The sequence below is a fragment of the Rana temporaria genome, chromosome 4 (assembly GCF_905171775.1).
Source record: "Rana temporaria chromosome 4, aRanTem1.1, whole genome shotgun sequence".
Taxonomy (NCBI): Eukaryota; Metazoa; Chordata; class Amphibia; order Anura; family Ranidae; genus Rana; species Rana temporaria.
The window spans coordinates 404,991,660-405,135,838 of NC_053492.1; the positions used below are offsets into that span (position 1 = coordinate 404,991,660).

General features: G+C 44.8%; 2 protein-coding genes across 3 annotated transcripts; one reads left to right on the forward strand and one right to left on the reverse strand.

Annotated features, from left to right (window-relative positions):
• The first annotated feature begins 1,151 nt into the window (after window positions 1-1,151).
• On the forward strand, window positions 1,152-26,845 carry CEP68 (centrosomal protein 68). 2 transcript variants are annotated; one of them, XM_040351246.1, is made up of 6 exons: window positions 1,152-1,324; window positions 13,086-14,403; window positions 16,167-16,289; window positions 17,157-17,253; window positions 19,715-19,884; window positions 25,814-26,845. In XM_040351246.1, the coding sequence occupies exons 2-5, from the start codon at window positions 13,147-13,149 to the stop codon at window positions 19,882-19,884; spliced, it is 1,647 nt and encodes a 548-aa protein (XP_040207180.1). In that variant the 5' UTR covers window positions 1,152-1,324; window positions 13,086-13,146; the 3' UTR covers window positions 25,814-26,845. The 2 variants fall into 2 exon arrangements, with proteins under 2 accessions (XP_040207180.1, XP_040207179.1); XM_040351245.1 differs by having other exon boundaries at window positions 1,153-1,333.
• Window positions 26,846-27,846: 1,001 nt separating this feature from the next.
• RAB1A (RAB1A, member RAS oncogene family) lies at window positions 27,847-84,527 on the reverse strand. The gene is made up of 6 exons (XM_040351248.1): window positions 84,183-84,527; window positions 48,553-48,625; window positions 38,521-38,616; window positions 33,410-33,505; window positions 32,048-32,179; window positions 27,847-29,618 (listed from the first exon to the last, which is right to left on the reverse strand). Exons 1-6 carry the CDS (start codon window positions 84,203-84,205, stop codon window positions 29,421-29,423), a joined length of 618 nt encoding a protein of 205 aa, XP_040207182.1. The 5' UTR covers window positions 84,206-84,527; the 3' UTR covers window positions 27,847-29,420.
• Between the last annotated feature and the right edge of the window lie 59,652 nt (window positions 84,528-144,179).

The window sequence follows — 144,179 nt, forward strand, 5'->3', positions numbered from 1 at the left end:
AACCAATCACTATACGCTTATTGTGATTTTTTTTTTTACCAACAATATGTAGAAGAATACGTATCGGACTAAACTGAAAAAAATATATATATATATATTTTTAAATGGGATATTTATTATAGCAAAAACTAAAAAATATTGTGTATTTTTCAAAATTGTCGCTATATTTTTGTTTATAGCGCAAAAAATAAAAAACGCAGAGGTGATCTATTTGTGGGAAAAAAGGGACATAAATTTTGTTTGGGAGCCACGTCGCACAACCGCGCAATTGTCATTCAAAGCGTGACAGTCGCGAAAGCTGAAATTTCGCCTGGGCAGGAAGGAGGTATATGTGCCCAGTAAGCAAGTGGTTAAACACGCCATGTAGACATGTATTTTATTGTTAAAACTATCCCCCAAAAAGCACTGCTCAATATCAGATGAGGCTCCGCCCCTTTTGGCGTGTACTATAGCGCGGCGTGTCAAGACCACATGAGTCGGGAGCGAGCGCGTCTACACCTGACAATCAGCTGTTGAAGCTCAGAGACTTCCGTGGCCGCCTACTGCGCATGCACCGCGCAGTCGAGCCGGAACCATATTGATAGGGGAACCAGCTTGACAAGACACCGGCACCTGAAGCCCATGGATGGGTCAGCTTTGGGTGCCCTGGACAGGTCAGGTAAGTGTCCTTATATTAAAAGTCAGCAGCTGCAGTATTTGTAGCTGCTGACTTTTATTTGTATTTTCTCCCCTGGGATGGAACTCCACTTTAAGTGTTTGGGTTTGGCTTACAGAAAAGGTGGCAACCCTATAGCCTAGAAGAGCCAACACAACTAAAAGTCTAGCTGCATCAATAAAGAAAGCAGTCCTGGGAGAGGCGCCCACTTCCTGTTCTCCCGGACCGCGATGTCTCCTGGGAGATGTAGTCCTCAGGAAAAGGCTCAGGAAGTACTTGATGACAGGGATAGAGGAGCGAGTGGGCTGCCTGTCACCATGAGGATTGCAGTATGTCACCAGCAGGGGGCGCAATACAGGTGACAAATGAACGATATAGGACAGAAATAAATGAACGTTCAGCCTGTATGTGGTTGTGTATGAGTGACGCCCTAATATCTGCATGCCATATTATGATTGGTGAGCCGCATCTAAGAAAGTCACACCCTTTGCTTAGCCAAGAAGGAATGGTTGTGGAGACTGAGGCGCCATCTTGTGATTGGCCAGGCTCGTCAATAGAGGGCGTGTCCGGGCAGAATGTCACGGAGGGGACGCAGGAAGAGGTGTTTGTTGTCATGTATGTGAGCTCTGATCTCCGCACACTATCACCGGCCTGAGGCGGGAGAAGGAGGTGTGTGAGGTAAGCGCGACCTGCGGTCCTCCTGTCACTAGTGTGGGTTAGAGGGGTCCTCCTCATGTCCCTGGTGTGCGTTAGTGGGGGGTCCTCCCGTCCCTGGTGTGCGTTAGTGGGGGGTCCTCCCGTCCCTGGTGTGCGTTAGTGGGGTTCCCCTGTTAGTGGGGGTCCTCCCGTCCCTGGTGTGTGTTAGTGGGGTTCCCCTGTTAGTGGGGGTCCTCCCGTCCCTGGTGTGCGTTAGTGGGGTCCTCCCGTCCCTGGTGTGCGTTAGTGGGGTCCTCCCGTCCCTGGTGTGCGTTAGTGGGGGTCCTCCCGTCCCTGGTGTGCGTTAGTGGGGTTCTCCTGTTAGTGGGGGTCCTCCCGTCCCTGGTGTGTGTTAGTGGGGTTCCCCTGTTAGTGGGGGTCCTCCCGTCCCTGGTGTGCGTTAGTGGGGTCCTCCCGTCCCTGGTGTGCGTTAGTGGGGTCCTCCCGTCCCTGGTGTGCGTTAGTGGGGGTCCTCCCGTCCCTGGTGTGCGTTAGTGGGGTTCCTCCCGTCCCTGGTGTGTGTTAGTGGGGTTCCCCTGTTAGTGGGGGTCCTCCCGTCCTTGGTGTGCGTTAGTGGGGATCCTCCCGTCCCTGGTGTGCGTTAGTGGGGATCCTCCCGTCCCTGGTGTGCGTTAGTGGGGATCCTCCCGTCCCTGGTGTGCGTTAGTGGGGATCCTCCCGTCCCTGGTGTGCGTTAGTGGGGGTCCTCCCGTCCCTGGTGTGCGTTAGTGGGGTTCCCCTGTTAGTGGGGATCCTCCCGTCCCTGGTGTGCGTTAGTGGGGTTCTCCTGTTAGTGGGGTCCTCCCATCCCTGTTGTGCATTAGTGGGGTCCTCCCGTCCCTGGTGTGCGTTAGTGGGGTTCCCCTGTTAGTGGGGGTCCTCCCGTCCCTGGTGTGTGTTAGTGGGGTTCCCCTGTTAGTGGGGGTCCTCCCGTCCCTGGTGTGCGTTAGTGGGGGTCCTCCCGTCCCTGGTGTGCGTTAGTGGGGGTCCTCCCGTCCCTGGTGTGCGTTAGTGGGGTCCTCCCGTCCCTGGTGTGCGTTAGTGGGGTTCTCCTGTTAGTGGGGGTCCTCCCGTCCCTGGTGTGTGTTAGTGGGGTTCTCCTGTTAGTGGGGGTCCTCCCGTCCCTGGTGTGCGTTAGTGGGGGTCCTCCCGTCCCTGGTGTGCGTTAGTGGGGATCCTCCCGTCCCTGGTGTGCGTTAGTGGGGATCCTCCCGTCCCTGGTGTGCGTTAGTGGGGGTCCTCCCGTCCCTGGTGTGCGTTAGTGGGGGTCCTCCCGTCCCTGGTGTGCGTTAGTGGGGTTCTCCTGTTAGTGGGGGTCCTCCCGTCCCTGGTGTGTGTTAGTGGGGTTCCCCTGTTAGTGGGGGTCCTCCCGTCCTTGGTGTGCGTTAGTGGGGATCCTCCCGTCCCTGGTGTGCGTTAGTGGGGATCCTCCCGTCCCTGGTGTGCGTTAGTGGGGATCCTCCCGTCCCTGGTGTGCGTTAGTGGGGATCCTCCCGTCCCTGGTGTGCGTTAGTGGGGGTCCTCCCGTCCCTGGTGTGCGTTAGTGGGGTTCCCCTGTTAGTGGGGATCCTCCCGTCCCTGGTGTGCGTTAGTGGGGTTCTCCTGTTAGTGGGGTCCTCCCATCCCTGTTGTGCATTAGTGGGGTCCTCCCGTCCCTGGTGTGCGTTAGTGGGGTTCCCCTGTTAGTGGGGGTCCTCCCGTCCCTGGTGTGTGTTAGTGGGGTTCCCCTGTTAGTGGGGGTCCTCCCGTCCCTGGTGTGCGTTAGTGGGGTTCCCCTGTTAGTGGGGGTCCTCCCGTCCCTGGTGTGTGTTAGTGGGGTTCCCCTGTTAGTGGGGGTCCTCCCGTCCCTGGTGTGTGTTAGTGGGGTTCCCCTGTTAGTGGGGGTCCTCCCGTCCCTGGTGTGCGTTAGTGGGGTCCTCCCGTCCCTGGTGTGCGTTAGTGGGGTCCTCCCGTCCCTGGTGTGCGTTAGTGGGGTTCTCCTGTTAGTGGGGGTCCTCCCGTCCCTGGTGTGTGTTAGTGGGGTTCTCCTGTTAGTGGGGGTCCTCCCGTCCCTGGTGTGTGTTAGTGGGGTTCCCCTGTTAGTGGGGGTCCTCCCGTCCCTGGTGTGCGTTAGTGGGGGTCCTCCCGTCCCTGGTGTGCGTTAGTGGGGATCCTCCCGTCCCTGGTGTGCGTTAGTGGGGATCCTCCCGTCCCTGGTGTGCGTTAGTGGGGGTCCTCCCGTCCCTGGTGTGCGTTAGTGGGGTTCCCCTGTTAGTGGGGATCCTCCCGTCCCTGGTGTGCGTTAGTGGGGATCCTCCCGTCCCTGGTGTGCGTTAGTGGGGGTCCTCCCGTCCCTGGTGTGCGTTAGTGGGGTTCCCCTGTTAGTGGGGATCCTCCCGTCCCTGGTGTGCGTTAGTGGGGTTCTCCTGTTAGTGGGGTCCTCCCATCCCTGTTGTGCGTTAGTGGGGTTCTCCTGTCCCTGTTGTGCGTTAGTGGGGTTCTCCTGTTAGTGGGGGTCCTCCCGTCCCTGGTGTGCGTTAGTGGGGTTCTCCTGTTAGTGGGGTCCTCCCGTCCCTGGTGTGCATTAGTGGGGGTCCTCCTGTCTCTGATATGTGCTGTCTATGAATGTTTATGGTGAGAGACATTTCTAATGATAGAAAACACAGGTTGGCCGTCATTACAGTGTCTATGGGATATAATACACTGACTGGCTCCATATACACCTCTCTGTACACTATACACCCTGATTGGACAATCTGTGTATGGGTCTGTTCACACCACTTGTGTTGCAGGAAATGTGCGTTCATCGCACGGGGAACACGATGCCCGCTTTGGATGCACACGGATACCATTGATTGTCAGTGACACCCCAAATGTATTTAGAAACACACAGGTTTAATCGCACAGTTATTGTGGTTTGAATTGGCATGTTTTTTAATTCGCTACCGCCGTATGTTTTATTTTTTACGTTGGGTACCCCGCGCGCTGTCAAAAACGTGCCGTGTGCAAAAAGGTTTTCTTACAATTGTGTGCGTCTTGCTGTGAGCCGGCCTGTAGCCTGGGTTCACATTTAGGCTCCACTCACACCTAGGCAATTTGAATTGTGGCAAAATGCGGGGCACATTTACAGTGCCATTATTTTTTAATAGTGCCCTAAACGCAGTGCTACTGGTAGCATGAGGTGATGCCTGGACCCTATAGAGCAGGGATATGCAATTAGCGGACCTCCAGCTACTGCAGAACTACAAGTCCCATGAGGCATAGCAAGATTAACAGCCACAAGCATGACACGCTGAGGCATGATGGGACTTGTAGTTTTGCAACAGCAGGAGGTCCGCTAATTGCATATCCCTGCTATAGAGGTTACACAGGCAGTCCAACTCCTTTAGGAAGGCACATTAGTATGTGCCACTGACCGATTTGCTGTGTCTCCTGACTAGGGATGAGCTCCGGTGTGTTCGCATCGTACATGTGCACGCGGCGCTAATCACAGCCAGGGAGACATTTCCTGATCTCTGCAGCCGAGCATCGGGACAATGTCTCCCTGGCTGTGGTTAGCGCAGCGCCGTGCTGACTTCCTGCCGGGCTCTGCACGTGTACGATTCGAACACGCTGGAGCTCATCCCCCTACTCCTGACAGTCTTGAGAATAGAGGAGAGCTGGGCAGAGCTGTAGAAGGTCCTTAACCCATCAGCAGGACCAGTATCTGCTCCTTTGTACAAGGAGGAACAGGATGAGCACTGCCAGGGCCCTACAAAATGACCTCGAGCAGGTTCACCCTGAGCACAAAGGGTCTGGAGAAGCCATGGAGAACGTTCTTCTGCCTGTAATATTGTTCAGCATGGCCGTTTTGGTGGTGGGTCACGGATGATGGTCTGGGGAGGACGTACAGACCTCTACATACTAGACAATGGCACCCTGACTGCCATTAGGTATCGGGATGAAATCCTTGGACCCATTGTCAGACAATACGCTGGGGCAGTGGGTCCTGAGTTCCTCCTGGTGCAAGACAATGCCCGGCCTCATGTGGCGAGAGCATGCAGCCAGTTCCTGGAAAATAAAAGAATTGATACCATTGAATGGCCCCCATGCTTGCCTGACCTAAATCCAATAAAACCCTTCTGGGACATTATGTTTCGGTCCATCCGATGCTGTCAGGTTGCACCTCAGTCTATTCAGGAGCTCAGTGATGCTCTGGTCCAGATCTAGGAGGAAATACCCCAGGACACCATCCGTCATCTCATTAGGAGCATGCCATGATGTTGTAAGGCATTGGGATGGGCAGTGTAACCCAAAATCTTTGTGTACATAGGCATGACTGGATTACAGCTGAGATGTTTGGAGCTGCTTCTGTGCTGACATTGATTTGTATGTGGAAGAAAACAAACAAATGTACACATACATCAATCCTTTTCCTGGCTGTAGGTCTGTTGTAACAGGCAAATGTAAATGAAATACACTGTTGAGAACACAGCCTTGTATGAAAGGTTTAAAGCGGATGTTCCGCCCAAAAAAATATTAAAAGCCAGCAGCTACAAATACTGCAGCTGCTGACTTTTAATATTAGGACACTTACCTGTCCTGGAGTCCAGCGCCGTCCGCATCCACACTGAGGGAACCAGGAAGTGAAGCGCTGCGGCTTCACTGCACGGTTCCCTACGGCGCATGCGCGTGTCGCGCCCGCTGATTGGCTCCCGCTGTGTGCTGGGAGCCGAGTGTTCCCAGCACACAACGGGGGGGGAGGGGCGACGGGATGTGACGCAATGCCCGTCTTTTGCCCGTGAATGTCTTTAGACAGGTATCTGCACCCCCCCTCCCCCTGAAAGGTGTCAAATGTGACACCGGAGGGGGGGAGGGTTCCGATCAGCGGGAGTTCACTTTAGGGTGGAGAACCGCTTTAACATTTTGAATTAACAAATATGTCTAAATTGCACATGTCTAATATGAATCTGCTGCCACTGTCATTTAATCCATAGCTATGTGACCAAGTATGTGTACAGGCTGTGGTGTGTACATGTGAGCACAATAGTCTGAAGAAATATTCATTGTGTGTGTGTGTATGTATGTGTGATATATAACGCACATGCTCATAAGTTTACATACCCTGGCAGAATTTATGATTTCTTGGCTGATTTTTCAGAGAATATGAATAACACAAAAACGTTTCTTTCCCTCATGGTTTAGTGTTTGGCTGAAGCCATTTGTTATCAATCAACTGTGTTTACTCTTTTTAAATCATAGTGACAACACAAACTATCCAAATGACCCTGATCAAAAGTTTACATACCCCAGTTCCTAATACTGTGTATTGTCCCCTTTTAACATCAATGACAGCTTGAAGTCTTTTTGTGGATGAGTATCTTTATCTTTTCGGATGGTAAAGCTGCCCATTCCTCTTGGCAAAAAGCCTCCATTTCCTGTAAATTCTTGGGCTGTTTTGCATCAACTTCACGTTTGAGATCTCCCCAGAGTGACTCAATGATATTGAGGTTCTTTTAATTGACTTCTGCTCGACCAAAGTTCCCATACAATTACATGGATTGAAATTTGGCTGGTTCAGCGGGGGAACAGCCGAATTTAGATTAGTGAATTACCAGCTTTAAACACTTCAGAGATTTGCACTAAAATTCTGTATTTGCTGTGCAACCAAATCAATCCACATACAGGCAGAAAGCTCCCTGAAAACAATGGACAGGAGATATGTGCTTACCCTGAAAACAATGGGTGGGAGATGTTTGCTTGACCTTTCACAAGTGTCAGGACCCACCATGGTCCTCGCCCTACAATAAAAATAGTTTGTAATACTTTAGATTCTTCCCAATATAGTGCTTTTCCAGCATGATACAGTATATCCCAGAGTGAAAGTACCTCCTATCTGAAGGGCTCATTACTACACTTGTACAGAAATGACATGATGATCATAGGCAGTGCCCACTATCACACCATCTATGGTCAGTGCAAGAGCAGGTCTTGGATGTCTCACTAAAAAACTGAAATCTGTCCTGATGACATGACACCAAATCTGCAGCTTTTTTTTTTTTTTTTTTTGTCTCGGGTCCCAATGTATTTCTTTAGACAAAAGATTTTGGGGAGGAATCCTTATTGGGTTGCATGTTTTTCTATTCTGGCAGTACAGAAAACAACTCCTACCAATACTGCAGACATGCGTCACACCAAAACACTTGTTGTTTACTACACAATTGCGGCAAGAGAGGTATAATTAGGAACAGACACAATCTGGGTTCTACAGGATCTCTATGCCCTACCATAATTATCTTTATTATACAGTGCCTACAGTTTGCCCAGCATTTCACAAAAATAAAGGGAGCTAATACAGTTCAAGACATGGGGTTGGGGGTGGCCTGCTCGTGGGAGCTTCCAATCTAAAAGGTAGGGAGAGTGATACACACGTAAGAACACTCATATTCATACTGTTCTTCACACTCGCACACCAATACATCATGCTACTCACCCATCCAACGGTGACTTTAGAAAAATAAATAAACGTGTGCTGACGTTCTTCTGCCTTGGCCCCCTCACCTTTCCCAGTTGGGATTGGACAAATAAGGGAGCAGCAGCATACTGATTGGGTCATCTCTTTTCCCTCCACTCCTGTATGCATGTTCAGTGTTGGGTTGACAAGCACAGTGTAAAGCAGTAGATCCATGGTTGGCCCAGTTTGTTTCTCCCCACTTTTTGCAGTTTACTACTATGCATAGGATTTTAGGGGGTGATTATTGAGAAGCATTCATTAAGAAATGCTAGAAAAAAACGTCATGATTTTATGATGAATATATATAGTAATTATGTTTTTAATATTTGCCTGTAGTTTAACTTTAAGGTCCCATTCACACCAATGCGTTCTGGGAATGCATGGAAAACATGCATCCCCATTAATTGTTAATGGCACCCCAAACCTATCTAGAAAATGTGTGAAGCTTGCTGCCCGAAAAGGTGTGGGAGCTTCTTTTGGCAGGTTAGATTATTCAAAAAAATGTGGGGCCCCACAAATCCGTTTTTATGGCAACCATAAAAAGTTGGAATAATAAAGTCCTATTGATATGTATAAAAAAAGAACAAACCCCCCCCCCCCCCCCCCCAAAGCAATGTGACTTTAAAATCCTATTAATAGCTGACCTGTGATTTATTGCACAATTTTATTACCCAATGTTCCATGTGTTGGTGTATGTTTGATGGTTTAGTATCATCCTGCAGAGTATTGCTAAGTGATCATACAGCTTGCTGATGTGGTCTTCTGTCCTTACATGTTAGAACTTGTCTGACAAGGACACAAATAACCCAATGACAGGAATTAAGTTTCTCATTAGCTGGGTATTTTACTTCATTAACCCAACGTAGTTTCATTCTTATATTCACCATACACAGGAATTATTACCCTGGAAATCCCAGGCCACCCAGTGTAAAGAGTGCATTTTGCTATTGACTGATACAAGAATATAAAATTGGGATTTCAATTCTTTTTCCGTATTCTGTATACTCCACCTGAACTTTTGTTTTAAAGAAGAAGTGAAAATACAGATGCTCACCAGATACTGCAGCATCGGTTTTTATGCTGCAGCTGTCCCCATCCAACTCTAAGCCAGAGAATTGAGCAATCGCATGACTGCTGATCACTGAGTTCTCCGTCTGCTCTGAGCAGAGAGTGGTGACTGGCAGCTATTGCTCTTCACTCTGCCACACCAGTGCTAACTGGAGTAGTGGGCTGGATGGCTGTAAAAGCTGTGGCCATAATTTTCTTTAAGCCTGGGCTCACACTGGTGCGATGCGGGAACCAGCGCAATTCCAGTTTTGTGTCTCCCTCGCCGGCAGTTCACACTGGCCTCTGCGAATAGCTGCGGGTGTCAATACAAAGTTAATGACACCCCCAGATCAGTTTGCAGTGCAGAATGTGAATTGGGACAGGATCGGATCACATGCAATCCGATGCGGAGGAAAGAAAGGTTCCTGCACCTTTTTTCATGTGAATCCAATGTGAGTTCAGCTATACAACTGTGGCTGAATTCGCATTACACAGACATTGCATGTGATCGGCACATCAATGCGGCGGGAATCGCATTTGATGTCTGTCTGTGTTCGCAACAGGGCTGTGGAGTCGGTAGATAAATGTTCCGACTCCGACTCCTCAGTTTTACGTACTTCCGACTCCTCTGTATTAATATGCAAATGTATTTTATACATTCCTTGAGGGAAAGAAACGCAACCTACCACAGGACTACTGGCTGGGAAGCCAACAGTCTACTGTATTGCACAGTTTAAGCAAAAGACAAACACAATGAAAACAACGTTTTTTTTTTTATTAATTTTTTTTTTATTAATCAATCAAGTGGCTGGATAGTAGCAGCAGGCATAAACAACAGGATCTTTACCAGTTCAAAAATACAAACCACATTATTTGGTTGTTTTAGAACAAAAACAAAGCTTATCTATAATGAACCAAAAACAAAATCTGTAAAACCTAGAAATGGTTTATATTAATCTTGAAATGTAGTTATAGGCTTAGCAAATGCAAATCAATTCAATGTAGAGTTCTAAGGAAGAGAATTGCCTCTGCCAGATCCTCTTTCATAGAGGCTCTTAAAGGGTCACTAAAGGAAAACATTTTTTTAGCTGAAATGACTGTTTACAGGACATAGAGACATAATAGTTAACTGATTCCTTTTAAAAATGATTAAAAATAGATAAAAAAACAATCATATAATGTGCCTGCAGTGTAGTTTCGTTTTTGCTGTTGTTTGCTGGTTCTCTGATGTACAGAGAGCCACTAGAGGGCAGTCAGCCAATAGAGAGCAGTGATACTTTGTCTAAAACTCCTCAGCACCAATCCAGTTTCGTTTTACACACAGCTCCTTGATTAGTGACCACCGTGAGAAATCTCCCAGTACTGTGGTTATCAGTAAACAGGCAACCAGGAAGTGTCCAGAACAGAGAGGATTTACAGCAACATGAAAGCAAAAACGAACAATGAGGACATGAAACCAGGACTGCAGTAAGGTAAAGGAAGCTATTTAGCAAAAAAAAAAAATTCCTTTAGTGACCCTTTAAGTCAGACTTTATTATTTTTAGGGCTGAAAATAATCTTAGAGAGGTAGTTGGGCTGCTGCTTTCTCCTTTGTGTGCTTATCTGCTGCTGAAGATAGGGCAGTGGGAGGATCCAGGAAGGGGCATTTATTCTAAAACATGATTTTCCTAGGAGAATCCCATAGTCATGTTTAAAGTTTAAGCTAACAATCAGAGTTTACAAGTTTTTATAGCCTTAGCTAAATGACAGCAGTTTTTCCAATGGTTTACAGCTTCAGTCTTGAACTATTGGCCCTCCATTCCCTTCACTTATACAAGTGTCTCACTAAACCATTTCTAGGTTTTACAGATTTTGTTTTTGGTTCATTATAGATAAGCTTTGTTTTTGTTCTAAAACAACCAAATAATGTGGTTTGTATTTTTGAACTGGTAAAGATCCTGTTGTTTATGCCTGCTGCTACTATCCAGTCACTTGATTGATTAATACAAAAAAATTAATAAAACTTTGTTTTCATTGTGTTTGTCTTTTGCTTAAACTGTGCAATACAGTAGACTGTTGGCTTCCCAGTCAGTAGTCCTGTGGTAGGTTGCGTTTCTTTCCCTCAAGGAATGTATAAAATACATTCGCATATTAATACAGAGGAGTCGGAGTCGGAAGTACATAAAACTGAGGAGTCGGAACATTTATCTACCGACTCCACAGCCCTGAAAAAAACACTGTAAGACATTACTAAACCTTCTAGTTTTCATGCACCTAGAATGTATTTATTTAAAAATCTATTTTAAACTGAGAGCCCATTCGCACGTAAAGGCTTGAGCACGGTGGTGCATTAATGCACATGCAACAACATGTGTTAATACTCAAAGGGCTGACAATGCAGAAAAATGTGCATTACTTTTTTTTTTATTAACCGCGAAGCGCAGTATGTTTGATGGGCTCTGCTGTACAATGCATTGGGGGAGCCTGTTACAATGAATGGCACGAAACACACTGCACAACACACCAGGCTGGCACATATGTTGTAGCACACATTGTCACAACACACAATGATGCTGATCTCCGTTATTCGCATGAACAGTTAACTGAATGTTCTGATTTTGTCATATTTAGATCTCAGCTTTGCAGGCAAGAGCACTTGTGTAAAGTACATACATTGCTAATGATGGGCAGAGCAACAGGTTCCCTTAGACCCCTTTCACACTGAGGAGTTTTTCAGGCGGTACAAAAAATAGCGCTGCTATACCGCCTGAAAAGCTCCTGCACTGCATACTCAATGTGAAAGCCCGAGGGCTTTCACACTGAGGCGATGCGCTGGCGGGAGAGAAAAAAATCTCCTGTCAGCAGCATCTTTGGAGCGGTGAGAGAAGCGGCGTGTATACCGCTCCTTCACCGCTCCTTCCCATTTAAAACAATGGGAAACCACAGCAATACCGCCCGCAATGGGCCTCTGCTAGCGGCCGAATCCTGCTGCAAATCCGACGGTATAGCGCCACCGCGCCTCCCGCCCCAGTGTGAAAGGGGCCTTAGGCTCCATGCACACTGAAGCTAAAAAAAATATAAGAAAACACTAGTAGCTTTGCAGGGAGCCTTTCAGCGTTTTTGCAATTGCTTTAGCGTTTTTCAATGTAGCTTTTTTTACTTTTTTTTTCATTGAAAAAAAAAATGCTAAAAAAAACCCTGGCGCCAGCGTTTTTGAGCGTTTTGCGTTTTTAGCATTTTTCCCGCCAATAAACTGCACTTTGAGCGCAAATTTCGGTCGTTCAGAAAAAAGCCAATAAACTCCAAAGCTCATTAACACTAAAAAACGTTCAGATGTGCATGGGCACATAGGCTAACATAGAGTTCAGTTTATGGGCTTGAACAAAAAAAAAAAGCCAAAACACCAATAAACTGCAGTATATCAGCTTCAGTGTGCATGGGAGTGTGTGATTGTAAAGCTTGTGTTTGTTATAATAAAAAAGTAAAATGTTTTACTGACCTGCTCCATTTGTATAGAGCAGCCCTGATGATCCTCCTCTTCTGGAGTTCTCCATCGGGGCTCCTGGCTGCACCCCCACCCCCGTAGCAAGCTGCTTACTATGGGAGCACTTGTGCGTGTTTGCTCTTGAGCCCTGTTCTGTGTTTCAATAGACATACAAATTGGGGCTTGCCCCCCCACTCCCTCATAACTGAGAGCAGCTGAAGCCAATGGCTAAAGCCTTGACACATATCTGGATAGAGATTGGGCTCGGGTATGTATTGGGGGGGTGCCAGAATCCTTGTTTTTAAGATGCATACATACCTATGTAGTCACTGTGAGGAATGTTCACCGTCTCTGGAAAAATGCTGTGATTACCTATAAAGAAGGTTCTAATTACACCTTGAATTATTATTATAATCAAAATAAATTCAGATGTTTCTGTAACCTTTCGATTGGCATTAATTAAAAATCAGTTCAGAATATCTGCATGCAGGGTAGGAAGTTCAAAGATTATATATATATATATATAAATTAAACATGTAAAAGATAACTACTACTATAGACTGCTGCCGCCTCGCCCCATGATATGGTCATGTGACCAGTGCTAGAACATTGGTCACTGCTACAGTAGCTTTAGGTAATTGATTCAAAGTTGGCCAGTTGTCCTCACTCTGGCTAAATCATGATCCTCTTTCAATAGAGATGGTGTTTCTATTAACTGTTGCATCCTCCTTTTTTTTTCTTTTTTTCTCTAGGGAAGGAGACAGGAAATCCCCATACTATGGTTGGTAGCTCTGGCCCCAAAGCTTTCGGGAAATGGATTCCTCTGCCGATAAAGACTTTCTGTCACACAGGGGCAGTTATCGGCCATTATACAATACAGGACATTATTCTTTAAGAGGAGAACCTACAACTAAAACTTCAGATGAAAATGATGACCTTGAGCAGGATCAACTGAGGACTTTTGACGACTCTTCGTGGTCTTATTGTGACATTTCATCAGCTCAGGCGAAGGGTGCTTTCAATTCTTTAAGTTCTCATTTTAATCAGAGTGCTGGTTTTAAAAAACATTCACAAAAGCCACAAACCTTGCAAGAACAGTATTGGACTTGTGCAATTCCAAACACTCCTCCACCTCGTCCTGATCGGGATTCTCCCAACTGGAACCCAAATAAAGAGTACCAAGACTTGCTAGATTATACATATCCATTGAATTCAAAGTGTTTTTTGAATAAGGGTAATGAAGAAGCAGTAACAGATGAGTTTTTGCAAGATTCTGGCGTAGATATTGGTAGCTATAATCTCTCATGTGAGAGTAAGTTCGACTCTTTTGGCTCTTCATATCGCGAAGATCATAAACTAAAGATTAGTAGTTCTTCACATACAAATGGTCTAAAATCACCAAATGCCTTTTCAACACCTTTATGTAGAAGAACTGGTTATCGTCACAGTTTACGAAACCCCTCTGAGTCTTCTCATTTAACATCCTATGGGGACCTTTCGCCTTATACCAGCAAATTAGACCTTGCCAAAGAGTCCACAGAGTCTTTTTGTCTCCCCAAATATAATGTGTTTGATAAACTGTTGACAACAGACAGGTCAACGAGAGAGAGGGTACAAAAGCCAGGTCAGTTTCTGGCAAGCACAAGTGTATTGCCATTACAGAGGGATCTGGATAGTGATGAGGAGTATCTTTCCTTACCACCTTCCCTGAAAGAGTTGGATGCTCTGGCTACCAATTTGAAGGACCTTTCATTAGGAGTAGGTCAGGCCGGAAGCACAAATTGTGATCAGAACAATGCTAGTAAACGGACATTGAATTTTTCTGGTATTGATGTAGACCAAGAATTATTGGATTCATTGAAGAGCAGAACTACCACAAGTGATGACTTCAAGGACATAAGCTTTGTATGTCAATTGTCAACCTGCCAAAAACACAATGACTCTGATATGAAAACGTTTTCCTCTCTAAGGGACATGCTTGATGGTGGTGATTCATCGCTTGTAGAACTGATTAGATGTCCATCGATGCCAAATATACAAGAAAATAAATCCCTCGTCCAAAAAATTCAGGTACATTACTTTGTGTGCTTATCCATCCTCCTTTTCTTTTTTTCTCTGTAGAAGTCAGAGTCAAAAATTGGGGAAAAATATATTAATAAAATTAATTAAATTAAACCCTGTCAATCCCACTACCACTGTTATCACAGATTTTCACTCTTTATAGTTTATCTTAGTTGTATTTGCTGCCGCCTGTCTTTGTGCAGTCCTTGACATACCCGTGTCTATAGGTTAATGGCACACATCGCCTTTATTTTCATCTCAAGTAGGGCTGAAACAACTAATCGATTAATCGATTATGACATTTATCGATTTACAATTTTCATAATCGATTAATCGGCCAGTAACATAATGGGGTTAAAAAAACTAAAATTAGCCCTTTATAGTACAAAGAAGCAAATTGCTACTGTAAATATTACTTTCACTGTCCCACAGTAAAAAAATCAACCCCTTACAGTAGCGATTATTTGCTCTTTTTGTACTTCTTTTTGTTTTTTTAACCCCATTATGTTACTAAACATCTCAGGCCTGGGTTCACGCCTCTGTTTTTGGTGCTTTTTGCAGAAACACACTACAGTTCATTTACATGGTTTCCTATGGGACACGTTCACATCCATGATTTTTTTTTTTCAGCTGCTGCGTATTTGGAAAGGGCAAGGACTTTTTAATGCAAAACGGTGCCATTTTGTTTTTTATGGTTCAATATACTTCAATGGAGAAGCTGCAGAAAAGCATGTAATGTGTTTTTGCGGCAATTTGTGTTTTGTAATCTGCCCAACAACAAATTGGCCTCCTTCTCTTTTTTTTTTTTTTTTTTTTTAAGGCTGTTATCCGATTTAATCGAAACAATAATCGGCCAACTAATCGATTATGAAAATAATCGTTAGTTACAGCCCTAATCTCAAGCATTCAACCATGTAAGACAGTCGGCTCCCAGTAAGGAATGCTGGCTTTATGTACAAGAACACATGTTCAGCTCATGGGGTAAATCTCTATATTCTAAGTGCCTCCTTATAAAGGAATCCGTCATAAGAGTGGGTATATTCTACCACAAGCGGTATGCATGGTGAAGCATCATTATGCCAACCAGAAGCATGCATGACTTCTTGCACATGTATGTCGTGAACCCGCAGTACGGTTATTGTGAGAACAAGTACTGCCACTAGTTCTCCTTTAACACACAGGTACTAAACATGTTGGTGTATTCAAACCTAAGAACAAAAATGTAACATACTGCCTCATACCACTCCTTAAGGGGTGTACACACAAGCCATATATTGGGTGACATTGGACGGTCCGAACAGCCGGCTTCTGTTGAAGGGGCATGACTGAAAAAGGTCTGCCGATCAGCATTTGATCTGTGCTCTCAGCCAACGGCACTGACCGGTGTGTTCTGGCTCACTTCCCTTCAGAACACATTAGTTCAGCGGGGGAGATCACTGTACTAACATCATAGTACTCCTTCCGAGCACTTAATTTTTTTTTTTTTGCTCAACCCACTTGGTTGAACGAAAAAAGCGTGTACTAGGGTTTAAGATGTGGTGGCTGCATTTTTATTTTTCACCTGGTGAATCTGGCAGTAGTATACCTATAAATACATTGCATGTTGCTTTTAGTGACTATATATATATATGCACACATGGATTGCTTCAGTGGTTGCCTGACCATACATGTAATTGATAGCAATATTACTAGGCCAGAAGACCTGGTACTTTCATGAGCTTGTATATTCTTACCGGCTGTATAATCATTCTGACCTTTTGCACTTGGTCTAGAAATTCTGTCTTGAGTTGGACAAGTTAATACAATGGCTGTACAGTGTTGCCGAAGTAACAAACAACTGGACCGCCCCAAAGCCCAGTATGGAGAGCATACAGCTATCGCTTAGTCTTTACTTGGTAAGTTTTTTATTTTTTTTGTCTTTTATTTATATCTGTCGGACATGTTGAAAACAAATGTTACGGAGAGATAAACTGCTTGCATTCACTGTTTCAGGGGTTAGATTTCTTTAACTAAATACTGCCGGCCCTTTAAGGGGTTTAGAATGCTGGGAGGCGGGGCCGGGGTTTATGGTCAAATGACTGCCGTGATTGGCTGTCACTGCGTTTACATGATCAGATGGCTCTCGATCACAAGTAGCAATTGGGAGCTTTCCGTTAGTTGCTGGGAACTGCTCCAGCATACCTATTTTGCACTCAGATATGCAGCCGCTCCGCACCAAGGCCCGTCCTCTGAGAGGCCACATACTTGTGTGCAGCTGCCCCCAAGAGGTTAAACGGCTAGTCCCATCTATCCACCATGTAATAGAGAGGAACAAATGCAGATATGTTTGAAGTCCTGCCTGTGTGATAACTGTTTGTCTTCATAGATACAGTGGGGAAATGAGTGTAGACATGAAGGGACAGAAAGCATGTTATTGGTAGGATTTAATCTAATATCTGCAGCACTAGAAGACTTTACTAAAATGGCCAGTGAGGTTGGCCATAATATAGACCCTTTTATAAAGCAAAACCGCACAACAGATTGGGCATCACTTGTGAGAACTGTGAATACATGCGGTAGGTAGGTGGGTAAAACATAGAGGCTGCCCTTACAGACTTCTTCTGAATATGCTGGCATCTGGCTTTGTTCCTGCCTATAACAGTGTTTAAAAACTGAGGGCTCAGCATACAGGTCATTCATATCAGCTGGAAGATATGCAGATTTGCAAGGTTTCCCTGTTGGTGTATGCATAAAGTTTATACAAAGTTCACCTTCCATTGTAGAAATTGAAGAAGGATGTTGCGGAGCAGAGAATACTGGCTAATTCAGTTATGAAGGAAGGAGAATCCCTGGCCAAATGTATGGCAGTTAATTCCTCTGGTAAGACTTGTTTGGATTCTGCTAAAACAATGGGGGCTTATTCACAAAGTTGTAGCAAGAGTTTAAAGGAAAAAGTTTTTTCACCTTAATGCATTCTTCAGAGTATACCGACCCCCCCCCCCCCCCCCCATTATACTTGCCTGACCCCTCGAAAGTCCCACGCTCGGTCCCGAGATCCTCTTTGCCGCTCAGCCTGGCCGCTGATTGGCTAGAGCCGATGGATTGAAAGCAGCGCAGCCATTGGCTGGCGCTGCTGTCAATCGCATCCAGTGACGCGGCACGCCGAGGCCGAGTGATACAGTGAGCGGCCATAGCATCACGGGAGCGCACCCGCAAGGACTACACACAATGCGAGCTCTCTCACATGAATGTGTGTAGTTTGTGCGGGGAGGACCAGACACAGCCGCCGAGGGACCCCAGAAGACGTGGATCGGGGCCACTCTGTGGAAAACAAACTGCACAGTGGAGGTAAGTCAACATCTTTGTTATTTTAAACCAAATTTTTTTTTTTAGTGACCCTTTAACCACTTAACGCTGGCAGAATGGCACGGCTGGGCACAGGCACGTACATGTACGTCGCCTTTAAGAGCCCAGCCGTGGGTCGCACGCGACCCGGTCCAAAGCTCCGTGACCGCGGGACCCAATCGCCGCAGGTGTCCCGCGATCAGTCACAGGAGCTGAAGAACGGGGAGAGCTGTGTGTAAACACACCTTCCCCGTTCTTCACAGTGGCAGTGTCATTGAACGTCTGTTCCCCGATATAGGAAAAGACGATCAATGACATCACACGTCCAGCCCCGCCCCCCTACAGTTAGAAACACATATGAGTTCACACTTAACCACTAGGGGGCACTGTAGGGGTTAACTCCTAAACTGCAATTGTCATTTTCACAGTAATCAATGTATTTTTATAGCACTTTTTGCTGTGAAAGTGACAATGGTCCCAAAAATGTGTCAAAATTGTCCGATGTGTCTGCCATAATGTCGCAGTCATGAAAAAAAAATCGCTGATCGCCGCCATTAGTAGTAAAAAAAAAAAAAGAAAATTTTTAATAAAAAATGCCATAAAACTATCCCCTATTTTGTAAACACTATAAATTTTGCGCAAACCAATCGTTAAACGCTTATTGCGATTTACCAAAAATAGGTAGAAGAATACATATCGGCCTAAACTGAGGAAAAAATAAAATTTTTATATCTTTTTTTTTGGGGATATTTATTATAGCAAAAAGTAAAAAATATTGAATTTTTTTTTTTCAAAATTGTCGCTCTATTTTTGTTTATAGCGCAAAAAATAAAAACCGCAGAGGTGATCAATTACCACCAAAGGAAAGCTCTATTTGTGGCAAAAAAAGGACGCCAATTTTGTTTGGGAGCCACGTCGCATGACCGCACAATTGTCAGTTAAAGCGACGCAGTGCCGAATCGCAAAAAGGAGCAAGGTCCTTAACCTGCATATTGGTCCGGGTCTTAAGTGGTTAAAGTACAACTAAAGTTTTAGTTTTGGATAGAGTGGAGAGGAATTAAAACACCTATTAAGTTTTTATAACTGTCTGTGCACCCATTAGGGAGATTTGCCCTCTATTTGTCCTGTTTATCTTTTTTTATCATTGAAAGTAAGAGGGTCCCAAATTTTTGAGTTGTCCCCAGAAAAGTGATAGAGGGGAAATGGTCCACTGAGCACATTGGTTAAGCCTAATCCACACAAGGAGAAAATAAGAATGATTGTTCAGGTTTTTTTGTGCATGCTAGTCCTATATCAAATACGGGAGTGCTACTATCCTTATAAAAATTCTCGCACAATCCAGTGCTACGTACCAGCAAGGAGTCGCAAGTATCGTAATGTATGTGTGATCCTTCTGCTTGCCATTCTAAAAACAAGGTCAAAGCATATGCAACATTTTTATTTTTTTTGTTTTACACAATACTTAGTTGCCCCTTTCTTCTTCTGGTTCGTTCTTTCATTTCCACTTGTGTGTAGTCTTGTTTCTCAAATTCTTTTGTATGAATACCACATGAAAATCATTTGTGTGCCTTCAGAAACATTTAGATGAAAAGTCGTGTCACTGTGAATGCAGTTATTTTCGTCCAAATTGTTTTCATTGTGTGTACTAGGCATTACTTTATTGAAAATGGGGGGGGGATGTTTTACCTATAGTTCTACTCTGTGGGCCCAGTAACACGGGGGGGAAACCAGTTTTAGTAACTCTCCCCCATTGTACATGTCTTATTTTTCTGCAGTGCTATTGTCACAGGGATCTGAGCTGGAAGTTTGCCCTAGTGGCGCTTTACTGCCAATGTGGCCTGTTTTCAGTGTGAAAGGGGTCTTAATGCTTAGCAGATATGACTTGTTGGTCAGGGCCTCGGTTTGTGAATGTTTACTGTCAAACATGAAGAGTGAGTGGAGTCTTCACCTGCTTCCTGGAGATGCTACAGTGATCTTTTCTGTAACCTCTCATTAGTGTTGAAGGACACCCTGGCATTAATTTCCAAACAATCTGGAAAGCTTGAAAGACACACTGAACGCCTGTATGCCTCTGTTCTTGAAGCTATGGATACCATCACAGATAAAGGCTTGGGGAGGAACAGTAACCCGAAACAAGCGGTTTCCCTGGAGATGGAGTCCAGTTAGGTAAGAAAGACCGCAAGAAAGGAATGTCATCTGACATGACACTACAGTGTGGAAACCTGAGTTGCACTACATGTACCCATTCACAGCACAGGGCTTACCATAAACACGTGGGAGATGTTTAGTCCACGGTGGAGCAAATATTAATATGTTTTGATATATGCTATTTCTTGCACTGCATAATAATAAAAAGAAAAATGCAACTAAATAATTAAACAGAAACCTAAACAGTTCCAAGGGCTAGGTCAATGATGGCACAGGTGCAAGGGAAACACTGAACTGTCCTAGCTGCTGTGAGGAGTACTTGGAGAAGTCACTGGACAGATAAATACTAAATTTTAACAGCGCTTGGGACCCTTGGGCCGTGAAAAATCAAAGTTCCATTGTGAGATCCATGATGGGAACAAAACACTCAGCACAGCTTCTCCATAAACTCAAAGCAAATTTATTAAGCCATAAAATATGTCGTACAGACAATAATGTGTGAGAGGTACCATCACCAACTGTTGTGGCAGAGATGGAAGATCGGTTGAGCAGGCATTCTTTACTGGAGGTGTACGGCATTGATGTATTTTAACCATACCGCAAAAGAAAGTTTGCAGCATCCAGCTGAATGAGCCGGCTCGGCAAGCGAGCACACCGGAAGTGATGGGATGGACAGGTCACTAGGAGGAACCCAAAAGGAAACTACTGCAAGCTGTCCGGGGTTGCTGTGATAATGCATTTGCAAAGTGATCAAAAAATGAAAAGGAAAGTGTAAAAATAAACCAAAACATTTAAATCCCCCCCCTCCTCTTGCGTTTGCACGCAGATGTGGACTGCATTCAAACCACACATGTAAGGTAGTAATGCGTTCGTTAGAACGAGAGCAATATTTCTAGCACGAGACCTCCTCTGTAACCTGAAAAAAAATTTAAAATGTACTTCAGTTTGGTGCCATGTTAGGTAGCTATTTACATTATACAAAAAAATTGGGATACATTTTTATTTTATTAATTTTTTTTTTATTTAAAAACTGCTGCACAAATACTGTGTGACAAAAAATTGCAGCAACTGTTATTTTATGCCTTAGAGCAGGGATATGCAATTAGTGAACCTCCAGCTGTTTCAGAACTACAAGTCCCATGAGGCATAGCAAGACTCTGTATGACACCCAGAGGCATGATGGGAATTGTAGTTTTGCAACAGCTGGAGGTCCGCTAATTGCATATCCCTGCCCTAGAGTCAAAGGATAATGTTTGCATATAGGAGAGATGTGTCAAGTGGTTAGTAAATGTGCTTTAAGTTTATGGAGAAGCCTCATTGAGAATTTTCTTCCTATCATGGATCTCCTAATGGAACTTTGATATATATATATATATATATATATATATATATATAGATATATATATATATATATTTGTTTTACACTGACCAAAGGTCCTGAGCACGGTTAACCCCGAGTATTTACCCAAATCATTAAAGTGGAGTGCTGGACGAAATGTGAATTTTAAGATAAAAAAAAAAAAAAATACTCCTACCTCATTGCAATGTAATAAAGGTATGCTGTAAACTATGCCCAGTTTTCGATATGTGCAGCATTGTTTTCTTACTTTGAAGTTCCTGCACAGTGTGGGCATCTGAAGCCAGCGTCCTCCTTCCTTGATTCCCTGCATGCTGGCTACCCAGCATGCACCTGCCGAACTCACGCATGTACAGTGTGATCTTGGTCAGCTTGCAATACCAAGCCGACCAAGAATTTCCACAGACCCCAATGTTAAATGTTACTTGAACCGTGCTGTGCCAAGCTGACGAAAATCTCCCAGGAGCCAATTCAAAACCAGAAATTATGTCCACTGCTCCCTAGTGGAGGAAGTGAAATTTAGATATAGGCTTAAATCGGATAAGTAAACAGAAAAAATTTAAAATTGTAAATTTATTTTAAGGATGCACATTAGTACTGCATGGTGAGGTGTGAAACATTTGGGTGTAACTCCGCTTTAAGGCCAACTCCAGGCAAAAAAAAATAAAAAAGACTTTCCTATTTGTTTTCCCCATTGGTGATTTACCCTCACTTCAGATCTTTGTAGCACCCACATAAGAAATGATATCATTAGGACAAGGAAAACATGGGCAGCAATAAAAACCTTATCAAAGTTCTAAACCTTCATCACTGTAATAAAAATGTGTTTTGGTAAGGAAGGGAGGGGACATTGCCCCAGTGGGGTGACAGAGGCAGCACCAAAACAAGAGATGTAACCCTTCCCCAAAGTAAGTAAAAAAAACTTTGATTTTAAAACTTTAGCCATAAACATTGTTTACATTCACAAATAAAATGCCTATTTCAGGTGATGTATTTTTTTTCCCTGTGACTTCTAAACAGCGAACTCTCTACTACCTACAGGGAGATTCTGTCCAACCAGTTTGGAGTATCTAAACTCTAGAAATGGCTCCCTTTAGCCAACTAAACATTTTTATAACAGTGACCTTCAGTGTGTCTAGGTATGTTAACCTTTTAGTCTGCAGTCAGTTATCCATGTCCTTAAAAAAACTACCGATCCTTGGCGCTGCCTAACCCCCTAGCCTGGGGTGAGAACAAAACCCAGGTACTTGACATTGCAGATTGTGGTGTTCCATCCCACTTATAAATGGTCCATATCTTGGATCTGTAATTTATTTTCCTGCTTCAAAGCCCAGAACATACCTTTTGATGGGATTACTGATACCAGTATTCATAAGGGCAGGTGATGTTGGAGGAACGGTGGCAGAAGACTTTGGGGGGGGGGGGGGGGGTGATGATGATCCAGAGAAGAAAGGAAGTGTTGCTGCAGGTAAGGGCTGATGGGTATACAGCCAGATATGTAAGATGGGCATTAAAAGACCAACTCTGTCTGTGAAGGCAATGCTTCCTCCACTTTAAAAGGACACTACACTCTGCTTCACTAAGGCAGCCAAGAGTTCTTGATCAGGTGATGGTTGGTTCATGAATGTCCAAGACTGGCATGTTACTGTATTATATTATATTCAAGAGCAAAAATGTCAGCTACTGCACCTTACCAATCACGGGATGGGGGTAGCTTTATTACTTTGAACCAATTTTTTTTTTTATCAAGTACAGAAAACAACTTGCTCTTGCCAGAAATGCAGCACCCTTCTTTCCGTTAGATTCACAATTGTGGGGGTTAGCATGTACATTGCAAACACATGGGGCTGCAATTCATTCTTAAAATTGTTGTAAACCCTTTACAACCACTTTAACCTACAGGTAAGCCTAGATTAAAGATTACCTTAGGTGGTTGAAATATTTCCCAGATCTGCACGGTCTAGGAGATATTTGCAAATTGCTGTAGGGCGATTTCTCCTGCGTATGCGCCAGAGTTAGAAAGGGCACACTGTCGTTTCTATCTCGGGTCATGCCGTTAAAGGTAGCTCTCACGCGCATGTGCGACGTCACGCCAGTCACAGAGCCGGAGTTCACGGCCCCGGAAGGAAGAGGGGTGAAAAATGGCCACTTGCTACTAGCGAGGAAGATGGGGACATTGCGGGCTTTTCCTGCAGGTGTCACATAATGGGCTACTATGCAATGCATAGTAGCCCATTATGCTTTTCCTTTGCAGTGAAACAGAGGAAGTAACACCCATTGGGGGGTTTCTTCCTCTTTAATGGCACTGCCCACAAATTTGAAACCACAGTGTGTTTTTGGTTGCAGAAAATTACATGATGCAAAAGCACTATATGATTTCCCTCTGGCTGCGGTTTAAAAATTGTGCAGAACCCTTTTCCTGCATGAAACGTGAGCAAAGCAGCCAATTTAAATAGATGGAGGATTTTGTCCACAAATGCAGCTCTTGCCTCCCTGTGAGATGAACTGAAAACAACCTCATCTGCCCTCCCTTGTAAACAACTTATTCTCCACTCCATGTAATGCAGATATACATTTGAAGTCCAGCCTTTGTGGCAGCCAAGATTCCCTCTATAGATTCTGTGAATGTGTATAGTCATCACAAGAAATGTTATTTGCAGGATTACCAGTTGAAAATGAATACAGCCAAAGATCAGCAAGCTACAAGATAAAACTTTTTTGCGAATACAGAAGCACTTGGACATTTCAGCTCGCAGAAGCAGGATCTATCTGTGCTGTATCAGCCAACACAGGTGTGGTGGAGAGGTCAGCAGGGGCCTAGAAATAAAAGTACTTCTGGATGTGTCATTCCTATTAAGACACAATTGGCTGGGCTATGCTGCTACAAGTAGTCTGACATTTTTAGGATAATACATGAATGTGTTTGAAGGAGAACCTGTCCATAACAACCATCAACATTCTTCCTTCCATTCAACTATTGCGTGCTTGGCTGTGAAATGGAGCGCTTTCCTGCTGAGGCCTACTATCACACAAGTTGCATGCGCTGATTATTTCATAACCAACATTTTTATTTCCTTTAAAGTGGAGGTTCACCCGGAAGTAACATTTTTTTAATCTTAGATTCCTGCTCATTTTGTCTAGGGGAATCGGCTAGTTTCTTTTTTTTAAATCGAAGCTGTACTTACCATTTTAGAGATGCATCTTCTCCGCCGCTGCGGGACTGGGCGTTCCTATTTTGATTGACAGGCTTCCGACGGTCGCACCCATCGCGTCAGGATTTTCCGAAAGTAGGTGAACTTTGGTGCGCAGTATAGAGCCGCACCGACTTTCGGCTTCTCATGACGCGATGAATGCGACTGTCGGAAGACTGTCAATCAAAATAGGAACGCCCAGTCCCGAAGACCATACCCGGAAGCGGCGGAGAAGAACGCTCTCTAAAACGGTAAGTACTGCTTCGATTTACTAGCCGATTCCCCTTGACAAAATGAGCATCAGTCTAAGGGTAAAACATTTTTTATGGGTGAACTCCGGCTTTAAAATGAGAATTTTAGGCAAAACATCACAGGTTTCTGACGCAGTAAGCCCATTCACTCTCATCTTACTGTTTCACAATGTGGATTCATACTTTGAGGAAATGGGCGTCATGCTCTCACCTTAGACTGCAATTGCTTCCTCATGACAGATTAGAACCATTTACTGACAGGGCCAGTGTTCACTGTGAAAGCTCCTGAATGGCCCTTGGCTATCTGATGGGATACATGAGCAGCCCAAACAATCTTCATAATCACGACCGTTCCAAAGTATTAGAATAATTATGTTTTATGTGAAGAAAGGCCTTATTCTAAACCTGCACAACTATGTACATTACACCTCAGACTCACAATTTTATCACTTTTACCACAGAAGCCAAATAAAAAAGACAGATGCTCTTGATGTGTGCGTTTTTTTTAAAGTTAAATTATATGGAACTACCAAATATATCAGTTTTGATACTTTTATTATATGACAGCTTGTATACATAGATGGAACAATACAAGTAACAGTAGGATAAGATTTTTACAAGCACATTCGATTTCAGAGGAGTCCTTATTCAAATGCTTACAGTCTAAAGAATGTGGAGGACGCACAGTTATGGCAGACCACAGTGGTAGTGCATGAGACTTTGCACACATGAGGACGAGACAAAACTCAAAAAGCCAACATGAGGCTCTCAAAATGAAATTCAGTACTCATGCAGATTGCTTTGCTGGTAAGAAACAGTCCTTCCACCCTGCCAGAAAAACTGGTTTTCCAATAAAATTTATATTAAATTACAGACAGCAAAATTGGAAAACATAGCCTAAAACTAGCTGATGAAAAGACGGACAAGTGTATTATTCTAACTACATTTTTTTTTTTTTTTTTTACACTGTTCCCCATTAGCTGTAATACCCAAATAATAGTTACAGAAGTACATGGAATACTGGGGGTAACATCACTTGGTTTCTGTTCCCACCTTCCACGCTTTATACTACAATGTAAAATTAAATATCCATTAATATACTATTATAACTTTTGAGAATCAAAATCTTAACCACTTTTGTGTTTCAGATAATGCACACTGGAGGATGGATTTGACACATTGTGGAAACTTGATTTTTGGAATGGTTTAAATCTTAAAGTGCACTCACTTCAACTGTGAAGCTAGGTACAGCAAAGAAATCATGCGTCCAATGCTGAAGGAGAACGGTTCCTATCGGAATATATTTGAATGCAGTCTTACAACGCTTCATGCAATGTTGATCGCTTCAGAGCAGCACAGGTGGCATTACTGAGCCAATGGCAGCTACTGTCCGAGTCACTTTTTTTAATGCACATATATATACAGAAAAAGCCACCTATATTGCCAACTGAACGTCTGGATTAGGAAAGGGATAATACTTGCCTTAAGATATGACCTTATTTTTAGGGAAATTTCGAACTGTTAAATTCTAGGAATTCAGTCACTTTGTAAAACGTTCTGGGTTACGAGGCATTGTAACAAGTGTGCATGCCACCTCATGGACTCATCTATTATTTACAACTGACATTTTTATGGAGCATCAGAAGCCTAGTCATTGCTATATTTCAGGCACAGGACATTCTAGTCTCCGTTCCAGCAGCCCAATAAGAGCGTTATGTGAACCTATTCACAAAATGCCAACGGCTCCTGTGACTAGGCAGAGATGCTAACGGCATCTCTCAAGTGCACCCTGAGCTTCATAAAAAGGGTCAGAAGTAAATTAAAAAAGACAAGTCCATGAGGTGGCAAGCACCTTGTTGGACTTAACTCATAGTATGCCAGCACATTTTACAGCTTGGCTGAATTCCTCGAGTTCAGCTTTACGCTGTTTGAAATAAATATCCATTCAGGAGAAAGTATAAACAATGATTGCTGTAGTGAATTTCCTCCCGCTACATTCCACCTGTACTGCTGTGAGGAGATAAATATCCATTGCAAGACCTAAACATGTCTCTAAATTCCAGTTATATAAATATTTAAGTGTGATTTTATGAATGTTTGAAACTACCTTGCCGATTTTATATTCATTTCCATTTGAATCTAAAGTGTCTTTTTGGAAACTATAAAGAAATATTCTTGAATCTCGTGCGTTATTTATTGGTGATTACACATCAAGTGAAAAGGAATGTACAGAGCTGGCAAGAGGATAAATATTGTGACTGCACTGCGATCTTGGCACACCATTACCACCTTCTGTAGGTTCTTAATACCGAGAGATTACATTCAACAAGACCAGTGAAGGTTTAACATTGAGGCTGCAATCCTGGTAAAGGGCCTTTACAGCTCACTCATCTCATAAAATGATGCAGAAATACACTGAGGAGGAAATGCTTCAGTCTGGTCTTACATGTTATAATACCACCTAGGTATGAACAAATGTGAGAGTAAAATGAAATCTGAACACATGCCCTGTGTATCGGTAAATGAAAGGATTGTAGCGATTATGTACACGTTTGTGTTACCATAAACTAGAAGAAGTCACATGACCATGCCCTTTGCAGGTTAAGTATTCAGTCAAGAAAAAAATGCAATAAGTTATCTTATTAGTACTCTACAGGAACCGAGCGGCTCTAGGTCAGTGCAGACAACGGATACCTATACATACTTGTGGGTGCGCTCACCCAGAGCCACAAATCATGGGCTGCTGTAATCTACAAAGTTCCGCCCTTCATGGTGGTGTTGATCATAGTCCCAGCCCCTTAAACTTCTTATTGTCCTTTCATAGGACAGGCAGCCTGAATATGGGGGATGGGGCAGCGACTAACACTACCGAAAGTATTGAATTTAGCAGATTACAGCATCCCAAGACACAAGGCTACCAGACTGTAGATGGGAGTTTCTTAAATGGTATGTTCAGGCACTGACTGGTACCCATTGAGTTAGGGCACAACCTGATGTACAATAATGGAGACACTCTGGCATTCGAGCAACCCCTTTAGAAATGGTCTACTTTATGAGATTCGAATAAATGGATGAAAATTTCTCAGTGTTACTGCACACGACTAGGGGTATTTAGTATAACCCACAGGAGCAGCACCCCCCATAAGCCTACAGCTTATGCCCAAAGTCTGACTACTACACATTCAGTGTTAACAAGTTTTATTATTATTAAGACACACACAGGCTTCCAAATTTCAACCTGTATAGGTAGCATAAGTTAGCAGACTTATAAGCCATCCACAGACGTTTAATTGCTATATACAATCAACAAGACTGATTCATCTTTCAAACCACTGTTAAATATAAGTCATGTATTTTTTTTTTAATGCGGCTATTCTTTTTTCCCCCCCATGTGCGAGCTTTCTGTTTTATATAGCTTGTATTGTTTACACTCCTTACATTTGCCGTTCGAGCCTAGGACTTAAGTGACATGTCATTGGGGGATGAGCTTACAGTGAAAACAAATGAATAAAGTGGACCTGTCCCATGCACAGGAAGCTGCCATCTTGTGAGGTCTTGCGGATAAATATTGGATGTCCTCCATGTACACAAAAACAGGTGCACTTTAGTGGGAAAATGGAACAAAGTATATAAAGTTTATGGCAAAATCACATCACCGTCACACTTGCACTGCTGTACACCTCTGCAGAATCTAAAAACCGGAAGGAGAGAGCTAAGGAAAATGTATTCCTGATTACATTAGGGCAAACACTGCACATTCAAACCAAGACATTTCTCCCACTTGTACAATTCTCTAAGTCACCTACTCATTCAACATTACTAAACAGACAAGTGACGCAATATAGTGGTTGCCGTTGATTGGGTTAGTTAAGCACTTGTTAGTTTGGTATAAGAGTACCCATACATAAACTTTCATTACATGCAGGGCAGTGTTGGTCAAGAAAAAATAATAATAAAATGCCTTCATTTTTTTCCCCCCATTTCTAGACAAATTAAGACAATACTTATCACCATACGGTTTGATATTACTTCCAATACGTACAATATTTATTAAACATTTCTTCAGTTATTTGTTACATGTTGTGCAACAAATCACAATGTTCTGCAGCCACAAATTATATGCAGAGTATGAAGAAACTAGTCTCGCTTCTGTTGCTGAAGGGGCCTGTGGCACGTCGTGCTGCAGGCTCTTCCGACAACCAATGAGGCCAATCAGATAAGTGTAATCTTTCCATTTATAACTCTACAAGAAAAGAACTAGCAAAATCAGATCTTACATATAACATCTCACTAAACTTTATTGATGCATGGAAACCGACAGACACTGTTGTGCGGTTTGATACAAAATGGCTGAACTTCATCTTCAGAAGACTAAACCTGACTCCTAAACATGCCAATTGAAACATAAAAAAAAAAGTGGGAGGGGGAAGGGGGTCATTTAACCAACCACAAGGATGGGGCTTCTGGTATTAGTAAAGCAACAAGGGTTACACACAGTATTGAGAAACCGGCACACAGAGGAAGGGGGGAAGGTTTAAAACAGTTCTGAAAATGAAGTTAGCTGTCTTGAGTCAAGGGCATAAAAAAAGTCAGCATTGAGCGTTTACAATCGCTGACCTTTGGGGAGACGGTAAGATTCTGTTGTAGTGCGGCTACATACAGTACAATTCAGGCAATTTTGTTTTGTCACTTAGGTTCAGATTGAGATTTCACTGCTGTGAGGAGGGAATGGGGCGATTTAGGGGGCAGGCCGTTTTAGCAGCAACCTCCGCTGGACTGCTTGACTGGAGTGCTCTGGATTTTGACGTTGGACTTCTCTGCGCCACCAGATGTAGCTCCAGGACCCATTCGCTTTTTGATCTCGGCAGCCATTGTCATAAAGGCCTGCTCTACGTTCGTCGCATTCTTCGCACTTGTTTCCAAGAATGGAATTCCCAGAGAGTCTGCAAATTCCTGCAAAAATAAGCAGATGGCAAGTGTAAACTCCTGTACATGCAAACCTTATGAACACTGAGCAGGTTAAAGTTCTGGCCAGTGCTGGATCATCAGTATTATAATTATACAGGATTGATATAGTACCAAAAGTTTCTGAAGCACTTTACAATATAATGGGAGGAAGTACAGTTACAATACAAGCATGCTCATGAGAGCTTACAATCTCAAATGGTGGGCAAATGATATTAAAAAAAGCAATACCTAGGGAGGTGTACAAAGTAAAACTCAGTTGGTAGCTAGAGGAAGGATCCGCTTCAATGAAGAGATACGTTTTTGGGGATTTCCTATGAGATAGCCATACTGGTTGGGGGTTAGGGAGTTTCAGAGGATGGAGATGTTCTGGAAGTGAGCAAAGGAGGTGGTGACAAGCCTAACGTCTTCAGAGGAGCAAAAAGGGCTGTTGGGTGATATTTTGGGATAAGGATGATGTAGCTGGTGGCAGAATAGTGGATGGCTTGTTAGTACTTTGCATTTTATTCAATGGGTGAGCCGAAGCCAGTGGAGGTAGTGGCGGATGGGTCTGGTAAGGGCGGATGGGTCTGGTAAGGGCGGATGGGTCTGGTAAGGGCGGATGGGTCTGGTAAGGGCGGATGGGTCTGGTAAGGGCGGATGGGTCTGGTAAGGGCGGATGGGTCTGGTAGGGGCGGATGGGTCTGGTAGGGGCGGATGGGTCTGGTAGGGGCGGATGGGTCTGGTAGGGGCGGATGGGTCTGGTAGGGGCGGATGGGTCTGGTAGGGGCGGATGGGTCTGGTAGGGGCGGATGGGTCTGGTAGGGGCGTAGGGCGGATGAGTCTGGTAGGGCGGATGAGTCTGGTAGTGGCATTCATGATACATATAAAAGATGGCATGTGTAGAGGTAGGTCAATGAGGAGGGAATTGGAATAGTTGAGGTGAAAAACAAACGAGTGGATAAGTGGCTTGCTGAGGTCACTGGTTGATTGGGTATATTTAAAAAAACGTTAGGGAAGTGAAGGCCATAAGATTTAGACAGCTATTGGATGTGGGGCCAAAAAGAAGAGGTCAGAGTGCAGGAACACAAAGCATTCGGACACAAGTGAAACAAACGCAATTTATGTTACTAATCTCAGAGAAGCCTAGGCACGGAGGGAGGAATTATACATTTTAGGAAATGCCGTGAAATCACTGAACTTCCCATCTCCAACACACTGGGGAGGAAAATCTTCATCCGTATACACAAGCAGCAGGAAAAGTGAGGCGGGTGGGAGGAAGCTGGGAAACAAAGGAGCTCTCACCACTGAAGTCAATTGAAGCAAAATAATAATAAAAAAAAGTGGACGATTAAACCCATCAGTATCCTTCCATAGTCAACCCTCCGTAATTTTAAAAAATAGAAATGGTTAATTTGCAAAAAAAAGTTAACCTCTTCGCTTACAGAGGTTCGATGTTCTACAGTGGAGAGTTGGGGCTACAGAATATCCGGCTTCCTGAAAAGAACCTACTGGAGGGAAGGAACTCGCATCCATAGACAGATCTTCAGTTCTCGGCTCCTCTGTAGCAGTTCATATTCTCAGGAATGTAAAATCTCTCAACAACCACCTTCTGTAAGGTCTTCTATAATCGTCAGCCATGTCAGGCTGAGAAGCTCTCCGCAGGGTCATACTGAGGATTGTACACAAAGTTTCCCCTGATGGGCCAAAGTTATATCAGTACTAAAAATCCCCCAATGCCTCTTCAGCTACATACAAAATGTCATTCATCGCTCTCCCATCAGCCAACTTGCATTTTTAGTTTGCTCTTCTAGAACAGTTATGCATTGGACACGGTACAAAACATTAGAAGTCTTTGCAATTAGCAGTAGAGGTGCAGAGAGAAAAAAAAAAAAAAATTACCATTAGCATGTTTAACCCTTTCACTGCTGCATAAAGGTATTGGATGTAGCAGACAGGAGATTATATTTCTACTTCCTGCTGTGGGCTATGTAGTAGAAGTGCAGCAGGAACATGCCACCCACCCTACAATGTGCCCTGGCATACTTGGGACCTTCCCTGCATAGAACAATCCCTGGCTAGGGAAGACACAGATCAAGCACTGGCAGGAGGTGACATTTAGGAGTTCAATAGACGCCCGATATCTACTTGGGAAAGCCGATGGATTATTTCATCACCTATGGGGCCAACTAACTCACTTGTGAACACAACAAACTATTAAAAAAAAAAGTTTAAGAAAAAACAAGCACAAATGTAAAATGGAAGTAAAAAAAAAAAAGGGGGAGGGTGTTTTTTTTATAAAGTAATTGTCAAACCTAAAAGGAGTATTTTAATGGCGAAAGGATTAAAAGACCTCACTATAAATGGTTACTTGGGGTCCTGGAACATTTTTAATCATGCAAGTATTATAATTTTGCTGTACAGATGGCGCTTCTTACCTTCGCTGTTGTGTAGTCCACTACCTTCTTTGTAGTCAAGTCACATTTGTTCCCTACCAACAACTTGTTAACATTTTCACTGGCATAACGATCTATCTCCTGAAGCCACTGCTTTACATTGTTGAATGATTCCTTGGGGGGTAAAAAGAAAAAATAATTAAAAACACATTTACTAAGAGTATTCACGCAAGTCAAAAGGACTAATCTACAACTTGAAACTAGAACACCAAGAACCATTCTCTACATATGACCTCTAGTGGTGGCTTATAGCCATTACAACTGAGTATCACAGTATGTAGAATGGCCCATACACAGACCTGTACTATATCACTATCCTAGGGGGGAGTTTGGCATATGTCTAAAGGAGCAGCAGAAACTGGCACCATCCTCACTCTGTATAACCTTTGCAGATCAAAGACAAGCAGTACGACTCAGATTTTCAATTGCCAGTATCATTCAATGTAATCTCACAATGTCCGCTAAAAAAAAAAAAACTTTTTGAAAAATGACAGCTCTTGTGGGATGTGCCCAGCAGTGGCGGTTGGTGCTAAAATTTTTTTTTTGGGGGGGTGCAAACAAAAATAAAAAACAAAACCCCATCAAACGCAGCCACTGTGACATCAAACGCAGCCACTGTGCCATCAAACGCAGCCACTGCGCCATCAAACGCAGCCACTGCGCCATCAAACGCAGCCACTGCGCCATCATGTCTCCTGCACTTCTCCCTTCCTCTCCTCCCGTCAGGCATCCAATAGCGATGCCTGTTTCCACCAATCAGGTGACAGGTAACCAGACGTGAGCAACCCGATTGGCTGAGAGGCGGGTCAGTGTTAGGGAAGCAATCACAGTTTGTTGTGTATGGGACTGCGTAGCTACAGATTGGTATAGGTCCCCATGCTGAACGTGTCTACAGCCAAAAGCGCCCACAATGGGCACATAAGCATCAGAATTGGACCACAGAGCAATGGAAGAAGGTGGCCTGGTCTGATGAATTTCAAGAATAGTTTGAGGAACACGAGTTTGACTTGTTGATTTGACGTCCCAATACTCCGGATCTCAATTAAAAATCAGGAATCTGTGGGATGTGCTGGAAAAACAAGCTTGATCCAAACTAACCATGCCCATTACTAAAAACCTTGGGGTGCCTACTTTACCTGGCATTTTAGGGCCAATGAGATAGGCCATCAGTACATCAAGATCAACTTTCAAATATATACCCCATAGTTTGTAGACCAACTTTCACACAGAGTAAACATACACTGATTTGGGTTATTTTACAAAGAAATGTAGTAGAAAACATTTTGGCCTAAATTTATGAAGGATCATTTAATCAGCAAAATTTACGTGAAGACACAAAATTACCTGATCTGTAACGTCATACACAACGATGATGCCGTGAGCGCCTCTGTAGTAACTGGATGTGATAGTTCGAAATCTTTCTTGGCCGGCTGTATCCCACTGTATTGAGAGAAATACACATTTAATGTTCATGTTTGTCAAAGTGATTTGGTTGGTGCAATACCCTCAGTGCCTGCCTCCTTATGTCAGTATACTGCAATACCCTCAGTGCCTGCCTCCTTATGTCAGTATACTGCAATACCCTCAGTGCCTGCCTCCTTATGTCAGTATACTGCAATACCCTCAGTGCCTGCCTCCTTATGTCAGTGTACTGCAATACCCTCAGTGCCTGCCTCCTTATGTCCGTATACTGCAATACCCTCAGTGCCTGCCTCCTTATGTCAGTGTACTGCAATACCCTCAGTGCCTGCCTCCTTATGTCAGTATACTGCAATACCCTCAGTGCCTGCCTCCTTATGTCAGTATACTGCAATACCCTCAGTGCCTGCCTCCTTATGTCAGTGTACTGCAATACCCTCAGTGCCTGCCTCCTTATGTCCGTATACTGCAATACCCTCAGTGCCTGCCTCCTTATGTCAGTGTACTGCAATACCCTCAGTGCCTGCCTCCTTATGTCAGTATACTGCAATACCCTCAGTGCCTGCCTCCTTATGTCAGTATACTGCAATACCCTCAGTGCCTGCCTCCTTATGTCAGTATACTGCAATACCCTCAGTGCCTGCCTCCTTATGTCAGTATACTGCAATACCCTCAGTGCCTGCCTCCTTATGTCAGTATACTGCAATACCCTCAGTGCCTGCCTCCTTATGTCAGTATACTGAAACAGGAGGAATGTGTTGCTAAAAATGCAGAATAAAGCCACATATAACCAAACATGCACTAAAGTGGAACTAAACCCTTCTATCATTTTCAGCCAAAAAAGCTGCCATCTTAGCATCAGTTTAATTTGCAACTGCCATGATGGTGCACATGTGATCTGCTATGACACCAGCCATTGGATGTTTTGACAGTTTGGTTGAGAGCACAACCAATGTGACAGCTAGTATTTCCGGCATGTCGGAAATGTTAACTTTTTCTAATATATCAAATTGATGGATTTACTTCCGTTTTAAAGAAAATGCAACCAGCAACTTTGGGTGGGCTGGGAGCGCTGTATTTAGTGCTCCCAAAATGCCCTGCCCATTGAAATGAATAGGCAGCACTTCCAAAGTGCCTAAAAATCTTTGGCGGCCGAAAAGCAATGCCTAAACAGCTTTTGCGGTCACAGCCCCAGTGTGAAAAGGGGGGGGGGGGGGTCTAAAGGATAAGTTCACCTTTCCTAACATATTACAACAATATTCAGGGTGTAACATGTTATGACTGCACCGGCCCCCGCACCTCCCTGATCCCCACTGTGGCAGTTAGCGGGGGTTCATCTCCACTGTTGTCAAAAGTTGTCCATGGAAGTAAAAAAGACTGGACAGCAAAGGAAGCACAATAGTAGTAAAAGCTGCAATTCTGTAATGAAGGAATGCTAGTGCTAACAGTATGATCATGGGGAAATCTTTATGTAAACGTTGGTACCAGTATGGGGGCCACAGAGGGCAATGCAACGCCTAACTCACACTGGAATTTCTGTGTTTAGATTTCCTAAAATCAGAGAAGGAATCTGGGAAGAATAAACCATTTTTAAAAGCCTCCCACCAGATAATTCTAAATACTGCTTTAAAAGCAGGAAAATCTAAACATGCAGGAATTATCTACAATCCTTTCAATAGAATTCAAAGACCGGAGCTGCACTGGGATGGAGAAGTTCTGCAGCAGAGGGCTGACGTGAAATGAAGAAATATTTCTAATGCGCACATTTCTTACTGTTATTAGGGGTGTGAGTGCCGGGCTCCATCTGATTTCCTCCTAGCTGTCATTTAAAATAGAAGGCCTATAGGTAGAGGGTGCCTCCCTTACCAGAGGAGCTATGCCAGTCTCAAAATGTAAGGCAGAGATGTCGCCATGAGAACCACCATCAGCCTTCCCCTACATGTTTCCTGGGTAGGTGAACGGTATGAGAGGCAATAGCTGCTAAGAGGGTTACAAATCGCAGTGCTCTGCGTCCTATCAATCTTTCAACTAAACTACAAATAACATTCAAGACTTATGCCAAGTAAATACCACCAACATACTGACTGATATTCTGTACATTATCACTGCAGCTCCCCAACTTACAGTTGACATTACAAATACAAAAACCAATTAGGACAGGGCTACAGAAGCTTCCACCGATGACTAGAGGTGCACCGAATGGAAATTTTGGTCCCGAAATGGAAAATGCAGGATGCACTTGACCAAAAAGGAGTTCAAATTATATATTTTTTTACAGACTTGTATTATATTCAACTTTTTAAATAAGATTATGAATTTATTGTTGCCCATTATTGGTATCGTTAGCACAAGAAGAAGAAAAAATAAAAATAAAAATCTCTTTAAATGCCATGTACTGGTCCGCTGCGCTTCCGTTGTGGTGTTAAAAAAAAAAATCGTACTTAAACTGCACCAAAAACGCACCTTCCTGTTGAAATGCGTTGAAAGTGCAGCACGAACGCACCAATAACGCCGTTATGTTTTTGAACCGATTTTTGAGTTGAAAGCCATGAAACAAACCGTAACAACGGGCAGTTCACACCACATGCAGTCCAGTGCGTTTGTTTTCTGCATGAAAAACGCATGGATAGGTTAGTTTTCAATGGCATAGTTCACACACAAGTGCAGTCAGTTGTGAAAAAAAAAAAGTAGACCATGCTAAATTTTTTCAGCACTGTACTGGAACGTGGTAAAATGCATCAAAAAAACTATCAGAACACACTGACCATAACAACCTTATTTACAGGTTAAAAAAAAAAAGGGGGGGGGGGGAGGAGGAAAATGCACTGGGACATATCAAAAAACGTGCATCCAGACTGCATTTCTACAGGCCCTAGGCACAGGAAAATCGTGCATTTCCTGCACCTTTTTCCTCTTAATGGCAAAATGCCAACACCACCATTTTCGGCTGCTGAAATTTCAGTGCATCTCTACTGATGACCTGTAGGGGGAGCAGAATCTGGTGATGACAAGGTTATCCTTGCTTCACTAATTTGGGATCATTGACCTAGAACAAGAACAATGAGCTGCACGTGCTTTTTACAGGTCAGTAATTCTTTAAGAAGTGAAGATATTGTATCAGCCCTGAAAATACCACTTAATAAAAAGCGACTACCTGCTTTTTTTTTACCCAACTATTCTCCACCCCCGTATTGCAGATTAACGTCTTCCCCAATGTAAACTTTGTTTTCTCAGCCTCTGCTTACCTTTATCCTCCATAAACCTCCTACCTACAAACCGAGCAACTCCAAATCCAGCGCCAGACTGATCTGTCAATCTACTGCTGCAAACCAGGACCTGCACCGCCATTTTGTTTCATGTCATTGGGAGCTAGCTACCCTCTTCCCGATTGTTGTAGCTGTGCCCTGATGAATTCACCACTCTATGCCATGCCCCAGTGGACTCTCCTGGGAAATCTCATGTAGATTCCCTGCCCAGGGTTTTTTTTTTTTAAAGATGCATTAAAAATGTTTTATGTACGTACACAATAGAGCTGGGCGATTTTTTTCCCCCCTAAAAAAAAGAATCTGCGATTTTTTTTTATAAAACTCGATTTCCGATTCTAAAAAAAAAAAAATTTGATGGACAACGCGTTGGTCCCGAGGAGCTGCAGGAGTTTTTAGGCGAGGCCATGGCTTCGGCCTAGTTCGCAGCGTCCGGCCTCGCAGACTAGGCCGAAGTCGCGGCCTCGCCTAAAAACTCCTGCAGCTCCTCGGGACCAACGCGGTGTCAAAATAAAAAATAAAAAGATCGTCAAAATCTGAAGCGACTTGACCTACCAACACAATTTTTTAAAACGTGCTGTACTGCGCCTATTAAAAAAAATCACCAATAATGGCCCTTCATGTGCTGATTGTTACACAGCCAAAACCGTCACTGCCCCCCTCAGCAAATCAGCTTTCAAACACAGACCACTTTAACACAGTAACTTAATCACGCTTTAAACATAAGACCACTTATGAGATAAATAAATGCTGTACTGCAAAACTGACAACCACCTTTATATACGTTCTTCTGCAAATTCAATGGCTACAAAGCTTCCTTCATTAACTGTACAAGAGAATCTGTCACTTGTCATTTTCTTACAAAGTTCCAATTTAGAAGCTGATCTCCGGGAAAAGTAAAAGTCCTCATTTGCATAGGGATGCTCTTGCACTGCAGATGTGATCGGTTAGGACACCAGCCGTTTTATGGTGTGACAATTTGGTAGACGACAACAAGCAAATGTGACAGTCGGCAATCCTGGCATTCCAGAAATGTAACTTTTTTGAAAACCATTAAAGCAATGTTCCGCTTTATGATTTACTGCTGCTCGGTGGCTAGGGCGTCAGCAAGATGGCGGCATCCAGCAAGAAGAAACAAACACTGCTGGAGCCAATTTTACAGTTCACAATAATTTTGGTGGCATAATTATTAATGTGGAATGTGTGTTCCTTGCTAAAGAACATTTTATCAAGTTATGGGTAAAACAAAACCAAACCCTTTGCAGCCAAGGAAGCTGCAATCTTAGCCTCAGTTTGACCTGCAGATGCCACCGTGCTGCACATGTGATCAGTTACGACATCCGGCCGTTTGATGGTGGAGGAAACAAACTAGCAATCCCGGCATGTCTTGAATTTTATTTTTTTTAACTTAAAAACGGTTTAGTTCTGCTTTAACTAAAAAAAGCAATGTTACTTTGGTCTGCCTTGCGGTTGGAGGATGACCCTCACTTCCTGTCAAGACATTTTCGGCAGGACAGTAAATGAAGGAAATCCAAGTTCCCCAAAGCACAAAAAAAAAAAAAAAAAAAGTCCCCCCTTACTGGTCTATCAAAAACGTAGAAAAATTCTGGATGGACACACGCTAACCTTTCCAAGAGAAAATTCTGACCAGCAACTCGGGAATAATCATTGTTTTATGACAGAAGTATCCTGCACAACACAATATATCTTTCGGGATTCCAATAATTCAGCAAGCAACAATACATGTCTTCAGAACAATACTTTGTTACTTACTATCTGAAGTTTAATTGTTTTCCCATCTAATTCTATAGTCCTGATTTTAAAATCCACACCAATTGTGCTGATGTAACTTTCTGTGTATGTGTCATCCTGAAAAAAAAAAAAAAAGAAGATGGTGTAAGTTAGCAGATAATTAATGGTAATACAAAGTTCAGTAATAAATAACATTGCTGTGTAGAGGCAGTACCATGTCCTGGGGGGCTCTGTATTCTCTACAGCCATATAGTTCCCAAGCAATCACTAAAGCCATTACCCAGAGAAAATAAAATCTTGACCTGTCATTGAGTATAAACTAGGGCTAGTTATAAGGCTCCTTTAACACGGGCGGTCCGTCCGATGGACACCTTTTGCTCAGCAGAGGATGGATCCACCGATCAGGTGGATGATAGGTCCGTCTCCGCTTACCATTCTGAGACTAACCTGTCAAAGTCACTCTCTCCTCTATGGGAAGATCAGCTGAAAACGGACCCCCTGAATGTTTTCATTCGATCCGCCAGACAGATGGGAAACAGGGTCACCATCCGTCTGGATTTGGCGGATAGGATTTGATCGGACAGCCACAGGTGTTTGCGGACATGTCACCGTTGACATCCACCACTCCACAGGGGTGAATGGAGGCGCTTGATCAGGTCCGCCTGATAAATTGACAGGCAGCCCCGATTGGAAAACACGTGTGAATGGGTCCTGAGTGTATACTTCTCTCATGCAGGCCACAGGCTGAACAAGAATGCTAAAAAGGACCAACGGAGGGCTCCCATCAGCTACTTTATTCTGATAACCTGACACCTGTGGCTGTCTGAACACCATAGCAGTGACTGAATCCGATAGGGTGCAGGCATTGATAGGCAAACTATTTTCCACCAAACTCCTTCTGTATTTTGCCACGACTTAAATTTCGGTCAATTCAGCAGCAACATATGGCAGGATTAACTTATGAATTGCTGGGTGGCTGAGGTTTCTGTGCTGAGAGCAAGCACACTGCACACTCCCAGCACAGCAATCAAGCTGTGAAATACAGACATTGGTCCCTCTAATGATCGGTAGCTGGAGGGGCTGGGCTCCCAATCAAGTGACCACTGTGACAGCCGATCTTTCCCAGAATAATTTAAATGCATGTCAGGGTGGGTGGGAAAGTGTCAAGGATGAATAAACTCCCCCCACAAAACGAACATTTAAGCTATCCTGAAACAAAGCAATCTGAAGCGTCCAATCACAGCCACTTTAATCAACAGGAAGTGATTAAGTTGTAAACAGGAACAGAGACCTGAGTGCAGGGAGGACAACACGGCTGACTCAGGAGAAGACAGCAAACCGGATTTCCCATATTGGCAAAGCTGAGTCATCAACTGTCTCTTTACAAGTAATGCTGAAAAAGACCTTTGTTACAGTAAGAGTACAACCAACTCCAAAAAAAAGTTAGGCTGCTGTGTAAATTCTACATAAAAAAACAAAATGTTATTTTCAAATTTCATGAAAACCATATTTCATTCACAATAGAAAATATAAAAAACATATCAAAATGTTTAACCACCTCAAAACTGGACACTTTACCCCCCCAGGCCAATTTTCAGATTTCAGCCCTCCCAGAACCAACGAACGACTGAGGCCGTATATTGGACTTAGCATTTATGGGAAGTGGTTAAACTGAGGGGGGGGGGGGGGTTGAAATTGACAACAGCAAAACTTAAGAAAAAAAAAGTTGGGACAGGGCAACAAAAAAGCTGGCAAAGTCAGTGGTACTAATAAAGAGCTTTTTGCAACCAATTAAGTTTACCGGCAACAGGTCAGTAACATGATTGGGTATAAAAAGAGCATCTTGGAGAGTCAGACTGTCTCCAAAGTAAAGATGGGCAGAGGCTCCCCAATCAGAAAAGCTGTGTCTAAAAATTGAACAATTTCAGAATAATGTTACTCAATCTAAAATTGTGAAAACTTTAAAGATATCATGTACAGTACATGCCAAAAGATTCAGAGAATCTTGAGAAATCTCTGCACAAAAGACAAGGCCGATACGCAATGTTGGATGCCCGAGATCTTCTGGCCCTCAGACGGCACTGCATTAAAAGCAGGCATGATTCTGGGATGCACACCACGGCATGATTCTGGGATGCACACCACGGCATGATTCTGGGATGCACACCACGGCATGATTCTGGGATGCACACCACGGCATGATTCTGGGATGCACACCACGGCATGATTCTGGGATGCACACCACGGCATGATTCTGGGATGCACACCACGGCATGATTCTGGGATGCACACCACGGCATGATTCTGGGATGCACACCACGGCATGATTCTGGGATGCACACCACGGCATGATTCTGGGATGCACACCACTGTATGGACTCAGGAATACTTCCAAAAATCACTGGACTGTAATCACAGTTCACTGTGCCGTCCAAAAATGCAAAGGTAAAGCACTATAATGCAATATAGCATATATAAGCAATATATGAACATGATCCAGAAACACTGATTTTCTCTGGACCAAATCTAATTTCAAATGGTCTGTTGCAAAGTGGATAACTGTTCTGCGGTCAGACAAATTGAAATTCAACATTGTTTTTGGGAACTATGGGCGCTATGTCCTCCCGACAAAAGAAGATGGAGACCTTCCAGCTTGTTGTCAAAAGCCTGCATCTCTGATGGTATAGGGGTGCATTAGTGCATATGGAATTGGCAGCTTCCACATCTGGAAAGGCACCACCATCAAATGCTAAAAGATATAGCCAGGTTTAAGAGCAGCATATGCTCCCAGACAATGTTATTTTTCAGGGAAGACCTTGAATATTTTTCTGTAGGACAGTGCTATACTGCATACAGTATCGATGACAAAAGCATGGCTTCGTAGTAGAAGAGTTCAGGTGTTTAACTGACCTGTCTGCAGTCCAGACCTTTTACAAATTGCAAATATTTGGTGCATCTTGAAATGAAAAATATGACAAGAGACGCTGCAGACCTGTTGAGCAGTTAAAATCCTATATCAGGCAAGAATGGGACTGTCAGTCTCTGCACCTTACATCGGGCTGTGAAAAAAGAAGAGAGCGACTGGTTCAGGCTCTCAGTGGCGCACAGAGGCTGAACCAGCTGTCGGTCAGGCATCTGGGTGAATCCGGACATTGTCGGATCACTACAGAACCTGGACCGGCTCTGACTTCAGCAAACAGAAGGCTTTAGCCCACTGTCAGCTGAATCAGCGTCACAGACGTGCACACATGTGACTCAAAAGGAGAAGAATAGCCAAACAAGTTTGGGCATACAGCGGGTAAAATAAGTATTGAACACGTCACCATTTATCTAGGTAAATATATTTCTAAAGGTGCTTGTGACACCGAGGGAGGGGGGTGCGAGTCGGGGCGTATGGTCAATAGCTAATAAATAATGGAGTGGGGTGATGTATATCTGCCATTACCGGTATTTACCGCCAGGAAACATGTACCTGATCTTCAATTCTCCAGACACGGATATCGGAGGTGGTGGTGGACTGAGTTAAGGGGCTAAGGGAGGGAGGGAGGGGGGGTTAGGGGTTGGGAGTTTATGTATTCCTTGGAAGGTAGCTGCCTATGTTAGGTAGGATGCCAATGATACGACCATGTTGGTCGTGAGAGACATGGTGTTGTGCCGTGACTCTCTCTTGTTTGTGTCCGTCATGTTGAAAAATTTCAATAAAAAGAATTTTACAAAAAAAAAAAAAAAAAAAAAAAAAAAAAAAAAGAAGGTGCTTGTGACATGAAACGTTCACCCATGCAATCTATACTTCAACATGCCTCCTGTATGGAGAAAGTCGCATGCATTGCTCAGGTGCGATTTTGGCCCATTCTTCCACACAATCTTCAAGGTTCTTTGGACCTCTTCTATGAACTCTTGAGCTTTAGTTTTATTACTCAGAACTTAATTTATGAACGTATTTGTTTTGGTTTCTTTGTGGATTTTTACCAACATGTGGTGAACATTTCATGTCAATAGCACCTTTAGAAATTTACCTAGAAAAATGGGGACATGTTCAATACTTATTTTACCTGCTACATATGTCCTTAAACTTGTCCGCAGCATAGCCAGGTAGGTAAGTGGCATTTTTAGAAAGAGATCGGGCCACATATTTATTTTATTAAGATGTACTTTAACCCTTTATGTCCAGAGTTCACTGAAGCATACTTGCCCATTTCAAAATTTAACAAGTTCAGTAAGGGTCAATTCATACTACATGCGGTGACAGGCATTTTAAAAATCGCATGATTTGCTGTGTGTCCCATGCACACTGCACCCTGGTGCTGCACTGTAATAGGCTGCAATAAAAAATACTGTAACCAATGGGCAATGAATTTTTTTGTAAAGCAGTCACTAGACATGGAAGCTTCCCTCTGCAAATTCCAATACTCAAGCTGTCCCTGAATAACCCAAATATGCAATTTGTGACGTTCAAGCAAAGCCAGAACTTCTGATCTGCACACTTATTCTGGGAAAGAGAATTTGAAACCAATGAAGCCGTATGACAGCCTGACAACTAGTATTTTCAGACAATTGGCATTAGCAGTTCCCATATACCTTTATCACACGAGTCCTTTCAAATTTTTGTTACACTTAAGGAATTTTAATACTTCAATTATTATTAATGCACAATTTATATAGTGTCAACAGTTTACGCAGCACTTTACAAAGTAGAGGAGGGACAGCACAATTACAGTACAATACAGAAGGTACAAGAGGGCCCGGCTCGTAGAGCTTACATTCTAAGGGGGGGGTACAAAAGGTAATAGCTGCGGAGAATGATTTGATGGGGGTGGCTCAGGGACAGTTGTTAGGTGGGTGTGGGATAGGCTTCCCTGAATGAGTTTTCAGGGATCTCCTAAAGGTTAAGAGTTTAGGGGCCGATCGGACCATACTGGGGCAGGAAGTTACAGAGGATGGGAGAGGCTCTGGAGAAGTCCTGAAGGCGAGCATTGGAGGAGGTAACAAGGGAGCTGAGAGCAGGAGGTCCTGGGAGGAGCGGAGGGGGTGATTTACGCAATATTTGCAGATAAGGTTGGTAATGTAGCTGGGGGCGATGTTGTGAATGGCCTTGTATGTTGTGGTTAGCATTTTGAATTTTAAATGGTGGGGCAGGGGAAGCCAGTGAGGGGATTGGCAGAGAGGAGCAGCAGTCACGGATATGTTAGTGAGGTTTATTAGTCTAGCAGCAGAATTTATAATAAACTGAAGAGGGGGGGGGGGTAGCCTGTGTAAGGGTAGGCAATAATAAGATAATTAGAACAATTATAAGACAAATCGGCAATGAAAATTGTGCAGTGTGAAATTTTCAATTTGCCTGTTAAATTATTTATGCCCACAGAGGTACCTGATCTGCTAAAGTATAATAAGATCCAGGTTACCTTCACCACTGCTGAAACCTTAATCCTTTCATTGTTCATTTCATGAAAAATATACCTCATCTTCCCAGCCATGTGTCCCAGTTAAAAGTAAAACAGAAAACCTAATGCATCTTTGAGCACATTGTTCTAATAATGAATTAGGACAAAAAAAAGGTAAATTATAACCTGCAGAGTACTTCCCAGTAATGGTACACATAGGAGGGTTATTTATAGAACAAGGAAATGAAGAAAGATCTTAAAGCCCGATACACAGAGGAAGTTTAGGTTCATTTAACACAAAGGGCAAAATGAAAAAAAAAAAAAAAAACACACGCTGTGCTATTGTGGTCTGAAAAAACCCAATAGTTTGTTCCTGTGACCCCATTTTCAGCTGAAGCCCGCTGATGAGCGACGTCACAAAACCCGGTCCAGGCTTGGGCAAGATTGCGACAATCGAGTTGGGATCTGCCCACATGCCTGGACCAGCACCTGGTTCAGACTCTCAGCAAGTCGCCTCCTCAACTGCCTGGCGCTCCAGTAAGCGTGGAGGGGGGGGGGGGTCAGAGCAGAGAGCTGCTGACAGAGCAGTGTTCAGTGTTAGATGCACCATACTTCTCTTTTAAAGCCGAACTCAGGCAGATAGATAGATCAGTGAAAATAAAAAACAAATTTTAGTGTAAAACAGTGCAAGTACTTGAATTTGACTTGGTATCAAGCCTTGTAGCAATTATTAGAGAATAGCTTAGATGGGGAGATGGAAAGCATCAAGAAGCTATTTAGATGTTTTGTAGTACTCGTGCCAACAAAGAACATTCTGATAGGAGGAGGAGGAGGAGGAGGAGGAGGAGTAAAGCGACAGGGCAGTTCATCAGTCCGCTGCTTTCCCTTTCACTGTCCAGTCACAGACTAGGGGAGGAACAAGGCCTGTAAGACTACGTTTACACATTTGCACAGTGTTAACATGTCGAGATCGGGCAGCCTATTCATTAGAATGAGCTCCCTGGTATATGAAAATACAGAAAAATTAAAGGCATTGCCCCATAACACACGGTAGTACATTGTGGTTCCCTACAAAGCACTTGTGCTGGAAAATGGCGTTTAGGTGCCTTTAAGAATTAATGGCACTGCGGCACCATAATACATACAGTAGGTGTAAACCGGGAGAGGACTTCATCCTCTTTGGTACAGGCAGAACAGATCAGAAATAGCTGGGTGTAAATTGTCACCTATAGAGCAGAATGTCCGTGTCCACTCTACAGATACTGAGCATACACTGATGTGTCACCACACCCCACTCTGATCAGCAGGGGATAAGCTCACAGATCGCCAGCTGAACGCAGCAGGGTCCACCGCCGTGTGAAAGGGGCCTCATGACTTCATGCACACTGGTTTCTTGTAAACGCTGTTTCTCCTGACAGGACTTTGCCTAAGCTGCATTATTTTTGTAAACAAGGTTTGGCGAGTTTAGAAGTATTTGGCGTTTGGGCGTGTATTTCATTGGCCAGAATTATTTACACTGGCCACTGAAATAAACACTGCAGTGTTAAAAACGCCTAGCGTTTATTGCAGTCAAAATTCTCTCTCCTGAACGTGATTGGGCATTCAGAAAACCTCCTCTAAACTCCCCTGCTACTAAACTGTGCATGGACACAAAATTAGGGGAGTTCAAGGGCAGAAGAAAAGAAAAAAAACAAGTATGTTTTTGTGAGTTTAGTTTTAGTGTAACAGCAGCAATGTGTTCATGGGGCTTTATGGCCCGTACACACGATCCGAATATTGTACGAAAAATGTTGTCCGAGGAAGAATTGTCCCATAATCAGATCTTTCGTACAGGGCTTCCGTGAGCCGATCACGAGTTCATCCGATATTATTTTATCGGACATGCACGGAAATTTTCCAGATCGGACGATTTTCGTTTGGTCAGTACAGTTGTCGTCCAAAAATACAACACAAATACATTACAACACATGACATCACTTTCCGATTTCTCGTACGAGAAATTGTGACTTCAGTAACCTATTTAATTTCTACTTGCGACTAGTGAACGAAAAAAGTCGGACGATCTGTGGTCAGATTTTCGGATCGTGTGTACGTGGCAATACTGTGTATTCAGCTGCTTGTCTGCAATCCTACAGAGATGCAACTTTAGATTTTGTTGGCAATCAGCAAGATATCGGCACAGACAAAACATTCAATATATCCAGTGTTGGCATGACACTAGACACACTAAATACTTAAAAAAAACAGTATCGGCATAAAAAAAACAAAAAAAAGATTACAAATTCTGTTTAGATTTCTTTTCCCCATTGACCAGGCTGACATGAAACATGGCGGAAAAGTGAAGCAAGTGTTATGATGCATCTAGACACATTATGCAAAAACACTGGAAACATCTACCGTGTATACAGACTTCAGTTATAAGACAAAAACCTGTGAATGTATGATCCTTGGGGATAAATTGGGTGCCAATACCCAATCAGCTTTACTGATACTTGTGTCAGAAGCTGGTTAGTTGCAAATCGGCAACAAGATCTTACACACACACACACACACCCCCTTAAAAAGGGGTTGTAAAGCCTTGTGTTTTTTCACCTTAATGTATCCTATGCATTAAAAGGGAAAAAAATCCTGACCGTGACTCACCTAAGCCGTGTACGGCATTTTGTGTCTATGGACGCAAATGCTGGACTCAGGAGCACGACCTCACAGTAACCTCCAGGGAACGCGCTTCTCTCAGGGGGTTTACCAATGCGAGGAAGAGCCGCGAGCGCCGCCGGAGGAACCCCAGAAAACCAACTGCACAGTGGAGGCAAGTATGATCTTCAATACTGGGCCTATTCTGGCACTTTTCTCCTACATTATATATGTTTTTTTTTTTTTTTTTTAGCAGACACCCTAGGGAATAAAATGGCGGTCTCTGCAACTTTTTATCTTGCACGGTGTTTGCGCAATAATTTTTGAAAATAACAAAACAGTAAAGTTAGCCAAATTATTATTTTTTTTTTTACAGGTTACCAGTTTAGAGTTACAGAGGAGGTCTAGTGCTAGAATTGTTGCTCGCGCTCTAAAGCCCACTGCGATACCTCACATGGGTGGTTTGAACGGCGTTAACATATTCTGGGCGGGACTTGCGCGTGTGTTCGCTTCTGACAGCTGCGATCGCGGCTTTGTTTACATCCATCATACCGTTGCGCCCCGGCCCCCGACTGTCAGAGATGACTTGTGACCATTGGAAATCTTTATGGTCGTCATCCGGTGGCCGATACTTTCTCTGGGTCCCAGATGGCACAGGAGAGCCTGGAGAAGCACCGGATGTCGGCGGGAGGCACATCCCCTCCCGATGCCTGTAAAAACGTTCAAGCGGCGGAACTGCCGCTATGATTGTTCTTACGGTGCAGAGAATTGCCGCCTGAAAATTATATCTGAATGATGCGTCATGACGGCATGTGGTATTGAAGTGGTAGACACACAGAGGCAGCATTGGCTCCTGTTGCTGTCAACTCTGAGGAGGGGGCGGGCTTGAACCGTGCTATGTGTGTCCATGGACACACACAGCCCAAGAGCACCCCCACAGCACACATCTTGTTAAGGGATTACTCTGAAGCAGAGCAAACAGTGCCAGGGGAGGAAACCCAGAGGAGCAGATAATACCATTGAACACAAAATATATATATATATATATATATATATATATATATATATATATATATATATATATATATATATATATATATATATATATATATATATATATATATATATATATATATATATATATATATATATATATATAATCTCATTACTATGGGAACTAAATCTTTAGATGGCCCATTTCCTAAAATTCCACCACTTTCAAATGCATATACATATTTTTATCCTTTGAGAATAAAAAAAGAATTGCAACTTAGAATGCAGATCCAAGGTACAACGCAGGCTAAAGCCATATGCACTGTACTCCAAATTGCACACTGTTTAGAGGATCTCGTTCTTGCCAGCTACTAAGCAGTGTCAGTATGAGCCTGTGGGGGGTGCTCTAACAGAAGCAGGTGGTTATAGATGTATATCCTGCTTTTATACAGAATTTAAAAACTGATCTACATTGCCTATTCAGATATCCACTAGAGCCAAATGAAACACACAAACAAAAAGGTTGCTGCAACTGTAAAACTCACAGTAAAATGTCAGTTCTAGGGGGGGGGGATGTCAGCAGGTTAAAAACACTGGCTTGTGATCTCTGGAAGCGTCCAGTGCACACCGAGACACATGGCTGCACACAGTTCTGCCCATCTGCTGCCCATCTAACCAGGGTGTCACAATAGCCTATGTAGAGATCACCGTGGCCAGTTTTATTGAACATCTTGTCCTTTCAACCTGACATTTCCATCAACACGTTGCACTCTTTCTATTCCAGGGGTTTTCAAAGGCAAGGCGAATCGCAGTACTAGAGTACCTAAGCTGTGGATAGGACTCCACCACTACAAAACATGGGATACATAAACACTTAAATATCCAGAAAGAAACATTGCAATTGTAGCAAACGTTACATGGTATGCCTTTGTTTTATAAATCAGAGATAAAGTCAATATAGGAAGATACATTCAACCATAAGACAAACCGTGCAAAATAATTCCACTGAATTTCAATAAAATGAGGAAATAAATGGTGTACTTACTGCAAACCTAAGCAAAAGGCAAGATTTCCCCACACCGGAGTCTCCAATCAGAAGCAATTTGAATAAATAGTCACTGTAAAGAGAAGGGAGGAGAGAGTTTACACATAGGAAAGGCTTAACGAGTCAGTCATCTTCCCCGTGTCACCATCACATGACAGAATTTCCACAGCGCCATCCAGAAGATACCTCCCCCTTCTCTCCCAGCCAAGCCTGCAAAAACCTGGCAGCTACCACACGGACACGTTAGAGAGAAGACCATCATGCAATGGTTATACTCCATTCTATACACCAAAATAACCAAATTCTACTTAAAAAAAAACAAACCCTAAAGTGTGGTTTACTTGTACTTTCTGCTACTTAACACTTTTCTTCCCCATTTAAGGTTTGAACAGAAGGGAAGTTTAATCACATGGAACTGCTGAAATGACAGCATGTGCCCTTTATTATTTTTGCTGGATTTGGTCAAATAAAATTGAATGCATGAGTTTGTTTTTATAGTTCTTTTTGGCATTAAAGTAAAATATATCCTCTCTAGTGGAGTGATCAACAGAGCAGGAATAGAGGGGAAACCTTCCAATAGGGACACTAGTTCTGGTGACAACCAGGAATTTCCTAATTTTTTTACTTTGCCGTTTGGCTATGGGACAGGAAGTGAAGGGAAATATCCTCAATGAGACAAATTGCAAAAAAAAAAAAAACACACCACAAACCCTGGCATTGCACCCCCCCCCCAACCACCTGCAAGGCCCCTGGTGTCCAACACATGACCTGCAGGCCCACTGTGTTTAGTCTGCCAGCTATTGCGCATCATACGGGAAGCTGCAGCGGGATGCCAGGCACTGAAACGCCCCCTGTAATCCAATGCTGACCCTGTGGGCAGGGAGAGGGGCTTGGGAAGGTGGCTCAGGTGGGTGTGATCAGCTGGCATGGCAGCAATAAGGGAATGATAGGGTGGGGTGGGGCATTGTACCTTTTGTTTAATAGTATTTCCCTCGACCCCCAGTTGCAGCCCAGCTCGTTGACTCCTGGGATATCCATTTCATTGATCCCAGGAGTCTTCGGGCATCCTTATTACAACAAAGCACGCTTCGCAGCAGTGTGCGAGATCCAGAGGTGCATACTGGGTAGCCAGCATCACGAAATACAGGAAATGAAGCCAGGCTGCCCACATCCTGCATGGCCGCAGTCAGAATTGAGGTGGACAAAAGAGAACTTAGTTTGTAAGTCGCTTCAATGTGTAAATGGGCATCAATATCCATTATGCTTATGATGAATTAAAAAATCTCTGCAATGTTATTAGTGCAATGTTTGCTAAGAGACTAGAACTCTTAGTTAAGTACACATTTCAAGTAGAAATTACATCTTTAAAATGTCATTATTATTTTTGTAATCAATTTGATGCAAAAAACGATTGACATGAGACACTCCTCTGAAAAGCTATCTGCAATGGATCACTTCAAGAGATGTTTGATAGATGGTGAGGGAGAGACATGTCGCCTCCTCACTGCCTGCTTTAACCCTTAAAATGATGACAGCACTAGAACTGTGTACTTTGCTTAAGCTAGAGTCACAGCCCCTTTTCCCTATAATGGGCTGCGTTCTATAGCAACACCACATGATGAATGCAAGGAGTCATTTAAAGTTTGCTGAGGCATGGGTACAGCCCTGTGCGACTGCATTGCTGTGCTTAGATGGGTGGCAAAACCATGGCTCAACCACCTGTTTCTACCGTCTTCTGGCTGCCTTTGTGAATGAGTCCCAAAGGTTACAATCGTGTCTTACAGCAACGCTTACATTATCGCACTATACATATCAGTGGGTTATTTTTCAATAGTGACCTACACACTGGTGCAGATCCAAAAACACTCAATAGACTGCTTTAAATCACCATACATAAACATGTGTTACCGGCATCACATAGGATCTCCTAGGCCAGAGATCCTCAAACCGTGGCCTCCAGCTGTTGTGGAACTACACATCCCATGAGGCATTGCAAAACTGGCATTCAGACATGACTAGGCATGATGGGAACTGTAGTTCCTGAACAACTGGAGGGCCACAGCTTGAAGACCCCTGCCCTAGGTGTAAACAGCCTCTCAATAAGTACTTTTAGTAAATTAAGATGTGGCTGAATTCTTCAATATATTCAGAAATGTAAATCAGATGGAAAGACTAGTCAGGCTGACACACCCAGCAGTGAGATCTAGGTACTGTATATACTGGAGGAGTATAAGCCGAGGCCCTAATTTTACCACAAAAAAAAAAAAAAGGGGAAAAAACGTATTGACGCGAGTATAAGCCTAGGGTAAGAAATGCAGCCGCTACTGTAAGCTGAAGAGAGGCTCAACAATGCCCATTGCAGCCTCAGTGTACCTGTATTCTTGACAGGCTGCAGGCATCCATTTTTCAAAAGTCATGGCTTCCTCCTGGTCCGTGATAGGCGTGACACTGGGTTCCACTACCGCCTATCACAGAGGTCCTCTCATCCTCGGACTTTCCCAGCAGACACTGTGTTAAGCGTTCCGCCAATCATGGACCTTCTTTCATCCTCGAACAAGAGGACTTCCATGATAGGTGGAACACTGAACACAGTGTCTGCTGGGAAAGTCCGAGGATGAGAGGACCTCCGTGATAGGCGGTAGCGGAACACAGTGTCAAACGCCTATCACGGACACGGAGGAAGCCGCGACTTTTGAAAAATGGACACCCGCGACCTGACAGGTACACCGGCTGGAGTATAAGCCAAGGGAGCTATCTTCAGCCCTAAAAAAAAAAAAAAAAAAGCCGAAAAACTTGGCTTATACTCAAGTATATACAGAAGCAGAAAGAAAAAAAAAGGAAAAGAAAAGCTGGAAAAGTCTTCAGGAAGATGGTGCTGCCATATAAGAAGCCGATAGCAAATCATACCGCCACCTACCTAAAGTGGAAATATAATCTGCATAGAGGCTGAGCCTTTACATTTCTTTATATCTAAAGATCTATCACTGCAAATATGAATGAGAGATAATTACCCCATATGTACAAGACTGCAGTAAAGTGCCAGGCTTATCAAAGTGCAAAGAGAAAACACTCCTGGTTACTATGGCGATGAGTGCCAAGCACCCTCCCCCTCCTCTAATCTGTATTAAACAAAACAGAATAGGCCAAATCCTAAAGCAATAGCAGCATAAAAATACAAGGTTCCCAAATTTTGCTAATTCTCCCCGAAAAACAAAAGGAAGGAGGCCCAGTAACAGAACGTTTCAAAAACACAAACTCTCTCCATGTGAATAAAGGATCAAATACCAAAATCTGAGAGTGCAAATAAGTATAATATTCTACAAAGTGCTACAGCCCATAGCAACCGGTCAGCATGCACGTTTGTCTGGGCTTCTGTAAAAAGTACACATACTGTGCACTGCTGAGCTGTGGGTGTCCATAGACACACACAGGCACGGCTTGGCCGCCACACACAGACACGGCTTGGCCGCCACACACAGACACGGCTTGGCCGCCACACACAGACACGGCTTGGCCGCCACACACAGACACGGCTTGGCCGCCACACACAGACACGGCTTGGCCGCCACACACAGACACGGCTGGGCCGCCACACACAGACACGGCTGGGCCGCCACACACAGACACGGCTGGGCCGCCACACACAGACACGGCTGGGCCGCCACACACAGACACGGCTGGGCCGCCACACACAGACACGGCTGGGCCGCCACACACAGACACGGCTGGGCCGCCACACACAGACACGGCTTGGCCGCCACACACAGACACGGCTTGGCCGCCACACACAGACACGGCTTGGCCGCCACACACAGACACGGCTTGGCCGCCACACACAGACACGGCTTGGCCGCCACACACAGACACGGCTTGGCCGCCACACACAGACACGGCTTGGCCGCCACACACAGACACGGCTGGGCCGCCACACACAGACACGGCTGGGCCGCCACACACAGACACGGCTGGGCCGCCACACACAGACACGGCTGGGCCGCCACACACAGACACGGCTGGGCCGCCACACACAGACACGGCTGGGCCGCCACACACAGACACGGCTGGGCCGCCACACACAGACACGGCTGGGCCGCCACACACAGACACGGCTGGGCCGCCACACACAGACACGGCTGGGCCGCCACACACAGACACGGCTTGGCCGCCACACACAGACACGGCTTGGCCGCCACACACAGACACGGCTTGGCCGCCACACACAGACACGGCTTGGCCGCCACACACAGACACGGCTTGGCCGCCACACACAGACACACACACTTCCTTGAAAAGATGGCTCCTGCTGCTCCAAGTCAAGCTTGAGAGTGAGGGGAGTGAAGAGCTGCAGATTGGCACAGTGCTGGATCCATGTAAGACTCCATGTAGGCGAGATAGCGGAACAACAAAAGTTGTTTTACCTTCATGCATATGCATTAAAAAGTAGTTATTTTTACCTAGGTGGATGCAGCATTTGTCCCCCGCTGGCTCTGAGAGCAAGAACCAAGCGTTTAAAGACCACTGATCACTCGGTTCTCAGTGAGCTGATGACTGGCAGTCACCGCTGTCTGCTCTGCACCCCCTCCACACACTTGAGTGTTGGGCTGTGGATAGGAGCGACTGGCTCAGGCTCTCAGCAGCTCGCTGACAGGCTGAGCTTTGTGACGTGAGCAGATAACCGCCTTTGGCCCGCCTCCTGCACAATTTTGGTGCGAATGCGATGCAAATTCAGCCTCACAAACTGTATGGCTAAATTTGCATCACACAGACATCGCATGTGATCAGCACAGCAATACGTTGCGAATCGCATGCAATGTCTGGCATCACACAAGTGTGAACGGAGCCTTAAAGAGGTTGTAAAGGTTCGTGTTTTTTCACCTCAACGCATCCTATGCATTAAGGTGAAAAAACTTATGATGGTGACAGGCCCCCCGTTTTACTCACCCGAGCCCTTTGATCCCTCAGCAGAGACAGATGTGAACCCAGGCCTGAGTTGTTTAGTAACATAATGGGGTTAAAAAAACAAAAGTAAGTACAAAAAGAGCAAATAATCGCTACTGTAAGAGGGGTTCATTTTTTTACTGTGGGACAGTGAAAATAATATTTACAGTAGCGATTTGCTTTTTTGTACTATAAAGGGCTAATTTTGGAATTTTTAACCCCATTATGTTACTGGCCGATTAATCGATGAAGAAAATTGTAATCCATTAATTTCAGAATCTATTAGTTGTCGATCGATTAGTTGTTTCAGCCCTAATTTACAAAAACAATAAAAAAAAAATGTAAACCCTTTCATTTTGGAAGATCAATGCAGCCTTACAGCTGAAACACAGAACCAATCACCTGTGTGAGGTACATGCTGAAAATCCTGATGCCACGATAGTCTTTTCTAGATCACAAATAACTAGCCATGTTGAAGTACATGAAGCATCCCGAGTGTGACCTGCCCACAGCACTGTGCCGGAATAATGAGGTATGACAGTTACCATGGCCACAAAGAGGCGCCGTCCCCTATAATGTACACAGTATGGAGCAGGCAACAACCAGGACAAAGCCCCAGGACACTTCAAAATGGGCTCTTCAATGTGGAAGTGCTCCTGTGTACGAGTGTACGTCTCCTACAGCTGTGTCCTTCATAGAGAAACAAAGGAGAGGAAAGTACACTCTGTTTTTCTGCAATCATTACTAAAAGTGAAATCTAGTATACCATATTAGAAGCGCTTACCTCAACATGGGTGGGGGACAATATTTTAAAGGCATCACTCCCTAACATGGAACTATACCAACACCTCTTCAGCGATGCACAATCCAACACTCACCTCCATGAGCTCTCTACCGGCCTCCGACATCTTTGGCCATTTTGATTGACCAGTCCAAGATTAGGTCATCCCCACGCGAGTGGAAATGGTACATCAACTTGCATGTGTAAAGTGCGAATAGGCAGGTAAAAAAGGGATTGTAAGGCCTTGTTTCGAACATGTTATACTTACCACCTCTGTGCAGTTGGTTTTGTACTGAGCAGCCCAGATCCTCCTGTGCTCAGGTGGCTCTTCTGTGTTCCTGGCCCCTCCCTCTATCTAGTTCCCCCACAGCAAGTAGCTTGCTATAGGGGCACCCAGGACGAGTCACAGCTCTCTACATCCATTCAGACACAGCTGTGGCTCCGCCTCCTCTCTCCTGATTGACCGATATTGGTGGACAGCATCGGGAGCCAATGGCGCCACTATGTCTCAGCCAATCAGGTGGGAGAGTCTCGAACGGCCAAGACACTCTTGGACATGACTGGACAGAGACGGGGGTCAGGTATTAGGGGGGGGGGGGGGGGGGAATGCCGCACGAAGGCTTTTTCTCTTAATGCATAGAATGAAAGTTCCATCATCTTGCTCAATTAACCACTAGCTGACCAGCCTCCGCAGTTATACGGCGGCAGGTCCGCTGCATGAAATCACGTAGCTATACGTCATTTCGCATTGCAGCCACTAGGGTCATGCGCCCCCTGCTCACCCCTGGTGCCAACGTGCGTGCCCGGCGGGCCCAATCACCGCCGGGCACCCGCGATCGCTCGTTACAGTGCGAGAACCGGGAGCTGTGTGTGTGTAAACACACAGCTCCCAGTCCTGTCAGGGGGAGAAATGACCGTTCATACAATGTATGAACAGCGATCTGTCATTTCCCCTAGTCAGTCCCACCCCCCCTTCAGGTAATACACACCTAGGGAACATAATTAACCCCTTCCTCGCCCCCTAGTGTTAACCCCTTCCCTGCCAGTGACATTTTTACAGTAATCAATGAATTTTTATAGCACTGATCGGACACTTGACACATTTTTGGGACCATTGGCATTTTTATAGCGAAGTGTCCACCACAAGGTCGTAGTACCGATATAAAAAAAAACAAAAAAAAAAAAAACGCAGATAGCCGCCATTACCAGTAAAACATTTTTTTTTTTTGAAAAATGCCTTAAAACTACCCCCTATTTTGTAGACGCTATTTTTTTGCGCAAACCAAACGCTTATTGCGATTTTTTTTACGAATCTCAATTCTGGTGCTTCGGAAACAGTGCCCATTCATTTCAATGGCCAGGAGCGGTGTATACACCGCTCCAAAGATGCTGCTTGCAGGACTTTTTATTTTTTTAACTTCCTGCCAGCGCACCACCTCAGTGTGAAAGCCCTCAGGCTTTCACACAGACAGCAGGGGAGTCGTTTTTCAGTCGCTTTTTTTAGGCCAAAATAGCCTGAAAAACGCCTCAGTGTTAAAAGGGGTCTCATTGATTCTTTCCTGCATTGGACATGTTAATGCAAAAGGGCAGTCCACAGCTGGAGCATCATATGCCAGAAAAGGAGGATCAGATAAGACAAAACAAATCAGTTAACCCTTAGTGCTGGTTAACACTACAGCGACTTAGGATCCGACTTGTCAGACCTCAAGTCGCCCCAAGTCATTTGACATCAGTAATCCCATGTTAGTCAATGAGAGCCCTCTTAAAGCGGGGGTTCACCCTAAAAAAAATTCTAACATTACATCCAGCATACGAACGACATTTACAGTATGCAGGTCTTTTGTTTTTTTTCGTCGTACATACCGATATAGTGCGATTTTCTCCCCGGCTTCCGGGTTCTGATTCCCGCGGGACTGGGCGTTCCTATCCCTGGGTTAGATGATTGACGTGTTGTGAAAAAGTTCCCGTGTCGCACAAGGCGCGTCACCAGTTTTCCGTAAATAGCCGAGCTGCGAGTCGGCGCTATACGGCGCCTGCGCAGTCAGCTCTACACGGCGGGCGCAGGCGCCGTATAGCGCCGACTCGCCGCTCGGGGGTGAGCTTCAATATTAAACGAAAACCAGTTTTTCTACCACAGCAACACCACTTGATTCACAGCAGCATGCGAGTTGGACCACATGGTCTCCTTTTACCAGCCATTACTATAGAGATTTTATTGGTTTCAGTTAGTAGTGAACAAAGAGGATGAAAGGCATAATTTATACAGAGAATTACAACCTACATACAAATACAATGCTTTAACCCAATACACTGATAAGACTTGTTACACTGATCTCTTTTGCATACAAAGCGAGACATTATGAAGTCTTTAGTTGCCTTTAAACAGAGGTGTGGCAGTCCATACAAACGCTGCCCTGATGTACATCTGTGACTCGTCACAAAGACTAGAAAAGCGGGTTTTCCCAGTCCTCTCAGCCCTCTCTTCATGCAGATAATATACGCTTTTCCATCCACACTTTAATGTTAGGAATAGCACATTTCCCCATATTTTTCAGCTTCGTGTTCCTTCAAGTCAGACTACATAGGGATGCAGATTTGACAGAGCAACTGTCAGAACTTTACTGCAAAGTCCTTTTTTTTCTGCATCACCATTGGAGAGATTTCCCCTCATTTACTGCAATATCAATATGATGTCATGAATATTTTGTGTAGGTATTTATATTTTGTGTAGGTATTTATGAACCTTATCTTAAGCAATAGTAGCAAGGGGCAACTGTTAATAAATCTAGTTTCTGTATGCAAGTGGCAAGTTGGCACCTCCAATACAGGATTTGAGGGTATATAGGCAGTGTCAATCACAGCCAGTGAGCCAATAAGAGGAGAGAGGGGGCGAGGCCGAGCTACAGACGTGTGTGAATGGACACACAGACCCGCGGCTTAGAAGCGAGCCTGCTTTTATGCCCCCCAGAGCAAACTGCTTGCTCAGGGGGCACTAAACAGGAGGGAGGGACAGCCTCCAGCTCACTCAGTACCCAGACTCCCTTAAAGAGAAGAGGGCGCTCCCTGGAGGGCGGAACGCCTGGCATCTGGAAACCTAATAAACACCACTAAGTTGTTGGCAGAAAATGTCATGCCTTCGGAAGTTGAATTGGCATCATTACGAGGAAGGGCAATACAGGGAGCAGACACCTGTCTGGAACTGGAGCGCCCAACAGACAATGAACAAACATTAGGCAGCGATCAAGCCTGAACAAAGCAGTCCTACAATACTCAACATTAAGGATGAGCTCCAGCGTGTTTGCATGGTACAGAGCCCGCCAGGAAGTCTGCACGGCGCTGCGCTAATCACAGCCAGGAAACATTTCCCGATGCTCGGTTGCAGAGATCGGGAAATGTCTCCCTGGCTGTGATTAGCGCAGCGTGGTGCAGACTTCCTGGCGGGCTCTGCAAGTGTACCATGCGAACACGCTGGAGCTCATCCTTACTCAACATACACTATTTAAGAAACCTGCCTGTTCATGAAGGCACTCCTTGCTATGCAGGATTTACCTCTGATTAGTAAGTCTCCCGCCTGAAGAGGCTGGATCTGGCAGGGAGGCAAGTAATTCAATCTTCAACTCAGAAGAGAGGCGCTGACCCATGAGAAGGCCAACACGATTAGCGCTAGGAAAAATATATTTAAGGAAGAGCACCATGATATGCTACGACTTTACTAATTGGGGAAGAAATAGAATCCCTAGGGCAGTGATGGCGAACCTTGGCACCCCAGATGTTTTGAAACTACATTTCCCATGATGCTCATGCACTCTGCAGTGTGGCTGAGCATCATGGGAAATGTAGTTCCAAAACATCTGGGGTGCCAAGGTTCGCCATCACTGCTCTAGGGTTTCCATTTTGATTAGTTTCCCCAATGGTGACAGAAGTTTAGGGAAATCTCTCCCTGGACATAGGTGAAAGAAAAAGTACTAGGAGAATGACAGGAAAGTGAAGTAAAATCTCCATGACTGGGACACACACCAAACACCAATGATCTGCCTGGAATTCCACTTTGAAAAGGTTGTTTACATTGAGGCTTTGTTCATACTTCTGCCATGGCAAAGTTGTACAACTTGTGTAGCATCATTTAAAGTGATACTAAAGTTTTTGTTTGGGGGAGAAAAAAAAAAAGAACACAAACCCATACATGTTTCTTCGGCTCTCCTGGCCCCTTGCTTCTTGCGAGTACCCGAGCCGCAGCTCCATGTGTCCATTCAGACAGAGCCCCAGCTAGGTCCCGCCCCCTCGCTCTCCTCAACTTGCTGTCAAAGCCATTAATGCATTAAGATAAAAAAACTTTCTGCCTTTACAATAAAACTTTAAGACCGCTCCCATAGGGAAACATTTGACACGTCATGCGACTTGGGGTCTCACAAGTTGGATCCCATGTCCCAGCAGCATGAACCGAGCTAATATAAAAACCATCAATGCTGTGTCTTTACTGCAGGTACTGCAAGTTAAACACGTTTAACAATTTTGCCCCGAGTAGGTCCTTAATGGTTGTTTGAAGCCAAATCAAGGACTTTTTGCATTTCTCATGCACAGAAAAAGGCCAAATACTATATCTCAATAGTGTAGAGATTAGCAACCAATGATCTCCAGCAATGGTAGATCTACAAGTCCATGTATGCATACCATGTTATTTCAGAGACCATGCTGAAAAGGCCAAGCTTATCTTTTGAATAAAAAAATTTAACTGTCCATTCCACCTAGATTCTAGGACAGTGGTCTCCAAACTGTGGGCCGGGGGGCCAGATGTGGTCCTTTGCTTGCCTTTATGTAGCCCTTGCCATGCCATTTTATTTACTAACAATGAAGGGCAGATTTCATACAAGTGACATTAACAGTGGAGCACAGTTCCTCCCAAGGACACCAACAATGGGACCCAATGACACCAATGAGGGGGCATATTTCCTCCCAATGACACCAATGATGGGGCCCAATGACACCAATGATGAGGCACAATCCCTTGCAATACCAACGATGGGGCCCAATGACACCAATGATGAGGCGCACAATTCCTCCCACTGACACCAATGATGGGGGGGGGGGGGGGGATTGTTTATTCCACTGATGACATTTTGTACTCCCAATGACCCCTGTTCTAGGACACAAGTTGAGCGCTCGCCCCCCCCCCCCCCCCCCCAGGTATCACAGGATCATCATCTCTTCCTTGTTCAGAACGTGTACCGTCTATGCACTCCCTCTCTTCCTGAAGCAGCAGCGGAGCTCCGCACTGATGCTACAGTGGTAGCAGAATCAGTGCCACCACCAAGACCCAAGTACTATTGTCTCCTATATTTTACCATAACCATGTTTTAGCAGGAAAAAAAAGGGGGGGGGGGGGGTTGTGTCCCTTTCAGTATTTTCAGACCCACATGCGGTGGATCAGAGTTAGCCTGACGTAAACAGACAGCAGAGACCGTTAAAATCTGTCTGCTCATACAGTTATCACAGGTCTACCTGTGTTCCCTGGGCACAAACCAACATCTGTCCCATTCGGCTCAGATTCAGAGGATCTGCTGCTAATTGGAGTGAACCCTGCTCAATGCGAAAGAGCCTGAACTGGCAGAATGCTCTATATTCTAAAATGAGCTTTAGGGCTCTTTCACACGTCCGTTCGTCCGTTTTTTGGACGTCCGTTAACGGACCGCAATGCTTCCCTATGGGCTAGCGTCCGTTAGCGGATGAGCATCCGCTAACGTCCGTTAGCATCCGTCTGCGTTCAGTTCCGTTTTTTTGGACGGAAGAAAACCCTATTTTTCTTCGGTCTAAAAAACGGAACGGACGAAAAAACGGATGTTAAAGGATGATCCGTTTATCATCCGTTCCGCTAACATCCGTTTTTCTATGTAAAAAGCCCCCCAAAAAAAAAAACGGATGAAAAAACTGATGCAAAAACGGATCAACTGATGAAAAAAAAACTGATCTGAAAAACTGAACGGACGTGTGAAAGAGCCCTAACCCTCACCATATCACAATTGGATTAAAAAAAAAATAAAAAAATAAAAAAAAAAGGGATAAGTTGCTGTCCGCTTGATTGCATTGTGTTTAGGAATAGCTGTGCACACAGCTGGCACTCCACATAATAACCCTATTCAGCATCGTTATGCAGCTCCAGTCTGCACTGAACAGAGACATCAATTATGCAGTACAGGTGCACAGACAATCCCTTTCTACAAGATCCAAGAGAAGGAAAAATGTTGTGACCCACAACCCGTGTCTTGAGAGGTGCCTGTTGATTATTTTGATGCAACTACCAGCCTCTCAGGGTTTAGTACTGGTTTATCTGAACAGCTAATCCATTGTATATTCTCCCTGAGTAAACCTAATAACGTCATCAGCATGGGCCGGTTCACACCACATGCAGTCCATAGCGTTTTTTTCTGCAACAAAAAGGCAAGGATAGTGGGTTATATGGTTTCCAATAGCATAGATCACACCAGTGCGGTCAGTTTCAGGGAAAAGTAGAAGATGCTTAATTTTTTCTGCAATGAACTGTACTGGAATGTAGTAAAATGCATCAAAAATGCACGTCCCCTTTTAAAAAAGGTGAAGAAAAAAAGCCCCGGAAAACATAAAAAAAAAAAAAAAAAGCATGGAGAAAAAAAAAAAGCACACTCAAATGCATCTGAACGGTGTTTCTATGGTGTAAACGGGCCCTTACATTACACTGCCATTTGTACAATTTTCTTTCATCTGTATTTGCCCTTTTTATATAAGGCTCAATATGTTCAGTTGCTGTAGCGGACAATACACTGGTCTCCATGGCGTTTCAAATATTACGGATTTGGTTGAAATGACCCAAGTCCTATCATGAGGGCATTCAGTAAATCAAAATCAGCTTCTGATGTGTACTGGTTGGAGATACACAATAAGGCTTTTTTTTCAAACACCATCTTTTGGAAAGCAACAAATAGGAACTACTAATCAAATACACTAAAATACGATTCAAGTGTCAAAATGTCCGATACACACCCAAATACATTGCAAAAAAATTGCCTTACACAAAATGCATGAAGAAAGTAGAAATAATGAGCTAAAAGTGGAAACAAAAATCGACGGTGACACAAATGTGTCAAATACAGCCGACACCTTATGAACTGCAACAGATGGACAGCAGCCAAAACCCACTACAGGGTGACAGGATAGTAAATGAAAGGCCAGCCTACAGCAACCAGCGATAAGCATCTGCCTCTTCCTCTCCTCAATAAATAATTTACGCTACCTAGGAGGAGCTGAAGGCTTATGTGGCAATTTTTATACATTATATATTATACACACACACACTGTACATATACATAAAAAAAAAAAAAAATCTGTAGCTAGTACATTTTTGTACAAAGTTGTAAGATTTTTAATTAAATGGAATATTGGAAAATTTTAAAATACCATGTGCTCATAATATTTTAATATTTGATTTTGCCTACACCAAACAAAAATGTGAAATGTATTTGCAAGATGTTTCTCTGCCCCCCCCCCCCCCCCATCCTGATCTTTGTTAAAAAAAAACAATTGACAAGATGCCGATTGGACCCCACTAATAAAAAAAATAAAATAATAATAATTCTACTAGTACATGGCCAGCTTTACAATCACAAAGACGTGTCCCTCATGCTGATGGCTGTGGTTTCAGTTGAAATCATCGTTTCTCTGATCTGCCACCCTACCCCTGCAGCTGTTCTGCTGGCAGTAATAGAGCCAGGATATCCGTCTTATGCATTCATTAGGAGTACCAACTATGCCCACCCTTACCACCCCCCTCCATTCATAAAAGCTGTTCTATAGCTTCTATGAATGAAAAATTAGCTACAAAATATGTAGATGTAAGAAATGTACACATCCTTCATTCATAGATTGAGTGGTACTTGCATAAAGAGCCATATGCATACAAGGACATACACACCGCATGTTGACGCCCAGCCACCGCATACTGCAGCCTGTCATTGCAAGCTGTATGCTACATCTGTGCTTCTCTCGGGGACCTAAAATTGCCCAATTGTATGCTGTATGAGTCCTGGTGAAGACACCAGTTCCATGGAGAACTGCCTCATTTTTGGGGAGATCTCCTGTAGCTTCTCTGGAACAAAAAGAATATAATCTGACAGGGGTGTTAAAGTTTCTGCTCTCCATCAAAAAAAAAAAAAAAAAAAAACACTTTACTGATACTAAAAGAAAGGCATGTACTTCACTTAACATTCTGTAGATTCCAATCGTGAAAAAGGAGGTATGGATGTTGTAGCTTAAGGCTCGGTTCACACTACTACGACTTGAGTTCCGGCTACCCCCCTCAAGTCGCACGACATGTGATATCCTATTTTACTCAATGGGAGTAGTCTTAATTAGCACTGCTTTAGTCGCTCTGACTTTATAAAAAGCTTTCTGTACTACTTCGAAGCAACTTCTATCCAACTTGTGTCCATAGACTTTAATGGAAGTCGCCTCCAAGTCGGATCCTCATCTTAATTTTTGCGATTTGGATTTGACATTACAGGAAGACCCAGGCATTCCCTGAAGTTGCTTCAAGTTATTTCAAAGTCACACTCAAGTCACCTGACAAAGTGGCACGACTTTTAGGTCACGGCAGTGTGAACCGAGCCTTAGACCAAATCTTAACCACTAGCTGACGGCCGTACGACTTTGTACGGCCTCAGCGCGGCTCCCAAACTCTAACAGGCCGTCTTTTTACGGCCTCCCCTTTGCACGTTCCCCGTGCGCGCTCCCGAGCGCGCAGCGGGGAACTGCTGTGCTGGCCGTGTCCCTTGGACACAGCCAGTCACAGATCGCTGTGAACGGCCAATCGGAGCGGCCGTTTCCTAGGCGATCTGTGCGGCCAATGAGAGATGATCTCATATGTTTACATATGAGATCATCTCTCATTCCCGGCTCTCGCAGACAGCGGTGCTGTCAGGGGAGAGAGGAGACGGATCTGTGTCTCTTGTACATAGAGACACAGATCGGTCACCCCCCCCCAGTCACCCCCCTCCCCCCACAGTTAGAACACTAATATTAGGGTACACATTTAACCCCCTTCCTCACCCCCTAGTGTTAACCCCTTCCCTGCCAGTCACATTTATACAGTAATTAGTGCATATTTATAGCACTGATTGCAGTATAAATGTGAATGGCGCCAAAAATGTGTCAAAAGTGTCCGCCATAACGTCGCAGTCCCAATAAAAATCGCAGATCGCCGCCATTACTAGTAAAAAAAAAAAAAAAATAATAATAATAATAATAATAATTCTGTTCCTTATTTTGTAGGCGCTATAACTTTTGCGCAAACCAGTCGCTTATTGCGATTTTTTTTTTTTTTTTTACTAAAAATATGTATCGGCCTAGACTGAGGATAAAAAAAAAAACGTAAAAAAAAAAAATTGAGCTATTTATTATAGCAACAAGTAAAAAAAAAGTTTTTTTTTTTCAAAATTGTCGCTCTATTTTTGTTTATAGCGCAAAAAATAAAAACCGCAGAGGTGATCAAATACCACCAAAAGAAAGCTCTATTTGTGGGGAAAAAAGGACGTTAATTTTGTTTGGGAGCCTTGTCGCACGACCGCGCAATTGTCAGTTAAAGCGTCGCAGTGCCGAATCGCAAAAAGTCTTCTGGTCAGGAAGGGGTTTAAGTGCCCAGTAAGGAAGTGGTTAAAATTCTATTTTATCTTTTTAAGCACGCAAAAAAAAATTCAGAAGACAGATATAGTTACTGTGGGGTATGATAGTTACCTTGGGGCAGATAAACAATATCCAGCGGCCCCTAAGCAAGCTACCCAAGTCCCCTTTCACATGAGAGGTCCATTCTCCTCTATGGAGTAGAGGATGTAAACACTTATCTGTTTACACTCGTCTATCTCCAATCCAGGAAACCCAAACGGAAGGGGATCTGTTCCCCTCAGCCTGGCTGGATCGGAGGGTAGTCCGGTGTAAATCGACGTTTATCGAGCCATGCTCAGCTATCTGTGAAGGTGTCAATCAAGGAAAAATATGTGTTAGAGCAGTGATGCGTCAAGAAATCGCAGAAGCAAAAACCATTTAGAAAAAAAAAACTTCAATACTTGTATTTACATTTTTTTTTTTAAAACAAGAGAAACCGGAAGGGCCATGGCAGAAAAATCTACGTTGAACACCAACTTGAGCATCTGGAATAACTGGCTTGGTCTGTTTGATTAGTATTCCGATATTTGCACAGTAGTTGAGAAATCCATTTTGTTTGAATTAAATATTTCAGATTTGTAAGCTTTAATAAAAATACCTTAATATAAATTTTAAACGCATCAGTAATAGGTTAACCCAATACTACAGTTGTAGCTTACTCACATTACGTATCATGGCCAAAAAGTCACATGATGGTGAAACATTAGGCTACACATTCACACCTGTGTTTTTGGCCAACAAAAAAAATTAGGTGGAAATCCTGGAGATTAGCGGGGGGGGGGGGGGGGGGGGGTGTCAGCCCACTAAAAGCAAAGGGAGGCTGCTGGCTCGCTCAGCGATTACCCCCGAGTGATCGGTCCTGGATGCAATCTGCTGCGGGATTCAGAAGCCCCCCTTTGCTTTCAATGTGACTGCCTCCTGCAGCCAATTGCCAGGACCCCTGCTGATTTTCTCACATCTACCTGCTGTCCGGCAGAAACGCAGGCATTAAAGTACCCTGTGTGATATATCAGTTGATCCATAGCATGGACACTTGAGATAACCTCCTATGAATACGGGCAAATAAAAAGCCCCCATTACTGACCATGCACAGCCAGATGGGGGTCATGTTTAACTGCCTGCTGTTGCATCAGAGAAAGAATAACCAATTCTAATTTTCAAAGCACACTATGTGTAGAACACCACTCAGGCCCATTGCAAAGAAGTATTATCCCGAGGGAATAGGAGGAGACGCCGAAATCCATTGCACACTGCTCGAGATAATTTGTATACCGCGCGCATATACTTCAACTCCTGCAAGTGCATTACCACTTTTTATTAAAGTCCTTTATTGCAGTCTACACTATGGGGCTCTTTTGCTTTCGTCTTTATCCCTGAGATTCATATCAACGCTGACTCAGTAACTAAGAACCGGCCCCAGCTGCAAGTCTTTTAGGGAGACTAACACCCTGTGCCTGGTTTGACCGCCGTGCTTGTGGTCATATTATCTGGTAAGGAGACTACATCTCTTTCACTCGGGTGCTCAGTTGGTGGAGGAAGTGTTTTTCTTTGGATGTCACATCACTAGAAGATTTTGGATCCACTTAATTTCACTTGGGACTTTGTTTGGATATTTTCCATCAACTCTACCTATTTAACCATAGGGCATGTCATTATTTTGGATTGACCATATATCCATCCTTTTTTGTTTATGATATTTTTAGTATTCACTTACTTTGTTTTTTGCATATGCACATTTAATAAAAAAATGTTGTCATCACTTATGATCAATTTTCCATTTATATATTGGTGGCATCAATTTTATTCACCTACATTAATTTTTCTAGTTTTTGGTGTCATTATCAAATTTCTCACATATATTGTTTTTGCGCCGTACCTTATATTTTAAACAGGAAGTTGAACCACCTAGGACCAGGAAAAAAGCAGATTACGAAAGATGCGCTGGGGTGCGTTGGCAAATGCTGAAAAAGGAATCGTTCCCTGAAAACCCTGTTCACACCAGTGTGCTGCGTTACACTGCGCTTGTGCCGTGTTATATTAAAAAAAAAAAAAAAAAAAAACAGCCACAACGTGCAAAATAATGCAACGCACAGCAAGGCAAAATGTTCAACTTTATAAAGTTTAGCTTTTCTGAGCAGTCACACACCACTTGCTGGCACAAGTTCCTGTCTGTAGAACATTGCAAGAAGAAAAATGACCAAAGGACTGGAAAGGTTGGCTACAAACTGATAAGAATAGTCCAAAATCCAATTCTTCATGATCTCAAGCATCTTGAAAAAGGACCGACATGGAAGGAGATTGGTGCCTGACTCACTGACTGTGCACACAGAGAGCTTCAACAGATCACACCAGACACGTGCAGATGAGTCAACACATTACAAAGTACAAAGCTTTATTAAAAAAAAAAAACTTGTGGTGCAAAGCACAAAAGCGACTTCACGGCTCCGGCATTCAAACGGCCACAACCTGAAAACTCAAGAAAACCAGGTGAAAACGTCTCTGCAGCAGTGAATGCACCACTGGAGGGCTTAATTTCAAGGTAAGTCTTTCATGTCTTTACCTTGCAGGATTTGTTTTTTTAAAACCTTTACTACTGATTTAATGTATTCCTAGAGCAGACAATTGTTAGACCTCCTGGCAGGTTTTTTGTTGGTTTGCCATTAGGAACATTTTCCTTGACCTCCTGCCCCAAGGCACAACATGAGTGAGGAAAAGCATTTGTTAGGCTGTACACAATAGGACAGGTGTACCTATTGGAAGATTGGTCATTGGCCTCCAGGACAAAATGGATGAGCCGTCATTAAGAGGGACATGGACAATAAAAACCAGACAGTTCCAACTACCCAAAACTCTGCATCTAAACAGGTCTCTCCCCTTAAATACACTTTAATTGTATAACTGGCCTGCTTCAAACAACCTGTTCTGCCTGGCCGTCTCCACTTTCAGTCCGCCGACCAAGAAAGCTAAATTAGAGTGAGAAGCCCTTATCTGCATATTTGTTCTGCATTAGTGACTAGGCATTGTAGCCAAAGACATACCAGTCAGATAATGAGCATTTTCCGGAGGAGAGGTCATTTGTCAGCTCCAGGACCAGGATTGAAAGATGCTATACTTACCTGCTCTGTGCAATGGTATTGCATAAAAAAGTGGAAACCACCACAATCTATAATTGGCCTTTGCAGCAAGGTGCACATGGAAAGAAAATGGGTGCAGGGACACATGGGATGCCTTCGCTGCCATTGTGCTCTTGCTGGGCATCTCATGCATCCATGTGCCTTTGGGGGGTGGGATCCCTCCAGGCAAACCTGCCCTAAAGTGATACTAAAGCCAAAAAAAATTTAACTTAAAAATTTAAATAAAAAAAACATGCTATACTTAGCGGCTCTGTGCAGTGGTTTTGCACAGAGCAGTCATGATCCTCCACCAGTGCTCCTGGCCCCTCCCTATTGCCCCCATAGTAAACAGCTTGCTGTGGGGGCACCTGGACAGGCCCGCTCAGAGCTGCAGCTCTGCATGTCAATTCACACACAGAGCCATGGCTTGGTTCCACCCCCTCTCCCAATTGGCTCACTGGCTGTGATTGTCAGCAGCAGGAGCCAATTTACTGATGTGCACTGAATAGTGTCAATGTGCCGCAGATTTGCCTGTTTTAGGATGCCCAGGGCACGTTGACCACGTGGTCAGCAACCAGCTGCCTGGTGCCCAGAAGTGCATATCTGGGAAAAATCAGACAATAGGAATTGCTTTCCCTAACAGAATGAGCTGACAAATGCCCCAGAGCAGGACGCAATTTGTAGTCGCCATGGCAAGCTGGGATTGGTCGATCCCTGTATTGGCTGGTTTTACTGTCCAATCAGAATGTGCCAACATCAGTAGATGTGACCAGTGTATTTCAGCTCTAGCTTTAAACTATATTAGAAGGCCTTCTTGACTTTGTTAGTCCCACGCAAATCATTTAATAGATATTACTGCAGTCATAACTGAGGAAAAAGAAAAAAAAAATCTGATATGAGGCCTGCGTTAGAGGAGGCATCTGAGAACAAATAATAATTGGGATAAATCGAGTCTTTTGTATGACCGTCTACATATTTGTAAGGGGTCACGTGGTCAGTATGCCTAAAAGTGGGCAAAAATAATACAGTAGGACAAGCTAGCAAAGAGATTGAAATGTATGTAACCTTGGGCCGCCAACGCAAGAATGCCTGTGACAAACATGTGGAACCAGGATATGTCCGGAAATGAAAGCTGACCCCCACCAATCTAACTCCTCAACAACGTGAATACTGACCCCTTGACGAAAAGCAGCAGAAACTGCACCTGTACTGAAAGTGCCGCCCTAGTTAGGCAGCAGGGAATGGCTACGTGTCGAGCCCTGTGCTAGCAAAGAAGGGAGTACTAGGGAAAGAAAAAAAGAGGCCTATCCCTGGGTACATCCGTAAAAGTCACCATGAGCCGGTATAAGACTGTGACCGGGCACCAGCTTGTAGGCCCGCTTGAGCTGAAAGTGGCAAAAAAAATGACAATGAAATCAAGTAGATACTAAATGTTTGTGACAAAAGAACCCAGGATACCGAGATGGAAAAGCCTGGAAGATATCCCCGGTCGAGTCATGAGCTTCGTAGGCCGAATTATAAATGACTTACACGAGAAAACCATCGCCCCCAAAAAGGAAGATGGAGGGCGGGTTTTAATACCTCCTGACTCCTCCTACAAACTGACCTGCAGTCAGCCTTCCACTAAAACAAGAAAACTGGTAAATCCAGTGAAAGTCTCAGCTCTATGTCTACAAGTGCCAAAGAATTCTTGCAAACACCATAAATTAAGATCCTATTCTTCACAGTATGATAATCTATATCTAGTAACCCTGGTTCACACTGAGCTGTGGGAGTTCAGCTGAACTCGCACAATTTTACTCCTGCGTGTCAATCCCTATTTCGGCGGCGATTTCACAGACATCTGTGCGGGTCTCTGCACAGATGTCAATGAAAATTGCACCCGGAAACTGCATAGTAGTACAGAAGCCACTTTTTGAAATCAGTGCAGTGCCGCAAATGCAGCGGTGCGCCGATTAGGAAGGTGTCATTACTGGCAATTGCCGCCGATTTGACATGTCAAAAAACGCACCGATGTGAACCAGGGCTTAGAGATTTCAGAAAACATACTGATGGTATGGTATTCAGGGTACAAAGTCTGAGGTGGTGTAACATGTCACTTATTTCATCAATAATGCATTAAAGGCACAACATGTAGCTGGGGAACAGAGGAACTCTGAACCTTTGCCTTACACAAAGTACTTAGCATTTTTAAAATGCAGGCTGCAAAACAACAGCAAAGTATTAGAAGCTTGGCAGAGCACTGCTAGGCAACAGGCCAGTCTTTCCTGCTGCATTTCTATTTCAAATTATTCAAAAGCAATATCATTTACCACCATCTACCTTCTGGCATGGACTGAACAATGGGCTTGTTAGTGTGCTAACTTGATGCAGTTTTACTGCTTCTCGGCTACAAGGGGAGCTTGGAAAGCAGATGCACACCGTGGGACAGAGGTTATAGTCTAAGAAAGCAAACAGAAATAAAATATTAAAAATAGCACTCGAAAAAAAGTAAGCAAAACCTGAACATACACAATTATTTAAAACGGCCCCAAAAAAATAAATAAATAAAAAAAACACACAACTTGTCCAAGAAACCCAAACCTGGCTTTCTAAACAAAGTAAACGGACTAGTCACTTCTATTTAGAAATCCAGGCCGCTGCGATAGTGTGTCTGCTGTACAAATGGAACTAAAATGTCACCATCAAAAGTGCAGCAAAGCATGACTTCTAGGTTTTCTGTTGAAGGATTCCTCCCTCTGCAAAGCAGCAGCATCCTGGAATAAAAAAGGAGCACGCAAAAAAAAAGGCAACATGCAAGTTTCTCAGTTTACAAAATATATCCATCAAATCAGAAAATGCATCACGTTGTGTTTGTATTGTATTGTATATATTCCAGTCAAAGCTGTGTTTTTAGCTTTGACTGGAACACAAGGGTTTCTTTGCAGACCTTTCAATACAACTAGTTCAAAAAAGGTGTGCATCATTGCCGTTAGCAATTGCAAAATTTAATAACCAAAATATTAGCAGAAAATGATGATCAGTCTTCAGAAACAGGCGACATATCGGGCATATCACATATCTCTGAATTAGAATTTACTTTTTGTACCTTAAAGTGGTTGTAAACTCTTACAGCACACCTTTTTGCTACAGGTAAGCCTATAATAAAGGCTCACCTGTAGCTACCCTGGATATTCCCTGTATTTGCATGTGCCGATGTAATCAGCGCACTGAAACATGGTATGTATGTGCCATTGCTTCAGCGAGTGTGCCGTTACCAACAGCGCATGCGCGGAGTGACGTTATTGTGGCTCCAGCCAATCACAGCACCGGAGCCGTGATATCCGGAACGCACTCTGGGATGACATGTCGCTGGCTGGTACCGTGTACGGGCACAACAGCAGGGGTTTTGATCCTAGTTGAGTATTACATAATGAGCCAGTATTCTATGCATAGTACCTCATTATGCCTTTGTCCTACATGTCTTTTTTCCTGCCTTGGTTTACAACCACTTTAAGCCCAGTTTAGACTAGAAGAAAAATCAGACCAACGATTGTGTGGTTTCCCACAACAAGCTGAAACCGAAGATGGTACCAACTGTACAAAAATTCTCGTACGACAGCTTTATTTTGTTTATGATCATACGCAGTCTTTCGCATGCGATTTCTCTCATAACACAGTATACATTAAATGAAAAGCGTTGGTTCTGTTTTCCGAACGAGAACATTTTTGGAGTTCGTCACTCGGTTTAGAAAGTTGTATACACATACAAAAATCAAAAGGATTGCGCTTCGTACAGAATTTATTTCTCGCAAATTTCTCATGGCGTGTATAAAGCTTTAGAGAACATTGTTCACGCATTGGGGTTTCTAGTATGATTAAAATAGTCATATCATGCTATGTTGCTTTTATATGTACTCATACGGCTGTACAATGATGTATATGTTTTTTATTCAACCTCCAGAGCTCACGTTTTACTATAAACAAAATGTCCTCTGTGCGGAACTTTCAATAAAACTTTTTGATATCTTCTCTTTCCTCTTTCCGTTATATTGTCCCAAAAGTATCCAGGCACACCTGGCTGAAATCTCCCAACAACCCCCTTTGGTTTAACCCCAATCTGCAGGAACTATACTCCCTTCCTGATCCCAATCGCTGGTACTCCAAGGGGGTTAAATATTTATGCCACCTGCACAATGCTCAGGGCTTTAAATCTTTTTCTCAGCTACGTTTAGACTTCGATCTTCCAAGATCATACCTATTTTATTACTACCAGCTTAGGCACGCTATTGGTGCCCAGTGTGGCTCCCTGGATGATCCCACTGACCTACCCCCGTTGGAAAAACTGCTCAGACAGCCAGATACCACTAAACTTGTCTCCACCTATTATGCAGCCCTAATGACATAAAGCTCAGGTAAAATGGACCTCTCTGGACATCTCCCTGGTAGGCGAGGACTGGTCAGAATTTAGTGATGCGTATAAAACCTCTGTTATTGCTTCCGGGGACCGCATCATACAGGTCAAAATTTTTCATCAAACCCACCTCACTCCGGCTAGGTTACACAAGATGGGTCTCCTGCCCTCAGCTGCCTGTTTCCGTGGCTATGGCCAAGAGGCCGATTTCTTACACTGCTTCTGGTCATGCCCGGTAATCCGGGACTTCAGGGAAGAGGTGGGTGCTTTCATCTCATTGGTGCTAGGCCTCCCAAACATAATCCACCCCAAGAACTGCCTATTACACCTATCATCACCTGCCAAGAGACTGCTCCGCAGACTCTTCTTCTATGTTAAAAAGGCAATTTTACTGTCCTGGAAGGGCGCACAGACCTCTCTCTGAAATCCCTCTGGTTAAATCTCATTGACGCTATCCCACTGTATAAACTTACTTTTGAAATTCGGAAACGGAACAAAACCTTCCACAAAATTTGGGGTAGATGGTTGGCTAGTGCGCTAACCCTCTCCCAGCACTGATTGTACTACTCTTGCTTGACCAGTGATGGGGCGTGTCTCGCGGATCTCTAATGTCTGGACCTCCGCTTTTGCTATATCCAGGTATACCTGAGCCTTTTACTACTGTGCCTACTTTATATTTTGCACTGATGTCAGTTTATTTTTCTATGTTTGAGCCCAGGTTCACACTGGGTACGATTTCCCTCGATTTGAGATGCGATTTCACATGTGAAATCGCATATCAAATCGGCGGCATTTGCCGCCAATTGTCGGCAATGACACTGTCCTAATCGGTGCGGCGCTGCACCGATTTTAAAAAGTAGTTCCTGTACTACTTTTTGCGATTTCGGGCCGCGATTTACATAGACATCTGTGCAGAGACCTGCACAGATGTCTCTTAAATCGCGGCCAACTCGCACGGCTACACTCCCGCAGCCCAATGTGAACCAGGGCTGAGTGTATTGCCTAACGTTTATGGCCAGGTTGTCTGGTGGTATTTTTTTTTTTGTGTGTGCTTGTTGGTTTGTCTTAAACCCTAATAAAAATATCTTTAAAAAAAAAAAAAAAAATGTTTGATATTATAACCAGAATTTATTTGCTGCGAAAAAAAAAAAAAAAAGAAAAAACCTGGGGAATTGTCTCCGATCATTGATTATTTGGGGTGTGCAGTGCCTTTAAACTCACTACAGTATTGCTTTTCCCTTTGTCCACACATTGTAGCCTTCTAAAGCGCTATTCTAAGAATGATGACAAAATAGCATGTACAGGGGTGAGCATAGGAGGCAATGAGACTTTTCATAGATGGATTTTAGGCTTCTCATGAAAATCTTCTAAATGTAGATTGCAGTGGGGGAGAAAGCCTAGGGGCATAAAAATCAAGTCACTCATTCAGAGTGGAAACCATAAAAAAAAAAAAACCTGCATATTTTGTGGTTTGCTGGATACTACAGAATTATTTTACAATTCTATAACACAGAAAGCCGTCAGTCATATGACAGAGAAAATTAGCAACAATCCATGTGACAAACTAAAACATGCAATCAACTTATCCTGCAGCCGACTACAATAACGATGTCTAGTTTCTATACAGAACGCAGAAAACAACTTAAGGATACTGAAAAAAATAAAAAAAAAGAGTTTGAGTTTAGAAAAGAAATGCTCAAAAAATAAATAAAAAGCTGTTCTCCTAAAGAACTGGGTTTCTGGATAAAATTTTCAGGGAATAAAAGATGCCAATATATACAGTGCCTTGAAAAAGTATTCATACCCCTTGAAATTTTCCACATTGTCATGTTACAACCAAGAACTTAAATGTATTTTATTGGGATTTTATGTGATAGACCAACACAAAGTGGCATATAATTGTAAAGTTGTGAAGTAAATTCATATACACTCACTTTTTCACCCTGCAAATCGGTTGCAAATAGCGTGTGTGTTATACGCCGATACTGCAAATTGGGCTGCCTCTGAGAGAACGGGGAAAGGGATGGGGGGAGCATCGTCAGATACACACGAGAAGCTCTTGTTTACTCTGTAAGAGGAAGTCCCGCCTCCTGAGTCAGCATTGGACCAGTGTTCTGTCTATCATTGAAGCCAGTCCAGGAGACGGGACTTTGTATTAGAGAGGGCGCCGAGTAAACAGGAGATTTTCTCTGTATGTAATCTGACGGCGTTCACACCGCCCCCCTCCCTGAGATGGCCATTGATTAGGCTGCATTCCTGGCAATGGGGAGGCTACAGATGGGCATTAATCAAGCTGCATTCATGGGCACTGACCCTTATTTTGCTTCAAAGTCCTTTATTTAAAATGTAAGTTTTTTTTCCTGAATCTTCCCTCTTAAGATGAAGGTGCGCGTTATATGCCGATAAATACGGTAAAATATGTGAAAAGTGTAACGTGTATTTGTATTCAGCCCCCGAGTCAATACTTTGTAGAACCGCCTTTCACTACAATTACAGCTGCAAGTCTTTTTGGGGATGACTCTACCAACTTTGTACATCTTCTTACATTTTTTCCCATTCTTCTTTGAAAAATAGCTCAAGCTGTCAGATTGGATGGAGAGCGTCCGAACAGCAATTTTCAAGTCTTGCCACAGAGTCTCAAATTGGATTTAGGTCTGGACTGTGACTGGGCCATTCTAACGCGTGGATATGCTTTGATCGAAACCATTACATTGTAGCTCTGGCTGTATGTTTAGGGTTGTTGTCCTGCTGGAAGGTAAACCTCCACTCAAGTGTTTTGTAGACTAACAGGTTTTCTTCTAAGATTGCCCTGTATTTGGCTCCATCTATCTTCCCATCAACTCTGACCAGCTTTCCTGTCCCTGCTGAAGAAAAGCATCCCCACAACATGATGGTGCCACCACCATGTTTCACGGTGGGGATGGTGCATTTAGGGTGACATGCAGTGTTAGTTTTCCACCACATATAGCATTTTGCTTTTTAGGCAAAGACGTTTAATTTTGGTCTCATCTGACCAAAGCACCTTCTTCCACATGTTTGCTGTGTCCCCCACATGGCTTCTCAAACTTCAAACGGCTTCTTATGGCTTTCTTTTTGCCACTCTTCCTTAAAGGCCAGATTTGTGGATTGCACGACTAATAGTTGTCCTGTGGACAGATTCTCCCATCTGAGCTGTGAATCTCTGCAGCTCCTCCAGAGTTACCATGGGCCTCTTGGCTGCTTCTCTGATTATTGCTCTCCTTGCCCGGCCTGTCAGTTTAGGTGGACGGCCATGACTTGGTAGGTTTGCAGTTGTACCATACTCTTTCCCATTTTCGGATGATGGATTGAACAGTGCTCCGTGAGATGTTCAAAGCTTTGGATATTATTTTATAACCTAACCCTGCTTTAACCACTTGCCGACCGCGCACCGTCGTTATATGTCCACAAGGTGGCTCGGCTGGGCGAGAGCACGTAGTATGACGTCCTCTCTCCCAGCCGCCACTAGGGGCGCGCGCCCCCGACTCCCGTGCGTGTGCCCGGCGGGCGCGATCGCCGCCGGGCACACGCGATCGCTTGGTACAGAGCGGGGACCGGGAGCTGTGTGTGTAAACACACAGCTCCCGGTCCTGTCAGCAGGGGAAATGCTGATCTTCGGTTCATACAATGTATGAACCGAGGATCAGTGTTTCCCCTAGTGAGGCCACCCCCCCCCCACAGTAAGAACACACCCAGACATACTTAACCCCTTCCCCGCCCCCTAGTGTTAACCCCTTCACTGCCAGTGGCATTTTTATAGTAATCCAATGCATTTTTATAGCACTGATCGCTATAAAAATGCCAATGTGTCAAAAGTGTCCGCCATAATGTCGCAGTACCGAAAAAAAAAAAAAAAAAAAAAAAAAAAAATTAAAATCGCTGATCGCCGCCATTACTAGTAAAAAAAATAATAAAAATACCCCCTATTTTGTAAACGCTATAACTTTTGCGCAAACCAATCAATAAACGCTTATTGCGATTTTTTTTTACGAAAAATATGTAGAAGAAAACGTATCGGCCTAAACTGAGGAAAAAAAATGTTTTTTCATATATTTTTGGGGGATATTTTTTTATAGCAAAATGTAAAAAATATTCATTTTTTTCAAAATTGTCGCTCTATTTTTGTTTATAGCGCAAAAACTAAAAACCGCAGAGGTGATCAAATACCACCAAAATAAAGCTCTATTTGTGGGAAAAAAAGGACGCCAATTTTGTTTGGGAGCCACGTCGCACGACCGCGCAATTGTCTGTTAAAGCGACGCAGTCCCGAATCGCAAAAAGTACTCTGGTCTTTGGGCAGCAATATGGTCCGGGGGGTAAGTGGTTAAACGTCTCCACAACTTTATCCCTGACCTGTCTGGTGTGTTCCTTGGCCATCATGACGCAGTTTGTTAACCAAGATTCTCTAACAAATCTTTGAGAGCTTAAAAAAAAAAAGCTGTATTTATACTGAGATTAAATTACACGCAAGTGGACTCCATTTACTTATTAGGTGACTTCTGAAGGCAATTGGTTTAACTAGATTTTAGTTAGGGGTATCAGAGTAAAGGGGGGGGGGGTTAAATCCAACTGCACACCACACTTTTCAGATATTTGTAAAAAAAAAAAAAAAACATAAAATACATTCATGTTTTTGGTTGCAAAATTTCAAGGAGTATGAATGCTTTTTCGAGGCGCTGTATGGGCTCTGCAATGAACAGCCAGCTTCCATTTGCATAGATCACCCCAAAAGTTTTGTTTTTGCCAAATCTGAAAACTACATAATCAGGACTATGGCTAATGTAAATCCAAAGCCCCATTACTTAAATCAGGTGTCTCCAAACTATGGTCTGCCAGTTGTTCAGGAACTACAACTCCCATCATGCCTAGTCATGTCTGTGAATGTCAGAGTTTTACAATGCTTCATGGGACGTGTAGTTCTGCGAAAGCTGAAAGGCCGTAGTTTGGAGATGCCCGACTTAAAGCATAAGGCAAATGGGCAATAAACCGAAAGGTCCAAATTCACTAATAAAATTGCAGGAGCCTAAACCTTTTGTAGCATTATTTTATTACTTGATTAAGAGCCAGTATTACTGGCCATTATGTTTGCCACTTGTTTCAGTATTAAACTGAAAAAACAATCCGAAAAAAAAAAAAAAAACACACACACACACACACACACAATATATCTGGCCAGCTAAAAGATGGTGGATGGAAAATCGTGTTCTGCCAGCCAGGAAAAACAAGCTGAAGAGGAATGCTGAACTAACCCTTGCTCTATAGTTACTAGAACTGCTGCATACTGGGACCTGAATGAAAGGTTCATTTCATAGAACACAAGCCAAAAGAAAATACTGGAATAAATAAATGAAAATTACTTACTCTATGGAATAGTCCCCCCAATAGTGTCTAAATGTCCCTAGATTTAATAAAGGGAAGTGATAACGGCGGCTCCAGGCAGCAGATTGCGAAACCTGCAGCAATGTGTTTTGTAAGAACCATGTGACACACATATGACTCCCTGCTAAACGGAAGGCTGGCTGTGGATTCATTCACAGAGGACATATTAGAAACAGCAAACAGTCTACCTCTATCTTCACCCAACAATGTGAAAACGGAAAAGCTCCAGCACTGCAAAGTATTTATAGAGCCGGTATAATTCTCTGTAACAGGACTGCCACTTCCTGAAGATACAAAGCCTACATCATCATGCTGACGTCTGAAACTGAAAAAACTGTTTGCTTTCTGTTTCCATATTGTCTGTCTTTCTGCTAGATAGATCCTTTGCAGCTCAATCTTTCAGTCCATGGTGATCGCTCAATCTATAGCGATCAATCTACAACCCAGACAGCTAACATTAGGTACTATAAATTGCAATTACGAAGCATGTAGGCATAATTAACTCCTACTGAAATACACCATCGCCTCACCCAGCCATCCAAGAATCAAGGTGGGTGAGGCTGGGGAAGATCTTTCAAAAGATACTTGAGAATAGCGGGCATTTTCCTGATCATCATACTCTACAATGAGAAAAGAGACACCATCTACTACTGATCGAGTACAGGCCCACCTTACACAACTGATGGAACATGTAAATCCTTCAGTTATACCAAAACAAACATAAGAAATCATATCAAAAAGGACATCTGTCAAAATTAACCTCAGAGTGGCGCAAGTCCCAACATTTCACTGCCAATTAATCTGGTCTATAATACGCATGGGAAAGCTGCAGGTCTCCAAAAAGAAATGAACCAACTTTATCAGGTCATCCTAGGACATGTAGCCACCACCAGGAGGCTTACATGGCGATTAATAAAAAAAAAAAAAAAGGCCGGGCAGAATCCTGAGACTTTTAGACCTTTAAAGGGGTTGTAAAGGTTCGTGTTTTTTCACCTTAATGCATCAATGTGAAAAAACACCTCGCTGTCACGGGTCCCCCCGTTTTACTTACCTGAGCCCGTTTACCTGCTGTGCGCTTCCCCCGGCGCCCTCTTTTCTACTGCTTCTCAGCGTTGATTGGCTCCTGCTGCTGTCAATCAAATCCAATGACGCGGCCGCTGGGGGGCGGGACCGAGTCATACATGCTGTGTCTATGGATGCAGCGTGTATGACAGGGAGCGCGCTAGCAAGCTAACACCCTCGGGATAGAGCTTCCCAGAGGGGGGTTAGTTATTGCGGGGAGGAGCCAGGACACTATGAGCAAAACGAGCTGCACAGTGGAAGTACAACATGTTTGTTATTTAAAAAAAAAAAATGTAAACATTTACAATCACTTTGATGCGATACTTAAAAGGGGTTGTAAAAGACGATTTGCATTCTCTGCAGAAAATCAGTAAGGTGAACTTATATTGAGTCCCGCGAACCCCCACTGTCAGGCACTGGGATGCAGCTTCAACGATCCGGGGATTTGAAATACACCGAGAGGTACTGATAGGATATTAAAGCGGTAGTTCCCCCTCCAAAAAAGTTTTACCCTTAGTCTGATGCTCATTTTGTCTAGGGGAATCGGCTAGTTGTTTTAAAATCGACGCTGTACTTACCGTTGTAGAGAGCGATCTTCTCCGTCGCTTCCGGGTTTGGTCTTCGGGGATAGGCGTTCCTTCTTGATTGACAGTCTTCCGACGGTCGCATCCATCGCGTCACGATTTTCTGAAAGTAGCCGAACGTCGGTGTGCAGGCGCCGTATAGAGCCGCGCCGACGTTCTGCTTCTTTCGGCTACTCGTGACGCGATGGATGCCACCGTCGGAAGCCTGTCAATCAAGAAGGAACGCCCACTCCCGAAGACCATACCCGGAAGCGGCGGAGAAGATCGCTCTCTACAACGGTAAGTACAGCGTCGATTTTAAAACAACTAGCCGATTCCCCTAGACAAAATGAGCATCAGACTAAGGGTAAAAAATGTTTGGAGGGGGAACTACCGCTTTAAGCTTTTGGGGTTTTCAAGACAACGGACTGGTGAAGTGGCATCCCAGCGGAGGGTCGTGGGACTCCTGTACAGCAGGACTTAAGGGGGGGGCCAGTGTAAGTTCACCTTACAGATTTTCTGTAAAGGTGGACTTACACTTTAAGCAGAGTTCCACCCAAGAGTATCCTGTCCCCACTTAGCGGGAGGCGGGAGTCTGGGCCATGGAGAATTAGGTTAGCAGCTTGGCTCCCTCCTTTTTTCCCCCACCACCGGGCCAGTAGGAGAGAGCAGCGGTGACTCTGGCAAGCGCAGTAGGGACCCGGCATGAAGCTGCAATGCTACACTGCCGAGTACCCTTACTGGCAATGGTGGCGTCAACACCCAACAGCTGATGGAAACAGGTAGATCTCCTCTTTAGAGAGCTAAATACAGGTGTTTTTTTTCTCCCCTAAATACTTACCTGAGCCTGATCTTGATTTGGTGCTGCGCCAAGAGCAGATGTTCTCTCCTCTCTCACTGGACATGGAAGCGGGAGTCATTTGCTCCTGCTGCTGTCAGTCAAAGCCTGTGACTGGAAGGCCTCCAAAAAAAATCATCATTCTATACTTCAACAATTATTACAAAGAATGATTACTAATCAATCTCTTACCCAGGCAGTTCAAATACAACTGACAAAAAAAAAAAAATCTTGATTGATAAGCATCAAAGGCTTCCATCAGACAAAACAAAGCAGTGACTATGACAACACATTGTAAAAGGGAAAGATAATAAAGTGTGGCCTATTAACAGGTAAAATACAACAGTATAAAAGGGAAAGAGGCAGATCCAATATAAAATGGAAAACCGGGTGGATAAAAAAAAAAAAAATAGATTTGTTACTTTTTATTTAAATCAGATTTAATTTTTATCAAATTTATTTTAATAAAATGCTTTGAGTAAAAATCTATCTAAAGATGGTTTTCTATTTAAGATACATTAATAATTTAGTTTATTCAGCATGAAATGGAACTGAAAGTGGGGTTCCACCAGCATATTTTTTTTTAAAACAGGTAAGTGTCCTTATTAAAAGTCAGCAGCTACAAACACTGTAGCTGCTGACTTTTAATAAGGACACTTACTTGTCCTAGGCACCCGCGGTGTCGGTCCCACAAGGCCGATCCCTCGATCGTTTCAAGTCCTGGTGCCGCCATCCTCACTAAGGAGAACAAGCAGTGGAGCCACTGCTCATTTCCTACTGCACATGCACGAGTCTCGCGCCGCTGTATGAATGGGCGGCTGCTCTCTGGGATACACAGTTTCCCCCAGAAGAAAACGTGAGAATGAAAATCAGCCGTGGACTAGGAAGATCTGCATAGCAACCGCAATTTCTGGTAAGTAAAATTTTATTTTTCAATTTTTTTGTCGAATTTGGGTGTAATTTTTTTTTTTTTTTTTTTAGGGTAGACCTCCACTTTAATTATGTAGCATGAGGCTGTATATTCTGCAAGATTTACATTTTAGGTAAACTCATTCAATGAATCAAAGCTCTGAAGGAGGAGGAGCTGATGCAGGACAGAGATGACAGTTGCTCTTTAGAAATTATTATTTAAAATCGAGTTTATTTAAATCGTATCCACCCTGTGGAACACGACATTTTATTCTGTCAGCCTGTTAAATTTCCATCTGCTAAGAAACTACAAGTGCCAGAATAGACCGCGTTAGACCAACTGGCAGGACTTGATGGCTCTTGTAATTTCCCAAAACCTGGAGGCTCCTTGCAGAGAAAATTCACCCTCCACCCCCAAAAAACAGTTAACTTGCCCTTTACCTCATCTTTTTGCTATAATTCATACCTATACTTACAAACCCAGTGGATCCAGCGCTGCTGTCTCTTCCGGCCAATATGGAACCGCTTTACATGTAAACCTTTTTTTCATTTAAGATATTAATTGAATAAAACCCCAGTAGATTTATTTGGGCCTATGTCTTCCTTTAGGCGGATTTTCCCAAACTTCCCGTCTTATATACACAAAAGAGGAAGGGAGGAAATGTTCAATGTGCCTGTGAGAGTTTCTCATTGGAAGATGCCCCTTCTATTGCTGTTCTGGTGACAGCTCAAAATGTAAGATTTTTTTCTCAATTTCAGTGAAAGTGGTCACAGGACAAGTACATAGTGAATCTTCCCCAAAACAGTAAAATAAATCCAAAAGGCTTCTAAATATTCCCAGCTCTATCCAAAACTAAAGCCAAGAAAAAAAGTGTTTGCCTCCAAAATTGCTATAACAAGGGCAGACAACCTCAGTACTCCAGCTGTTGTGAAACTACAAGTCCCATGAGGCATTGCAGGGTTCCGACAGCCACAGGTATGACTCCCAAAAGGCAGCAGGGGCATGGTGGGTAGTTTCACCACAGCTGGGGTGTCAAGGTTCCCTACTCAAGCATTATAATGTAACTATAGACATAAAATGCTACAGGACGGCCACAGACCTGAGATGCTACAACGTTTAACTGCTGTTGACATCTAAGGTCTAGGGTTATCTAACCGCATTTAAATCTATGGTCATCTAATAAGATGGCCATAGATCCAAGAGGCTATAAGATGGCCACAGACCTAAGATTCTATAGACGGGACAAAGACATGCGATAAGATGGTCATAGAGGCAACCTAAACGATGGTCTTAGACATAAGATGGCCATAAATTTAAAGGAGAAGTCCAGCCAAAAGTCGTTTTGCACTCCTGTCACTGAAGTCCGCTCTCTGCTGACAACACAGATATCAGTCCAGGTACCGCACTATCCCGACAATGGCAGTCTGGATCCGCCAGGTGCCTGGACTGACACCCCGCTCAGCGAGTCGCTAAGAGACTGAGCCGGCCGCTCCCCACTCCTTCACAACTCAGCACTCCAATGAGGGAGGCGGGAGCAGAGAGCTGTGCCTGACAGTCTGCTGCCGTCTACTCAGGGAACTGTCAGAACCGATCAGCGAAGTTTGGTCGCATGGTTCTCAGTGTCAGGGGACCAATGCTGCATCCACAGACAAGTCTGATTCTTAAAAAAAAAAAAAAAAAAAATTATATCATTAAACCCATACTTTTTAAAGACCCTATCAGAAGATGGCCACGGTAGGTAGAAGATACTTTATGATGGCTATGGACGACAGATGTGATAAGATAGCCACTGACACAAAAGGTCATAAGACAGCCTAGGGCACACAAACCTAATGGTTCAGATGAGGTGCCGATTGCCATGTTGCGCTATATTTTATTTTGTTCTGGGTGACAGTGCAGACAGATGCTGCCATGACACAGGAGAGGACACACTGACAGGGTATAGGATGCAAGGTATAAGGGGTACAGGAAGGCATGAACCATCTCCATGGAGGCGGGTCTGACATACAGACAGGCAATAGGGAGCGGGTGAGATATGAGGGGAACAGAAAGGAATGAACCATCTACCGTATTTTCCCGGCATACAAGACGACTTTCTAACCCCTTAAAAACCTTCTTAAAAGTCGGGGGTCGTCTTATACGTCGGTAACATAACCTTACCTTATCCCAGAATCACGGGCGTACGATTTTTCAAAAGCCGCGCCTCCTACGTCTTCTGTTACGTGATAGGCGGAAACACTCAGCTTCCCAGGAGGCACTGTGTTCAGTGTCCGCCTATCACGGAGGCCCTCTCGTCCTCGGACGAGAGGGCCTCCGTGATAGGCGAACGCTCAACACAGTGCCTCCTGGGAAGCTGAGTGTTTCCGCCTATCACGGAACAGAAGACGTAGGTGGCGCGGCTTTTGAAAAATCGTACGGCCGCGATTCTGCATGTCTTGGGATAAGGTAAGGGCACAGTCTGGCATGTAATGGTGGCACCGTGAGGCGAGGCATGACTAGTAGGAAGGGGGTAGTCTTATACGGCGAGTATATCCCAAAACCAACATTTTGGCTGGAAAATTAGGGGGTCGTCTTATACGCCAGCAAATACGGTATATCAAACTTTTTCAACACGGAGGAACCCTTGAAATAACCGGTCTCAGGGGAACCCCTGTTAAAAAATGTCTATGTCTACAACTCATGATACATTGGTGCAATGGTCAGTGGAAGAGTGCTCCTTACATCTGTGGTCTTGGGGAAGAACCCCCCTACAGATGTCTAAAAAGATCATTGCTGTCCCTGGGAACTTGAGAGGCAAAAATAGGTCATTGCTCAAGGAACCCCTAGCAACAATTGGAGGAACCCCTAGCAACAATTGGAGGAACCCCTAGCAACAATTGGAGGAACCCTGATCTATATGGAGGGGGGGGGGGTCTGACAGACAGTATAGGAAATGGGTGTGATATGCGGGGTAAAGGAAGGAATAAACCATCTCCGGGGGGGGGGGGTATCTAACATACAGACAGGTTATATTAAGCGAGATATAGATAATTAATTCCTTCATGTACCCCTCATCTCACCTCCTATAACCTGTCAGATTCCCCCCTCCATTGAGATGGTTCATTCCTTCCTGTACCCCTCATATGGGAGGAGATCTGAAGTATGAGGGATACAGGAAGGAATTAACCATCTATAAGGGGGGGGGGGGGGGGTTCTGACACACAGACAGGGAATAGTAGATGAGGAGTACAGGAAGGAAGGATCCATCTATACAGGGGGGCTGACATACAGATAGGGCATTGGAGGTGAGGTATGAGGGGTACAGGAAGGAATGAACCATCTATATGGGGGGGGGGGGGGGTTCTGACACAGACAGGGAATAGTAGATGAGGGGTACAGGAAGGATCCATCTATATGGGGGAGCTGACATACAGATAGGGTATAGGAGGCGAGATAGGGGTACAGGAAGGAATGAACCATCTATATGCAGGGGGGGGTTGACAGACAGGGAATAGTAGATGAGGTATGAGGGGTACAGGAAGGAATGAACCATCAATATGGGGGGGGGGGGGGCTGACATACAGACAGGGTATAGGAGGTGAGATAGGGGTACAGGAAGGAATGATCCATCTCCATGGAGGGGGATCTGACATACAGGAAATGAAGGGAGGAGTACATGAGGAAATCCTGGCCATGACTATAGCAGGGCTGGGATTTATGGTGTAGAAGGACTACAAGTACCAGCACCCCTCTGTGTACACTGGGGTGAGGACATGCTGGGACTTGTAGTCCTTGCACAGATGCTGGTGACAATGGCCCTGTCTACATCCCAGCACACCTTATCAGTATATGAGGAGTAGCTGTGTGTGTATGATGGTCTCCCCTCCCTCCGGTGACAATGACAGAGCAGGTAACATAGAGAGGCCTCCCCCCGGCCTGGCCCCGGATCTCCCCGCACATCATACTCACTACTCGGGATTCATGCTGGACATGTCACTGTTCTCTCCACCGCGTCTGCAGAATCACAACACACCGAACACCGGAGACCCTCCGCCTCGCCAAGCAAACCCGGGTCCAGGGGACGAATGGAAAGTAAAGCGGCGGACCGGAGCTCCACAGAAGGTTCCAGAGACAAACCTACTATCTAATGATAAGAACTAATTCTTCCCCCCAGCAGCCCAGGAACTACCCCCCAAATACCAGCACAGCCGCCGTAAGCCCGAGCTCTCTGTAACCCCAAAATGGCTGCCGGCCCAAACCAGGAAATAGTGAATCCTCCAACTCAGGAAGGCTTCGCACTGGCGACAGAAGGCCGGCCCCGCGCTGCACCCTGGGAGATGTAGTCCTACAGCGCCCGTACACGCCGTCCCCGAGTTATGGAAGATGGGCGGGCAGAGACTTCATTTCCCAGAGAGCCGCGGGCATTCCGCGCCTGCGCAGCGCGAACCATCACCCCTCCCCTGTGTGCGGCCCCTCCCTCTCCTTGTCCTGGTTCCTGGAGTGGTAGCTCCGGCTCCCCCTAGCGGAATCTGTTGGCTTGGGCTGACGTCACCACTGAAACGTGGCAGCTGCCGGGCAGGTCCAGGGATAAGCCGGGTCCAGTCACGGGGAGAGGAGGAGGAGGAGGGGAGAGCTGATAAGGAGCACTGTACAGGGGACCTCTGTGACGCTGGAATATGTCGAGGTGTCGGAAGGTGACATCATATGTGATTGGATGATTGCAGCAACCCTGACTATGATAGGAAGTCATTATCCCATTCACCCAATGACTAGTGTGCAGATCAGCAGACCTCCTTCCATTACCAACCTGCACCAGTCTTCACTCATCATCAACTATTGTATGATCACCATGGAGGGGGTTCAGAGGAGCTCCTTCCACTATTCTCTTCATTGAAGGACAGAGCTGATCCTGATCTATGACCATTGGGTTATAGCGCCACCTTCAGGAGTAGGACCAGTGGCGGGTAGTGATCCATTTTGGGGGGGCAAACAAACCACCCCTCTCCCCGATCGGTCAACCCCCCTTCCCCCATCACTTACTCATCTGTCCGTCTGCCCTTCCAGCCCTGCACTAAGGCTGCATTCACACCTAGGCGTTTTGTCGCCTGAAGCGCGACGCTACAATACGCTGGAGGGGAAAAAATAACATTATTGTCTATGGAGATGGTTCACATCTCCACGCCGAACGCCTGAAGCTGAAACAAGTCCCGGACCCTTTTTTGTCGCGCGTATCGGGCGGCTTCAGCGTTTTCCATAGCCCACAATGACCTATACAAAACCGCGGTTAAAAACGACGCGTTTTGTCGTGGCAAATCGCGGTACAAAACGCTGCAATTTGTCGCTGCAAATCTTGGTACAAAACGCCGCAAATCACCTACGCAAATGTGTGAATGCAGCCTTACACCTGGGGTCTGGACAGGGGAGTCGAGCTGAAGTGTCAGGTGCGCCTGGATGAGAACGACGTAAGAGGAAGGAGGATGGAAGCCCGTTCTTCTCCTCTCGGCCAATCTGGTCTCAGGACCTGCTTCCTGATTGGCCGTGAGGAGGATCAGGAAGACAATAACAAATATTAATTCGCTATTGTCACACAAGTTGATGGGCTCACTGCACCCCGAGCACACCCTTTTTTAAGCCAATTAGAGCCTCCGGCTCTAATCACATGCTTCGAAAAATTGAAATCCATGCGTCCGGTGCCCTGCATGTAAATTAGGGGCCGGGCGTATGGATTAGGGGGAGGGCATCCCTAATGAGCGGCCGCCACCGAGTAGGACACTACGGGGGGCCCCTGATAGTGACCAAACTCCCAAGTGCCAGAGACAGCGCAGTTTAAGTGCACTGCTGTCTGGTTCCTCTGCTATGCGCAAAAGTCACTTCTGACAAGTATTCCTGATACCAAGCGAAAAAAGAGTGGCTAGAGCACACAGCCTGTGATTGACAGCCTCAGCTCTGTGCGCTGTGTGGAGAGGGGTGTGTCCCTTCCCTCCAGCAATCACTGAGCTCTGCACAGTGTGTATTCAGATCCCCGCCCCCTGCTTTCTAAAGGCTCAGGCAAGCTTTGTAAATTCAACACTGGAAAGGAGAGGGCTGCAAATAAACAGGTAAAACTTACTGTATGTAGGAGGAATTGTTTAATCTCAGTGTATCACCTGAGGCCAGTTACTTCCCTCGGTATATGTTGGGGTTTACAGCCACTTTAACCACTTGACGACCAGCCGACGCACTTATACTGCGGCAGGTCAGCTCTCCGTACCTGTACATCGGGCCGTGCATGTGAGAGTGCGGGCGCGCAGGAGTCAATGTCTGCCGGCCGCCCACAATCGTTGTACACAGAGGCTGAACAGGGCTCTGCCTTTGTAAACAAGGCAGGTCCCCGTTCTGACAGGGTCCATGTCAGAGATCTTCTGTTCCCAGTGATCAAGAACAGAGATCTCTGTCATGACCCTGGCAGTGGTATATATATATTTTTCTCCAGTCATCTTCCAGGACGGCACACCTGAGATGACAAGTCCCACCTGACAGGAAACACAATCAACAGAGTTTAAAAGGCCCCACCCTTCCCTCTGTCCCTCAGTTATTGGTTGTGTTTCCCACAGGGTGGCAGCGAAACAATTTATTATTTTTTTCTAAAAGACTAAGGTCTGGGACTGGAATCTATGACCAAGGGCAGTCAGTGGGGGCTGCAGAGTCAGATAAAGCGCTGGCTTTTCTTCAGGGAGGTCTCCCTTCTATCTATTCTCAGGGAGTGAGTTGTGCTGGTAACAAGTAACCTCCCTGAGAATACTGGCGGTGTCGGGCACGGTGAGGGTCTCCACATCCCCAGGGACCATCCATCCCACTCTCTCCTCCTGACAGTGGTTGATGGCGAGGAGGAGCCGCTCAGGCTCAGGGAGGGAGTCTCCGTGGATGTCTGGAAAGTTTCTCTGAGGGCTGGGACAGAGGAGAGCTTCTCCGGAACGCGATGCCGTCTTCGGCGTCCTGTAGTAGCTACTGCGCATTACCGGAAGTGTTGGAGCGGCTCGTCTAGATGATGTCACTTCTGCCGCGCCTGGGCTACAGTAAAATGGTGGTGAGCGGCATCTCACACGCTCAACAGCGGTAACGGAGAGGGGGTCCACGGTCGTACATTCCCCCGATCCTGCACAGAGCGATCCTTCCCTGCGGTGGGCAGCCGAAAGAAGTATGGACAAAGAGGACGGACCGATACCAGCATCACAAGTCGCCACAGGGGGTGAGTGACTCAGCTGATGGGGGGGAGTGATTTTTGGGGTGGCCCTATTAACACTACCCCCCACAGGAATAGCCCAGGGGTAATAGGCTTTTTATTGTTTATTTGTTGCAGAAACTGAAAGCCCTGCCCAGGAGACCACCAGTAGGTCTAGAGGCAAATCCTCAAGCAAATCTAAACGCTGTGGGTACTGTGGTGATAAACTTCCACAGGATCATGCGAAACCCTTCTGCTCTAAATGTATTTATAAATTAGCAGGCAGGGAGACAGCGCAAACCATGAAGGAGTGCAGGGCACTACAAGCTGAAATGATCGCCACTCTTCAATCCTTCAAAGCCACGGTAGCAAACAGGGAAGTAGCTTCTGTAGGCACGGCCGTTTGAAGGAATTTGGGGGCCCCAAGCATAGAAAAAAAATGTCAGATTTTCAAGTTGAAAAGCGGGGGGGGGGGGGGGTTACTCCTCTCCCCACCACCTGCATGCACGTGTATGGGCAGCACAACTCTCCCCACCATCCCCCGCTCAAGACAGTCTACCTTTATCCTAACAAGACGCCAGCCATTGCCGCACCGCTGCTTCCTCCTGTAGTCCGGTCGGCCGCGCGGAACAGGAGATTCAGTTTGCTGTTCCCGGGCCGGACTGAAAGAAGTGAACACTCAGTGTGTGCACTTCCTGTCAGTCCGGCCGGGAACAGGAAACTGAATCGCCTGTTCCGCGCGGCCGACTGGACTGCAGGAGGAAGCAGCGGTGCGGCAAGGGAGCCCCAAGCAGTTGTTTGGTTTGCCTGTCGGGTTCCGACGGGCCTGTCTGTAGGTAGGGAAGGCTCCCCCTCCCTAGTAGAGACCCAGACTAGTGTTACGGAAGGGTCTCAGGGACCACCCCTAACCTACTCAGATGTAGAGTTAGAATTCTCGGATCAGAGTTCTAGAGAAGAAGGGGAGGATTCTGACCAGAGTAGCCTTGAGGATACTAAACCTGGTGGCCATCTCTTTTCAGTAGAGGATATGGAGGATCTCCTCAAGGCTATCTATACCTCTGAGGACATTCAGCTACCGCCCACTCAAGTCTCAGTACAAGACAAACTTTACAGGGGACTCGGTAAAATCCAAACCAAATCCTTTCCTGTTCACCAATCAATTAAAGAAATTATTTTAAGAGAATGGAAGGAACCTGAGCGCTGGGTTTTAAGACTTAAAACTTGGAAGCGCAGGTGCCACTTCAAAGCAGAAGAGGAAGACAGATTCTTTAAAGTTCCGCGTCTGGATGCTTCATTGGCTCAAGTATCCAAACACTCGGATCTATCCTTTGAAGATTCCGGCAACATTCGGGATCCGATGGATAAAAAGTCTGAAACTTTGCTACGCAGGGCGTGGGATGCCAATGCAGCTGCTATGGGCCCTGCATTGGTCTCCGCATGTGTCGCTAGAAATGCGGACGCATGGGTCCGCAGACTAATGGACCACGACCGTAAATCCAAAGAGGTGCTAGACTCTCTGGAAGTGGTCGGCAAAGCAGTGGCCTATTTAGCAGATGCCGCAGTGGTAACAGTCAGAACTACCGCCAAGTTCGCAGCTCTTTTAAATTCTGCTAGAAGAGCCCTTTGGGTAAAGACATGGGATGGAGATTTCACATCCAAGTCTCGCCTTTGAGGGATCCCTGCTCTTTGGTTCTGATTTGGAGCAGGTACTGTCTCGTTCCACAGAGAAAGGCAAAAAGTTCCCTGCTAAGTCCAAAAAAGATAAAGGAAAGAGATTTTTTTCGTGGCCCCCCCCCCTCAAAAAAAAATTGTTTCAAGGGAAAGAAGGAGCCTACACCTCCAGGGGATAGCCTTGATCCCATACTTGGACGACATGCTGATTTTCAGTTTGGCTTTGGAACAGCTCCAGGCAGACCGAGACAAGGTGATGTCCACACTAGAATATCTGAGGTGGCTAATCGGCAAGGAGAAATCCTCCCTAGATCCCGCACAATCCAAGGTGTTTCTAGGGTACCGGGTGGACTCAGTGAACCAAAAGATCTTTCTACCAGAAGAAAAGATCACCAAAGTGCAAAGAGCAGTCTCTGCTCTGCTTGGTACCAGAGAGACTTCTCTAAGGACCATGATGAGAGTGCTGGGGCTCATGTTATCCTGCATCCCAGACCAATTCCATTCCCGGAGACTCCAGGGATACCTTCTCTCCTCCTGGGACGGGAGAAGAGAATCCCTGGACACAACAGTGTCCCTTTCAGAAGAGGCAAGGAACTTCCTAGACTGGTGGCTCAGCGCAGACAACCTGTCAGAAGGGCGGTCCTGGACCCAACAGAATCCGTTGTTTCTGACTACAGACGCAAGCTCCTGGGGCTGGGGAGCTCATATAGGAGATCTCTTCACCCAGGGCCCTTGGGACTGGGAGCAGAGCAAAGCCTCCTCCAATTTCAGGGGGCTGTTAGCGGTCGGAAAAGCTCTAAACTTTTTCAAAGACCAGGTCCAAGGAAGGGAAATACAGATCCTCTCAGACAACGCAGTAGCTGTGTCCTACCTAAACCATCAGGGGGGAACAAGATCCAGCAGGCTGATGGAACTGACCCAGGAGATCCTGGGGGACGTGAAGAAGAACATTCTCTCAGTTTTGGCGGTACATGTAAGAGGGTCCCTCAACATTCAGGCAGACTTCCTCAGCAGACAGCCCATTCATCAGGGAGAGTGGTAGCTAAACAACAAGGTTTTCTCTCTGGTAAGCAAACACTTTGGCCAACCAGAAATAGATTTATTTGCCTGCAAGAAGAACAGGAAAGTCCTCAAGTACTTCTCTCTCACCAGAGAGCAGGACGCCTACGGGATAGATGCCCTAGCACAGAAATGAGAGTTCACCCTAGCTTATGCATTCCCTCCTCTGGCACTCATCCCCCGGGTGCTACAGAAGTTATTCAGGTCAAAAGGATATGGCGACGTCAAGTTGAGTCTATATGCTGATGACGCGTTGCTTTTCCTTTCGGACCCCTTGATTTCCCTTCCTAACCTCATTAAAACACTAAACACATTTCATAACCTCTCCGGTCTTGGGGTAAATTTATCTAAATGTACTGCTATGCCAATTAATATCCCGTCTTTACTGTTGTCCTCTTTACAGCATAGTTTCTCCTTCACCTGGACCTCACATTCGTTTAAGTATCTGGGCATCCTCCTAACACCATTATATAACACTCTGTATCAAACCAATTACCCATCATTGTTCTCAAACATCAAAGTACTTCTGAAGGTATGGTCAGCCTATCATATATCCTTCTTGGGTAGAATAACGGCTGTCAAAATGGCAATTTTGCCTAAATTACTCTTTTATTTTAGATCCCTTCCTGTACAGGTCCCTAAATACACACTAGACTCCCTACAGAGGGATATCAATAAATTTATATGGGCCAACAAAAAACCGAGGTTCGGATACTCCCTTATGCATAGATCCCATTTAAATGGAGGTCTGGGCCTTCCCAATCTATGGTATTATTACCTCGCGGCAAGGTTTACGCAACTTGCTCAATGGTTTGCTCCTTCGGGTCAAGTTGCTTGGATACAATTTGAGGAACATTCAATTAAACCTTTCCATCTTCGGGGGTTGTTGTGGTCCGGATCGATCTCCCCTAGAGTGATTTTTCGCTTAAATAAGGTGGTAGCCTACTCATTTCAGTTATGGCATCGCTATAAAGATAAATTTGACTTAATTTCTGCCACCCCCCCACTGGCTTCCTTCTTGGGCGACCCCCGATTCCCACCAGCCTTTAAAAATGATAGTCCATTTAGTAAATGGAAGGCATGTAATCTCACTACGTTGAAATCCCTTTCCAGAAATGGCAAGTTTCGCCCATTTTCAGAACTATGTGAAGAATTTCAACTCCCAAGCTCAGAATTTGCAAATTTCACTCAAATTGAGAGATTCTACAAGGATTTTTTCTCACTTACATTACATACTCCCTACTCTCATTTCGAACGTATCTGTATATCAACACCTAGAGATAGGGGCTTGATCTCTCGCATTTACCGCTCTCTGAGTGAGTTTTCTCTTTCAGAGAAGTCTAATCCAATGCTACATTGGGAGGTCGACCTGGGCTGCACATTTTCTCCACAGGAGTGGAATACTATGATACATAACCTATTAAATTGTACTCGTTCTACCTCAGCAAGAGAATCTGCTCTAAAAATTCATACCAGATGGTATCTGACCCCTTCCAAAATAAACTCATTTTATCCCACGGTAGCCCCCACTTGCTTTAGGGGTTGCCCTGATCAGGGCACTATTTTACATACCTTCTGGAACTGCAAATTTCTAGACCCCATATGGTCACTTGCAACAGCCAAGATTGAACACATCACTGGTAGAAAAGTTCCCCTTAATCCCATGGTGTGTTTATTATTCGCATCTATACCTAACATACCTATTAAACATGTTAGACTGATTCACACACTTTTTAATTCAATTCACTGGATGATTGCTTTTAATTGGCTCTCTTCAAATGTCCCATGGTCCCAAGTTTTAAATAGAATGGAACAAATCAAACTCTCAGAGCTAATCCACCATACTCTCTTTGACACAATGCATGTTTTCAAAAAGAAATGGTCCCCTTGGGATATAGCACTTCCGTGAAAATTTTCTAACTTATCAGATGTCCATAATGTAGCTGGTCTGTAATGTTTTACCATTTTCATCTTTACATGTTTCATGTTCTATATATCACATGTCAAGTACAAGCATGTTTAGTTTGATTGTACCTTTTGCTTCTGTAATGACTCTGTATTAATCTTTGACCTTTTGATATAATAAAATCGTTTGTAAACAAAAAAAAAAGGATATCTTATTCTGATCGCACCCTGGTGGCCGAAGCGAGCATGGTTCCCCACACTGAGAAGGTGGTCGATGGCTCCTCCATTGCATCTCCCATCCAGACGCGATCTCCTCTCCCAGGGACCAGTGTTATATCCCGATCCGGGTTTTCTTTCCCTGACGGCATGGTGTTTGAGAGGGAGATCCTCAGGCTTAAGGGGTGCTCGGAAAAGGTGATTGACACACTCTTGCAGAGTAGGAAGCCAGTCACAAGAAAAATATATGCTAAAATTTGGAAAGTCTTCTCTCGCCGGGCCCAGCCTAGAGAAGGTTCTCTCCAAGTAATCCCCATGGTCCTGGCTTTCCTCCAAGAAGGAGTTGACCAGGGCTTAGCAGTAAGCACGCTAAGGGTCCAGGTTGCAGCCTTGTCAGTAGTTTTTTGACCAGAGGCTGGCCCTGAACCCACTGGTAAAAAGCTTTTTGACAGCCAGGGAAAGAGTAACCCCGATAAAGACAATCAGGTTCCCACCTTGGGATTTATCCCTGGTATTGGATGCTCTAACAAAAGAGCCTTTTGAGCCGGTGGCTCAGATTTCTGTTAAAATGCTTTCACTTAAGATGGCTTTTCTTCTGGCAATCACGACAGCCAGAAGGGTTAGTGACTTACAAGCTCTGACCATAAAAGAGCCTTTTTTGTTGCTCCTAGAGGATAGGGTAATCCTTTAGACAGGATCCTTTATATTTGCCAAAAGTAACCTCTGATTTCCACAGGTCACAGTAGATTGTCTTCCCCTCCTTTTGTCAGAACCCTAAAAATGACAAAGAGGCAAGGTTTCATTAGATGTTAGAAGGTGTCTTCTAGCCTGTTTAGATAGAGTGAGCAAATTCAGGAGATCAAATCATTTGTTGATTAATTTCTCCGGTCAAAAGAAAGGGCTCTAAGCCTACGATAGCCAGGTGGATTAAACAGACTATCGCAGTAGCTTGAGAACAGTCAGGAAAACCTGTTCCAGCTCACATTAAAGCTCGCTCCGCCAGATCTCTGGCGACCTCCTGGGCAGAGAGGGCAGGCGCTTCGATTGATCAAATCTGCAGAGCAGCAACTTGGACGAGCCAAAATACTTTCCTGAGGCACTATAGAGTGGAGCTGTTGTCTCCTCAGGACTTGGCATTCGGCAGGAAGGTCCTACAGGCGATGATCCCTGAACTTCTTGCTCATCGTCTCAGGTGTGCCGTCCTGGAAGATGACTGGAGAAAAGTACCAGTTACACTTACCGGTAACGGATTTTCTAGGAAGTCTTCCAGGACGGCAGGCCTACTTCCCTACCCTTAATTGTTGGTGATGTGTTCTCACAGAGGTACCCTTTGACACCAGTGTGGGTCTATACTTTGTCATGACAGAGGGAAGGGTGGGGCCTTTTAAACTCTGTTGATTGTGTTTGCTATCAGGTGTGACTTCCTAGAAAATCAGTTACCGGTAAGTGTAACTGGTACTTTTTTGGGATATGTATTATCAGGGCTTTTTTTCTTGGAGAATAGGTGCAGGAACTCCTCCCTTCCAAGTCACCCTTGACTCCACCCCCTACCCACCTCAGCACCATTCCTTGGTTCCACCACTCCCAATGCCAATACAGAAACAAGTATAATTTTGTGGTGCTAAGTATTTTGTATGGAATTTGTTAATGATAACAAGAAAGGCAGTAAAATAGCTCTAGCAACAATGGACACCCAAGCCACAATAGATCCATCCCAGCAACAATGGACTCCCAACAGCCAGCATCAATAGACCTTCCAGCAGCCAGAAGATCCCTCCCAACAATGATTGACTCCTGCAACATAAGACCCACCCCCAGCAACAATAGATCCCCCTTCAAAAATAGATCCACTCCAGCAACAATAGATTCCCCAGTAGCCAGCATCAATAGACCCTCCAGCAGCCAGCAACAAAAAACCCTCCCTCAACAGTACATCCCTCCTAGCAATGACCGACCCCCCCCCCAGCAATGGTAGATCCCCCACAAGCAACAGAAGAACTCCCCAGCAACAATAGACTCCCTTTCTTCACAAAATAGATCCCCTCCAGCAACAATAGATCCCCCAGCAGCCAGCATCAATAGACTCTCCAGAACACCCCAAAACCTCTTTCCATTACATACATTCAGTTTGGGAGGTGCCAGAACTGCGTTCCCCCGCGTTCCTGCTGAAAAAAAGCCCTGTGTATTATAGCAAAAAGTCACTTTTCTTTTTTGTAATGGCGCAAAAAATAAAAAACCGCAGAGGTGATCAAATACCACCAAAAGAAAGCTCTATTTGTGTGAAAAAAAGGACATCAATTTTATTTGGGTACAGCGTCGCACGACTGCACAATTGTCAGCGATGCAGTGCCGTATTGCAAAATATGGCCTGGTCATTAACCACTAGAGGCCCACGCTATAGTCAAATGACGGCTACAGCGCGGGCCTGAAAATCCGGGAGGACTACAATAGACGTTCTCCCCTTTGCACGCTGACAGCGTGAGGAGAAAAAAAAGCCAATCGCCGGCTTGTTTACAAGGGACTTCGGTCCCGAAGAGGAAGGAGACACATCTGCCTCCTCTGTACCCAAAAATACTGCCTGCCAGTGCCTGCAGTGCCACCTATCAATGCCCACAGTGCCACCTATCAATGCCCACCTGTGATGCCAATCAGTGCCACCTAGTAATGCTGCCTATTAGTGCCCATTATTGCCACTCATCAGTGCCCATCACTGCCACTTATCAGTGTCCATCACTGCCAGCTATCAATGCCACCTATTAGTGCCACTTCTCAGTGCCACCTATTAAAGCCCTTCAGTGCTGCCCATTAGTGCCGCATATCAGTGCCCACCAGTGCTGCCTATCATTGCCCACCAATGCCGCCTTATCGGTGCCCATCATTTTTAAATCTGTCTTTTTCAAAAAAAAAATTTAACCACTTCCATACAGGGCACTTATACACCTTCCCGCCCAGACCAATTTTTAGCTTTCAGTGCTGTTGCACTTGAAATTAAAATTGCGCGGTCATGCTACACTGTACCCAAACTAAATTTTTATCATTTTGTACCCACAAATAGAGCTTTCTTTTGGTGGTATTTGATCACCTCTGGGATATTTATTTTCTGCAAAAAAAAAAAAAAAATGACCGAAAATTTAGAAAAAAATTACTTTTTTTTGTTTCCGTTATAAAACATTGTAAATAAGTACGTTTTCTCCTTCACTAATGGGCACTGATGGTACTGCACTGACTGGCACTGATAAGGTGGCACTGATGGGCACCGATGAGGTGGCACTGATGTGGTGGCATTGATGATGGGCACCAATGGGCGGCACGGATGGGCAGGGATAGGCAGCACGGATGGGCAGGGATAGGTGGCATGGATGGGCAGGGATAGGCGGCACGGATGGGCAGGGATAGGCGACACATATGGGCACTGATAGGTGGCATGGATGGGCACTGATAGGCAGCATGGATGGGCACTGATAGGCGGCATAGATGGGCACTAACTAATGTGTTGTACTAATGGATGCCAATCAGTGCCAAACAATGCCTGCCAATCAGTGATGCCCATTGTGGGCACTGATTGGCATCCATTGTGGCACTGATTGGCATCCATTATGTGTCATCCCTGGTGGTCTAGGGTGGCATACCTTTGATTTAAATCCCTGGTGATTCAGTGGGCATCCTCAGGGGGGGCTGTGCTGATAATCGATCAGCACAAACCCCCCCTGTCAGAGGAGCAGCCGATCGGCTCTCCTCTACTCGCGTCTGACAGACGCGAGTGAGGAAAAGCCGATTAGCGGCTTTTGCTGTTTACATCGTGATCAGCCGTGATTGGATACGGCTGATCACGTGGTAAAGTGTCTCCGTGAGAGACACTTTACCTAGATCGGTGTTGCGGGGTGTCAGACTGACACCCTGCAACAACGATCGCCGCGATGCGCGCCCCCGGGGGCGCGCAGCGGCTCAGAATCCTGAGGACGTCATATGATGTCCAGTCAGGATTCTACAACCACTTTGCCGCCGTCAATCTGTCATTGGCGGGCGGCAAGTGGTTAACAAAAAAGAAAAACCGCAGAGGTGATCAAATACCACCAAAAGAAAGCTCTATTTGTGGGAAAAAATGATAAAAATGTAATTTGGGTACAGTGTTGCATGACCTCGCAATTGTCATTCAAAGTGTGACAGCGCTGAAAGCTGAAAATTGGTCTGGGCAGGAAGGGGTTTAAGTGCCCAGTAAGCAAGTGGTTAAGGGGGAAAATCCTTCCAGTCCTTAAAGGGGTGGTTCACCCTATAAAAAATTTCTAACACTACATCCAGCCCAGTTCTGCATATAAAATGACACTGACCTTTTTTTTCTTTTTTGCCGTAGATAGCGTTTAGTCTTAGAATTCACCGTGGCTTCCGGGTAGGGAATCCCGCGGGAGTGGGCGTTCCTATTGACATGCCAATTGATTGACATGCTAAACGACGGCGCACACAGCGCGTCACGACTTCCCGAAGGAGGGTCGGCTCGGCTCTATTCGGCGCCTGCGCACCGGCGCCGAATAGAGCCAAGCTTCTTTCGGGAAGTCGTGACGCGCTGTGTGCGCCGTCGTTTAGCATGTCAATTAATTGGCATGTCAATAGGAACGCCCACTCCTGCGGGATTCCCTACCCGGAAGCCGCGGTGGATTCTAAGACTAAACGCTATCTACGGCAAAAAAAAAGGTCAGTGTCATTTTAAATGCAGAACTGGGCTGGATGTAGTGTTAAATTTTTTTTATAGGGTGAACCTCCCCTTTAAGTGGTTAAAGTGGAAATAAACCCTTCTATCCTTTATAGTCAAGGAATCTGCTGTCTTTGGTCTTCCTCAGGATTTTGTTCTTCAAACTCTTTTTGATCCTCAGTTGCCATGGTGCTGCACGTGATCAGTTATGACACCAACATTTTTATGGTTTGACAGTTCTGTTGAGAGAACAAGCAATATTGACAGTTTTTTCATGGCATGCCTTGAATGTAATTTTTTTGGAAACAATTCAAGTGGAACTAAACCCATCGATTTAACGGTTTAAAAAAAACTGTTCTATTCCCAGCATCCCGGGAATTCTTATTGTCACATTTGCTTGTGTTCTTAGCACCATGGCCGCTGCAGATCATAGGGTCTCTGCTAAAAAAAAAACATATGTAGTGTTTGGGGGTTCTATGTAGATTTATAGCAAAAAATTGCAAAAAAATTATGATTTTTACATGTAGAAACAAAGGGCCAGATCCACGAAGCGCGGCGCTTCTTTACGGCTGGCGTAGTGTATCTCAGATACACTACGCCACCGTAACTTACAGCGTATTTCCCGTATTCTCAAAGAATTTGCGCCGTAAGTTACAGCGGCGTAGTGTAACTGTGTCGGCGTAAGGGCGCGCAATTCAAATGGATGAGATGGGGGCGTGTTTTATGTCAATACGTCTTGACCTGACGTAAATTAAATTTTTTCTGAACGGCTCATGCGCCGTCCGTGGGGATATCCCAGTGCGCATGCTCGAAATTAACCCGCAACAAGCCAATGCTTATGACGTGAACGTCATTCTATGCAAAGCCCTATTCGCGAACGACTTACGCAAACGACGTAAAATTTTCAAAATTCGACGCTGGAACGACGTCCATACTTAACATAGGATACGCCTCATATAGCAGGGGTAACTATACGCCAAAAAAAGCCTTACGGAAACAACGTAAAAAAATGCGCCGGCCGGACGTACGTTCGCGGATTGCCGTATCTAGCTAATTTGCATACTCGACGCGGAAATCGACGGAAACGCCACCTAGCGGCCAGCGTAAATATGCACCTTAGATCCGACGGCGTACTAAGACTTACGTCAGTCGGATCTAGCCCAGCTTCAGGCGTATCTTGTTTTGTGGATACAAAACAAAGATACGCCGGAGCAAACTAGAAGTTACGCGGCATATCAATAGATACGCCAGCGTAAACGCTTCATGGATCTGGCCCAAAGTGTCATGCCGCGTACACACGATCATTTTTCGGCATGAATTTTTTTTTAGAAAAAACAAAGTTTTTCCATTTTCATCATTAAAACGACATTGCCCACACACCATCGTTTTTTAAAAATGCTCTAGCAAAGCGCGGTGACGTACAACACGTACGACAACACTATAAAAGGGAAGTTCCATGCGGATGACGCCACGGCTGCTTTAGCTGATTCCGTGTTAGTAAAAGACGATTTGCGCTTTTCTGTCTGTTACAGCGTGATGAATGTGCTTACTCCATTATGAATGGTAGTTTTACCAGCACTCCCGTCTCATAACTTGCTTCTGAGCATGCGCGGGTTTTTTACGTTGTTTTAGCCCACACACGATCAGGGCCAGATTAAGAACATCATGGGCCTGGTGCTGAGGATTTTGGTGGGGCCTTTTAGGCTGCATTTACACCTCCGCGACAAGTAACGCCGCGTACGCAGCGTATTTTGCCGCGAATAGTGTAACTTTTTTTTTACAAATTCTTCCTATTGCTTTGTATGGCCGAACGCCAATGCTGCCTGAAAAAAAGGGTCCGGGACTTTTTTTCATGCCGCAGGTGTACGGCGTCTATGAGATGTGAACCATCTCATAGACAGCAATGGGAATTCTCCCCTCCAGCGGCACGAGCGGCCGGCGTCGGGCGTTTTGTCACGGAGGTGTGAATGGGGTGTAATAAATAATAAATACATGCGTGGGAATGACATGAACGCAGCCCAGCCAAGGCAAGTGACCAAAGGCACAGAACCCAGAAGGAAGACCGGGTGAAGATGGAAGTGTCCAGGCCCCGCCTGATTCATCGCAGCACTGGATGGCTCAGTCTGAAAATGTAAGTGTACACTAATGTGCTAATATGCTGTGCATACTTGTACATTGTGGCATAACCTACCCCAGGGCCTCTAAAAAGTAGTAATGTCAGGAAAGTTTACTACCGCTTTATTATCACAGGATCCCAGGAGCCTCTCATGGGGCCCCCTACTGACCCGGTGGACGGTGGCCCTTGGGCAGTGCCTAAGTGCACAGTTGCCAACATTTAAAAAATATTTTCAGGGCCACTTTTTTATATAAGTGCTATATTTAGAGTAGCAGAAACCCCCCGATGTTCCTCTATACATCATAGTAGTAATCACAAAATTAAATGAGTACTAATAATGGGGCAGAACAAATATGAGAACTGAGATTTCCTTTAGTTGAACTAACAAAAGTGTGTCCATTCTAGAGCTGGTAACATTGAGGATATTCAGTATAATTTTAAAGAACTGTTTTTGTGGGTAAGCGACATAGGGGAGGAGTATGGACAGTATATAAGTGGGAAAGGGTATGGAAAAAAGCACTATGTACAGGAGAGGTGTGTGAAGGGTATGACAATGGGCAGTATGTACAGGAAGAGTGAGGGGGTATGACAGAGGGTAGTACGTACCAGAGAGAAGTGTGGAGGGTATGATGGGGCAGTATGTACAGGAGAGGAGTGTGGAGGGTATGACAGTGGGCAGTATGTACAGGAGAGGAGTGTGTAGGGTATGACAGTGGGTACTATGTATAGGAGAGAAGTGTGGAGAGTATGACAGTGGGCACTATGTACAGGAGAGGAGTGTGGAGGGTATGACAGTGAGCACTATGTACAGGAGTGGAAGGATATTTAGGGACTGAGTAGTGGTTAAGCGGGTCATACATGGATTGAAATTACGCCAATTATGCAGAGACCAGCCATAGTCAATCTATGTATGGGCTAGCTGGTTTTACACAAGTCAATCTATTAATCAACTTGAGTACAACCAGCCTGTTTTTTTTTCTTAAAACAATCAGTGCTGCCAGCTAAAGTTAGCAACACTGATCATTGTACGCACTGGCAGAACACAATAACACTGCAGGAGTGATTCCCCTATCCACAGGTCAGCAGGTGAGAGGGTGTGTGGGGACAGGCTGGGGAGAGATACTAGTCAGTGGCTGGGTAGGCACTGGTAGTATCAGAGCCAGATACACACAGGTTACATACGCCACGATCGTTAGAGCGAGAACAATAATTCTAGTACGAGACCTCCTCTGTAACTCTAAACATGTAACCTAAAAAAATTTAAAGCATCGCTTAGGATACCAAAAAAAATTGTGCTAACTTAACTAACTAACTGTTTTTTTAATGAATGAAACATTTTTTTCCCAAAAAACATGTTTGAAAAATTGCTGCGCAAATACCGTGCTAGAGCTGCACAATTAATCGTTAAAAAAATCGTGATCTCGATTCAACCCCCCTGACGATCTTCAATGCAGAGTTTGCCGATTCTTTCATATAACAAGTGGAGAGACGTTCAGCTATCAAAAGAAAATATCTGGAGAGTCTGCCAAGTTTTTAACAGGAAACATTGTAACTAACACTTCCTTCTTAGATCAAAGGGATACACTTCTGTGTGTAAAGAACAAATCTGGGCAGTCTGCGAAGTTTGTAAACAAAATGAAACATTGTAACTAACTAACATTGTAACTAAATTTAACCACTTAAAGTCCAACACTTGTTTCTTAAGTTAAAAAGCAATATTATTTGCTAGAAAATTACTTGGAACTGCCAAACATTATATATATTTTAGCAGAGACTCTAGGGCAGACCTGGGCAAACTACGGCCCGCGGGCCGTATACGGCCCGGCGGACCCTTTAATCCGGCCCCCAGGCAGTGTTGCCAACCGTCCGTAGAATTACCGACAGTACGTAAATAAAAGGCACTTTTTCCCTGTTCGTAAAAGTCCGTAATAAGGGAAATGTGCCCGTAAAAAGATCCGAATGTGAGCCGCAGCGCAGGCAGCGTCTAGTCCTCCTACATTATGCATAGCCTCGCCCTCTCTGACCGCCCAGCCCACCACCACCCGCCGCGCAGCCAATTATCAAAGCGCATTTTCGCGCTAACACTGCTGCCAGCCTATTCAAAAGAGCAGCGCGGGGAAACTGAGGAACATCGTAGAATGTGTGGACTCTGTGGAGAGCGGCACCGGCGGGATAGCACAGAGCAGCAGATGTAGTGGACACACTGCAGACGCACCCCCACTGTGACGGAGTGGACTGAGTGAAGGCAGACGGAGACCGACCAGTGCGCCTGCCTGCCTGCTCTGCCCGTCCGACTGACTGACTGTAGCAGTCGGCCAGCCGCCATGCTGGTGCCTGGACCTGGAGTGGACCCTGGTCTCCGCTCTCTTCGTTGGAGTAGGACTCCTCGCGACGCCTGCTGCCTGCCCTCAGTGCCACTGCCCTGGCCTTGTCTGGTGAATCCTCCTCAGTCCAGCAGCAGAGTGTGAAGTGCTATCCTACCTAGACATCATCAGTATGCTGTGTCCTCCTCCTGTGCCCCTTTCACCTCTCCACAGGTCAGATCTGTGGAGAGGTGAAAGGGGCACAGGAGGAAGACACAGCATACTGATGTGAAGAAGTGATATGATAATTTATTTGCAGCCTCTGTTCCATGTCCCCAGCCTCTGTCCCCCTCCTGTGTCATGTCCCCAGCCTCTGTCCCCCTCCTGTGTCATGTCCCCAGCGTCTGTCCCCCAGGGCTGTGGAGTCGGTAGATAAATGTTCCGACTCCGACTCCTCAGTTTTATGTACTTCCGACTCCGACTCCTCTGTATTAATATGCGAATGTATTTTATACATTCCTTGAGGGAAAGAAACGCAACCTACCACAGGACTACTGGCTGGGAAGCCAACAGTCTACTGTATTGCACAGTTTAAGCAAAAGACAAACACAATGAAAACAAAGTTTTATTATTTTTTTTTTATTAAAGCGGGGGTTCACCCGTACATAACACTTTTTACCCTTAGATGGATGCTCGTTTTGTCTAGGGGAATCGGCTAGTTGTTTTAAAATATGAGCTGTACTTACCGTTTACGAGATGCATCTTCTCCGCCGCTTCCGGGTATGGGCTGCGGGACTGGGCGTTCCTATTTTGATTGACAGTCTTCCGAGAGGCTTCCGACGGTCGCATCCATCGCGTCACGATTTTCCGAAAGAAGCCGAACGTCGGTGCGCAGGCGCAGTATAGAGCCGCACCGACGTTCGGCTTCTTTCGGCTACTAGTGACGCGATGGATGCGACCGTCGGAAGCCTCTCGGAAGACTGTCAATCAAGAAGGAACGCCTGCTCCCGAAGATCCATACCCGGAAGCGACGGAGAAGATGCATTTCGAAAACGGTAAGTACAGCTCATATTTTAAAACAACTAGCCGATTCCCCTAGACAAAACGAGCATTCATCTAAGGGGAAAAATTGTTTTATGGGTGAACTCCCGCTTTAATCAATCAAGTGGCTGGATAGTAGCAGCAGGCATAAACATCAGCAACAGGATCTTTACCAGTTCAAAAATACAAACCACATTATTTGGTCGTTTTAGAACAAAAACAAAACATAGGGCAGTGGGAGGATCCAGGAAGGGGCATTTATTCTAAAACATGATTTTCCTAGGAGAATCCCATAGTCATGTTTAAAGTTTAAGCTAACAATCTGAGTTTACAAGTTTTTATAGCCTTAGCTAAATGACAGCAGTTTTTCCAATGGTTTACAGCTTCAGTCTTGAACTATTGGCCCTCCATTCCCTTCACTTATACAAGTGTCTCACTCTCTAGTCCTGCAAAAAACATATTTATTTAATCCCTTATCAGTGAGAGGCTAGGTTACACATGGACGCTGCGTTCCCTGTAAAAGCAGAACACAACACTATGGAAAGTATAAGTATTGCAGCTCCTAATTGTGCGTTGCGTGCCATATAGTGAAGCACATGAAAAGCATGCTTCTTCATGGTCACTTAACCTGTTCGTTTTGCGGTTACGTGAGGCACTGCATGCATTGGTCTTTATTCTTACAGTAGAGAAGTCATTAATTATAACTTTTTGTGAATTGGGACATTTAAACTTAATTTTTTTTTTTTTTATTCCAATCTAAATTTAGTAGGAGTCGGAGTCGGTGCATTGTTTGCCGACTCCGACTCCAGGTACCCAAAATTTCCCCCGACTCCTCGACTCCGACTCCACAGCCCTGCTGTCCCCCTCCTGTGTCATGTCCCCAGCGTCTGTCCCCCTCCTGTGTCATGTCCCCGGCGTCTGTCCCCCTCCTGTGTCATGTCCCCGGCGTCTGTCCCCCTCCTGTGTCATGTCCCCGGCGTCTGTCCCCCTCCTGTGTCATGTCCCCGGCATCTGTCCCCCTCCTGTGTCATGTCCCCGGCGTCTGTCCCCCTCCTGTGTCATGTCCCCGGCGTCTGTCCCCCTCCTGTGTCATGTCTATAACAAGTACTCGTACCAGTTGTCCAACAATGATATTTACTGCTTTTTATAAAGAAATACAATTGATTTTATGCAGTATTGAGTTTAGCCTTTTGGCCCGGCCCTCCAAAATATTTTTAGTTTCTCATGTGGCCCCATCGAAAAAATAATTGCCCACCCCTGCTCTAGGGAATACAATGGCTATTGCTGCAATATGTTATGTCACACTGCATTTTCCCACTTCAATGAATAATAAAAACCATAAAAACAAAACAGTGAAGTTAGCCCATTTTTTTATTTTTTTTTTGTTTTAATGTGAAAGATGATGTTACGCCGCAACAATCGTGAGAGAATGGTGATCTATCTTCTAAGCAAAAAAATTACAATTCTCATTTTAGCCAGAATCGTGCAGCTCTGTACCCTGCAACATAAAAAGTGCAAAGACCACCATAGAGTAATTTTCTAGCAAAAAACAAATGATGATTTTTACATGTAGTAGAGAAGTGTCAGAATTGGCCTGGGTGGCAAGGGGTTAATTACCATGAGTAATATACAAATAATTATTATAAGCACTGTGATCCTATCAGTCTGCTGTAGTGTGTCAGCTTGTATTTATATTGGCCGCTCGAATATAAATTGAATGTAGCTTCTGACAGGCTGCGCAAGCAGGCCCGTATCTCCGGAACTATAAATGATAGCCGTCCCATATTTTGACCAGTTGTGGGGTAGCTCTTCCCATGCCTACCCCCAAATATGGGGTTTCTGTGAACTCTGGTCATCGAGCTACAACCCCCCAAATTCGATCTTTTTTTGGGCAAATGGGCCTATCTTGAGAAAGGGGCCTGGAGCTGCAGCTCCATCAGCCCCATTGTTAATCCGGCCCTGCACACGATCATTTTTTACAACCCGAAAAACGACATAGTTTAAAACGTTGTTAAAAAATGCAGCATGTTTGGGAAAAAAATTGTCGTTTTTCAGAACCCGAAAAATTATGTGAAGCCCACACACAATCATTTTAAAAGTGTGCAAAAATACGTATTCACGAGACGCTAGGTGTGAACTTAGCCTAAGGGGGTGCTAACTTTTGACCACTGAAATCTGCAAGCTCTTCTGTGCATTGCATAGTCCTGACCACAGCACAAAGAGTGCTGCCCTGTATACTCTATGTCCCAACCTAAACAGTTTGGGAGGCATTATAGCCTAAAGAAATGTGATACATCAGAATTGTTGTGGTACTTTTTCCTTACTATTACCAAAAGGCTGTATTTTTGTCAAAAAATTATATGACATTATTGGGGTACAGTGTTGCATGAACAAGTAATGGTCAGTCAAACTATCCACTTTTATTAAACAAACAAAAGTAAAGAAGTCCATAAACAGTTGCTCATGCAGGGGATTTTCATCAGCAAAACATAACGGAAAATTTCGAGCCACCTGACTCCTTTTTCAGCAGCAACTCTGTGCTTTTCCACTGGTCCTTCAGACTGTCCCACCCAGCTCTCCTATGCCCTGTACACATGATCTGAGTTCCCGTCGGAATAAACTCTGACGGGTTTTTCCGACGGAATTCCGTTCAAGCTGTCTTGCATACACACGGACACACCAAATTCCGACCATCAAAAGCGCGGTGACGTACAACACGACGAACCGAAAATGAAGTTCAATGCTTCCGAGCATGCGTCGACTTGATTCTGAGCATGCATGGATTTTTCTCCGATGGAGTTCCACACAGATGATTGGAATTTCGGGAATGCTGTTTTGTTGCATCTATCATATTGTTGGCATATAATTATTATGCATATTTTTACAAATCAAATCAATATTATCACAATACATTTTATAAATTCAATACAAACACATGAAATACAAGTGAGCCTACCCGAACTGATTGGACCCGGACATGGTGGAGTTGGACAGAAAAGTCTGATTGGAGCCTTAAGCCGCGTGCACACGATCGGTTTGTCCGATGCTCCAATCAGACTTTTCTGTCCAACTCCACCAAGTCCGGGTCCAATCAGTTCGGGTAGGCTCACCTGTATTTCATGTGTTTGTATTGAATTTATAAAATGTATTGTGATAATATTGATTTGATTTGTAAAAATCTGCATATTAATTATATGCCAACAATATGATAGATGCAACAAAACAGCATGAAACGTAGTCTGTAACTGTTTTTTTTGTTATCTATAGCATTTAATACAACACCTAGATCCCCTGAAGAAGCTTTAATATCAACACATGTCGAGTGGTAGTGTCTGTATATGTCTTTAATAGAACAAATGATAACAACAATGAAGTAACTTTTTATCATGTTTTATTAATGTAATAAAAATATAAAATTGTATCTATTTTGTAATTATTTGATTTGACACATTAAAAGTCCCGAGGTTTGTTCCCTCTTCCCTTCTTCTTTACTCCAATCAGACTTGTGTGTCTTGTTATGCCACTTTAGACATCAGAGTTGCATGACAAGTCATTCAATACCCATTCATACAGTGATGAAAATAAGTATTTGAACACCCTGCTGTTTTGCAAGTTCTCCCACTTGGAAATCATGGAGGGGTCTGAAATTGTTATCGTAGGTGCATGTCCACTGTGAGAGACATAATCAAAAAAAAAAATCCAGAAATCACAATGTATGATTTTTTTAACTATTTATTTGTATGATACAGCTGCAAATAAGTATTTGAACACCTGAGAAAATCAATGTTAATATTTGGTACAGTAGCCTTTGTTTGCAATTACAGAGGTCAAATGTTTCTTGTAGTTTTTCACCAGGTTTGCACACACTGGAGGAGGGATTTTGGCCCACTCCTCCACACAGATCTTCTCTAGATCAGTCAGGTTTCTGGGCTGTCGCTGAGAAACACGGAGTTTGAGCTCCCTCCAAAGATTTTCTATTGGGTTTAGGTCTGGAGACTGGCTAGGCCACGCCAGAACCTTGATATGCTTCTTACAGAGCCACTCCTTGGTTATCCTGGCTGTGTGCTTTGGGTCATTGTCATGTTGGAAGACCCAGCCTCGACCCATCTTCAAAGGAGGTTGTTGCCCAAAATCCCGCAATACATGGCCCCGGTCATCCTCTCCTTAATACAGTGCAGTCGCCCTGTCCCATGTGCAGAAAAACACCCCCAAAGCATGATGCTACCACCCCCATGCTTCACAGTAGGGATGGTGTTCTTGGGATGGTACTCATCATTCTTCTTCCTCCAAACACGGTTAGTGGAATTATGACCAAAAAGTTCTATTTTGGTCTCATCTGACCACATGACTTTCTCCCATGACTCCTCTGGATCATCCAAATGGTCATTGGCAAACTTAAGACGGGCCTTGACATGTGCTGGTTTAAGCAGGGGAACCTTCCGTGCCATGCATGATTTCAAACCATGACGTCTTAGTGTATTACCAACAGTAACCTTGGAAACAGTGGTCCCAGCTCTTTTCAGGTCATTGACCAGCTCCTCCCGTGTAGTCCTGGGCTGATTTCTCACCTTTCTTAGGATCAGTGAGACCCCACGAGGTGAGATTTTGCATGGAGCCCCAGTCCGAGGGAGATTGACAGTCATGTTTAGCTTCTTCCATTTTCTAATGATTGCTCCAACAGTGGACCTTTTTTCACCAAGCTGCTTGGCAATTTCCCCGTAGCCCTTTCCAGCCTTGTGGAGGTGTACAATTTTGTCTCTAGTGTCTTTGGACAGCTCTTTGGTCTTGGCCATGTTAGTAGTTGGATTCTTACTGATTGTATGGGGTGGACAGGTGTCTTTATGCAGCTAATGACCTCAAACAGGTGCATCTAATTTAGGATAATAAATGGAGTGGAGGTGGACATTTTAAAGGCAGACTAACAGGTCTTTGAGGGTCAGAATTCTAGCTGATAGACAGGTGTTCAAATACTTATTTGCAGCTGTATCATGCAAATAAATAGTTAAAAAATCATAAATTGTGATTTCTGGAATTTTTTTTTGATTATGTCTCTCACAGTGGACATGCACCTACGATGATAATTTCAGACCCCTCCATGATTTCCAAGTGGGAGAACTTGCAAAATAGCAGGGTGTTCAAATACTTATTTTCCTCACTGTATATGCACGACTTAGACCCCTTTCACACTGGGGGGGCACTAGCGATAAAGCGCTGCTAGTTTTAGTGGCAATTTACCGCTGTTATAGCGGCGCTATTGGGTCGATAGCGGGATGCTTTTAACCCCCGCTAGCGGCCAAGGAAAGGGTTAATAGCTCCCGAAAAGCACCGCTGCCGAGGCACTTTGCAGGCACTTTGGCAGTGGTGCCCATTCATTTCAATGGGCAGGGGCGGTGGAGAAGCTCTGTATACACCGCTCCCGCACCGCCCCAAAGATGCTGCTTTCAGGACTTTTATTTCCTGTCCTGCAAGTGCACCGCCCCAGTGTGAAAGTGTATACAATGCAACTTGTGTGCAACAGTTGTCCATTTTCACTGGTCAAAGCCAAAGTCGTATTCAAGTTGCACCCATCCAAAGTTGCCTCAAAGCTGCACTCCAAAGTCGGCGCAACTTTGGAGTTGTACAAGTGTGAATGGAAGGCTGAGTTCACATATGTGCGAATTGGATGCGGTTTTCTCTGCTTCCAATTCCCATGACAGGCTAGTGTGACCGGCCCTCAATGGAGCCAGTTCACATAGGTCTGATTCGGCTGTGGATCGGATTGCAAAAGGGTCCTGTGCATGTTTGAGTCCGGTTCAGGCCAAAATTCGGACCTGAATCACACCTGAACCAGTGAACAGACACGCACCAGACCCCAGGCATGAACTCGCGGCACGCACATATGTGAACCCTAAGTATTCATCCCACCCAAGACTCTTTGAAGCCTTCGGACTCTGGACTCTGATCCGGGATTATTAACCCAGAGAAAAGCAAATGCGTTGTTTTCTCTGTTCAGACACAATGCTCGAAAGCCCTGCACTTTGCATAAGTGCCGATTTTTTCCTATACTTACACAGTGGCAGGGCCTATATTTAGTATGGCTTTTGAACATTACCTATACGATTACATGCAGGTTTAATGGATTATTAACATGGTAAAGGTCATGTACTGTATATACTCGAGTATAAGCAGAGTTTTTCAGCCCTTTTTTAGGGCTGAAAATACCCCCCTCAGCTTATACTCGAGTCAGTGTACCCGAATTCTTGACAGGCCTCCATTTTTTAAAAGTCGCGGCTAACCTCCTGACGTTCCGTTCCGTGATAGGCATTTGGCACTGTGTTGCGCCCATCACGGAGGTCCTCTTATCCTCGGACAGTTTCCCAGCAGATACTGTGTTCAGTGTTCTGCCAATTACGGACTTCCTCTTGTCCGAGGATGAAAGAATGTCCGTGATTGGTGGAACACTGAACACAGTGTCTGCTGGGAAACTCAGTTCGAGGATGAGAGAACCTCCATGATAGGTGGAACACAGTGTCAAATGGCTATCACGGAATGGAACGCCAGGAGAAAGCCACGACTTTTAAAAAATGGACGCCTGTCAAGAATTAAGATACTCTGGCACAGTGAGACTGCAATGGGCACAGTGAGGTATGGCACAGTGAGACTACAATGGGCACAGTGAGGTTGCAAATGGGCACAGTGAGGCGTGCAAATGGGCATTGTAGACCCTCTTTTCCACTTACAGTAGCTGCTGCATTCTCACCATAGGCTTATACTCGAGTTAATACTTTTTCCCATTTTTTTGTGGTAAAATTAAGTCCTCGGCTTATACTCGGGTCGGCTTATACTCAAGTATATACAGTAATTTTCTTAACATGTGAGTATTCAAAACATATGGTGCTTGAGATCAGGGATGTGATCTGAGTCTGGAGTCGGGACATATGGGTTGGTTGGGAATACAAAGCAGGAAGAAGGGAAGATGGAAAGAAGAAAAGAGAGGAACAACAGACAAAATAAACCAACCAGTGGGGGGGTAAGGGTGGCACAAGGTAGGCAAAAGTCCCTATGTAATAGTGAGATAAATTGTCAAGGGGTCAGGGTCAATGGTGATGTTCAATCCAGGCTATCCAGATTTGCTGCAATTTGTGTAACCCTTTTAGTTATTAGGTGATAGCTTGATTTTCATACATCAGTGACCAGGGTGTACATAAATGGGGCACTTAGGGCCTAAGCAGACCTTAAATCTTAAAAATAGGGGAACGGAACTTTGGCTAGAATTGCCACCCAACCTTCTTCGCCAACTCCATGCCCACTCTGATTGGTGTACTTGTGGCTCTTGTATGAATGAAGCCTGTAATTCCTATAATAGCCACTAGCAATAATAGCATGTAAAATGATCAATCAATCAACTTGGGTACATTCAGCATGCCCATACATGGTTCGAATCTCATCTGGTCCCTGCTGAACTGGCTGAGATTTGAACCATCTATGGAAAGCTCAACAGTGGCACATGCATGGACTGGTATTCTTTTTAACCACTTGCTGACCGCTGCACGCCGATATACGTTGGCACAATGGCAGCAGTGGGCAAATGGGTGTACCTGTACGTCCCCTTTAAAAAGCCGTGCAGCACCCGCCACGCTCTCCGTGACCGTGCCCGCGGGCTCCGCAAACTGGATGTTTGCCGGTGGCCCACGATCGTGTCAAAGAGAGTCGGAACGGGGAGATGCCAATGTAAACAAGGCATTGCCCTGTTCTGCCTAGTGTCAGGACAGAGATTTACTGCTCCCTGTCATCGGAAGCATTGATCTCTGTCATGTGAGTTGTAGCCCATCCCCCCTACAGTTAGAATCACTCCCTAGGACACACTTAACCCCTTCATCGCCTCCTAGTGTTTAACCCCTTCCCTGCCAGTGTCATTTACACAGTAATCAGTGCATTTTTATTGCACTGATCGCTGTATAAATGACAATGGTCACAAAACAGTGTCCGATGGGTCCGCCGCAATATCGCAGTCACAATAAAAATTGCAGATCGCCGCCATTACTAGTAAAAAAAATTACATAAATCTATCCCCTATTTTGTAGACGCTATAACTATTGCGCAGACCAATCATTATATGCTTATTGCGATTTTTTTTTTTTACCAATAATGGGGTAGATTCAGAGACAAGATACGACGGCGTATCTCCAGATACGCCGTCGTATCTCTGAGTCCGGCCGGTCGTATCTATGCGCCTGATTCGTAGATACGCCGATTCAGAAACGTACGGCCGGCGCATTTTTTTACGTCGTTTATGTTAGGCTTTTTTCGGCGTATAGATACCTCTGCTATATGAGGCGTATCCTATGTTAAGTATGGCCGTCGTTCCCGCGTCGAGTTTTGAAAATTTTACGTCGTTTGCGTAAGTCGTTCGCGAAAAGGGCTGGACGTAATTTACGTTCACGTCGAAAGCAATGACGATTTGCGGCGGAATTTCGAGCATGCGCACTGGGAGTTTTTCACGAACGGCGCATGCGCCGTTTGTAAAAACGTTAAATACGCGGGGTCACAGTTAATATACATAAAACACGCCCACATCATCCACATTTGAATTAGGCGGGCTTACGCCGACACAGATACGTTACACCGCCATAACTAATGGCGCAAGTTGTTTCTGAATACAGAACTTGCGCCCTAAATTACGGCGGCGTAACGCCGGGCGGACAGATAGACCATTCTATCTGAATCTAGCCCAATATGTAGAAGAATACATATCGGCCTAAACTGAGGAAAAATCTTTTTTTTTAATTATTTTTGGGGGATATTTATTATAGCAAAAAGTCAAAAATATTGCTTCTTTTTCAAAATTGTCGCTCTTTTTCTGTTTATAGTGCAAAAAATAAAAACCGCAGAGGTGATCAAATACCACCAAAAGAAAGCTCTATTTGTGGGGAAAAAAAGGACATACATTTTTTTTTTGTGTACAACGTTGCACTACCGCGCAATTGTCAGTTAAATCGACGCAGTGCCGTCTCGCAAAAAGTGCTCTGGTCAGCAGTATTAATTTCGTTGACTAAAACCGACTAAAACATTTAAGTTGACTAACTTAATACCATTTTAGTCAACTAAAATACGACTAAAACTAAAACAATTGAGATGACTAAAATACGACTAAAACTAAAATTCCATTTTAGTCAATAGACTTAAAGCGGTGGTTCACCCTCAATAACAACATTCTAGCATTAAATTAAGCATAGTAGCGCGAGCTACAGTATGCCTTTATTTTTATTTTTTTTGCCCCGTACTCACTGTTTAATCCTATAGTGAAGATTCAGACTCCCCGCGGGGAATGGGCGTTCCTATCCAGAGGGAAGATGATTGACGGCCGGCTATGGCAGGTCACTCTCCCCGAAGATAGCCGGAGTAGGTCTCAGCTCTTCACGGCGATATACGGCGTCTGCGCACAGACCAGGCGCAGGCGCCGTGAAGAGCCAAGTCCTATTTCGGCTATTTCCGGAGAAGGCGTGACGCGCCATAGCCGGCCGTCAATCATCTTCCCTCAGGATAGGAACGCCCATTCCCCGCGGGGAGTCTGAATCTTCACTATAGGATTAAACAGTGAGTACGGGGCAAAAAAAATAAATAAAGGCATACTGTAGCTCGCGCTACTATGCTTAAAGCGGTTGTAAACCGCATAAACTTTTTTTTTTTTTTTTAAACCTGCAAGGCAAAAGGCATAATCAGCCAGTATGCACCGCATACTGGCTGATTATGAAATACTTACCTCGGAACGAGGTGAGGAACACTTACCTGGTTCACGCCGAGCGAGATGTCATCTTGCTCCGGCGTGTCTTCCGGGTATCGCTGCTCCAGCGCTGTGATTGGCTGGAGCGGCGATGACGTCACTCCCGCGCGTGCGCGCGGGAGATTTAAAATCGGCAGGGTCCGGCAGATGCCGGTCCTTTAGCCGAGGATCCCCCCTGCACATGCGCCGCTGCAATCAGCGGCGCATTGCGGGGGGAATATCTCCTAAACCATATAGGTTTAGGAGATATTTTTGATACCTACAGGTGAGCCGTATTATAGGCTCACCTGTAGGTAAAAGTGACAAATAAGGGGTTTACAACCACTTTAATTTAATGCTAGAAAAAAAAATGTATAGGGTGAACCCCCTCTTTAAGCCCTGTACACACGATTGGTCCATCCGATGAAATCCGATCGTGTCAGAACGCGGTGACGTAAAACACGACGACGTGCTGGAAAAAACGAAGTTCAATGCTTCCAAGCATGCGTCGACTTGATTCTGAGCATGCGTGGATTTTTAACCGATGGTTGTGCCTACAAACAATCGTTTTATTTCTATCGGTTAAATTTAAACCTATGGATAAATAACCGATGGGGCCCACACACGATTGGTTTGGTCCGATGAAAACGGTCCATCAGACAGTTCTCATCGGTTTGACCAATCGTGTGTACGCGGCATTAGACTAAAACTGATTTGAAATTTGACGTCAAAATTAACACTGGTCTGTAGTGCATGTTCATACCTCAATAACATAAATAATAACATATTCGATTTTTCACTCCAGCAGTATATAATGAGTTTGTAAATTGTAGAGAAATGCTTAAATAATACATTACAATTTAACTACACCCATTTGATTTTAGATGACTAAAATGAGTTTTAGTTGACTAAAATAATTTTAGTCAACTAAAATGTCCTGGAGATTAAGGCCCCTTTCACATTGAGGAGTTTTTCAGGCGGTACAGCGCTAAAAATAGCGCTGCTATCCCGCCTGAAAAACTCCTTCACTGCAGACTCAATGTGAAAGCCGGACGGCTTTCACACTGAGGCGATGCGCTGGCGGGAGACAAAAAAATCTCCTGTCAGCAGCATCTTTGGAGCGGTGAGAGGAGCGGCATGTATACCGCTCCTTCACCGCTCCTTCCCATTGAAAACAATGGGAAACCGCAGCATTGCGGGCGGTATTAACCCTTTATCGGTCGGTAGCGGGGGTTAATACCGCACCGCTAGCGGACGATTCCCGCGGCAATCCCGGCGGTATAGCGCCGCTATTTTTAGCTGTGTTATTCCGCCACCGCGGCTCCCACCCCGGTCTGAAAGGGGCCTTAGTCGAATAAATACGACTAAAACTAATACAATTGCAAAAGACTAAAATGGGACTAAAACCAAAATGCCATTTTATTCCTAAAACTGCACACGACCATTTTTCATGACGAGAAAATCATTAAAGTGGAGTTCCACCCATAAATATAACATTACATCAGTAGTTTTAAAAAAATGTCATTAGTCCTTTACAAATTTTTTTTTTTTTTAGATGCCTTCAAAGTGTTGTTGCTAGGCAGAATAGTTAATCTTCCCACTTCCTGCACCTAGGTGCTTAATGCTTCCTAACCTACACCGCACAGACTCCTGGGAATGTAGTGGGTGTAACTTTCCAGGAGTCTGTGCATTCCCCAGTCTCAAAGAATCATGTGACTTGGACAGCACAGGTGCTGAAACCTGATCTGACACTGCTTGTGCAGCACTGAGCATGTGCTAGATCTGCAAGGCTGAAATCCAGGAAGTCATACTGTCTGGCTTAATGATGCCCACACTTAAGATGGCCCCAGTCAATTTCTATTTTATAAAGTGTCTAAATGCTGTAACAACCTAACAAAACGGACCTTAGTTTACAGACTAACTTTACTAGAATACATTAAGCTTGTGTATTACAGGGGTATTTATATTTAAAAAGTGAAATTGTGGCCGGAACTCCGCTTTAAAAACGATCGTGTATAGGCTCCAGAGCATTTTTCACGACATGAAAAATGGCCATTAAAAATTTAGAACCTGCTCTATTTTTTCTCAACGTTTTTTAACGTTGTGAAAAATGGTCGTGTGTAGGCTTTAACGGAAAAAAAGCAAGTTATGAGAAGGGAAATTTGCATAATCAAGCCCAAAGGGTTGCGCCATTCGAATGGAACTTCCCCTTTTATAGTGCCGTCGTACGTGTTGTACGTCACCGCGCTTTGCTCAAACATTTTTTTTTTCACGATGGTGTGTATGCAAGGTAGGCTTGACAAGAATCACATCGAGAAAAACGTTGTATTTTCCATGACATTAAAGACTGTTGTGTGTATGCGGCATAAGACTAAAACTAAATAAAAATTTGCTGCCAAAATTAACACTGCTGGTCAGGAAGGGGGTAAATTCTTCCAGGGCTTAAGCGGTTAAAGGGAGATGCTTTGTTTTCTTAGAAAAAAAAAAAGAAAGCAGGGCTTTAGGAGACCGCAGCACAGCAGTTTTTGCCTATTGCTAGGACATTGCCCAACCTTTCAGATGTAACCAGATGTATGACTCCACTACAGAAACTCTGTCACAGTGAAGCAATTCAGAAGAAAATGTTAATGAAATATCATGTGTGTGGTCTTCCAAATCTGTGTGTCAGCAGAAGTCCTATTTCTTTGTTGCAATACTTTTGTACACATTGGCTATTGAATTGAATAAATTCTGTAGCAGGCACAGCAGCACATTAGTTCATTAACCACTTAAGGACCGGAGAAGATTTACCCCCTTAATGACCAGGCCATTTTTTGACATACGGCACTGCGTCGCTATAACTTACAATTGCGCGGTCGTGTGACGCTGTACCCAAAAAAAAAAAAATCCCCACGAATAGAGCTTTCTTTTGGTGGTATTTGATCACCTCTGCGGTTTGTATTTTTTGCGCTATAAACAAAAAAAGAGAGACAATTTTGAAAAAAACACAATGGGCCAGATTCTCGTACGATCGCGTAACTTTGTGCGGGTATAACGTATCTGATTTACGTTACGCCTCCGCAACTTAGACGGGCAAGTGCTGTATTCTCAAAGCACTTGCTCCGTAAGTTGCGGCGGCGTAGCGTAAATCGGCCGGCGTAAGCCCGCCTAATTCAAATTTGGATCAGGGGGGCGTGTTTTATGTAAATCTTCTGTGACCCGACGTGATTGACGTTTTTACCGAACGGCGCATGCGCCGTCCGTGGAATTTCCCAGTGTGCATTGCTCCAAAGTACGCCGCAAGGACATCATTGGTTTCGACGTGAACGTAAATGACGTCCAGCCCCATTCACGGACGACTTACGCAAACGACTTAACTTTTTCAAATTTCGACGCGGGAACGACGGCCATACTTAACATTGTTACGCCGCACTTACGCCACCATATAGCAGGGGTAACTAACTATACGCCGGGAAAAGCCTAATGTAAACGGCGTAACTTTACTGCGTCGGCCAGGCGTACATTCGGGAATTCGCATATCTAGCTAATTTGCATACTCGACGCGGAATTCGACGGAAGCGCCACCTAGCGGCCAGCATAAATATGCAGTTACGATCCGACGGCGTAAGAGACTTACGCCTGACGGATCTAACAGATATCTATGCGTAACTGATTCTAAGAATCAGGCGCATAGATACAATGTCGCAACGCAGAGATACGACGGCGTATCTGGAGATACGCCGTCGTATCTCCACTGAGAATCCGGGCCAATATGTTTTACTTTTTGCTATAATAATTATCCCCAAAAATATAATTTCTTCATCACTTTAGGCCAATATGTATTCTTCTACATATTTTTGGTAAAAAAAAAAAACGCAACAAGCGTATATTGATTGGTTTGCGCAAAAGTTATAGCGTCTACAGGGACGTGTCTTGTTTAAACAGGCATCCTCCTGTTCTGCCTCTCTGTGAGCCTATCGCGGGACACCGGCGAACATCGAGTCCACGGGTCCCGCAGGAACGGTCACAGAGAGCGCGTCACACGGCTTCTTAAAGGGGACGTGCGGGTACGTCCATTTGCCTACCGCTGTGATTCTGCCAACGTATATCGGCGTGCAGCGGTCTGCAAGTGGTTAAAGTCAATTCTTTGGGTGGAACTCCACTTTAAGAGTTGAATTTCTTTGACTTTGTAAAGATTTCCTCTCACTTCCTGTTGTCTTGGAAACTGAAGAGAAATTTCACCAGTAGGAGGCAGAAAGCAAAAAATTATTTGAAATGATCTGATATATTAACAATCCTATACTTTTTGATCCAAAACTAAAAAAAGAAATTAAAAAAAAATTGGTTATACAGTGCTTTGAAAAATTGTTCATACCCCTTGAAATTTTCCAATTTTTGTTATGTTACAACCAAAAACGTAAATTTATTTTATTGGGATTTTATGGGATAGACCAACACAAAGTGGCACATTATTGTGAGGTGGAAGGAAAATTATAAATGGATTTCAACATGTTTTACAAATAAATATGTAAAAAGTGTGGAGGCATTTGTATTCGGCCCCCTTTACTCTGATACCCCTAACTAAAATCTAGTGGAACCAATTGCCTTCAGAAGTCACCTAATTAGTAAATAGAATCCAACTGTCTGTAATTTAATATCAGTATAAATGCAGCTGTTCTGTGAAGCCCTCATAGCTTTGTTAGAGAACCTTAGTGAACAAACAGCATCATGAAGGCCAAAGGAACACACCAGACAGGTCAGAGATACAGTTGTGGAGAAGTTTAAAGCAGGGTTAGGTTATAAAAAAAAAATATCCCAAGCTTTGAGCATCTCACGGAGTACTGTTCAATCCATCATCCGAAAATGGAAAGAGTATGGCACAACTGCAAACCTACTAAGACATGGTCATCCACCTAAACTGACAGGCTGGGCAAGTGCGACGTGCCAGAACCGCAGGGGGAACACGTGAGGTGCATGGTGGGCCGATGAGAGACAGCAATAATACAATTCATCGGTTTACTCACGGTTAGCAGAAAGCCTCCCTGGGCCGGTCGCACAGTGAAGAGGAAGACAGCACGAAATCCTCCGAGGCACGCTCTGTGATAGGGAAATGCCAGCCGAGATGGTGGTTGAGGTGCCCGTGATGACAGGGGTGTTAGAGTGCTTGTGGCGGCTGGGTCCCTTGATGGTATTTGTTGTGACGCCAGTACCGTTAATGGTGGTACAACCAGTTGTAGTAGCAATGTTGAAGAAGGAGGTAGACAGTGGTAGGATACAACTCACAACTTTTACTGTGGTTTTGGTTGCAGTACAAACATCCAGTTAGAATACAGTCTCTGGGTAAATAGAGGAATTCTGCTGATCCACTGTTAATAGGCTTTAGTAGGCCTGGACTCAGGCTGTGGTTCAGTATAATGCTTACTTGTTTCTGGTCCCTTTTGAATCCAGTGACATTGGTGAGGTCGCCGGTGGCTAAGAAATCCTTCACCTTTATTCTCAAAGGTCTTTGCTGCCGATTAGTGGCTTTTATCCTTTGATTTGAGCAGTTCCAATTTGTCCCTTCTCTGGACTGACCTTCTCTCTCACCTTGACATTCTGCTTTTTCTCTGCACACTGACCTCCTGAACTGAACAACTGACCACAGATAAACCTGAGCTGGGATAGATATCCCAGAGTGGTGCTATCCCCATCTTGTGGTGGGAAGTAGGAAGCACACTTGACCAGCCTATGAACAGGGATACCACAGGTGTAGCAATGCAAAATGACATGCAATATAGCAATGACAAAGAAGTAATACTTTTGCAGTTCCCACATGTCCTGAGTGGGACGTTGCACAAGGAGAACATTAATCAGAGAAGCAGCCAAGAGGCGCCTGACAACTTTGGTGGAGGTGCAGCAGTGGCGTCTGGTGTTTTTTCTTAACGGGGGGTCGGCAAACAATTTTTCTTACTCCCTCTTTTATTTTCAGGTCCTCTAACAGAATTCTCTGCTGCATCTAACTCTACATTTTTTTCTTTTGGCTGATATTGTCACACTATTCCTGTATAAAAGGATCAATAACTGTACATTTTCAACCTGTGTTCCCAACAAAGATTTCTACACATCTTGTTCACGTTCTAACAAGTTTCTGACGAGGTGATTCATGGTTATGCTGTAACTCTCCAGTACTGTCACAGTGATAAGGCACACATTCATTTGAGTAAAGTAGTTGAGTAATCAAATTAGGAGTAACAGCATGCCTAATTGTTAGTTAAGAGAAGAATTACACAAGTAAGGTAGGATGTATGCAATGGTTGTGTGATAATAACCTGTCAAGGGAAAACAGAACACAACCATATCTTCCTCTGGCATAGTGGCCACAATTTCTAATTAACTCTGTCTGATTACAAGCCTATTTACTAATGTTCAAATATTAGTGAGGGGGTTGTGAGCATGTGGACGTTTCGTCTGTCCCTCCACTTGACAACCAATAGCTCCTGGTTCCGCAAAGATGTCATCTCCCCTCGTCGTAGTCTTTCATTGACAAGTTTTTGCGGGAAGCCCTTTGTATTGGCTCTTACTGTACCACATGCTGGGGTGTTCCTCCGGCAAAGATTGCAGATCAGGGGCAAGCTGGTATAAAAATTATCCACATACAGGTGGTATCCCTTTCCAAGGAGTGGATAGACGAGCTCCCAGACCACTTTTCCACTGGCTCCGATGTACTCTGGGCATTCAGGGGGATGCAGTTGGGAGTCCTTCCCTTCGTACATCAGGAAGGGGTAGATGTACCCCGTTGCTCGGTCGCAAAGTTTGTACAGTTTAACTCCACACTGGGCCCTTTTGCTGGGGTTAAACTGTTTGATGCCCAGCCTGCCTGAGAATTTTACAAGGGACTCATCCACGGAGATATTCAGTTCAGGGATATAGACCCTGGGAACATTTTTCAGAGAAATAATTTAGGAGTGGCCAAATTTTAAATAGTTTGTCAAAAGCTGGGTCATTACGGGGAGGGCACTGGGTGTTATCATTATAGTGGAGAAACCGCATAATCATTAGGTATCTTGATCTGGGCATAAGGGATGAGAAGACTGGCATGTGGTGGATGGCTTTGGTAGACCAATAGGAGTACATTTTTTGGAGAGACCCATATTATAAGTTAGGTCTAAGAAAATTTTGAATTCCTCTACAGTTAGTTCTCTCCACTCAAAGGGACGGGCGCAGGCCCGGACTGGGACAAAAAATAGGCCTGGGCATTTTAGACTGAGCAGCCAACTTTTCCAGAGAGACTGGGGGGGTCGTCGGTAGACATTCGCGGGGGTGGCTGGTATCAGTCCTCCACCTGTAATTTGCAGGGACACTGTGATATAAAGGGGACTGCACTGTAAAGGGGCACTGCAATGATTACAGTGCAGTCCCTTTTATATTACGATGTCCCAATCCTATTGTGGTCATACAATGCTAGAACTCTGTCTCTAATTGTGCCCACACTGCCCAGTGTCACTAACCTGCTCTCTCTTCGGTGATGCTGGACAGCATGGCACGCTCTGGTGGTGTGGGTACAGCGTGGCTCTCTCTCTGGTGGTGCGGGTACAGCGTGGCTCACTCTGGTGGTTTGGGTACAGCGTGGCTCTCTCTGGTGCGGGTACAGCGTGGCTTACTCTGGTGGTGCGGGTACAGCGTGGCTCACTCTGGTGGTGTGGGTGCAGTGTGGCTCACTCTGGTGGTGTGGGTACATCGAGGCTCACTCTGGTGGTGTGGGTACAGCATGGCTCTCGCTGGTGGTGCGGGTACAGCGTGGCTCTCTCTGGTGGTGCGGGTACAGCGTGACTCTCTCTCTGGTGGTGCGAGTACAGCGTGGCGCTCTCTCTGGTGGTGCGGGTACAGCGTGGTTCTCTCTGGTGGTGCGGTTACAATGTAGCTCTCTCTCTGGTGGTGCGAGTACAGTGTGGCACTCTCTCTGGTGGTGCGGGTACAGCGTGGCCAGGGGCGTACCTAGAGCATTTAGCACCCGGGGCGGATCCAATATCTGGCACCCCCCCCCCACACGTTAAAATGTAAAAACACCCCACTGTGCCCCCTGCATACCTCTGCATCCTTCAATATCTTTTTTGTTACTACTGTGTACCCCTCTCCACAACTGCACCTCTGGACCACTTTACATTACACAGCACCCTGCATCACTGGACCCCTTTACATTACACAGCCCCCTGCATCACTGGACCCCTTTACATTACACAGCCCCCTGCATCACTGGACTCCTTTACATTACACAGCACCCTGTATCACTGGACCCATTTACATCTCACAGCCCCCTTCACCTCTGGACCCTTTTACATTACACAGCCCCCTGCATCACTGGACCCCTTTACATTACACAGCCCCCTGCACCACTGGACCCCTTTACATTACACAGCCACCTGCACCTCTGCACCCCTTTACATCACATAGCCCCCTGCACCTCTGGACCCTTTTACACTACACAGCCCTCTGCACCCCTTTACATTACACAGCACCCTGCACCTCTGGACCATTTTAAATTACACAGCACCCTGCATCACTGCACCCCTTTTACATTACACAGCCGCCTGCACCTCTGCACCCCTTTACATCACATAGCCCCCTGCACCTCTGGACCCTTTCACACTACACAGCCCTCTGCACCCCTTTACATTACACAGCACCCCGCACCTCTGGACCCTTTTACATTACACAGCCACCTGCACCTCTGGACCCCTTTACATTACACAGCACCCTGCATCACTGCACCCCTTTTACATTACACAGCACCCTGCATCACTGGACCCCTTTACATTACACAGCACCCTGCATCACTGCACCCCTTTTACATTACACAGCCGCCTGCACCTCTGCACCCCTTTACATCACATAGCCCCCTGCACCTCTGGACCCTTTTACACTACACAGCCCTCTGCACCCCTTTACATTACACAGCACCCTGCACCTCTGGACCCCTTTACATTACACAGCACCCTGCACCTCTGGACCCTTTTACAATACACAACACCCTGCATCACTGCACCCCTTTTACATTACACAGCCACCTGCACCTCTGGTCATGTCAGCTAAAAAAAAAAAAAAAAATTTTTTTTTTTTTTTTTTTTTTAAATCGGGATGGTGTCACCCCTCTAGTGGGTGTCACCCGGTGCGGCCCGCACCCCCCGCACCCCCCTAGCAACGCCACTGAGCGTGGCTCTCTCTCTCTGGCTGCCCCCAGCACTCTCCTCTCTTTTTCTTTTAGTAGTCACTCAGCCTCTTCCTGTGTTCCAGGCTCTCACTCTTTCCCCCAGCAGAGTGCATGCTGGGGGCTGAAGTCTGCTGCCTGTGGACAACAATGGGGCCTACAAATCCTCCAGTACTATATGTCCCATGATGCGCAGCTAGCCTCTTCTGATTGGCCCTGCACTGAGGCCAATGGGGACAATAGCAATTTGGCAACAAGATGAGAGCCACGCTCTTCTGACAGAAGAAGGGGGGGTGAGCGGGGGAGATACGCTGACATCCAGCAGCTCGCCTTCCCCTTGTCACGTCCGCAGTAGAAAAAGTGTCCCTAAAAATATTTGTGAAATGTTGGCAACTATGGGCCACCGGGTTAGTAGGGGACCCCATTATATAAAAGCAGTAGTAAACTTTGCTAAAATTACTAATTTTTAGAGGCCCTGAGGTAGGTTATGCCATAATGTACTAGTATGCACAGCATATTAGCACATTAGGGTACACTTACCTGTCAGACTGAGCCCTCCAGCGCTGCGCTGTGATCAATCCGACGTATCCTGGGTGCTTCCATCTTCACCTGGTCTTCCATCCGGGTTCTGTACCTTCGGTCGCTTGCCTTAGCTGGGCTGCATTGATGTCAATCCCTCGCATGCTCAAGCACATCCTCTCTCTGTCTCTCTCTCTCTCATCCCCCTCTCTCTCATCCTCCCTCCCTTACCCCTAACCCCTCTCTCATCCCCTATCTCTCTCTCTCATCCCCCTCTCTGTATTTAACTTAATTTGTTAGGACAACATTTTTTGCATTTTTATTTATTTATTTTATTTTAAAAAACACCAACATCCTCAGCACCAGGCCCATGATTTTCTTAATCCGACCCTGCCTGTATGTAGTAATTGACTACCATTACACAACAGTGCACATTATAAAGTATGGCTGTGGATTCTGTATAAGAAGAAATCACTTGGACCAGTAATGAGGGTAGTTTAGCTGAGAAATAAAAAACTAAGATTAAATTAAAGCTATGTAGCGCCAGGCTCCCAATGACTGAGGCACTATTATTATTATTATACAGGATTTATATAGTGCCAACAGTTTGCGCAGCGCTTTACATCAGGGAAGACAGTACCGTCACAATACAAATCAATACAGGAGGGATCAGAGGGCCCTGCTCGTTAGAGCTTACAATCTAGAAGGGAGGGTGCTACTATAAATTTAGGGGGCGTCTAAGCCATAGTTGGGCTCAGACTTTACTAATTCTATGTAAATTAGCCTCTGTTCTGGCTGTGGTTGTGCTCGGTAGAAGTTTTCCCCTGTTGCCTGTAGGTGGCGTTACCACCTCAGGCCCATGTTGGAACTCGGGCGAACCATGGTGTTTTAAGTGACTGTTCTCGCCAGCAGCCCAGTGGGAGTGGTTCCCCGCTGTGGATGCTGGGAGGGGATACGTAAGAGGCAGACGCAGTTTTTCAGGGTCCTTCGCCTCGTGGCCCTCCTGGCGCGAGATGCGTGTGTATGATTCAAGGCCCGGGACCGCGTTGGTCCGAGGCTGTATTCCTATCAGGTAGGCCCAGTTATGCTGGCTGGGGCCTATGGTTCTAGAAGGGATCCCAAGCTGTCCATCCAAGCGGGGGAAGCTGCTTAATGAAGGAAACCAGGGGGAGGACCTGCCCTGGAGGAGACCAAGCAAGGAAAGCTGATGTCTCAGGATAGGCCTGGTGACCTCGTTAACTAAAGGGATCCACTACTCAATTTGTCTTACAGTCAGCCGGATCGGCTTAAAGGCTCTTTTGCTGTAAGGCAGGAAGTTTGGGACTAAAATCCTGTGGCAGAGGATCCCTGACTATCCATCTTTTGTTCTCAGACGGTCTGTGGCAGAGACTCTTTCCATACTGTCCGTGTATCATTCCGGCTGCTAGGCCATGTGAGAGAGGTCTATCTGGGTGAGCAATACCCACTCAGGAGTGAGTGGTGAATACTGGAACTTTAGATACTTTTTGTGCATTCTGTACTGCGTACCTGAACCTTCCCCTTCTCTCTATACTCTCTCCTTCCTTCACAAGTTTTATGCAGCAAAAATAAAACCTAACAGTTGAAGGTTTTACATCTTGTGTGGACATTGCAATTTCTACAGACTTTCTTCCCTGGACAACAAACAAACGTGCAAAACCCAAAATCTAAACCAGCAGCTCCTACGGGAGTAGTGCTATAGCTATAAAATTAAAGTGATCAAATCCTAAAACTAAAAACATAGGGCCAGATTCACGTAGAACTGCGGCGGCGTAACGTATCGTAGATACGTTACACCGCCGCAAGTTTTCATTGCAAGTGCCTGATTCACAAAGCACTTGCAATGAAAACCTACGCCGGCGGCCTCCGGCGTAAGCCCTCGTAATTCAAAGGGGCGTGTGCCATTTAAATAAGGCGTGCTCCCGCGCCGGACCTTCTGCGCATGCTCCCTTTTAAATTTCCCGCCGTGCTTTGCGCAAAGTGACGTCATTTTTTCGATCGGCGACGTGCGTAGCGTACTTCCGTATTCCCGGACGTCTTACGCAAACGACGTGAATTTTTAAATTTCGACGCGGGAACGACGGCCATACTTTATACAGCACATACGTGTGCTGTGTAAAGTTAGGGCACCAAAAACGACGACTAACTTTGCGACGGGAAACTAGACTAGCAGCAACGTAGCGAACGCGAAAAACCGTCGTGGATCACTGTAACTCCTAATTTGCATACCCAACGCTGGTTTACGATGCAAACTCCCCCCAGTGGCGGCCGCGGTATTGCATCCTAAGATCCGACAGTGTAAAACAATTACACCTGTCGGATCTTATGGCTATCTATGCGTAACTGATTCTATGAATCAGTCGCATAGATACTCTGAGAGATACGACGGAGTATCTGAGATACTCCGTCGTATCTCGGCTGTGAATCTGGGCCTTAAATGCTTGTCTTAAAGGTCTATGCAAATCCCACAAGGGATATTTCTCCTCTTAAAGAGGAGGTTCACCCTAAAGAACAACATTATGTAGTGCTGATCATCTCATCACAAACATATACCTGTCAAAAGATTATTTGTTTAGGTCATTGGAATACCTTGAATTAGCTGTGTAAAGTTGCACTTCCGGTTTATCCTCCCGCGGGAGAAGGCGTCTCCACTCTTTTCCTTGGCGCCGCAATGTCTCCTGGGAGCCCAGTGTCATGCTTCCCAGGAGACAATGCGGAATGCCGTTCAGCGAAATCTCTCGTCAAGCCGGTCACGTGATGAGCGCGGATCTAATTCCGCCATGTTAAATAAGGGCATGCAGGTGAATATTGCCATTAGGCACCTGCACACTGCACATGCGCGTGAAAGAGCTGGGAGACAAGCATTCACTGATTCCAGGAAGTCGGTGCTTGTGGGCTTCACAATGCCCACAAGCAAAATGGCAAATGCCTACATCGGATTTTATAAGTTTCTCTTTTCAAAGAAAACGGACGGGGGATGGTTTCAGGCATCTAACAAGTGAGTACTAAGTTGGGATGAAAAATCACATTGAATGCAGACAAAAAAAAAAAAAAAAGATTGGCCGCAGAACCTCCGCTTTAAGGGATGAGAAGGCTCTAAACTATTATTTTAGTTTTAGGTGGATGTCATCAGATTGAGACACTATACCAGCTTCATATAACTCTCTGGGCTTAATAATGATACGCTAACTGTTCCCAGGTTACCAACGCTGCTCACCTTACCTACTTACTATATCTGCTAGAATTCACCATCAATGTGTTTATAGCACATTTTAGATTTGCAAGTTTTAGATTTGCAGCGATCAGAGTGAAGGTTTCAGAACAGGTAACTTCAGTGTTTGCTGACACTGAGATTCTTCAATAAGTTGGAAGACTTTTATGTGCAATAACAGGCTCTTCGGTTGGAAGTGATGATTATTAAAGGGGTTGTAAAGGTAAAAGTTTCTTCACCTTAATGCATCCTATGCATTAAGGTGAAAAAACATCCAACGGTACCGCCCCCCCCCCCGAACCCCCGTTTTACTTACCTGACCCCTCGAAAGTCCCGCGCGCGTCCACGTGATCCTCTTTGGTTCCCAGCCTGGCCGTTGATTGGCTAGGCTGGACGGATTAATAGCAGCGCAGCCATTGGCTGGCGCTGCTGTCAATCACAGCAGATGACGCGGCATGCCAGGGTGCGGGGCCGAGTGATACAGTCGGCGGCTATGTCCGCCGCTGTATCACGGAAGCGCTCTCGCAAAATCTTTCCACCATGCTCGCTCGCATTAAGGTGGAAAGCTTTTGCGAGGAGGAGCCGAGACAGCCGCCGAGGGACCCCAGAAGACAGGGTTAGGGGACACTCTGTGCAAAACGAGCTGCACAGTGGAGGTAAGTATAACATGTTTGTTATTTAAAAAAAAAAAAAGTTTGCCTTTAGTGTTCCTTTAAGGAAGTCCTGCACAGCTTGTTCCTTGCAAGTGATGTCTGAAACAAGCTGCATTGCCTGCAAAGATCAGGCCATTAGTGGCCCCCCTTCCGCTATTATTCAGCCTTCTGACATACCCATGTCTATGACATCTACAGCATACCTTTCAGTGAGGTGCTGAGCTGTGTAACAATACAATCTGCATGTAAAACTCTATATAATGTTATGGTGGTGAAACTGTATGGTTTGGACTATCACATATTCTTCCATCCAGGAAGGAACTAGTGGAAATGTATTTCCTGATAGGAGTCCACTGAGATGAAAAGCAAAGTGCCTTTAAAAAAGTAAATTGAAAACATTGGTAGACCAATAAATCTATATGCCATGGTCTTCATGGAATTACTCCCAACTGTCGAAAACAAAGAAACTAAAACATGGGATCATGAATGTGCCAAAAAAAAAGGAAGCACACATTATAAAACTAACATTTATATTACACCATTCAGAAACAAAACACTTCCTTAACCAGTTCCCGACCCCCGCATGTACATATACGTCCACAATATGGCACGTACAGGCACATGGGCGTACATGTACGTCCTTGCCTATTAGCGGGTGGGGGGTCCGATCGGGACCCCCCCGCTACATGCGGAGGTCGGGTCCGCTCGGGGAGCGATCCAGGACCACGGCGCGGCTATTTGTTTATAGCCGCTCCGTCGCGATCGCTCCCCGGAGCTGAAGAACGGGGAGAGCCGTATGTAAACACGGCTTCCCCGTGCTTCACTATGGCGGCGCATCGATCGTGTCATCCCCTTTATAGGGAGACACAATCGATGACGTCATTCCTACAGCCACACCCCCCTACAGTTGTAAACACACACTAGGTGCACCCTAACTCCTACAGCGCCACCTGTGGTTAACTCCCAAACTGCAACTGTCATTTTCACAATAAAGAATGCAATTTAAATGCATTTTTTGCTGTGAAAATTACAATGGTCCCAAAAATGTGTCAAAATTGTCCGAAGTGTCCGCCATAATGTCGCAGTCACGAAAAAAATTGCTGATCGCCACCATTAGTAGTAAAAAAAAAAAAAAAAAAAAATGCAATAAAACTATCCCCTATTTTGTAAACGCTATAAATTTTGCGCAAACCAATCGATAAACGCTTATTGCGATTTTTTTTACTAAAAATAGGTAGAAGAATACGTATCGGCCTAAACTGAGGAAAAAAAATGTTTTTATATATGTTTTTGGGGGATATTTATTACAGCAAAAAGTAAAAAATATTGCATTTTTTTCAAAATTGTCGCTCTATTTTTGTTTATAGCGCAAAAACTAAAAACCGCAGATGTGATCAAATACCACCAAAAGAAAGCTCTATTTGTGGGGAAAAAAGGACGCCAATTTTTTTTGGGAGCCACGTCGCACGACCGCGCAATTGTCTGTTAAAGCGACGCAGTCCCGAACTGTAAAAACACCTTGGGTCTTTAGGCTGCATATTGGTCCGGGGCTTAACTGGTTAAAGGGGTTGTAAACTGTGACGGAATCACCCGGGACAAACAGAGACTTTGCAAGGATGAGGGATACTCCTGTACCGGCGTCACCAAGGAGTCTTATGTCTAGGGTCACCTTATGTCCGATGACTGAGAAATTATATCCTAAATTACAGGACAGGGAACATCACTGATAGTTCATATTGCAGGATTTTGAGATACTGCAAGATGTTGGTTAATTGTAACCCAACCAGTCAATAGTGACTCATTTCTATGATTAGCCCTGGCTAGTGACATGCTAATTGAGTCAGGCTCCTGGAAGACCTTTCATTGTGTGATAACACTGCTTTAAGCCTATTGATGCTCAGAGGTGTGAATACTTTTCGGTCAAGCTGTACAGAACGTCTGTCTAGGGATGTGGATTAAGAAGAGATCATTGTGTGTGATGGTGTTTTGTTTGTTATGCTTTTAATGAAGGAATGTGCAGTGATTAGATCATGATAATTATAGGCCGGCGCCGACATGTCTAGAATGTTTAGTAATTAGCTCACAGAATGTGATTGAAGCCCCCCACTGTGTGATGTGTGGGTGGGGAGTTGATTGTTCTTTTCATGCCTTGTACTGTATATAAGACTGAAAGTTACCATTAAAAGTTGTCTTCATTTTGGAACAAGTACAGAGCTGCGTGTCTCGTCTTATTCTGGGGAAATGGGATGGATCGGGTCCTGTTGGTTGGAGTGTCGATAAGCTGTCTTGGATGGGATGGAATATCGTGAACGGATTTAACCCATGTCCCATTTGGGGTTCCGTTACATAAACCTTCGTGTTTTTTCACCTTAACCACTTAAGGACCGAACCGACCCTGTTTTTCAGACTCTGTGTTTATATGTTGTAAGGGGTTAGCTCGGTAGCGGGGGTGTGTGACCCCCTGGATGGGTTCACTACACACGGAACGATACAGAGAAACAGCCAAAGACGGTTGAAAACAAAGAATTTGGTTTATTCTTCCATCTTGCTGGAAACAAGTGCAAGCATCCAAACAGCATAAACAAAATCAAACATAAAATAAACCCTGGCCACTTGGGGCGTCTACCTTCACCACACATGAACCTATCTATAGAGTCTGGCACAGCCTACTGCTGAGCAGACACTGCTGGTCATACAGCAGAAAAACAAATAGTCTTTTTGATTTTTATCACACAGAAAAATCAACAGCACCTCACCTCTTCAGAAGTATTTCTGTTCACTGTTCTCCTTCACTCAAAAAGCCTCAGGATGCAGCAATCAGTAGTAATCCTCTGGATTACTTATAGAGGACTTAATTGCCTCATTCTGAACAGCTGAAGTTTTCCAACGCCCTTAAACCTTTCTGGCTACTTCTGCAGCCGACGCCTGATAATAATTGGTGTTTTGTCTAAACAAGGCAGAAATGTATCTCCCATCTGTGACAACACCCACAGATTTACCTGACTTCCTGTCACAATGTTTTTGCTAGAAAATAAATTAGAACCCCAAACATTATACATTTTTCTTCTAACACCCTAGAAAATAAAATGGCGGTCATTGCAATACTTTTTGTCACACGGTATTTGCGCACTTTTTTTGAAAAAAAAAATCACTTTTTTTAATAAAAAAAAAGACAAAAGTAAAGTTAGCCCAATTTTTTTTAAATTGTGAAAGATAATGTTACGGCGAGTAAATTGATACCCAACATGTCATGCTTCAAAATTGCGTCTGCTTGTGGAATGCCGTCAAAGTTTTAGCCTTAAAAAATTCTACAGGTTGCATGTTTTGAGTTACCGGGAAGGTCTATGGCTAGAATTATTGCTCTCGCTCTAATGCACACGCTCGGAATTTCTGACAACAAATGTTCAAAGGGAGCTTGTTGTCGGAAATTCCAACCAGGTGTAGGCTCCATCGAACATTTGCTGTCGGAATTTCCGACAACAAAAATTTGAGAGCTGGTTCTCAAATTTTCCGTCTACAAAACTTGTTGTCGGAAATTCAGAGCGTGTGTACACAATTTCCGAAGCACAAAATTCCACGCCTGCTCGGAATCGATTGGCTATTGAACTTCATTTTTCTCGACTCGTCCTACGTGTTGTACGTCACTCTGTACTTGACGTTCGCAATTTCCGACAACATTTGTGTGACCGTGTGTATGCAAGACAAGTTTGAGCCAACATCCGTTGGAAAAAAATCCACAGTTCTGTTGTCGGAATGTTTGATCGTCTGTACGCGGCATAACGATTGTGGCAATACCTCACATGTGTGGTTTGAACACTGTTTTCATATGCGGCACTGCTCACGAATGCATCCGCTTCTGGGCGCGAGCTCGAATGGATGGGGCGCTTAAAAAAATGTTTTATTTTTATTTATTTTACTCGATTTTATTTATTTTTACACTGTTAAAAAAAAAAAAAAACATGTAAACATCCCTTGTAATAGAAAAAAGCATGACGGGTACTCTTAAATATGAGAACTGGGGTCAAAAAGACCTCAGATCTCATATTTGCACTAAAATGCAAAAAAAAAAAAAAAATTTCCTTAAAGAGCTATGGGCGGAAGTGACGTTTTGACGTTGCTTCCCCCTGCTATGGTATGGAGACGCTACCGATGGCTCGGGTAAGCGGCGGAGGGTTCGGGAGAGCGGCGGGAGGGGGGCCCCTCTCCAGCTGCCGATAACGGTGATCTTGCAGCAAATCCGCCGCAGAGACCACCATTATCGTAAACCGGACCGCTGCCTGAAGAGATGGATACGCTGCCATAACTGAGGAAATTCCGACAGAAATTCCGACAACAAATATCGACAGAAATTCCAACAGCAAATATCGCTTCAAAGTGCCGACGTATATATAGTCGTGCGGCTGTCCGGAAGCAGTTAATGCATCCTATGTATTAAGGTGAAAAAACTTTTGCCAGTGACCGGCCCCCCACCATATTTCCCTTGGCGGAGACGCACTCTGCCTCTCTGCACAGGGTCTCGGCTCTTGATTGGATAGAGTAATAGCAGCACAGCCATTGGCTCCCGATGCTGCCAATCAAATGACGTGGGGGGTGGGGCCGAGTCTGCCATTCATGTCTATGGATGCCGAATGCTGGACTCTGAAGTGCACCCGCAAGGTAACCCCCTGGGATATCGCTTCTCCTAGGGGGTTAGCTGATGTGAGGAGGAGCCGCGAGAGCTGCCGAAGGACCCCAGAAGAGGACGATCAGGGGCACTCTGTGCAAAACGAGCTGCACAGTGGAGGTAAGTATGACATGTTTGTTATTTTAAATAAAATAAAACACAAACGCTTACAATCACTTTAAGACAGCATGGCTGATAATGTACAGCGCGATTCGCTCATGCGCCGTAGGGAATCGGGCAGTGAAGCCGGAGCGCTTCATTTCCTGGTTCCCTCACCGAGGATGGCGGGGGGGCAGCAGAGTGACGAGCGATCTCTCGTCCTCTGCCTCGGACGACGCTGGACTCCAGGACAGGTAAGTGTGCTGATATTAAAAGTCAGCTGCTGCAGTATTTGTAGCTGCTGACTTTTAATATTTTTTTTTTTCAGCGGACATCTGCTTTAAGGGACAGGCACTGTTCTGGCAGGGTCTTCTGATCCTGACCTGATGGCCCTCCTGGCGTCAGGGATGTGCTAGCAGTTTCTCTCCGGCATCTGGGCCTGCTGGCCCGAGGCTCAGGTACTGAGAGTAGGCCCAGGAGTTTCTGGGGCCCACTGGTCCAGGAATGGTCCTGTGCTGTCTTCTCTGCAGGAAGAAGCCGAACAATTGAGGATTCAATTAGAGGACGCATCCTGGCCATTTTACCTCACAGTGCTGCTGGCTGGCTAAAACACTGTGTGGCTGTGTCTTTTGAACTTTTGTGGTTACATGGTCCTGTGGCAGAGGACTGTGCAATGACTTAACGGCACTCATCAAGTCTGTGGCAGAGACTTTTGATTGAGCTTCGCATCGGCTGCTAGGTCAGTGAGAAAGGCCTATCTGGTGGTTGCTGAATCCAGTGTAGAAACGGTTTGTCCTCTGGATCCAAGAACGTACACGTGATCCGCAAAGCAAGGTAACTGAATCTCCCCTAACCCTCCACCCCTCTGTCTGAGCATGTTTAATAAAACCTTGGAATAATAGACTAAGTGTCAGTGTAGACCTTCGTAAAAAACTCTTCATGGAGGACCCCTAATACGAACGTGGTGAGGTAACGGCAGGCCCAAATTCAAACCAGCAGCTCCTACGGGGGTAGTGCTACACTGAGATAAAATTACACACAGGTGGACTCTATTCTCCAATTAGGTGACCTCTGAGGGCAATTGGTTCCACTACATTTTAGTTAGGGGTATCAGAGTAAAGGGGGCTGAATAAAAATGCACGCCACACTTTTCAGATATTTATTTTTAATATATTTCGGAAAACCATTTATCATCACAATTATGTGCCACTTAAAATTAAATTTATATAATTTGTTTCCTACAAATAGAGCTGTTTTGGTGGTATTTGACCACCACTGGCTTTTTTTTGTTTTGTTTTGTTTTTTGTGCTATAAGCAAAAAAAGACCAACAATTAAAAAAAAAACCAATATTTTTTACTTATTTAATTTCAAGGGTTATGAATACTTTTTCAAGGCACTGTATGTATGAAACACAAGATGTAAAAAGATTCAGTCACTTTTGTTGAAGATTTCAGGAAGTAACAGTAGAGGGTGCTGTGCTACAGTACAGAATTCATCGACGTGCTGTAACATTGCGTACAAAATCCCAGAATGCACTGGTCTAACAAACACAGTGACAAATGTTTTTTTTCCCATCACTGGCAGAAGGCTGCTATCCCACAGTGGATGAACTGGTTTATTTGTGCTTCACAGAATGACAGAACGCTGCTAATTGATGCCAAATGCATACTGTTGCAGTTTGTTAATGAATGCATGCATGCAAGTGCAGTCTGCTCACAAAATTTGTAATAAAAACATCTTTGCCATTCTGAAGCTTCCCTCCAACCACTTTGCATATATACTGTACTTGCCAAAATATGCTTCATTAATCTCCCTCCACTAAGTCTGGCTTCAGCCATTTTAACTGTGGGCAGCTGAAGCTGCTGCCTGCTCACTTCCTGGATTTATACAGACACAAAGAGGCACACCTCCAGCCCTGAAGCTTTTATTGGCCCTCTTATGACTCACCCCCCCCCCTACCTTCCTGGCAAACTGTCACAAGAGTGAGAGAGAGAGCTGTGCATGATGTCATAATTCTAGGCTAATGACCAGACAAAAAACAGGAAGTGGGGTGTATAAGGTATTTACTGGTAGGAAAAAAAAAAGGATTTCTGTACTCACCGAAAAATTATTTTCTCTGAAGTTCATTGATGGACACAGCACTTTCAATCTTGACCTTAGGGTTATATCGCCACCTTCAGGAGAGGACAAGGCAGAACATGTAAAAACTGCAAAGTACCGCTGAACTTAATCAGAGAGTCCAAAACCAGGCTGAGGGTCAAGCACGGGCTGGTAAGATAGTCCAAACACAGCCGGAGGTACTGTGTAGGGAACATACAAGGCAAGTCCAGGTCACAGGCAAAAGGTCAAGGCAAGGAGATAAGAGGCAAAGTCCAGGTCACAGGCTGAGGGTCAAACACAGGAGTCAAGCGGAGTCTGTAATACAAGCCGAGGTCAGGTCCAGGAGAAGATCAGCAGAGTCAGAGGCAATCCGGGTCACAGCAGGTAATCAAACACAGGAACAAGTCACAGGAAACAGGAAGCTGAAGACAAACCAGCAATCCCTCTGAGCACTTCCTGAGCTTTTATAGACGGCCAGGAAGTCATGTGGTGCGTGAGTGTTTCACTGTCAACTTTGCTACCATCTAGCGTTAAAATGGAAGTAGAACATGACTCTTCACAATGTGTTTCTCTGACAGTGCCCCCCCCCCCCCAAGGGGCGACCTCCGGACGCCCACACTGGACATAAACTCTGGGTGGTCTCGGTGGAATGCCTGGATCAAACGTGGGGCATGTAAGTTCCAGGAGGGTTCCCAGGAATTGTCCAAATACTGGAGTTGTCTAACCCTCTTCCTGCAACTCAAAATCTTCTCCACCTCAAACTCGTTCTCTCCGTCCACCAGGACAGGTGGAGGCGGAGGTTCTTCTCTGTCAGGAAAGGAGCTAGCAATAACAGATTTGAGTAGCGCTGCATGGAACACAGGGTGTATTCTATAGGACCTGGGTAAAACTAGTTCAAAGGCCACAGGATTGATCATTCTCTTGATTTTGAAGGGGCCTATGAATTTTGGGCCCAGTTTCCGTGAGGGATGAGGTAGTCTGAGGTTAGTGGTTGATAACTACACTTCTTCGCCCACCTTGAAGGCTGGATTCTCCTTTCTACCCTTGTTGTAGAACCTTTTGTAGTCCTCCTGTGCCTTTTGCATGGCTTCCCGGATCTTTTGAAAGTTCTGTTGAATGGAGGTTACCTGGTCCTGTATGGCAGGGACAGACAGCTCAGGGAAGGAGTTTGGAAGAAAGGAAGGGTGGAAGACAAAATTCGCCCAAAAAGGTGTTTGATTGGTGGTCGAATGGATCAAGTTATTGGGCCAGATTCAGATACAATGGCGTATCTTTAGTTGGGCGTAGCGTATCCTATTTACGCTACGCTGCCGCAACTTAGAGAGGCAAGTGCAGTATTCACAAAGCACGTGCTCCGTAAGTTGCGGCGGCGTAGCGTAAATGGGCCGGCGTAAGCCCGCGTAATTTAAAGTAGGCTGGTACGGGGCGTGTTGTATGGAAATGAATTGTGACCACACGTAAATGACGCGCCTAACGAACGGCGCATGCGAGCGCATGCTCAGTATCACGTCAAATTTTCTCCGTAAATTACGCCGGCTCAATGCTTAGTCGACGTGAACATAACAACATGGCAACAGTGAGGCGTATCTGATTCTATGAATCAGTCACAAAGATACGACAGCGCACATTCGGACTTACGACGGCGTACATGGAGATACGCTGTCGTACGTCCTTTGTGAATCTGGCCCATTGTACGCAAACTCAGTGTAAGGTAGGAGAGTGGACTAGTCATCTTGGGAGCCAGAACAGAAACAGCGGAGATACTGCTCCAAGGTTTGGTTTGTTCTCTCCGTCTGCCCATTGCTCTGGGGATGCTAGGCAGAGGAGAGACAGATTTTTATTTCCAAAGATTTGCAGAGTTCTCTCCAAAACTTTGAGGTAAACTGAACGCCTCTATCAGAGGTGATGCTCACAGGTACACCATGAAGCCTTATTACTTCCTTGAAGAAAATGTTAGCTGTGTCTGCAGCGGAAGGGGTACCCAACATTGGTAGGAAATGCGCCATCTTGGAGAGACGATCAATGACAACTAAGATGGTGGTGAACCCCTCGAGGGAGGCAGGCCCACTACGAAGTCCATAGAGACTTCTGCCCATGGTCGTTCTGGAATGGATAAGGGTTTTAGTAGACCCCAGGATTTAGAATTAGATCCTTTACTGTGCTGGCATGGAACACAGGAAGCAACATATTCTTTACAATCCTTTCTCCAACCTGGCCACCAAACAGAACATGAGAGTAGTTCCATAGTCTTTTGAATCCCGAAGTGACCTGCCAACTTGTGATCATGAAAGGTTCTCAACGCCAGGGATCTTACCTCTGGCGGGACGAAGATTTTCCCCTGGGCCCAGAGTAGGTTATCATGTTTCTCCAAGGAAGGTACTTCCAAACTGGAACAGTGACTGGATGCCGCTTTGATGGCGGGTAATAGGTTTGTTTGAGTGATTAAAAGAAAATTTTGTGGAGACAGAATAGTACTCGGTTCGGCTGACTGAGGGGTTTCAAGGAACATACGAGAGAGTGCATCTACCTTTCCATTCCTTGAGCCTGGTCTGTAAGATATGTGAAAGTTGCATCTAGAAAAAAAAAGAGCCCATCGGGCCTGTCTGGGTCTCAGGCGTTTGGCTGTTCTGAGGTATTCTAGATTCTTATGATCAGTGAAGATCATAACAGGATGGGCAGCACCTTCCAGTAGATACCTCCACTCCTCCAGGGCGAATTTGATGGCCAACAACTCCTTGTCACCAACATCATAGTTCTTCTCTGGTGAACTTAACTTCCGGAATGCAAAGGCTACAGAGTGCAGAAGAGCCTTGGGGCCCTGTCGTTGAGAGAGGATGGCCCCAGTGGCCGTTTCGGATGCATCCACTTCCAGTACAAAGGGCAGAGCTGGGTCTGGATGCCGTAATATTGGTGCAGAAGTGAATAGAGATTTTAATGTGATGAAAGCCTCCTGGGCTTCTGGGGACCACTGAAAGCGATTATGATGGCGTGTCAATTGAGTGATGGGAGCCACAATGGATGAGAAGCCTGCGATAAACCTCCGATAGAAGTTTGCAAATCCAATGAATGGCTGTACCCCCTTTTTGTCCACAGGAGCCGGCTTTGATTTTCTGAGGGTCCATTGCGATCTCATCAGTAGAGATAATGAAACCTAAGAACTGTACAACTGTCTTTTCAAATTCACACTTCTCTACTTTGAGGTATAGTTTGTGTCTCCTGAGGATTGCCAAGACCTTTTTGACATGTGTTTGATGAAGCTCGATGGTGGCAGAGAAGATGAGGATTTCGTCAAGGTAGACCACTAGAAATTCATCTAGGTATTCACGGAAAATATCATTCACCAGGTGTTGAAAGGTAGCCGGGGCGTTGCAGAGTCCGAATGGCATTACCAGGTACTCGTAATGCCCAAACCTGGACCTAAAAGCGGTCTTCCATTCGTCACCGGCCCGAATCCGGATGAGATTGTAGGCCCCACGGAGATCCAATTTGGAAAAAAATTGGGGCGGCTCGGAAGCGTTGGAATAATTCTGGGATTAATGGAAGCAGGTACCTTTTTTTATAGTTACTTTATTTAGTTCCCTGTAGTCAATGCAGGGCCTCAGGGAACCATCTTTTTTTTCCACAAAGAAAATACCTGCTCCGGTCGGTGAGGAGGAAGGACGGATGAAACCTTTTTCCAGGTTTTCATCTATATAAAATTTTGAGAGCTTGTAGCTCATTTTCAGATAGCGGGAAGATCCTGTCAAAAGGGATTTTGGAGCCGGGCAAGAGGTCAATGGGGCAATCATATGGCCTGTGAGGTGGTAGACGGTCAGCCCCTTGTTTGTCGAACATGTCCTTAAACTCAAGATATACTGGAGGTACATGCTGGAGGTTGTCAGATGCAGGTGTCACAGCCAGGCAAGAGGCTGGAGCTGGAGGTAGACAGTGCTTGGAGCAATATTGGGAGGAGAAGGGGACCTCCTTCTTATTTCAGTTTATTCGGGGTTCGTGTGCTTGCAACCAGGGAAGGCCCAGGATGATAGGGAACATAGGAGAGGGAATTGGCATAGATACCCGCAGATTTTGCGGCTATCTATGCCCAGAAGTGGGTGCAAATACTTGTATGATACAGGTATCTGCACCCCCCTCCCCCTGAAAGGTGCCAAATGTGACACCAGAGGGGGGTGGAGGGTTCTGAAAAGTGGAGGTTCACTTTTTGTCTGGACCTCCGCTTTAATAGATAGAAAGTTGAAAAAATTACTGAAGATCCACTTTAATGTGTTATGTATTTTTCTTTTTTTTTATTAAAAGGGGTAAAGATGACAGCCCTTGTCACGTTTTTATTGCTGTTTCTCTCTCTGCTGGTGCAGCCACCCCTTCTGTTTGTTTTGGTGACCATTGTCAAGAGTTCTATGGTCACAGCATGCACTTTCATTATATAACATCAGCATTGTAATAACAATACACACAATAGTTATATTTGACAATCCAATATAAGATTACTTGAAAAAGCTTCTATTGTATGCTAATCATTGTTTTTCCACAACTTCCTGGATCCCCTGCATGCTTTGTAGCTTCTCCTCTGCTTTTTACATTCCATTTCTAAGGACTATATATCCCATGGTCCCTTACTTCCTGCTAGCAGTAATTCCTGTACTGACTCTGCCTCCTGAAACTCCTCCTCTCATAAACTGATAAGAATTTGAAAAAAAACACATCAAACTCTGCCACTGTGCCATCAAACGCTGCCACTGTGCCCATCAAACGCTGCCACTGTGCCCACCAAAAGCTGCCACTGTGCCCACCAAATGCTGCCACTGTGCCCACCAAATGCTGTAACTGTGCCCACCAAAATCAGCCACTGTGCCCATCAAATGCAGCCACTGTGCCATCAAATGCTGCGACTGTGCCCACCAAATGCTGCGACTGTGCCATCAAATGCTACCAGTGTGCCAAATGCTACTAGTGTGCTATGTGCCCAATGCTGCCAGTGTTCTCAATGCTGCCAGTGTGCCCAATGCTGCCAGTGTGCCTCAAGTGTTGCTACAGTGTCCCAAACATTGACCCCCCCCCCCCGTGCATGCCCGTCGTCTGCCCGGCCTTTACCTTGTCTCGGGTCGGCAGCGGGTGACGGTGGCAAGCGGTGTCTATTTCTTCCTCAATGAGGAAGACTCGTCTCCCGCCCGCTCCTCCTCTAGTCCTTCCAAGTCTACCGCTTCAGCCAATCAAGTGAGTGGTAACCAGACACGGTGAACCTGATTGGCTGAGAGGCGGGTCATTGTTAGGCAAGCGATTCCCTAACACAGCACTGTTTAACCAGGGAATGCATAGCCTGTGGAAGCAACCATTTGGAAGCCGATTAGAGCCTGTAAGCCTCTCGCTCTAATCAGGCACTTCCAAAACACACCCACCACTGTTATTCAGATGGAAAGGGGCCCAGACACCTGAACAGTGGACGGCAGCGGCGACTATACATAGATTCATGCAATGCATGAATCTATGTATTGTTGATGGGGGCAGGAGAGAGGGGGCGGCGCTCCTGTGCATAGTGAATATGTGTCACAAAGTTCAAGGAAGTAAATGTGTGGGGATCTTCACAAAGTAAGTTTACAAACGTCAAGTTCCTTCAGATTAACAAGAGTAGGCTAAAAATAACTGACATTCAATGCATCAATGGCCAAGAACCTCCTGCTGGGCTGGCTGGAGGAACAATAAGGCTAGCGTTTTAGCGTTAGAAATAGCCTCTATATAACGCCTGAAAACCGCCTGCCATTTATTTCAGTGTGACTTTTCACGCTGGAGCGGTGCATTTGTGGGACGTTAGGAAAGGTCCTGCAACAGCATCTTTGGGGCTGTTTGGGAATATACAGCGCAGGGGTTTTAAAGCGCACCCCTAGTGGTCGAAAAGCGCCACTAAAACGAAGGTGAAGCGCTGCTAAAACTTGTGGCGCTTTACTGCCAACGCTCAGGCAGCCCCAGTGTGAAAGTGGCCTAAATATTCATTAAAGCGGGGGTTCACCCAAAAATCAACTTTCTGTCACTAGATCTAGCATACTGCTGACATCTGCAGTATGCTGGATTTTTTTTTTTTGTACTTATCATTTTAGCCGTATTTCTTCTCCTGCACCGAGCGGCGTATCCTTCCGGGTATAGGCGTTCCTAAATAAAGCGCAGTTGATTGACGGGCTTGGATAGCGCGTCACACCTTCCGAAAATAGCCGACGTGACTCTCGGCAATTTACGGCGCCTGCGCAGTCAGCTCTACACGGCAGGCGCAGGCGCCGTAAGCAGCCGAGAGTCACGTCGGCTATTTCCGGATGGCGTGACGCGCTATCCAAGCCCGTCAATCAACTGCGCTTGATTTAGGAACGCCTACTCCACGAAGGATTCCCCGCTCGGAGCCGGAGAAGAAATATGGCTAAAATGATAAGTACTAAAAATAGCCCAGTGCGCATGCTCCAGTTCTCGGCGGAAAACGTCAATGACGCCGACGTGTGCGTCATTGACGTAAAGTCGTATTCAAGAACGACTTAGAAAAACGACGTACCCGACGGGAAAAGACGACGCGGACCCGACGCCATACTTAACATGGCATACGTGGGACTGGCGTAAGGTTACCCCTCATATAGCAGGGGTAACCTTACGCTTACGCAAATGACGTAAGCGACGGTTACGCGACGCGATTTAGTTCGTGAATCGGCGTATCAGGCTCATTTGCATAAACAAATAAGACCTGAACGTAAACGCCACCTAGCGGCCGGCGACGAAATAACATTTAAGATCCGACAGTGTAAGTGACTTACACCTGTCGGATCGACAGCGTATCTATGCGAAAATGATTCTAGAAATCACTCGCATAGATACGGGGGTCAAAAAAGAGAGATACAACGGAGTTTCCTGAGATACTCCGTCGTAACTCTTCTGAGATAATGGCCCAGAAAGTTGATTTTTGGGTGAACCTCCGCTTTAACTCATCCTAGTTGTACTATCTCATACTGGCCTGAGGTACTAGTGACACCTACTGGCGACAGTGAGAAATGCACAACCTAATTGAGATTAGGAAAAGACCAGATAAACTGTACAATCAGTCTAAACTGTCTAGAGCCCAGCCAAAAACTACATTTACATGAGAGTTTAGGACCAGGGGGCTACAATAGGGTGATCAGACAGGTAAGTAAATTTATTGCAGAAAAGACAAAGCATGTCCCTTCTGCATTAAAAATCCTGCCTGTTTCCCATAAAGTTCAACTTCAGGAGACACTTCAGCCCTGAGCCTTCTCCTCTCCTGTTTACGTCCTGCTTGGGATCCTTTTTCAAGTGTCACTGCCTGGGTGACGTGATTACTTCCCATTGGATGGATTGGCTGGTGGCAGGGTCCTCCCAGGAGAGAAAAGAGGATTGGTGCCATCACAGGGGATGGCATTGGAACAGTGGTTTTGGGTTGCCATCACAGCACCTGATTAGTGATCCCTCGGCAGCAATGAGGCGATTTAGGTGGGTGTTGGTGGCTTCACGAGGCACAGGGACAAAAAGAGTGTCAGGATGGGTTGGGAAAATATATAATTCGATCCTGGAGTAGGGATTTAAGGTGGATGCACATAGTCAACAAGTGACCTGTGCCAATGTCAGGAGTGTCATTTTACGGCCACTTGTACGTGTGTTGTGACATTGACAAACTGCATGATTTTTTAAAAGATATTACTACTATTACTCCCCAGTAAAGTTCTACACAGCCTGACCATTTTCTGATCCTCACAAGTAATACTTTAAACAATCAGACCATCACACTTTAACCACATGCCGACCGCCGCACGCAGATATACGTTGGCAGAATGGCACGGGCAGGCAAAAGGACGTATATATACGTCCCCTTTAAAAAGCGGCATTGTGGACGCGCACGTGCGCTCTCCCCCGCCGCAAGCTCTGTGACTCCGATCGCGGGCATACCCGCGAACGTGTCACGGTGTGGAGGAAGGGGGAAATGCTTATGTAAACAAGCATTTTCCCAGTCTTCCTAGTGACAGGGCACTGATCACAGATCCCTGTAATCGGAAGCGGTGATCACTGTCGTGTCACACACAGCCCATCCCCCCCACCAGTTAGAAGCACTCCCTAGGACACACTTAACCCCTACAGCGTCACCTAGTGGTTAACCCCTTCACTGCCAGTGTCATTTTCACAGTAATCAGTGCATTTTTATAGCACTGATCGCTGTAAAAATGACAATGGTCCCAAAAATGTGTCAAAAGTGTCCGATGTGTCCGCTATAATGTTGCAGTCATGATAAAAATCGCTGATCGCCGCCATTACTAGTAATATTAATAAAAATGCCATCAAACTATCCCCTATATTGTAGACGCTATAACTTTTGCGCAAACCAATCAATATACGCTTATTGGAACTTTTTTTATCAACAGGGGGGCAGATTTAGGTACCTGCGCACCTAGTTACGGCGGCGCAGCGTATTGTATTTACGCTACGCCGACGCAACTTACAGGAGCAAGTGCAGTATTCACAAAGCACTTGCTCCGTAAGTTGCGGCGGCGTAGCGTAAATGGGGCTGGCGTAAGCCCGCGTAATTCAAATGTGAAAGGGGGGGCGTGTTTTATGCTAATGTGTTATGACCTGGCGTGATTGACGTCGTCGTCAATCACGCCGTCCGTGTACATATGCCAATGTGCATTGCTCTCAAGTACGCCGCAACGACGTATTGGTTTCGACGTGATAGTAAATTACGTCCAGCCCTATTTGCGAACGACTTACGCAAACGACGTAAAAAATTCAAATTTCGAAACGGGAACGACGTCCATACTTAACATTGGCTGCGCCTCCTAATAGCAGGAGCAACGTTACGCCAAAAACGACTTACGCAAACGACGTAAAAAACTACCGCCGGGCGCACGTACGTTTGTGAATCGGCGTAACTAGGTAATTTGCATAATCTACGCAAACGAAAACGACGGGAGCGCCACCTAGCGGCCAGCGTGAGAATGCACCCTAAGATACGACGGCGTAAGAGACTTATGCCAGTCGTATCTTAGGCTAATGTCGGCGTATCTTGCTTTCTGAATACAGAAAGAAGATACACCGGCGTAGATTTGAATTTACGCGGCGTATCTATAGATACGCCGGCGTAAATTCTCTCTGAATCTACCCCAATATGTAGAATAATACGTAACAGCCTAAACTGAGGGGAAAAAAAATATGTTTTTATATATTTTTGGGGGATATTTATTATAGCAAAAAGTAAAAAATATTGAATTGTTTTCAAAATTGTCGCTCTATTTTTGTTTATAGCGCAAAAAAATAAAAACTGCAGAGGTGATCAAATACCACCAAAAGAAAGCTCTATTTGTGGGGAAAAAAGGACATACATTTTGTTTGGGAAACACGTCGCACGATCGGGCAATCGTCAGTTAAAGCGACGCAGTGCCGTATCGCAAAAAATGGCCTGGTCATTGAGCAGCCAAATGGTTTAACAATCAGACCCTCTGTGGCCACCTTCACACTTTAATGCAGCTTTTTGATTTACCCTTCACTGTGAATTCTACATTAGTCCTTTAGGTGCTCATCTGTGCAACAATATTCATGGAGAATGCCATAAGAAAAGATTGTTGTAAACATTGTAACAGTACAGTATGGTCTGCCACCTATTCTTCCGTTAAGGAAGGAACTAATGGAAAAAGTATTTCCTGAAGGAGGTTCTCGGACATGAAAAGAGGATACTTCTTCTAAGAAAGTGAATGACAAATACCAAAAGACCAACTGATCTGAATGCTATATTATCCATAATCACAAGCATACTGTAGATACAATGGGTGAAAATATATAACCAGCGCAATGCATTTGTTTATATAATGTACTGTACTATATGACAGCAATGGCATTGTCTATAAATGTCCTGCAGCATTTGTGTGTGTAAATTGCACAATAGCCTTTGAGGCACAGAGGTACAGACAGTGATGTCACTACACTGGAATCTTAGTTTTATATGAAACTAATACATGTGCATTGTTACAGGAAGTCACCGATATGCCTATTTAGAAAGAGTTACTGAAGTTGACAATTCTAATTTTAAGAGAAGAGGGAGTTTTTGGGACTTTGAATGAGATGCGTTTTTAAGCAAAAAATAAGTATAAATAAAGTTGTATACGTAATAACCAGGCTCACACTTACCACTAGGGTTGTCCCGATACCGATACCAGTATCGGTATCGGGACCGATACCGAGTATTTGCGGGAGTACTCGTACTCCCGCAAATACCCCCGATACTGAAATAGAATACTTGCCCCCGCCACCGCAAACCGCAAAGCCGCCGCCGCCGTTAATTAGCGTGCGGGGAACATTACAGCTTTCGTTTGAATAGCTGTATCCCCGCCGCGTATAGACACTCCCCCTTGCGCAGGATTGGACGGATGATCTGTCCAATCCCGAGCAAGGGGGAGTGTCTATACGCGGCGGGGATATAGCTATTCAAATGAAAGCTGTAATGTTCCCTGCACGCTGATTAACACGGCACGTGCGGCATCATCAAGGTATGTGGGACATGGCTGCAATATGTGGGGGGACATGGCTGCATTATGTGGGGGACATGGCTGCATTATGTGGGGGACATGGTTGGAATATGTGGGGGACATGGCTGAAATATGTGGGGGACATGGCTGGAATATGTGGGGGACATGGCTGCATTATGTGGGGGACATGGCTGCATTATGTGGGGGACATGGCTGTAATATGTGGGGGACATGGCTGTAATATGTGGGGGACATGGTTGGAATATGTGGGGGACATGGCTGAAATATGTGGGGGACATGGCTGAAATATGTGGGGGACATGGCTGAATTATGTGGGGGGACATGGCTGCATTATGTGGGGGACATGGCTGTAATATGTGGGGGACATGGCTGTAATATGTGGGGGACATGGCTGTAATATGTGGGGGACATGGCTGCAATATGTGGGGGACATGGCTGCATTATGTGGGGGACATGGCTGCATATGTGGGGGGACATGGCTGCATTTGGGGACACATTTAAAAAAAAGTATCGGTGAGTACATGAAAAAAAGTATCAGTACTCGTACTCAGTCCTAAAAAAATGGTATCGGGACAACCCTACTTACCATCCAAACAGCAAACCAAATTCAACTGTCTAACTGTGTGCATTAAAAACAGAGGAGTCCCAAAAACTCCCCCTTCTTTTATCCAACAGGGATGGAGGCGTATGTTTTTCATATGCCTCAAGTCCCAATCTTAGTTTTCACAATTCTAATTTTAGGCCAGACACAAAGAATATTGAACAATATTTCTGTTTCTATTTTCCTCCTTCCAGAAGTATCTTCCCTATTTTCCAAGACCTGTCCTGAGCGTTGAAGATTTGAAGAATTAGGAATAACAACTCTAGCTCAGCTATACGAAAACAGTATACTTAAAGGGTTTGTAAAGGTAAAACATGTTTTCCCTAAATAGCTTCCTTTACCTCAGTGCAGTCCTCCTTCACTTACCTCATCCTTCCATTTTGCTTTTAAATGTCCTTATTTCTTCTGAGAAATCCTCACTTCCTGTTCTTCTGTCTGTAACTCCACACAGTAATGCAAGGCTTTCTCCCTGGTGTGGAG

Excerpts from the sequence above, each read along its gene's own strand:
- CEP68 (XM_040351246.1), top strand. The coding sequence starts at position 13,147 with ATGGATTCCTCTGCCGATAAAGACTTTCTGTCACACAGGGGCAGTTAT. Across the intron at positions 14,404-16,166 it reads CCCTCGTCCAAAAAATTCAG|AAATTCTGTCTTGAGTTGGA; the intron begins GTACATTACTTT and ends CACTTGGTCTAG. Across the intron at positions 17,254-19,714 it reads TATGGCAGTTAATTCCTCTG|TGTTGAAGGACACCCTGGCA; the intron begins GTAAGACTTGTT and ends ACCTCTCATTAG.
- RAB1A (XM_040351248.1), bottom strand. The coding sequence starts at position 84,205 with ATGTCCAGCATGAATCCCGAGTA. Across the intron at positions 48,626-84,182 it reads TCCAGCATGAATCCCGAGTA|TGACTATTTATTCAAATTGC; the intron begins GTGAGTATGATG and ends TTCTCTTTACAG. Across the intron at positions 38,617-48,552 it reads GCCTTTTGCTTAGGTTTGCA|GATGACACATACACAGAAAG; the intron begins GTAAGTACACCA and ends TTTTTTTTTCAG.